Raw genomic sequence first — 144,179 nt, 5'->3', positions numbered from 1 at the left:
CTTTGAGCGCGCGGAAAAAAGGATGTCTTCCACTGTTGCCGCAGGCAGACTGAGCCGGCAATAATGGCTAACCATCACGCAGCGCTCTGTGGCCAGGGCAGGGCAAGCACAAATAATATGCTGCAGCGCTTCGTAATCGCAGCACCTTCGGCACGAAGGCGATGAACAGCGTCCCGCTGAATAAATTCGTGCCGCAGACCATCCGGTGCCAGTACGCAGGCCAACCAACAAACGCTGCTCGCATCTGTCCTGGCCTGTTTCTGTAAGGGTTGGCGGAGGCCTGCTGCTTGCCACCCGCGTGTCGGGGTGGGCCGTTGGTAGCGGAAGCCGCAATTGTTGCCGGGAGTAATCCGACTGGGTGGCTGCTTCGGTGACTGGAGTGTCGCAGTGGTGTACTACCTTATCGGCAGCGTCAGCTTCCTCAATGCCAGCTATCCCAACGTGCGATTGTAGCCAGCGGAGGGACAGGCGCACACTGCCATCTTCGAAATCGGCCATGCAGCAATGCCACAGTGGTGCCTCCTTGGTCTGGTTGAAGCAGCACTTGTAGGGCTGGTCGGTAGCCACACAAAACCACCACGGGCAGCTGCCGGGACGTGCCAGCAAGGTAGGTGGCTGTCAAGTAAAGGCTCGTCAATTCAGCTGCAGTGGAGCTGCCATGGAAGGAAAAGCGGAACTGGATGATTGTCCCAGTTGACGGTATGACGCAAGCAGCCATGGCTGACGGTGGGGGCGGGGGGGTCCGGAATGGAGCCGTCTGTGAACGCCAACAGGTGTCACCGTAGCCTCTCATTAAGTTTCGCCACAACTGCCTGGAGGAGCTCGCGCTTCGGTAACTGCCTTTTGTTGAGGTTTTCCAGCCCTAATTTTACGTCGAGAGGCTGCTGGTGTGGTGGAGGGGGACGAACAAGACAGGAAGCCTTGGGCTTAATTTCTTCATAGAGAGCGCAGATATTTGCCATCCGTGACGACAGTGAGCTCCGCAGTCTCTGAAGAAGGGCATTGCCCCGGGGGGCCCTACGAAGGCGGTCCGCTTGATGCAGCGCCTTCTGCCGCACAAAGACTGACAGATGCCAGGTCTTGACCTCCGCCAGTGTTGAAGCCACGGACGACTGGCCTGAAATGCCTATGAAGTGCCGAATCGTCATGCGATTTTGCCGCTCCTGCTGGTCCTTGCGGTGTGACACCATCTGCACCAGGGACATGGCGTAAGTTTACGCCGCCGTTGCAGCCCTTTCGTAGAGCCAAATGGCCAGCTGTGAGGTGCATCCGTGGCCTCTGATGAACCACTTTCTTACAGCAGCGTCGACCCTAGTATCTTGAACGTGGCGAGTTAGACGGCTGATATCCAGGTGAGGTGGTGGTCAGTCTTTAGCCCCAGGTACGTTACTGCCTTGCTCCATGAAATGGGCCGGCCACAGAGAGCTTTTTTCTGTCCCGGAATTCAATACGTGTATGCAGTAAAAGACTCATAGGGAGTAAAACGCGATTATATGAGGCAATGCGTGCCATATTTAGCGACAGAATATAAACTACACAAACTTTGTCACCGCGCGACTAATGACTGCGAGACTGACTACATTTATACGTCCGTCACACCAATTGTGACTGTGTACTATTATGCGGCACCCGTATAAATGGCGCCACAATACTGTTACTTCTAATCGTATCAAGAATGGTCATAAAATGCACGTGACAACTTTTTTGTAAAAACGCTAAGACTTTTTTTTTCATGCTGCATGAAATGGTTGCTAAAGCGAACGATGTATCTGTGAATTTGAACTATCATAATTTTGAAGTGGTCGTGCTGCACTTATTTCAATTTGGCCAAGAAGCTTTTGCGTTCAGTCAGTGAACCTATTACCTTAGAGTTGTTTTATTTATTTGCTTCCGCGGGTACATTGAATAATTCTACGACGCTTGGCTGAAAATAGTTACTGTTTTTTGTTTTTTTTTCTATTTTATGGTTATTTTTTATGTTTGTGAGCTGGCAGCCCTGCCACGATCATACTATAGCCAGAAAATTGGGCTAGTCTTAGTATTCAAAAAAGGCGGCATTGCTACCTGAGTTACCAAAAAAAATTCTTTTCTTCGTGATTCATGACGTGCCTTTATTTTACACATGAGCTCATATGTGTTCACCTAATCCACCTCATGAAGACATTTACAGGCAAAGAAATCGGAGAAAACTTGAAAATGTAGCAAAACGAAGGATACTGCCTTTGCTCTGTCTCGATTATTGCAACACTCACTTTAACAGGTCGGCAAACTCACTCATCGTTCGAGTAACTCAGACTCACTGAAATTCATATCAAGCAGCCAGTCTGAGCCTGAGTCAGTATGGTGAGTAATACTCTGAAGAGATTGAGTCCGAGTGAGTTCAGATGAGATAAAGTTTACTAAGTCGGAATCTGAGTGCGCTTGCTCGAGAAAAATTTTGTGAGTGTGGTTCATAGTGGCCTAATATCTTTCATGATTGTGCTGAGTAAGCTGCACGTTTTTGTGCCCACATATGGGGATAACTAATAAACTTCTGCATGATTATCAGTGCTATGTCAGATGGCATTTATGTTTTTGTATACAGTCACTTACTTTTATGCAGTAGCGTCGTTACTCAAGCTCAAAACTTATTTATCAAAGGCGTGAACCACGGGTGTATGAGGTGCCTAGGCCGCACTCAGCAAGCTTCTTCACGGGATTCTTTTTCAAAATATCTGAGCACTACTGAAAATCTGTTCATCATAGTAATTGTGGATTATGGTTCTGGTAAAATGGTGGCACATGGTGTATGGTGGCGCACGGTGGATGCAGGAGTGCCGGCGGTGCTGGAGCCCAAAACAGCTCTGCAGGATCAGAACCACTGTGACGAGATGCCGCAAAAAATTATATATAAGGCAATGCAAAAAATACCCATACAAAGAAAAAATAACACGCGGAAATAGGATCCAAAAGTGCAACCTTCAGATCTGCAACCAAAGACTAACCCCTGCGCCTTGCTGATATGTGAATATTACTCTTCAGAATGACTAGTCTTCTTATTTTCCGTTCAACTTCACTTTTCTATGTCACCAACTCGAGACAGACCGTATCTTCACCTGCTGCTAAAGTTTGCACAGTTATAAACACAAACAACTGCTGCCAGTAACAATGGCCACCGCAATTATGACAGCAGCTCTAATTTTGTGCTGATTCACAACTAAATAAAAGGAGAGCATTAAGCAGCAGGTACAGTTTACTGGGGGTTACTGCGAAGTTTAATATCGGTTTATTGATCATTCCAACGATGGCATCTGCACAAGCTTTATGACAAGTTTAATATCGGTTTCTCGATCATTCAAAAGACGGCATCTGCACAGGCTTCATGATGCCTCTAGCCTCAATTTAAAATTACGCGCGCACAATTGTCTGTGTATTGTGATGTTTTTCGTGCCACTTACAGCTCAGTCATGCCAGCTCACTAATCTGTAGCTGTAACGTTAGAAGAACTACGTAACGGCTAGGCCAAAACGAACGAAGAGCACCGGAAACATTATGGCATTCTCTTGGTTCATCAAACATCAGAATTAAATAGTTTGTTTTCTCGCATAAAAGTCACAAAAATGTCGACGAGTGTGACTAGTGGCTGTCGATGAGTGGAGTTGTACGTTTGCTGGGAGTGCTGGAACCGCGTCGTATTCATGTTCGTCGCACCTTGAGCGGACACCGTGCACAAGAACGAATGCTTCATTTGTGATAACTAAACCACTGCCGTGCTGTATGGATGTCACAGGTCCCGTTAATTTGGGAGGCGATCGCCGGACTAATTCCAAGGGCCGAAGTATCGGCCCACTGAACCGCACCACGAAAGCGTGGACAATTTAGAAGTGGTCCTATTAGGCGCGCCAGCAGACGCCGGCTGTGGCCCAAAAAACAAGTCAGATCCGAGAGTTGATAAACAAAACAAAATTATATTCTCAATAATGCCAGATCAAAACGATACACAAGTATGCACACTCGACAATAGTTGAATACAATATGTCACCAATCAAACAATGTACTACACAGTACAATCAGCCACACTCGAAACAACGGACACAGACAACAATGCGCACTACAATGCAGTCGCATGCATCGAACAACCAAGACACTTAAAGACTAAAGAGCTGGAAACTTATTCAGTCCAAAGTTCTTGGAACAAAAGTCTGGATGATTCTCTTCCGAGAATCACTCACTCAGTCCAGCGTTGTTGTCGTCTCCGCTGCCCCCGAAGTTTCTCTTCCAGGAAACTTCGCGTCTTCAATTGGCCACTCTCCAGGCTCCAAACTTCTTCGCCGGTAACACGTCGGCTTCACACACGCAGCTGTTGCCACGCGTCTTCGCTCGATAGTGGTAGACACACATTCTTGCCTGTAGCTTGAGTCTTCACCCCTCAGGTGAAAATCCTCATCTCCTCCTCTGTCACGGAAGACGACAAAAGGCTTCGCCCACAAGGCGGAACAACCTACGCACTGTGGCGTGAAATCTCGTTTCCTGCTTTGTCACTGAGGACAAAACCTTCGCCGACGACACGGCGGAAGACCCTACGCACTCTGGCGCATACTTTCTTCTTCTCCTGCTTTGTCACTATGGACAAAACCTTCACCGACAGACGCGACAGAATAACCCCACGCACACTGGCGCTAACTTCCTTCTTCTCCTTTGTCACTAAGGACCAAAGGATTCGGCGACAACATGGCGGAAACACCCTACGCACACTGGCGTGAACTTCCTTCTTCTCCTCATCTCCCATCTCTGCTGCTCGGTTAAATACCTTCCGCGTGAGATTCCAGAAAGTTCTCATCATTTCGTCGGCGCGATACACAGTGAAGTTTGGGGGAAGCTCGAGACCGTACGAGGGCCGTCCGTGACAGATGACGCAACCCTGCATCACCACGCCCCTTTCCATCGAGAACTTTCCAGGGCTTGCTCGCCGCCGATGTGAGGAGGTTCGTTGGCGAACATACGCTTCCGAGGGGAGAGGGACGCGCGCCCGGGGAGTCTTTGGATGCTTGTTTTTTTTTTATCGTTGACCTCGAGGCATCTCTTCGGAGCTTCGTCGCGAGAATTTGGCGGCGCGCCCTTTTTTGAGCGCTCGTTTTGTGACACTGGACAATCGTACTCGTCGAAATAGTGTATTTTGAAACCCAGAAGCGCCGACGACACTTGAACAGCTCAGTAAGTAGGCCTAACCTTTGGTCGAATTTATGGTGGTATAATAAATGGTGGCCGTCACACTTGCTGGGGCTCATCTCTATGCATCTAGAATGTGAATGTTTTTTGCATTTTAGTGTCACAAGCACTTTGACTAATAACATAAACTACAGCTGAGGCAACTGAGTGTGAAAGTATTGCCAGTGTTATGTTTCTAGCGTGGCCATATTAGGTGGTGACTGTATTCTGCTCTACTGTTATAAAGGGCAATGGTGAACCAGAGTTCCCTTATTTCTCGACAAGTGCGCCGCGATGTAACACATTCGCTGTCGTTGTTCTCAGTGACACTGTGGTGTCGTGGTTTCAGTTAAGGTATCGGACCGGTTTCATGGCCCTAAAAAGGGCGTTGTACGTATGTATCTATGAGCCATGCTTGCTAACACAAAAAGAGTTCCCACCCGGGTCTTGGCTGTGCCATTTTCTCCTACTGCCCAGCCCACGTTTCGGGTGCCGGACCTCGCGTTCTCCATGCGTCGCGTGCCCGACGCACGATACAACATCTGACGACGGGTCGTCAGAACATCCATTTGCATCCGGCCGAAAGTGGGAAGGCAAACTTTACTACTAGTGCTACCTTGTTCACCACACCGCTTACTACCTCACATATGCGGCGTTTCCTTAAGATCACTTGCTTGGTGACACACCAAGACCATACCTGCGTTGCTCCACGTCTATTCTGCTGAAATGTGAGTCATTATTCAATCTTATGCTGTGCGGCTGACATTCAAGACGCTGTCTACGGACATTTCGGCGGGTTGACGGGACTGCGGACTTATACAAGCGGTGCGGCTATACAATTATTGTCTCCGCATCCTGTCTGTCTCGGCAGCAGCATGTTGCCCGCAATTTTTCCACCTCCATTTCTGCAATGCCCCTTCGCTCCTCCGATTCCTTGAAAGACTTGGTGTTGCATCTTGCAAGTGTACGTCGACGCGGCGGCCCCGGACGCTACGCCAGACGCGAAGAAGGCATTGCTGTTTAACGCGCTTGGAGTGGAGGGATTACCAACTTGTTACAAGGCTGCTAACGAGCAAATGCTGCTTAGAGGCATCCGGGCTTCAGGAGATGACGCAACATGCGACTCGTACCAGCAGGCGTAAGACGTCCTGTACTCATACTTCGCTCCACTTGAAGACGCTTTCTGCGTTCGTGCCCGATTCCGGCTGAGAGTTGAAGAACCGGGCGAGACTGCCGTCCAATTCATTGTAGCTATGCGGCGATTGGCCAACAACTGCGATATCGGCACCGCTGCAGATAGACTGATACAGGCCCACATTCAACACGACCTGCGTGACCCCGACCTAACTCGGTCATTCATCCAGATGAGGGATGCTTTCACAGTTCAGTCAGTGTTGGAACATTCCAGGAAAGAGGAGCGCGTCGACCGCGTGTTGCATGAGCTGGCTGCTCTGCAAGTCGACTCGGTCACGCGACGCCAGCATCAACGCCGCGGCGTTCATCCTCCTCGACCAATACTGCTACAACGTAATGCTTCCAATCCTGTTTTGCCCTCAGCTTTCCGAGTTCTGCGGAAATCTTGCCAAATATACCAGGCCATATTTTGACTTCACGTGCAGCGACGATCCCTAGCAGATTGAGAGTGTGAGCACTCGCGCCCTAGCTCGCGGTTATCCTGAGGTGCCTACTTCTGCCGTTTGTACTGCAGTTGAGCATAACCTCACTCAACACGCTTTGACTGGGGGTTCTCTACAGTGAGAACGGCAGTTCCGGTTGTGTCTGCTGACGCTGACCATACATGATCTGCATTAGCTGTCCATCCTACGGTTCTATCTGCTGCTCCCGTCTTGACTGCTGCTGCTTCCGTCCAGGCTGTGCTTTTTCAGTTGGTGGTGATCTCCGAAATGCTGTTTTCGTTCTCGGTACACGAGATATGCATTCGCCGAGCGCACCGGCCGGGATTCCGGAGGTGGTCCCTGTTCTGCGTGCGGCGGAGGTGCTTCTGCCGGTCGCGTCTGAACCGGCCGTGCCCGTTCCTGTTTAGTGCACGGCGCCTGCATGCCGGTGGCGCCGAACCGTGTTTAGTCGGATCTTCAGCGCATGCTTGCTCCGGCCCCTAATGTGCCGGAAGTGCACTGGAAAGAGAGACCATGGGCTGGTCCTTTCGCTCTACCAAACAGCTGTGGGCACTGACAGTGCCTGTCATGGAAATGGCATCACTACAGTCAACGACGTACAATCAAACGAAAAAGTGACTATGCGTACATCATCTTTCAGGGGACAAGATAATAAGGCCGTGTGTGGCGTGTGCCTTGCATTTTTAGAGGCGAAGCCCCTTAAAGCGGCACCCATTCGTCCCTCGTAGTAGTCGCAGTCGTAGTGTGTAACCAGTCTCACGTTTTGACCTGCAAGGTGGTGCCGGTGGGAGATTCTCCTGTGCGTTGTTGAACAATAAACATTCGCAGCGCGCGCGTTAACTAAGAGACGATTTCTCCTGTCTCTCATTCCCCATTAGCAGCAATTGGCATGTACATTGAGCACTAGCTGACAATAAAGATTGCTACGTTATACTAGGTAGGCGTAACCTCCTTGGTTTTAGAAAGGTCTAGCGAGCGTTGGGCCGCAGTGCCATGAATACGGTGAACTAGTATATACCATCAACTCGAGGTGGGTAAAAGTTGGAAGGTGACTCGAAGCGCAAGCCGTAAGAAAGTGTGCATGTGCCACCTCTCGTTTAGTCCTTGCAATGTCCGCTGGATGGCGGTGCTTCTGTATTGGAATATATGATGAAAAGATGCGAAATGGTGGTATTTGGAGTGTCGAATAGATGGACGAACGGACACACAGACAGATGCATGGACGGACGCACGGATGGCTGCACGGACGGATGGACGCAACGACGGACGCAGGGGGATGCATGGATGAACGCAGGGACGGACGCACAGATGGAAGTGCGGACACACGTACAGACGCACGCATGGACGAACGAATGGACGCACAGACGGTAACACAGACGGACGCATGGACGAACGGAAGCAAGAACGAATGGACGGACGGATGCTTCACCCCAGTCTCTGTCATTCACTCCGTGTATATGCTGCCATTTTTTTATGTGCTGTGCATTCCTCCACACGTTATGTTTCGCAATTCTCTACTTTTTTTGTGTGTGCCGTACATTTTTATCCGTATTGCGCACTGGTAGCGTGCAGGACCTTGCATCATGTTCATTTCAGGGGGGGGGGGGGGATATGGCTTCGGGATTTTAGTTACGGTTTCGGAACCGGTTTCCTGGCTCCAGAGAGGGCGTTGTACATAGGTATACATGAGCAACATCTCCTCTAAACAGATGCCTGCCGCATGAGAAGAAAAACAGCTGCCACACTCTTTCCCTCCTTCATTTTAGAATGTTCTCGATCGCTAGCGTTACTTGTGGTGAACGTTGCAACAACGCAACACTTCGCATAGCCTCCGAAACAGCGGTGTACAGTTGCAGGTCTCGAACAACTCTTGACTGACGCGCACCTATGGGCCGCAGATGAAAAACGCCTAGCTGGTACCGTCCGCGGCCGTGATGATAGTGTCGGTCGCAAGCGTCACCGCATGGCGCTTGTTTAAAACTGAAGGCAGGCCAATTCCGCTGGGAGCGCGAGCCATGGCTAACGAAGACATATGACTGGTGCAAACGTGACAATCAGGACACGTGTGTCATGTAAGAACGTGACAACACACCACGCTCATGATTGACTCGCAGCCGTTTCCCTAGCTCCACATATACCAAATTTGGTATCGCAGGACGTTAATAGACGACGAAGCTAAATGACACCTCTAAACCTGATAATCTTGATATATATGTAAAACATAACTACATGCTACTCTCATAGGGTTCTCACGCCCATTTCACTAGTTCCACATATACTAAATTTGGTAACCCGTGACGTAAATGGACGACAAGTGTCAATGACACGTCTAAACTTAATTATCTTGATGTGAATGTCATGTAAAACATGACTACATGCTAGGCTCATAGCACACCTCGTGGCCGTTGCACTAGTTTTATATATAGTTAATTTAGTATCAGGTGACTTTATTAGATGACGAAGGTAAATCAAACGTTCATACATGATAACCATGACATAGAAGTCATGTACGGCATAATTTACCTCCACCTTGTAACGTTTTGCTGATTTTAAAGTGACCTATCAACCTCCCTAATTCGTGCTTAGCATATCTTCGATTTCCACTGTACCTGGAATCTGCCACTATTTGTGGTTTGTGAAATCTGGGCCTATGCACAGAGAAAAATAAGTCAGGATCAGAAAGAAAATTATTTCATCAGGGTTAGAGGTGACTTTATATAATCATAAAACAATTCTGCCTAGTAAGACTGTTAAAGTGACATAAAAGTGACATAAAACGGTTGGTATTTCTGCATCAAGGAATCACACTCCATTTGCAGTATTCTTTGGAAGTCCTATGCTGAGCTATAAGGCCTCTCTTTCCATTTGAACGAGCAGCCGAATCTTGTAGGCTGACACATCAGAAAAAAAGAGCGCAGCCAAGCTCTAACACAGGTCGGAGATATATTTTAAATATCATCAAAAATGCGTTCTTTTTCATACCTGATCTACAGCTGCTCAACCTCCGCAATACGCTCATGGCGCGTACTGCTTTTGTCACGATGTATTCAATGTGAGGGTGCCAATTGGGATGTTCATAATACATAGTTTCAAAGTATTTCAGTGATTGTACTTGTGGGATATCTTGCAGCCTCTAATATAATAGACACGTGCACAGGATCTTTAACAGAAAAAAAAAACGAGAATAAAACTTGTATTAGTATTCAGGTTCAACATTTAACCATTCAGCTTATGTCGAGCTTATTTAGATATGCTTGCAAGACATTTAAAACCACTCGATGTCATTTGCCATTTAGAAGAAAGCAATGTCATCGGCATAAACATATGTTTTCACACCTGACTGAATGGGGTTGGTACTAAGCAACATATTAAATAACACGTTGCAAAGTACGAATTCCTGAGGTACACCTCTAGTTTGCTTATGCTTACAGGAAGAGAAACCGGCTTGAAAACATCAGAATTCTCTTCCACTTGTAAGTTCTTTCACCCATGCTACAATATATGGTGGGAACCCAGGACTCCATTTACTAAGCACGTTTTGCGTCGCCACCATCAGCGAGCACTTTCCGCTGTCACTTCCTTTTATTCTTTCCCACTACAACCAATACCACGGAAAGAAGCTCCTCACCACCACCACCTTCTACCACGATTTTGTTCTACTCTTATCATCAGCCAAAATTGCACTTCAGCTGCCAGGATATTCACTATTATTTCCACCACATCCACTATTCTTTCCATCATATCTACCAACAATTCCAGCATCTACCAACGCGGGATTTTCTATAGGGCAGGGTGAATGGTGCCTCTCCGCTATGTTTTCAACGGAAATAAGGGTCATGCAAGAGTTAAAACAGCATTAAAATGAAAAACAATGTCATATCTAAAGCGCAAGTCAGAACCCACATCCTTGTGACTCTATTTGATGTGGCGTACCTCCCTTGAAAGAATAACTTCATTCTAGATGAAAACCAGCCTACAATGCCTAGTCTCCACTATACACCGACAGTACTCACATTCTTCCTCCGAACAGTGTGCTAAAGTACGATTAACACCACATCAACCCACGTTTCTGATGTAGGTAATGAGCTACAAAGCCACCTCAGAATATACAAAAATGTCTGCTTCACAATTGATCACCTGGTATCCCCGACTCAGCCTAAGTGCAAGAGCAATCAGAATCTACCAACTATAAGCAGTCGTAATGTCAAGATACAGTCATAGAAACAGCGATAGACGACAACCAGCAAAGTTATGCCATGCTAAGAATCAGTGGCTTCAGAAAGCAAGAGTGCGTATTTAACAGGGATCTATCTCTATCTGGACAGCTTGCATAATTTCTAGAATAGTATTGCTACAGAGCTATGTACCGACGAAATTGCACCTATCTACAGCAGTGGAACTGTGGACGCTGTCATTGTCCGCTTTTGCTACCTCACATTAGCTACAAGCCTTTAATAACACTAGAAGTATAGCACACGAACGTGGCATGCAGCGTGACTGCACCAGGTATTATTGCGGCATCACTCTTTGTATGGTTCGGCAGAAAAACACAGCTGAAATGGCCGATTGGGCACTCTAGCGAAATGTGATTATTTTTGTACATATACCAGCGTAAATAACGAGGGCGGCTCCCATCATGGCGGCAATTTGAGTGCGCAAACGCATTTTCTTTTGTATATTACTTTCACAAATCTACAAAGATTGTTACTTCACTGTTCTCTTCTCACACGGAACAACAGTAAGTTGTTTTTCAATCTACAATGTAGAAGAATACTGATTCTGAATTTAACTTGCAAAGAGATACAATATTGTTAGGAGTTACTGTAGGTAAAAATACAAAAACGTTGCTTCAAAACATACATGTAAATTAGTACTCGTGCACACACCCCCACACTTTATACTTTGTGGGCTTACAGAACTTCAAGGTAACCATGATTGTACTGTATTGTGTTCTATTTGCAGAATCAGCATTGGAATTGAAAGTAATACCAGTGATATCGAATACGCTAATGTACCCGAAATTAAAGCGGGCCAGAATGTTACAGCATTTATTCGCAACTCACCTGATTTCTGGACGGTGTCAACAAGCTTCGATCCTGTACCCAAAAAAATACCTCATGCAAAGCGAGACACGCAGTCTAACATAGTGTATTGTAGTACAAACTGCACCATCATACGCTTGAACCATGTAAGTTGCCTGTAAATTGGGGTCGTGTCAGAATTTTACACATACACATTTTAAATACACATGCCTGTGTATTTTGTAACAAGGTTGTAGATGAACTGAAAGCAAGGTGGCCTAAACAGACCATATTTACCCGATACTTACTTATAATGTTCATTATTGCACATCTAAGAGTTGAATTATTCCTAAAGTGGCAGTTTCACGTCTGTAAAGTGACGAAAAAGACATCATTTTTCAAATGATGGCACCAGTGTTAACGATGATACAAAGGTTTATGATCTCGGGGAAAGAGGATATCCTCTTTCCCCCAGATATCAATTTCTACCGCACTGAAAAGAGCATGCTTCGGAGTCATCGTGGAAGCGGTTTGTTCACAATCCAAAAGCACTTCTAGTAGCGTCTGTATCAGAAAAGTTTGCGGAATGTTATGCATCAGCAACGATAAGTCGTGCACTTCCTGCCGGCGAGTCACACATTTTTTAACAGTGTTCGGACAACGGCTTTTTTTTTCAACGCAATGAAATATTCCGTTGTCCCTTCAACGAATAATTGTGAAGCTACTGATACCTATAATCAGATGATGCACAGGAAATATTGGATTGGCAATATGAGTTCATGGTTCGTTCATAACAGTAAAACGGAGATCAGTACAAGCCAGTATGATTTTACTAAGAGGAGGACCACGCAGTATGCGCTTCTGGCACAGAAAGAAAACGTTCTGAAGAGTAGTGTAGTGCAGCGGCCAAATCAAATCTTGAAATCTTCATTGATACAACAAGGTAAATGACTGTTATGAAACACTTTCAACAAAAGCAGAGCAGGAAGGTACACGTAGTGTCTTTCACTCAGTTTCGCAGTAACAGTTCTCCAATCCGCAGCACAGTAATAAACGGTCTGATGTCATCCCTTCACTTTTTACTAAGTGGCTAATCACAGGTAAACATTCCTATACTCTTTAAGCTAGCATTTTGTGCCTTTATCATTGGCATTGTGCGTGCGACGAAACCTAAATCAAGTTAAAAAATATTCGAGTCTGGTGAAGGTATCATTGTCCATGACACACAATCGCGAAAGCTTGTGGAGGGTTCGATGAGCACACCTGAAGGCGCCGTAGTTTCACTGTTACTCTTCTAGTTTCGTTGGTGCTGCCGCGAAATGTAATCAACATACAAGCATTGCATCACAGTATCTACGTGGATGACGTGAACCTCTTGCCTCCCGTCGAATTTGTGATGGGCCCCTGTAGTGAAAGCTACAGGCGGCAGTGGATGAAGTCCAGGAGTACTTGACATTAACGGGCATCGATTGTTCAGCAGCAAAATCTAGGATTTTTCACTGTACAAACTGGGAAATAGAGAACGCGAAACTCCGTATGACGAGCAAAGGCATTATTTCAAAATACAATCTGTGTTGGCCAATCGTACTCCGATATCATGCGTAGAAAAAATTATGTTTTAAAGTGTTACCTACAGGCAGGCGGCCATAATGATGAGACGGTGCAAAGGCTCCTTCACTCGGTAGAAAACGCAGCGCGACTCTTGAATCATATAAGATTAAACGTAGAGGCATGCACAAATGCTGCACCATCCGTTTTCTGTAGGAGTACGTGATAAGCGCTATAACGTACGTTGCCCTCTATTCTAAAAGGACATTAAAGAACAAAACGACTTTTCACTAAATAGTAAAGTACAACCTCACAACCCCAAACACACCACTTTAACCGTGACACTACACACAGCCAGCGAGAAAACGCGCAAAAACAATACGCGCGTCGCGACGCCACCTTCAGATTCCCGCACCAAAGAACGCAAATTAAGAAATTCTCAAAGGCATCTACTGGATTCCATCTTCCCATCAATGAAAATGAAGTCAATTGAAATCGTGAATGCTGTAGACTCATTATAAGAAGTTTCAAAAGCTTTAATCGATCTAATGCCACGAAAATATTGAATATACATTTGAAAATTCCCTACGTCACACGCGTAGATTCCCTGTAAAACTAAAAAAATTAAACTTAAGGGATTTCTTTCGCTAATAGTGTACTTAAGATTGAGAAGCATATAGGATGAGAGTTTTCAAAGTACGGATTGTCAATCTAAACCAAGCCATTGTTACCTCTTTAGTGTCCCATTCATTGGAAGGGGACAGAAAAAAAAAGAACACACGCACAATACCCCAAAACACAGCGAACTCAGTGCGTGCTGCGATGTTAAAAAGCGCGTCGCGCCATCTGTTGCAAGCGCGGCGAAGCAACACCCTGCAATGCTACGTGAGCAGATGCTCCCCAAATCGAGCAAAAAATTCACAACCCGAGTGCGGCTGTAAGCATGTTTTGTGCTCTTGCTTTCCTGGAATTTTGTTCTGATTTCGTGGGAAACATCGAGAAGACCTTCCTCGACAGTCCGGAATGTCTACAGCACGTGCATTGTAGACTAGAGAAGCAACTTCATCAGGTACGTACTATTGCGATTGAAAGAAGCACGAACAGCGGAAAGCGTTCCTTTTCATTCAGTCGCATTAAGGCGTGCCTTGGCTGCGGCAAGGCAGAATTTGTGCTGTAAGTCGGCGTCAACCTAGTGCTATAATCTCGCTCCAACTTGTGCTCATGCACTGCGTTTGTTCATCATTCGCCAGTCATGCTAATTATTCGAAACACAAACACGGTGCGAAAGTGCCAGCCAGAACAAGACTTTAAAAGGCTACGGTGACACGGGACGAAAGCACATATTCGCCTAGTGGCAGTCAAAGCATGTTGCAGTTCGACTGAGTCAAAATCCATGCTTTCCACGCCATTCACATCTTTTTGTATAGCGAGAGTACGCCGTTAGGATTGTACTAAACGACCATAGTGCTTGTCTCATCGCGTGAGTCGTAATATATCGTATTATTGGCTTGCGGCCTGCGAAAGAGTACGGCAATGATTTGGTGCTGCATACTACAAGCATACTGCACGCAAATCACTGCTGCAAAGCGGAACACCCTGTGTCGCGTTCGAGTAAACGCATTAAGTCTACTCACACGTGCAAATTAACTCGGCTGGTAGTTTTTCCTGCCGACTACAATTGTATGTACTGGCGGCGGAGCGCGGTGTTTGTTGTTGCGGATGGAAATCTGTGAAATCGGACAACACAACACCGGCACAATTTCCGTGTCGTGTTGTGATCTTCACACACTGCGCTGAGTGATATTTTACTCTTGCGCTGGTTTTTTTTCGCATCCGAAGGTGGTGCAGTGGTGCCTTGATGACTTTTCGTAAGCCCGGTAGTTGGCGTCACGCTTGAACTCATGCAGTAAGTGTGCTTACTCTTGCAGATCAACTAGGCTAGTATAGCCTTTTTTTTCACGGCATTTATTTATTAGCGACGAAGCTCAGCGCTCATTGTTGTGGATGGAAATCGGCGAAAGGTGAAGACACCGCAACGGCCAGATTCCCGCAATGCGCTGTCAACTTCACAGACAGTGCTCACCAATCTCTTCCTCTTGCGCTGCTTGTTGTCGCATCCGAAGACGGCGCCGGGGTACCTAGAAGTCCTAGATGACTTCTTATCAGCGTCCGCAGCGTCCCAGAGTCCTAGAGCCACACGTTCAAAGTCCCAGAGCCACACGCTTGTCATGCTAGTGAGGCACGCCTTAGCAGTTCAAAACAAATCATGTCGTCTCTGGGGGCGAGAGTATAATTCCGAAGACGCCTGGGTGGAAGATAGGCATGCACTCGTTTATATAGTGCGTTGCACGAACGGCTTTCAAGCGAGCAGTCGGAGTTCCAGACAATGGGTGTACCGAAACCTTCCAGAGCTAGGACTTTGCCACTGACTGGATGGGTTAGTTGAGGCCCACGACGTTGTGCAATATGAGCACTTATCCAAGTCAAAGACTGGCCGACACATTCTTGATTCGCTCAGCATTAGGTACCACACTCAGAAGGAATCAGCAGGAAGAAAAGGTCAAAATTGCTGCCTCGGTCCACAACCGCCTTATCATTCCACCCCTTACCAAGAATATGCACCTTCACAGAACCACCCCTTACCAAGAATATGCACAGAACCACCGAGCTAGCGGCCTTTAAACAAAGTATGGTAGCAGTATAGAGGTTGTATACATTGGCGCCTCTAGGTCTGGGGATATGACATGCGCTCATGCAGCTGTAGTTGTCTACTATATGGGCCCCCGTAGAGTCAAAGTACGCGCAGTATGCGAACAGTCCAGTGTATTAACGCGGTAGCGTGAAAGAGGTCGTTTCGCAGAGGTTCCCGCGTTAACGTCAGTGTCGACGTCGTTGGTTGTGAGCGAAAATTCATGGTCTTATGCGGGACCGAAAAATCGAGAACGATGCCAACAAAATAAATCAATGAATACCCTGCGAAATAGTGCGGACCGAATCGGAATAGTTTGGAACCGAGTTGGTAATAAACCCGGGTCATTCGCGTGGTAAGCGGATTCTCTAGCAGATGCCCACACGTCTGCTTGTGAATACAGTGAAAGGAACGTTCTCTGCTTAGAAATGCAGTGAAACTTTCATGCTTTATAAACACACGCGTCGTGTATACATGCTTCACAATGCCAAATCAAATATTGGAATAATAACGGTTGGTACAAGCGCCCATTGCCAGCAGGCGTCAGAACATGCGATTATCCTGATAGCCTTGTAGCTTAAAGCCGGTCATCCACTACAGAAGGCACACACGCCGCTGCGTCTATTCCCTTAGAGTCTTGTAGCGCGGTGCATCGCAAGTTCGAAAAGATTTCATGCCATAAGTGTTTGAAGTACGCACTAGGAACAGCATATCAATGTCGCGTTCAACTCCCAGGTACGGAGCGTTACGTTCCCCTGATTCTTCTAGAGCTTGCGCAAGTACCGGCGAAAATGTTATCAGGTTTGATGACTGCTACATGAGCGAGAAAATGCCCCGTTGATGATCAGGTTATGGATGGGCTACGCTGTGTTCACCGCTATCAGTATGCAGGGTGCATTACATGTAGTTTCACATTTCGTTATATTCGTGGGCAAGTTACCCAAATAAAGATTACGGCATTTATAGTGCGACCGCCGCATGTTTCACCATTGCGACCAAGTGACATTATGTCATTCGCAACGCTTTACTGTTTCGACATTCCCGCTTTATGAAAGGTACAATCATAGGCATATGGACAGACAGCCCACACGTGGTATACAACTTACAGCTATTACGCTTATCGGCTTCTATATATTGGTTCCTCCCGTTTCAAGAAAGTGGAAATTATTATTAATATTATTATTATTATTATTATTGTTGTTGTTGTTGCTGTTGTTGTTGTTGTTTTTGTTGTTGTTGTAGTTATTGTTGTTGTCGGTATTACTATTACGTGGTGTATCCGAGTCCGGCTGCACTTACACGGCTTCAACATTCATTTGTGAGTAAATATGGACTGCCTCGTGGGGCTCGTAAGCTGCCTCGTCAGCTTTATTTCTCAAAGGAAGTGCAATTATATATTACGCCCAGAAACCTTGATTGTTGATTTAGGTCTGTTTCAAAAAGCTACGTCGTGATGCATTCAATATATAATATACGTTCTTCTATTTTTTCAGAGCGTCTTAACGGTTCGGTGACATGACACCAATGCACCAGTAGACATTCATTCGAAACTTAATCGCTACAAATTCTCGGTAATAAATATTTTAGAAGTTTCATTGTGTCCTTCTTTCCTACAAATATAGGTTAGCGATGTGGTAGAAGTTCCGAATAATCTTTAGGAACTACTTTGAGTCATATGGGTAATCTTTTACTACGAGCTCAAATGTATATTGTATCGCAAATATTTCTGCAATCACTACAGTTTTGACAAGCTAAAAATAAAAAGTAGTGCGTACAACTGTCCAGTCGTATTATGCTCGTCCAACTGCAGCATATCGTTACTATGACGTCATGGTTCTGATAAATCAATGAAAATTTTAACATGAAGTTTTTTGCGATGAGAGGTGATGTGCCGCTGCACCGAAACCAGCAGGCGTCAATTCGGATTTCCTGCGGTGTTTTCATCGTCAAGAAAAAGCTATTTCCGACTATTACCCACTGAAATTTTCAATAATTTTCACCGGTAATCATTCGATGCAGAAGTTTCTGATTTCACTGCGTTTGAAGTGCACAGACCCGGCACAGCTTTACCGCTTTCCGTCGTTTCGGCAGCGTGATGCAGCTAGACGGCGTATATTGCCTGCGTGGCTCGGGGGCACCAAGCCAACGACCAAGCACATCGCCTCAGGGTGACCACTATCGACGATTGTCGTCAAGGTCAATAGTATACAGTAAGGTGAAGGGGAAGTTGCAATCTGTCTGTCTGTGTTTTGTGGAATGTGAACACTTGTGTTTGTGCGTGCATGTTACTTGAGTGTCGCAACGTGGGAATCTTGGTGATCTTTTGTAATATGTGCTGTGCTGTGCGCCTACATGAGTGGTGCGCGTGCGGACGAGGCGTGAGAAAAAGACTACCAACAGAACCTGCTGGCGCGACAAAGAACGAAGGTAAGCAAACCAGGTATGAAGAGTCTCCAGTGGTTTTTGCATTATGAAGCTAATTACGATCATCTGGTGTCTGTGTGTGATTATATTATGTGTGCCTATTGGAGCAGCTGTGCCATCTTAACGGAATCGATTTCTACCAGCGCAAATTTATGTGCCAAGTTGAAGTGTCCGTTTCGTAAGCTTGTCTCATGCTCAATGCATGAACGCACTGCGATGTTTTTCAGACCGAGACATCATGCGTGCTACGTAATCTCTCTGCATCAATTCTTATCGATGAAGCGATTACGATTAATTACGATCGATTGCATAGATCGTGTTTGTTTTTGAAAGGATGGCCGTAAAAGTGTTATTGAGCAAAAAAAATGTCATTTTTAAGGCTCTGTAACAATTACCACTATCTGAATAAGAAAATTCTTGCCTTTGTCTGACTCAAACTTTTTTTGGCATATCGCTTGTATTGTGCGCATGTATCACGTAGTGGTAATTTGTTTCTACCACATTACTGTAGAGCAAAACAAAACATGAATGATGCATTGCACTCCCTTGTGAAAGCGAAGTTTGGCACGCAATTCACTGACATTCACTGGAAAGAAAAAAAAACCCTCTGGCAAAACACGTTCGTAGAAACACATGCATGGATGAGAGTGGCAACTGCTCAGTCGAAAATTGGTCTCACTTTGAAAAAGCTTCAAAAAGTCAGGAGCTTTGACGGGTCATGTGAAGACCTGTGCAAGTTGTCGGAGCAAGAAAAAAAATCGACGTACTGCCATTCGTTGCCGTGACTTTCGCAGCGTATATCACCTTGGCACGAACGTAACGACCACGTATGTAATTACGCTCCTGTTCAACGCACTGTGAGCCTCTGCAGGGGCATCTGCGCAAGAAGGAGTTTGGTGTGTGGCAACACCTTGGACCCGAGCCAATGGAAGGGGGGAGGGTATGGACACTCTCTCAAGTTTAGCCGTGTGTAGCGTAGCCATGTCCGGGGAAAAGGGAATCCTGGGGGTTGAGCCAACACCAGATGATGCGACCTTTCAGGCTCGTTGACTGAAGCAACACACCACCTTTGGCACAAGATTCACGTAGACTGCACCCCTGGGCTGACCCACCCAGAGGAAATTGGCAGTCGCCTTTTCCTATCACTCTCCCCTACACCTTCGTCTTTATTTCTCACTTTTTCATTTGTCCTATCTAGTCCTCCCTTCTGCATACTTTCAATTTTTTCTGGCGGCAAGGGTTAATTTTTTGTATGTGCTCTGTCCTAATTGGGCACATTATATTTGGTTAGAGTGGCTGTGTACAGTTGAAGTTGACATGCCGCATACAATTTTAAGATCTGTCACGTCGCCGTGTTTGGCTCCATGGTAGGCGGCTGGCATGGCTGCCAAAATTACAACTATTTCATGGCTTCTACGTCTTTCCCTCATGCGTCTCTCATATACATATGCTGGTTTTGGGACGTTAAACCTGACATATCAATCAATCAACGTCTTTCCCTCCGCTGCATGATCGTCCTCTTGCACCGAGGACATGTTCAACTAGTTTAAAAGACTGAAAGAAACTTTCTCCCGCTACCGCGTGATTCACTGCGAAGTTACCAAAAAGAACGCCAGAACAATCTCACCTTTTCTTGTCTTTTAATGCCTAACCACTACACTTGATCCAGATTATCACGCTGCAAGAATGGTCAGTGGGGATCTCCTTCTCGAAGTAAAATGTCAGGCCCAGTATGAGAACCTCTACAAGCTGGAATGATTTGGAGACACTCTTATCTCAATTACACCACAACGCTACCTCCACAGTTGCCGAAGCGTTGTGTCTGATCAAGGCTTGCTCAGCCTGACTGAAAGTGAGCTAGTTCTTCGAGGGTTGAAAGGGCCAGCTGGTGACACAAGTACAAAGAACAAATATTAGGCGTGATAACATTGAAGTCCCAACAAAACACCTCATTGTGACATTTTGCACGAGTATCAATTCTGAACATTTCGAAACGGGCTACTTGAAGTTGAATGTGCGAGCCTACACCCCCAACCCATGGCGTTGCTCTAAGTGCCAGCGTTTCAATCACGACTCGCATAGTTGCCGCGGCCGTCAAACCTTTGCCAAGTGTAGTTCAAATGATCAACCTGCCGACAACTGTGAGGAAGCTGCGCACTACGCGAATTCCGACGGTGGACATCCAGCGTATTCCCGGGCCGGTCGCACATGAAAAAAGGAAAAATAAGTTGTCACTCTAAAGGTGACGGAGAACGTTTCAATCAAGGAGGCGCGAAAACGCCTTTCTTTTAGTCAGGGTCCTTCATTCGGGGACGTGGCGCGCAAGGGGGCTGTGCCACAGAAGTTTGCGGCGCCCGCACGTGCCACATACAGTGGACGGGCGGCAGCACTTTCCGCCTCCTCAGCGGAAGCCGCAGCCAATGCTGCTCCGCCATTATAAAGCATGCAGACCGCAGGAGCTGCATTCCTCGTGCCTTTTGCTCAGGCGGAAGGTCCCGAAAATCCAACACCCGCACTCGTTACTCACGAGTGGGCATCCAGTGCCTCTGCCGAGGTGATGGACACAACAAAAACGGCAAGAGCACTTCAAGTGCCGAAGGACCGGCGTAGCTCGTTGGAGCGCAACAACAACAAAAAAAAGAAACTAAAATCCCTTTAACGGGGCCCGGAAAGAACTCCCGAAATTGAAGTAACTGTTCTTGCAGTACACACAGCATTACTTCGCACACAAAATGGAGACATAATTATCACAGTGGAACATCAAAGGACTGCATCCAGGAACTTCAACACGAACATTCGCCAAAAGTGCTGTGTGTGCAAGAAACACGTTTAAAATCCAAGAACACGAACTTTCTACGCCACCATGTTATATTCCTAAAAGGACCGGGAGGATGCTGTGGCGTCATCTGTTGGCGCAGCTAGTATAGTCAGTCAAGAAATTGCATGCCCACACTTACCCCTTCAAACATCTCTCGAGGTGGTGGTTATTCAAGCCGTCAACTTCACTAAACTGGTCACCATTTTCTTGATTTACATACCCCGCATCACCAGCTTCATAAACAAGAATTCTAGGCTTTATTCGATGAACTCCCACTACCTTATTTGGTTCTTGGAGACTTTAATACACACAGTAGTTTATGGCGTGATTCTCGCTGCGATGCACGAGGTCATCTATTCGAACAGTTCCTTTTCTCATCTGGCGCTTGTCTCTTAAATCAGAAGCAACCAACATATTACAGCTTCGCCAACAACACCTGCTCGGCCATAGATCTTAGTATTAGATCACCATCACCTCTACCTCCACTCAAATGGAAGGTTAATAATATTTCTTACGGAAGTGACCATCTCCAAACAATTCTCAGCACATCAATCGATAATGCATACCCTCCACAGGCTCCGAGATGGCAGATTGACAAGGCCGTCGGGTAAAAGTTTCGAAACGCGAGTCGCTTAAGTTAGGTAAATTTATTTGACCTAAGCGTAAATGCAGCTGTTGAATTCTTCAAAGCTTTTCTAATTGATGCTGCCAATAATTGCATCCCACAAACGGTACCTGGCAACACACTACACGTTTCTTATTGGAATATGGAGTGTCTAAATGCACAAAAAAAGGAATATAAGGCATAGAAGTTGCTCAGAGATTCATCGACAGCTAAGAACCTTGACAATTTCAACATCGTAAAATTCTAAGGCAGGAAAACACGTAAACAGGCGAGAAAAGAAAGCTGCCATAAAATTTTATCTGGAATCGATTCAAATACACAGGAGGCGAGAGTCTGAAACATGCAGGTATGGTAGTAGGACGGCAATCTCATCCACTTCCTCTTGTGAACACACAAGGCGACAGCTTGGAGGACCAGGCGAACTATCTCGGGGCTCACTTTAAACTTGTCTCCAGCTCGTCGCAGTATATCACATTGTTTCAGTGATACAAAACAATAATCGAAAAACAGAAACTCGAACGCAAACCTACTGAGCCCGAACCATAGAATGAACCTTTCGTCTTAGCTGAGCTACAAGCATCGCTAAACTGTTGCAATAAATTCGCCCCAGGTTCGAACCGAGTAGTATATGAAGCGATAAAACAATCGTCCTCTGAAACACAAAACGCTCTTCTTTCCTTGCATTGCACCGTTTGATTGTTCGGCGAGATAACTTCTATCTGGAAAGAGGCCATTATTATTTCGATTTAAAACAAGGCAAGAATCTATCGTCCATTACAAGCTACTGGCCTTTCATCAGTGTAGGTCCACTACCGACATCTTGTCAGTAGTGGATCTACACTTGGAGTAGTGAATCGAGGCGCAAATTCGTGATGCTTTCGTTTAGAATCAATTTCTTTCGTTGTTTCACGATATAAAAAGGCTTATGACACTACATAGAACTTTGGCATACTTGCTGACCATAATGAGGTAACATGCTGACCATAATCGAAAATTACTTGTCCAACCACACTTTTCGTGTCCGTGTGGGTATGTCACGAATATTTGTCCAAAACAATGGAGTTCCACCAGGTTGTGTCTTCAGCTGCACACTTTTTTTTGTAAAAATAATCACCTTAAATTCCCATATTCCACGCATTATCTTTTATTACATATTTGGACGATGTTTGGATCGATTTTAAATCATGCAATTTTAGAATGTGCGAACGGCAGCTCCAACTTGGTTTGATAAGGGTTAATAAATGGGCAGACGAGAATGGGTTGACACTTAACCCACAAAAAAGCATATGCGTTTCATTTTTATGAAAGAGAGGTCTACATCCGATCCGACTATTCACCTACACGGCCAGTAGCTAGCTGCGAAAACTGAACACAAAATTTTAGGCATAATTTTAGACATGAAATTGACATTCGTACGCCACATAAAAATCTCTAAAACAAATGCTTGAAAGCAATGAATGTACTGAAGGTCTGGTCGCCAACATCTGCGGCAGTGATAGAAAATGTCTCATCAATCTTTATAAAAGCCTAATATGCATGCGCTTTAATGATGACGATTGTCTATTGATCTGCCGCACCAAGCGCTTTGAAAGTGCTTGATTCTTACCATCACTTAGGCATCCGGCTCCCTACGAGTGCTTTTCGCACTTGTCCTGTAAAGACCCTGCATGTAGAATTGAACGAGTGGTCGTTGCAACTTCAGAGATCTTACATGCCCTTGCTGTATTATTTGAAAGTGAATGCAGGCAAAGAACATCCTACACATTCGTGTATTAATAATATGATGAGTTCTGCACTGTTTTGCAGTCGGCCTTCGTTGCGACACTTTGAGTGAGGGGCCTTGCTTAGGAAACAGGTGTGCCACTTAAACACCTTTTGATGCTCCTGCAGCGCACCTGCCACCGTGGCAGAGGCAGTCGATAGACTGCGATATGTTGGAGAGGTTACAAAGCACGCGCCTATTGTACACATCCACGCATATTTCATGGAACTGCAACCTAAATACACTTGTCCTGAATTCTCTACTGATTCCTCAAAGTCTTACATTTCTGTGTCGTACGCAGTGATTGGTTCATCCTTTTTTAATCCCGGCGCTCTGCATCCTGACACAAGCATCTTCACAGCAGAAGCTTTTGCGATACTTGCGGCGTTAAACACATCAAAGAATTATGTCTACAAAAGGTGATTCCACAAGCGTCGTAAAATCTCTGAAAACTCTTAAAAACTCAAAAAACCCCGCCTTTGTCTCACTTTGTTCACTAGTATGCACAGTGTACAAGTGTTAACAGCATGTTGTTGTGTGCTGGGTGCCAGGACACCATGAGATCCAAAATAACATGATGGCGGACCAGCTATTCGCATCTGTCTATGAAAGCGCTGTTTGTAGCTATCCCTGCTCTTGACCTAAACCATATCCTAAAAGAAAGCTAGGACACAATCATACTTTTTCGCAGAGGGGATACACCTTTGTGCGATAGATTCAGTGGATCACTCATTGTCAACCACATGCTCATTTAGCGCAGTGATTTACACTATTAAAAATAAATAAATTTCTATTAGCGTACCGTGAATACGTTCCACTTCTTCCTGGAATGTTCAATGGCAAAGAACCACCTTTTTAAATATCAGTAATTGTTCGCGTTTTTAGATCAAACTCAAAGCTTCAGCATCATATACAAGGAAAAGCCGTAGCTTAACCTCTCCGCAGAAATTGTTGCTGCAGTAGCGACTCTGAGACGCACCTGCCTCTCACCATTCGGTTTTCAATGGGACTGAGGAGGCATCCCTGCTGTTTTACAATCGCTCACTTGTAGATACCATGGTCACTTTTAATACATTTACACCCGTACACTGAATCACGTATTACTCTCATAATTTTATACTTTGTACACACATTTTATGCTTTTCTACAGCACGTGATGTTCGGCCTTTATACAGCCGTAGCGCACCCTCTCATCGCAAGCAATGGTCATTGCTTACATTGCATCAAATACATGGCGCTCTTTGGCCACCTATGGCCCTTGAACCACAAAACTCCACTAAGCATCAACGCATTGATCGTAACGCGCGTTTATAGCATGGAAACAAGAGTGCGAATTGTCGATTACCCCAAACACGACGACCTGCACGGCTACGTGAGACACACATTCTGAATTTATAGCGGCACAAGAATCAAAGTTCACGCAGTCATGCCCTCTCAGATAACTTGGTCATTCTTCGCTTTCAGACGTTGTTGCCATAGTTACAGCATAGAGAAAAAAAACAAAAAACTAGTAGCAAAAGTTTTGTAAAGCAAAAACAAAAACAAATGACTTTTTGAAACATGAATAATGACCCTGTTTTGTTTTGTGAAACCGCAAAAAAATTATTTTATTTACAACTGTAGGGTAAATGTGGCATTGCTTGTGTTGGTACCACAATGGGCACCACGCAGACACTACGCCTTCGAGAGTTACGCATTACTTCTTCGTGGACTTCGAGAAAAGTGCGGCAGGAGATGCCAGTTAATCAAAAGATAAATTTCTATGCTGACGCTGAGCTCCATGCCTATACTACAATTTTCGTCCAGCTTCGGTTTCTTTATTTTAGTATAAATGAAGTGTTGCAACATTACGGTTATATCCGTCAAAATTATTGTCATTGTTTTGGAGCTACTTTCTTTGTAGCATAGAGGCATGAAAAATAAGTCTAATGTGGCCTCGTAGGTGGAGAATATCTTTATACTTATATTATCACCGACTATAGTGACAGTCCTGGACATACTGGCAGAAGTTACAAAGCGTATTGGGCCGTACACAGCGTCAGGGTATAAATGCTGCAAAACATATACAAAAGATATTTTTTCTCACAAACCCTAATTGCCCATGTTGGTCACTCAATTAAATTTTTGACCACACTATAGATGCCATAACATTATTGTTTATGAATACAGAGTACCAATTTTCACGCAGCGCAATTCAATAAAGATCAAAACTTTGTTACGCGAAGCAAATCTTCTGAGTATTTATACTGTCTAATGTAGTGAACACTTCTATTAGTTCGCATTTTACGTTGATGTAATTAGTCCAAATTATATTTCTAAAAGCACAAGTACTCACCTAATCATTTACATGGTGGTAAGGTATGTGTGGTCATGCTCCAACGACACTTAATAGTGCTATTTTCAGCAACGTACCAATAAGGTTATCGTTTTTTTCGGCTAAGAAAGCGCGCTAAATTTGAAAATTAGAGCATTACAACGTTTGTCCTTGAAAAGGCGAGAGCGTAGCTTTATATTACTGCCTCACCGGGACGATGCATCGAAACCATGCCAAGCGTAGTCAGGGCTGGCGCAGGCACGACGCGGGAAGAGCGGCAACACGCTGTAAACAGGTTTCAGCCTTTTAGGGATATTTGAATCGTGTTCCAGCGTTCATCCCAAAGGTAATGAGTGAAGCACCCATTGAAATTAGGTTTTCTCTAGCCCTCTTGTTTGCGGTTTTTTTTGTGGGGTCTGTGAAGAGTTTTTTTTTTAATCGTTTGGGCACCATGCTGAAGTGAGAGCCATCCACTTCGAATCTTTCTAGCGGTCAACCTGCTTTATTAAACTCATTAATAGACAAAAATATCTCGTATTTGATTTAAAATTGAGAAATGAAGCTTCGCTAATTGTTTATTGCCGATGAAATAGCTCTGGTTTTGAGATACACGGCCAGTTTGTGATGTAAGAAGGCTTAACAAGGTTTGTTTACGAAAGTAAATGGGGCCAAACAGGGAACTTAGAAGGTAACGTTGGTGTTTTTGTTTAATTCGATTCGGGACTTGAATGGAGCGCAGCGGAAGTTTTTGTGCTTATTTGAGAGCCTTGAAACTCCCTTTTATACGCAGCCGAAAGCCCCGCCGCGGTGGTCTAGTGGCTAAGGTACTCGGCTGCTCACCCACAAGTCACGGGTTCAAATCCCGGCTGTGGCGGCTGCATTTCCAATGGAGGCGGAAATGTTGTAGGCCCGTTTGCTCAGATTAGGGTGCACGTTAAAGAACCCCAGGTGGTCGAAATTTCCGGAGCCTTCTACTCCACTACGGCGTCTCTCATAATCATATAGTGGTCTTGGGACGTTAAACCTCACATATCAATCAGTTACGCGGCCGAAAAAAAAAGTATTTCTGGCACTAAATTAGAGTTTCGCAGACTTTTGTTGCTGATTTTCATCGTAGGGACATGATAGAAAACTTAAATCCACGCACAAAAATGACATTTGCATACAAGTGCGCACGACACACGAATCGAACTTGGGACCACACGCACTGAAAGCAAACACGATAACCGCTTCACCATAGCGCCACCAATAGCTTGCCTGGTTTATCATTTATTCTCGTTGCAGCGGCATGGGTCTGCACTTGTACAAGGCCACAGCATAAACTGAAGGGTGTCATGCAGGCCACGGTGAACACCTTTGTCTTCGAAGTATTCGGTTCATCGTGTCGTGCCACTAGACAAATGGTAAACGTGTGCCCACTTGAGCACTTCTCCATACGTCGACAGTGCTTCACTCTCCCGAAATTCGTGGATACAGGCATGACAAAAATATCTTCAGATGGCCGAACATATGTGCATTTCTTGGGCTGCGGAGCTATTTTCGGTATTTCTGCCTCGACCAGCACGCGTCCCATGGCAGCGGCGTGTTACGAGCTGTTCGAGACGGCCTGTGTTTCTATTGTAGATCGATGTCTGAGACTGCCGCCGCACAGAATCCTCAGAGAGGAGGACAAAACACTAAGCAACACATCTTTATCATTTCAAGTCTCAGCCGTGACTGACATTGAGCGGCCAGCGTGAGCGTGTCATCCCTAGAGACCGGAATATTGGCAAATGCCTATTCTGTTCCTTTGGTTTCTATCGTGGCGTTTTATTATATGAGCATGAATTAGAGGTTAAGAAGAGCTTTTATTGTGTTTTATAGTGCCTATGAATGCCTATGTTGGGTGTCTGTGCCTAAACGGCAATAAGTGCCAATAAATGCCTATTTTCCAAACGAACGCTGAATTATTGAAGCCCAAATTTCATTTTTGAGCGTTGAGTGAAGCCGTTATTCATGTAAAAAAAGTAGCATTGATATTTCCAAAAACTATAAGGTTCAGATTAAGCTGGCATGCTGAGAGCGATTGGAGGAGGAGCATGAGGAAAGAAAAAAGTTGCCCGCAGCTTCCCTCGGGGGAACACTGAGGAGGATGCGGAGCATATAATTGGTTAACGGGGTGTTAAAGTGCGACTTACTTGGGTCGATGGCTAAATTGGTTAACGTGGTTGTGAAATGGGGTGTTAAATTGCGATTTACTTGGGTCGATGGCTAAATTGGTTAACGTGGTTGTAGGAGGGGGTGTTAAATGAGTAAGACGTACACACGTATGCGAAAGGGCGGCGCTGGTCGAAGGGACGTCGATCATTGTGTTTGTGGATTCGTTGGAATTCATTTCACCGCGACCTTGGACGTCGACGCGCCGTACAAACCAACCGACGAGCGGCAACTGAGCGAGCGAGCGAGCGCCGACCTTGAGTATATATACAGCTCGACGGCGCATGCACTGTCAGCTGTTGAATGTTCTCGAAGCGCGACGCCACATGCGCGTCCACTGGAGAATCAGGAGAATTGTAGATGTCGAACGCGGTGTGTAGAGGAGAAAGGGTGCACAGATGGTGGAGGAGTGAAGCGCGCGCGGTGTGTAGAGGAGGAAGGGATGCACAGATGGTGGAAGAGTGGGCGACGGCGCGACAGCGCATGCGCGCGCGTCAGCTGTCGAATGTTCGAGAAGCGGTGCGGACGGCGCGGACGGCGCGGACGGCGCACTACAAGGCGCGAGTATAAGATGCTTCCGCATCTAAAAGACGCTCTTTCTGCAGCCCTAAGTGGAATTATGTCTCAGCGTCTGCAGGGGAAGAAGGAGAGAGAAATAAAGACCGGGTAAGAAAATAAAAGTGACGTCTATTGCCGAGGACGTGGCGACGAACTTCTACGAATACCTGTCCAGTGCCCTGAAGAACCTGAAGAACCCCCCTGAAAACCTAAGTATTGCGGTGGGAAAGGAAGAGCAGGTTTTTCTGAACAGCCGCGGGTAGTTGGAAAACGAATGAAAAACCATAGAGAACCACTCATGGAATGCTCTTGTGGATTCACTGGTGGCGAAGGTCACCAAATCGCTATAATTTATGCAGAGAAGCCTGGACCAGGTGCTAGCATGTTTCAAGTCAACGGAGTACTTAGCATACCTTCACCGTATGCTTGAATATGCTTGTTCCGTATGAGATCTCTTGTCATATCTTTTTAGGTGACAAACAATAAAAAATGCAGATCAGCGCTTTAAGGTTTGTCCTAAGTCATTACTCAAAAATGACAGCTCCAGCAATATAAAAATGAACTACGGTGGGAATTACTATCATCGCGTCGAGTTAAACTGCGGGTAAAGCTCCTATGTCGAGCATTTCATGTTAAACTCACATTCGAAAATGAATCTACCTAAACACTCCTCTTCGCGCAATGGTAATTAAGATTTTATGTCGTATCGGATATATTTTTCCTAATAATTCGTTTTTTGTTTGTTTCATGACAGAATCAAATGGCTTACAAAAAGAACAAAGTGTGTTGTGCCAATGAAGGCGTGTTTTCTTTGACAATATAACCCATCTGCTGCAGCGCCTTCAGGTAACAAATGTGATGTGCACGTGGCTTTTGTTTTGTTTGTAATTCACTTTTTAAGCGTCCATCTCTAGGTGATATAATAAGTTGTAGTTAGACACTAGAAGTTTTTGCGTGCCCAATGTAAAGCATCCTACTATGGTAACTTTCCAAATTGGTTTGCTACGAGCCACCACAGGACGATGAAAAGAAGTGAACTTGAATCCCTGCCCCGTCGCGGTAGTCTAGTGGCTAAGGTACTCGGCTGCTGACCCGCAGGTCACGGGATTGAATCCCAGCTGCAGCGGCTGCTTTTCCGATGGAGGCGGAAATGTTGTAGGCCCATGTGCTTAGATTTGGGCGCACGTTAAAAGAACCCCAGGTGGTCGAAATTTCCGGAGCCCTCCACTACGGCGTCTCTCATAATCATATTGTGGTTTTGAGAAGTTAAACCCCACAAATCAATCAATCAATCAATCAATCAAACTTGAATCCCTCGCCTCCGGTCATATGTAGTCATCGTGGGCCTTACTCCTTCCCTGTTTTCTTGGGCATCGGGGCTGAAGAATCACATGACGCATACGCACCAAGAACAACATGCGTAAGCAAGGTGCCGCCCGCATGACATGCCCCAGCCTACTCGTGCGCGTACGCCATCGATGTTGTGTCGATTCGGCGCTCTCTGTTGTGTCTTACCACTTTCTCTGTCATGGATCAGTCAGCGCGTGTACTTTAGGAGAGGCTGGCAAAGATCATGTATTGTGACCGCGACACACCTCGTCACTCCGCGGAAACTGCGGTCAGAGACGACGCACCAAACACAAGCTAAGCGTTGTCAGGGTTGGCGAAGGCATGATGTAGGAACGACGAGGAGACGAACGCAAGCGAAATGGGGTTGTAGTAGTAGTAGTAGTAGAGGTATTATGTGTGGTTTTACGTAAAAAAGAAACATGAGAGTAATATGAGGGACCTCGTAGTGGAGTTCTCTGGAAATTTCGACCAACTGGTGTTCTTTATCGTGCACTGACATTGCGCAGTACACGGGCATCTACTTTTTCGCTTCCATCTAGATGTGACCGCCGCGGCCACAATCGAACGCGCGGCATTCGGGTCAGCAGCGTAGCACCCTATAGCGACAGGTCTACAGGGGAGGCGCTAAACGCGGGCCGATTAGTAGATAGCATTTCGAAGCTTTTCAAAACAAAAATAAAAATAATAACAAGCTGAGATTCCGTTTGCATGTTTTATTATTTTTCTCAGCGTTCATTCACTATACTGATATTTAAAGGGTAGTTCAAAGACACTGGGAAAAAAAACATAGAGAAAAAGAGTGCTGTTTTTCTTTTCGCTTTGTCTTTGCGCTTCCCTTTCATATGGACATAAAGCAGCTAGCCCAAATCAACATACTCCTCGTTCATGCTATCCAACAGAACACGCAAATTGCACATGCTAAGTAGTATATTGTCACGTGCAACACTCTTAATGAGGCACCATTTGAAATTCAGAATATAATCAGAAGACGGGACATTTTTCGTCTGTTTTTCAAGATACAGCTAGCATTTAACCAAGTTCTGATGAAGAGCCTACAGTATGCGACGTCAGCCCGCCAATGTCAACGTGAAGGAGCGACGTAAAAACAGGACCATTTCTTGCTGTACGTCACTCCCTAGATCTTGGGGCGCACGCCCATGACAAGGGCAAGTGACATTCATTAGAAATTCAGCGTTTTTCAGCAACATGTAATTTTGCAAATCTTAACAGGAATGATCCGAATCACCCAGTGCAACGCTTGTCAGCTCGAAATGCTCAAACCTAATGAGGGACCCTTTAAGGTGTTCACCAATAGGGGAAAAATTGGTCCTATGCGATTAGACCTATCAGGCCTCCCTCGTGGGGTGTCAGTGGTCTGGTTATTCGCTCCTGCTTCTGCGCTGCCCTTCCCAGCCACAACGAAACAAAAGAGACTCATGAGAGTGTTCATTGAATGCTCAACAGTCTACGCACAATGCTAGACAATAAAACGAAAGACCACATACTGCGAATCACGCGAAAAATACATGCCTATGTTCATTCATAGTTACCTTTCTGCTATCTTAAACATCATTTGTTTTGCTTCTTGCCGCAGATAGAAGGCACTGACGTCGTTGTTTTCAGATATTTCAATTTTCGTAGAAATTTATTGTGCCTATAATTATAACTTTGAGGGCCTAAATGGGGTTTTACCTATCTTTCTTGTTTTTGAAAAAAATTGTTTTTAAGTGCTAATATATCACACGCACAGAAGAAGACAGGTTTGCTTCTTTGCCATTCAGAATTTCCTAGACATAACACCAAAACCACAAGGTGTGTGGCAAATCGTCACAAAACTAGAAAATCATACTCATTGTAGCACCGTGTCGTCAACTGCATATTATGTTAAACTTTATTTATGCAACACGCCACTTCAATTATGCTATAATTGATGAAGCAACCACTAATGAATGCATGAACAGAACAAAAACTTCCTGCCTGTTTGCCTGTCACATATTTATCTTCCACAATAACTCTAACTCTCAAGAGTAGGACATCTGCTCTAATTCCTTGGTAATAAAAGCACAAGCCATAACATTGAGCCAGCAGCATTTCGGGATTTCTTATTGCATACCACAAATGATGAACGATACAGTGTTTGAAATATTTTATTGGAAGCATAGCACCATCAGTTTGCATGTCAGTGTAGGCATGTGTATATTTACACATTTGCATCCAAATTTAACCACAAATGCATACAGAGTGTTAGGCAGTTAGGACTTGAGTCCATAGTTGAAAAAAGTGCGTTACAAACCAACATAAAACTGGAAATGAAGAGAACAGAGCAACACAGTACTATAAGCTGAAGTTTACCGCGTGTATAGTTATTTTAGTCACATTTGTACTCATTCTGCGACTACACGATACTTTCATCTTGTATTTTTTTGTACTCTGTGTGTGTATCTTTTTGTGGTTGGCAGCACACTTCCCTTTCTAGTAGCGCATTTCCTTGTGCGTTTCATTCTCATTTCCCTGTGATATGGGCCTCTTTTCTACTCTTTCTATGACACTTATTACTCATGAACTCGCCCAGCTGTTCATCTTAGGAATAAGTTTGCTGTAAAAAGCCGGTTCCACCTAGTGTCGTTTTTAATAAAGCGAAACTTGAAATGAGCACGCTATTGAACAGGTTCCGTGTATAACCATGCGTAGCACTCTGCATGTATAAAGTGAGAGAATTATCTCAAATATTGTAAGATGTACGAAATGTTTGAGTTAGTGTACAGTTAGGCACAGTTCCCACAATACACTGTCTTGTACACAAACAGGTGGGTGTGCAACTCCTGCTGCTTTCCCATAAATGTCTTCCTGAAAAATATACAAAAAAGTCCATTCGGCTTTCTGTATTAATAAAAATGAATGTCTTACAGCTGACTCACACTTGACAGTACCATTGCAGACTTTCTAACGTAACATAAAACAAATGCAAAATTGAGATGCTCCTAAATAGTTCCTTGTAAACTTTTCACTTAAAGTACAAAAGGTCAAGAATACATGACGGTGAAGACATTCAAAACAACATCAGCAGCGAACTCTGGTCCTGTGTGGCACTACTCCGACAGATTTTAATCCCACTGTAGTTAGCATTGTAGTGTAAAAAGATGCAAGTGTTGATAGAATGCACTTTGTCATTAAACCCATTCTTGATGAAGAAAGAATGCTTGACGCCCTTGTCATGTACCTTCCCTTTTTCTGTACTTTCTGTACTAAAATTTGTGTACCTCCCCATTAGAGAGCCACGATAATTATGTGATGGTTTTAGACGTTAAACATAACAGCTATACCCATTTGTAATAACACACGTGGAACACTAACTTATTGAACAGCTCCAGCTTCTCCGTTCTGGTCTCTGATCAGGTGACTTGTTATTGATTCATGGCAAAAATAAACATCACAGTTCTAATGATGACAACAGAAGAGCCATACACAATACCAGCAGCTTATACCTTGCCAAAAATTGTCTCAATAGTCAAAATACTCTGTACTGACCACAAGTACTATGGCGACATAATGTTTGCCCGCCCTAGCGATACCTCAAACGGCACCAAATGTCCAACCCCATCCACAGCACCCACCAATATTGCTCAAGCCTTAGCGTTCATAGCTGTGCGATTGTCGATTAAAAAGCAATTATTGCGCATATTTGAGGCGCCAAAACAACGCTTCGATGTTTTATGTGTCTGCCTTTATATTAGAAGAGGCACACACAAGCAACTCTAAGGAATGGAACGTTTATCGCGCTGCGCTGACAGTGCAACGCGATGCCCAAAAAGGTGTTTCCAACGCTTTGCTACGACGTCACGTCGGTTGTACCTGCCCGTTGCTTTGCATTCTACACCTTATCACCTCCGAGTCTAGCGCACATCTTTTTCCGCGGGCTGCACACCTTCGTTTTCGAACATAACTGCCAGATGGCGCTTGTGTCTAACGTATCTCGATGCGCTCGTTCGCCTCCACTCCACGCTCGTAGCGCCTCCAGAATACCATTCACTAATTTTCTTGCGCAGAACATCAAATAAACGTTTTGTTCACTCTCTCCAGACGCATGACTATCGTCTTTCGACGACCTTTGCGGTTTATTATGCAGATTTGGAACCAATTGTTTTTTCTACGGGTTTCCTCAGCACCTGGTTTTATTCCGTGCGTTGATGCAGGCCACGCCTGCCCGATACGTTATCCAAAAGGGTGTACTGAGTGTGCATGCGGTGCCGATCAGCCGCATCGAAGGTCTGCAGGCTCTTGCTTTAGCATAATAATGACTTGATGGCAAAACAACACACGCGAAGTTATTCTGTGGTCCCGCAGCTGGTTGAACCCGAGCCCAACTGTCTGAAGTGTGCCCTCTGCAGAATTCCGTACAACAGATATCATTCGACGACACGAAGAAATAAATAATTGATTAGCGCTTTGTGAGTTTGTTAAGCATTCTGATAAATTTGTGCTTTCGTGTCACAACGCACTTTTTCCCCCTGCACAGCATAACCCATGCCGACCAGCAGCGAAGGCAAATCGCAAAAAGCTTCGGGAACAAATAAACAGAAAACATGCAAGGGGAGGTGAAATGCGAGTTTCCTGGTGGTCTCGTTCGTAATGAAGTACTTCAGATCGTGAATTTACCTCCTTTCTCCCTTCATTTATTCACGTTATTACCTACTTGAAATTGAGGTCACAGAAACATTTTACTCCTTTTAAATGCGAGACATTTCTTATCGAACTTCGGCGAAATTCAAAGTATCTATCTATCTGTCTATCTATCTATCTATCTATCTATCTATCTATCTATCTATCTATCTATCTATCTATCTATCTATCTATGTATCTATCTTTCTATCTATCTATTTATATATCTATCTATCAATCAATCTATCAATCAATCAATCAATCTATCTATCTATATATTTATCTATCTATTTATCTATCTATCTAAGGTGGTTCAAGAAACGTCCACATATTGTGAAGACTGAGGGAACGGAACTATTGTCTGCCTGATTTTATAAATATTTTATTAGTTCAGTTGAGATGGTACGATAACACGAGACGTTAACATGGCAGTAATTACTCAAATTTAATTTACCTTTTTGTTGTGGCGAAACGGATGTTTGGAACTGAAGGGACGACGACTCCTTCATATGTGCCTAATGAGAGCAGCATTCTGGGCAAGTTGACGACCCATCATTTGAGAAGTAGGATTGAACAACGACAACAAAAACGAAATACGAGGTCACAATAGCAAACGAGAAACCCAGTGCGACGTTCTTTTCTAGCCACCTACAACTTCTAGCCGCCTACAATCTTCTAGCCGCCTACAACTTTTAGCTCTCCTGGTCTTTTGGCTATTAGTATCGATACCAAGCTTGATATAGCACAACATGACTGTATGAAAAACATATTTGACTAGTCATAACATGAAAATCATGATATTTGTGTCATGAATGTCTGATTTATGTTTCATGGTCCTGCAGCTCTTGCGGTGGTTTGGTTCACATTGCTTGTTGCAAAACCGGTATGGTATGGCATGATTTCAAGGCAAGAAACAGACCCTAACATCAAAATCATGACGTAAGTGTAATTGAACAACATGACTACATGACACGCTCATGATGCTCTCACGGCCGTTTCGCTAGCTTCAGATATAACAAATTTGGTATTACAGTACGTGATTGGATGACGAAGGCATGAGACTGGTGCAAACATAATAATCAGGAGATGCGTGCAATGTAACAATATGACAACATGCCATGCTCATGTTGCACTGGCGGCCGTTTCGCAAGCTTCATTTATACATAATTCGGTATTACGGAACGTGAACGGATGACAAAGGCATGATACTGGTGCAAACGTGATAAACATGAGATGCGTGTCATGTAACAACATGACTACATGCTAAGCTCATGATGCGCTCGCGGCTGTTTCGCTAGCTTCATATGAACCAAACTCTGTATTACGTGACGCGAACGGACGACATATGTAAATGTCTAATCCAAACATGATAATCACGACATGCGTGTCATCTAACAACATACAACATGCCACACTGATGATGCGCTCGCGGCCATTTTGCTGGCTTCACGTATGCAAGATTTGGTGTTCCGCGACGCTAATTGATGACAAAGGTATGAAGATTGGCGCAGAAATGATAATCATGGGATGCGTGACAAGTGAGAACATGACTACATGCCACAGTCAAGGCGCCAATACATTTCGACGTAACGCAGTGCGGGTGCTCGCCGCCGTTCCTTTCGTCGCGTCATGCCGGCGTTGCCACGCCAGGTGCTGGTCCTGCCATATACTCGCAGGCGCACGCCGCGCTGCGTTGCTTTGACGCATGCGCGTTTCTGCGCGTCCAGCGTCCCTCTTTCATGAAAAGAGGGAGATGCAGTGTTGTATGGGTAACGCATCGGTGCGAAATGCAACATGTCGCATTTCGCGCCGGTTGCCGTCAAGCAGCGCCGACAGAGGCTGGTCGCCCCTGGCGTCAGACTATAGAGTGCTCGCGTTTTGCTAACGTAGCTTTGCTGTGCACAGCGTGCGCATGCGTCAACACTATATTGGAGTGTATTGGGCCCTTCATGATGCTCTCGTGGCCGTTTTGCTAGCTCTACATATACCAAATATGGTCTTACGTGACGTCAATGGATGACAAAATATATGACTGGTGCAAACATGATGATCCTGACACGCGTGTCATGTAATAACATGACAACATACCACGCTCACAGCGTGCTAGTGGCCGATTCGCTAGCTTAACATATACTTAACTTGGTATCACGTGTCGTGAATAGATGGCGAAGGTAAACGACACATCGAAACATGATAATCATGACACGGAAGTCATGTACGGCATCATTTACCTCTACCTCGTAACGCTGTGCTGATATTAAAGTGACAAATCAACATTTCTGTTTCGTGCTTCGCATATCGTGGACTCCCACTGTACCTGCGATCTGCTAATTTATTTTGTTACACCATAAGGATGTCTGAGTGTGAATAAGGGTAATATGACGATCTTAAAAGGCTTATTTCAACTAATTTGTGTTTACAGTGCATGCACTCATGCGAAATGGAGGAAATGTAGTATCTCATATCTCGGTAATTGGAACCAAATGCTTGAACCACACAAGGATTCTTAGGATTCTTATTTGTGTTTTTCGGTATTTCTCCAAGATTTATTTTCTTGATTCAAGCGACAGATCACACAAATTTACATGTCGCTCTCGAGTAATTCTCGCAGTATCAAGTTCAACTGGGAGGGACGTTTAAGCACGAATATCTACGAAGAGAAGCGACGTAATAGCACGAGCAACTACACAGGGCTAGTAATTGTTGTACGTCACCACCTCTACGCATGGGGTGCGTGCCCAAGTGTAGTGCGACAGATACGTTCTGTTTAGAAATTCACGTTTTAAACTTCGGTGACGTGTGGCATTGCAAATTTTGGCGGACGTGATGGGGAGCGCTCAGTAAATGTGATACGCTTGTTTGCTCAAAACGCTGAAGCGTTGTGAGGTGCCCTTTCCGATATTCACCATGAGGGGAGATATTGAACTTACGTGGGCAGTACCCACCACCATGAGATATCCCTCCATTCTGGTCCTGTAGTGGCCTGGCTATTTTCTGTTCTGCACTTTTAAATGATGCTGCAAAAAAGTGTGGCCCAGGAGTGTGTTCAACGGACGGCGTATACTTGCACCCCTATGCTAGACAATAAATATAGAGACCATGTTTTGCGAACCGTTCGGGAAAAAGTACAATAGCGTGGCTATGCGAAACCGTTGCCGCCTTTATGCCGTAAAAACAATTTTTTTTCCTCTCGTAAATACAGGCTGCCCGCTTCTCGGCCTACAATTATTTGAACTTTCGTAAAAATATTGTGCCTATAATTATGAGCTTGGACAGTTAAAACGGCGTTTTCCCTGCCTATTTTGGGCACCTAAAACGCGCCTTTGGTGCTTCAAAATCCGGCCTCTAATAACAACGCACCATTACGATGATGATGACAAATAGACAAATGTATGATGCTAAATATGGTCATACAAAGGTGTGCAAGAAGTAAATAACAAATGACCACAGTTTATATTACCGAATTATTCCATCGATTCTAAGGCAATCCATTTTCACGAGGCTCCACGTCACGCCTATGCACACAGGATCGCACATTACTATCGCAAGCGCTCCTAAATATTTGACAATTCTGTTTTGGAGGTGGTTTATACTTTCTATAAATGCGAAAGTGTAAAAATTTTCAAAACCTATTCCAAGTGTACAGGTAGCCCTGCTTTTGTTGGAAAAAGCTTACTTGTGATGTAAATTTAGACGGTCAGATTTTCTTTCGCCTATACATTTTACGTTATATAGATTGAATGATTTGGAAAATTTTCCCATGCAGCTTTCGAGACAGAAATTGTTTTTTTCGAAAGATTCGAAACTTCTCTCTTTAAATATAAGGTCTTCTGTTTTTTATGAAACAAATAACAGATCGGCGGTCACCAAGGTTGGAAGAGTTTGCGTGGAATGATGCTTATATATCGTGAAGGGTCGAGTACAGAGTATACTGGTACTCTACCTTTCGAATATTGACTACTCAATTTGATTCTCTAAGAATTTTTGCTATTCGAAGTATTCAATCTCCCATAAATAAAGTATGAGGGCCTCAATTCATGAAGCCAAAATGCAGCACGCGAAAACAATAGACTGTTTGCAATAATCTTCAAGTCAGCGTACCTGTAAGGCTTGTTTTCCAACCAAAAATTCTCGTTCACTGACTGCTTTTCTCACTCACTGTGCAGCGAAGGCACGCGAGCACGCGATTACAACACAATGAGCAAAAAAAATGAGTCTGTAAACTAGAGTTTTTGTTAGAAAACAAACCTTAAAGGAGAGCCACCTTGCAAATCATTGCAAACTGTCCATTCTCTTTCCGAACTTTGACCTTAAAAGGACACTAAAGTCAAATGAAAGTTTATGTCACATTAAAATCTCAATGTATTACAACGTCTAAAACGAAAATATTATTATGAGAAGTGCCATTTTTACAAAATAATAAGGTAAATACACGAAAATTTATGCGCTACGATATAAAGTTTGCAAAATGGTCCAAATTACGTCAGACGTACCACCTCTAATTATTCACTAGTAATCAAACTAGATGCACTGAGAAAAATAACCTACCGTGTATCAAGAGACGTAACAAAACGCTTCTTGTTCGTTTCTGTTGGACACATGGAAAAAAGAACCGACGGGCATTAAGTTATAGGGAATGGCACAAGTGGTTCACAAGTTCAACTTTCGCCTGGTTAAACTGGCCAGGTCGCGCGATCTAGCGGGGCCCGGTTGAACCGAAACACGTCTGCCATCTCTGAGCCAATGACGGGAAAATGTCTAATGGCTTTTGTTGATGTTGTGCCTTTGGCTGATTTTGTTTTGCTGCTACTAGTGTCAGCGACCGCGTAGTGAAGCCAGCCAACGTTGTGTGCAGCAACAGCAACATACGGGTAGTTTTAAGTGCGATAACCAGATCTGGTCCACTAAACGTGATTTTATTTTCAAACACGCACTTCCTTGGCACAAAACTAACACTAAGAGGTTTCTGGACTACTATTTCTACACTTACCGTCTACTTAATAGTTGCCGTTAGTGTCCATTTAACCGCCGTCACCACACCGTAATGCTATTCAGACAGGGTCTCTCTACCAGTGCGCTCAGAGAAAAAAGCCTGCAGCGTGAACGTGGGAAGCTCAGCATCTGTTTACGCTCTCCTCAATCTAAAACAAAACGGCAAGTACAATGCACACTTATTGAAAATGAAATTCAGACCCCTGGAAATTTTTTTCTGTTTTTTTTTCCAGTTGTCCAGATTTACTGGCATTCAGCTCTCCAGTGCAGGTGTCGGCCATCATTTTAGGCTGTGAGCCGAGATGCATTAAACAGACACGCCATGCGCTGAAGCCGATGCCAGGAAAAAAAAGGTACGATGGGGTCTTTGGAAGCAAAGAGAAAAAATTCGGCGTGTTCACAGTTACGTGCAAAAATGGAACAAAAATTTTCGGCACGCATGTCGCAAGGTTGCAATTCACAAACGCAGGTTGTCATGTCAGCTGTAAATGGCCATTGTTAATTCCTGTCTAACTCAAAACAACTCAACATTGTCACGTTTGCTTTCATATGGTGCATATATTGTCACGTTCGCTTTCATATAGTGTAGAAAGAGGGGTTCTGAGATCTTGCCAGGGGTGCGATAACAAACTCCCGTAGGCCCCAGGTTTTCGAACCTAGTGGAAACGCCTCAATGTCACGCGCCTATTTAAGGATCGTCACCTTGAGAAGCTCCATTTGCACGGAGCTACTTGAGTCTGCAAAATTGGCATCGAAGCCCCGATAGGCCACCAATTCCGACCGCTATAAACTTTTTCCTTTCTGACGTGCAGCCAGAAGTCTCCTTCCGTTATTTTCAGCACTCAGAAAGTATTCAGCTCCCAGTTATATATTTTACACCAAGTGCGAATTCCCTAAACCAACCCTTCAAACACTTGCGATGTGTACAGTCTCCCATTTCGGCTTCATATGTCGTGACAGCGAAAGCTGTACCTTTATCGTCACAACATATTAGCACGAAGCCACCTACAAAATGTCCTACATTTGGTCTCTACGGGCAACAAAACGCAATCATATGGCTGAGGTATGTTCCTGTTATTTAAGCGGGGGGTTGTAGACAAGTATACTAGGCCACCGAGTTTGGCGCACTTGGTTCCAAACTTGGCAACACTGAGGAAGTGTACATTGTGTTAAACGTTTTTTTCTTCACGATGACTGGTGATAAGCGTCAGAATACCGCACGCATGGCCATCTCGGTTTCTCGAGCGCTCTATTGGCACAGAAATGCATATGTCGACTAGGCTGATCAGAAATGCGGCAGTATAATCCTTGTGGGGCCTCTTTTCGAGATGTGCACCCACAGGCATGAGAACTCCTCAGCCTACTAGAAAAAACGTGGATAGAATCTAACGCATACACGTTTTCTCTCGCTTCTTTATATTTCACAATTTATTGGTTCTTGCACAAAAACATTGGGACAGGCAAGCCGAAGGCGCTGTACTGCACTATCAAACCAAATAATTATTTTTGATCAATCCTAAAAAGTCGCATCTACGAAATTCACGTACAGAATTCTAAGAGAGCATAAGTATTGCTTCGCGGAATACGAGATGTAGCTACATATTGCGTAAAACCTGAACTCACTCACTGAACTGACCTAAGACGGTCAGTTCAGTGAATACGTCCTCCAGTGTAGCCGGTGTCAGACAAACGTCATCTAGGTGCAAAGCCACTTTTAGTTCCTCAACCTTGGCGAAGATGGTTCCCCAAGAAAGAGCTTTGTCCAGCTGATACTCGTGCCTTCCCTGCGCGAGAAAGTGCGAACGATTTTGAGTAACGAATCTTGCTTTGTACATGGGAGATTTTTCACAAATTTTAGTTGGTTAGGGCGCAAGGATGACTACAAACTCCATCAGCGGAAATGCAGAACGCCCATTCTTTACCTTCATAAGAAAATCGCACCAGCTCGATTTCGGTCGACCCACTGGTGCCCAGTTTTTGTTAACGTAAATACTACATATGTAAAGGAAAATAAAAATATGGCTCCTAATATCTAGTTTAATTCAGTTTATTTTACATAGGAAACAAAGGGAGGCCAGAACAAAAAGTAGTGGTGTCTACTTGCCAAATATTTGGGCCCCCTGTGCAAGGCATACAGCAGAGGGACATATATACACACATATACTAATGACGTATTGAATATCACAAGAATTACCGATAATTTGTAAATAGAAGGTAAACAATACTGTTACAATCACTACATACATAAGAAGAAAATAAACACAAATGTAACTTTGAAGCACGCCAAAAAATTCTTGAAAGCATGCAACATTTCATTTAAAGTTATCTCTTTGTGTTACACTGAGAGACAAAGTCTTCCATCCCCATTTTAAGTGGTCTAGCCCGGACCAGCAACTAGCGAGATGTCGCAATAAAGTCACTTCATTATTTTATAAATAGGTGCTCAGTTATAGACTATTAATGGGGTCAGTACAGTTGAGCAGAGGTGTTAGTATAAAATTTTTTTCGGAAGATGTAGCCGAGGGTTGGATTTAAGGTAATAATTGTCGCTGGGTTAGATGGTTTAATATAACTTTAAAACTCGGCGCGCGAAGACAGCGGCACAAGGAGCACACACTCTAGAGCTTACTGACCGTCGGGAATGTCGTAAGTGTTATATTGTATTGTTAGTGTCTTCATTTGAAATATCATTTCTACATGAATTATTGAACCAATAGTATGTACGTACAGAGGAAAGTGCAGTCGCTTTATAGAGCTGATAAGATAGCTGGCCTCGGTAGCTGGAGAGGGGACGATATTCTCGTTATTGCCGTGGTACCTGACACTTTGGGTTATGTTATAATTTATGAAAAAATGCGTTGCCATTGTCATAATTACTACATAAAACCACCGCAACAAATTGGGTTCGCATGACGATTAAAATATTTCAGACACGCAGAACTTATCAACGTATCCAGGGTAGGCGAATGTAGTTTAATTGAGCATGTGCACGCTAACTCTTTATGCACGGAACGTAGTTGGGTTTAGTGGAGCTTATGTTATTGTGACGTTGTCACCAGCTACAGAGCAAATACTATTCAGTCAAAAATTTTCATTCTCATCTCAGTTGTTTTTAATGATCCACGTATTTTCCCATCACTAAAAAGCTTCAGAACGTCATCAAACTTCAACTAAGAAGCAAGGGAGAAATAAGCCGGATAGAACATGAAACCAACCCGTCATAGTCTGGTAGTTGGTGCTGTATTGCGCTACTGATATCACTAACTCCTATAGAAACTAAGTAGATGCTATGTGCATGAAACACGAATTTCGAAGCTTTTAGCTCTGGAAATACTTGACGCACTCATACTCGATGAAACTGTATAATAATCTGCAAAATGGTTGCTCCGGCGTTGTTCGTACAGTTTATGAATGGTGTTCACGCGCGTGCTGCTGTCACGAAAACACATCGTAAGAAACCAATTTGAAAAAAAAAGAGTGGGTGAAAATAAGCTATATGGGCCGTCTTCAAAATGTTTTCATGAAACATCTTCTTGCAGCGAAATCGCACACTCTGAATTTCTGTGTTTTTTTTTCACTGACAAGTACTCGCTTACAACCGATAAGTCATGGCGAACACCCCAGTTGATATATTTTAATTTTGCTTCAAGGTAAGCGTTGGTGCCCAACTTATTTGGCAATACTTTGCAGCTTCATAAATGAGAATTTTTTATTAAATCTATAAAACCAAGTTATTGCATCTCAGAACACACAATTAAGTTCCGGAGGCGGAGACTGAAGTGAGACTTTAAGAACATAGTAACCATGACAAAAAAATATAGTGTGCTTTTAGGAGCATGTAATCTCGTACACCATCATGAGTATAACGTGGATAGAGCTCTGTGGCCATGCGCGAGTAAAGAGAGTATTCGACGTCCCAGAAGAATGTAGCGTCCGAAAGGCGCTATTATTCCTCGTCCCCCAAGATCTTTTGTCAGTTTACTCTCAAGGTGGTTTTTCCTGCTAATGCTTGTATTTCATTATCGCAGCAAGGAAGATCTTTTTTTTTTCTTTTAGAAGGGGCGCAAACCGGACTATATAGCCGATACTTACAGGAGGCCATCTTTATTCGCCCATATTCGTCGTAATTAGCAATAGTAGACATAATAACACTATACATTACGATCATACTTAGAGAATATAAGATACAAGGTTTCACATTACAGCCTGCTTGTCGCAATAAACATTGCATGCCAGAAGTTCTTAAGACAACTCTTCGCCTTTTGCGGCAATTGGCCGTAAGGAAACAACATAAGTGCTATGGAATACACATGAGGCAATGGTGCTGCATAGAGCCTACAGAGCGGAGAGCAGGAGACACAGGGCTAAATACAGCTTTAACAGAACTTGCGTCTTTTGCACTCATCCTAAAACATCGCGAATGATACTTGTTTCATACAGCCTCGCATAATTGAAATGAGTGTTTGGGAGGTGAGTTTGAATCCGTACTTCTCCTTTCTTATTTGTTGGTGATTGCAATCGTATTACAATAACACTCGCAAATGAACCTCTTGGCACGAAGAAAACTGTTACTGCCCTTGTGACTGCGATGAACATTTCCGTTTTCCATTTATTATTTATACCTTCGTGCCGCATCCACTTTCCTTCATAGTGAGGCTGGATTGGATGAACATGACAAGTCTATCTCTTCTGAAAGAATACAACTGCCACATTATCGAGAACTCAACGCACTTATTGGCTCTTCTAGAGGATTTTGAAATGATTGCACCATACACGCACACACACACATACCCGCTCACATTTAAAGACCCGGAGAAATAAAAGAACGTCGCACTGGGTTTATCGTTTGCTATTGTGACCTCTTATTTTGTTTTTGCTTTCGTTGTTCAATCCTACTTCTCAAATAATGGGTCGCCAACTTGCCCAGAATGCTGCTCTCATTACGCACGTATGAAGGATAGCCGTCGTCCCTGCAGATCCAAACATCCGTTTCGTCTCAATAAAAAGGTAAATAAAATTTGGGTAATTACTGCCATGTTAACGTCTCGTGTTATCGTAACATCTCACCAGAAATAATAAAGTATTTATAAAACCAGGGAGATAATAGTTCCGTTCCTTCAGTTTTCACAATATGTGGAAGTTTCTTGAAACACCTGAGATAGATAGATAGATAGATAGATAGATAGATAGATAGATAGATAGATAGATAGATAGATAGATAGATAGATAGATAGATAGATAGATAGATAGATAGATAGATAGATAGATAGATAGATAGATAGATAGATAGATAGATAGATAGCGTGTGTACAAGTGAGTGTGCGTGTGTAATGCGTAAAGCTCCAGCGACATGACTGCACTTCGAGGAACAACGTGCTTTATTACTTGAAAGTTGACACATGAAATAAAATGAACTCCGAACCCACAAAAAGCTACATCATATGATAGGGCGGGCTCAAGCACAGCCCCTAATATTCACCCAGGCGGGACGCACCACTACCTCGCGCACAACAGTTGGTCTCCGACAGTCTGCGCTATACCACGGCTGCTGCTTTTAAAGCCCGTGAGTGGGCCAGGCGTATCGATAGTGCGCAGCCCATGTCGCGCAAGCGACGCAATGAGCGTGACTCCTATGTACAAGGTAGGGCAAACACAGATTTCGGTCGTTCAATGTATCCGCGACGTATTGAGCGGCAAAAACGTCTGAGCATTTCACCAGCTCTAGAGCAATCCGTTAATTATATATGGACTCCGTATTTTGCGACATTCGGAGCCATAGTATCGCAATATTAGCACTCACCTTGTACGCACGCAGCCGCTTGCTTTGTGGCAGTATTTCGTTCACAATCGATGCTACCCGTGTTGTGGTGTCACGTTCTTCTAGTAGAGTGAAGGCAAGGTTGCAACCACGACCGTACCGCTGGACTAAATGGCGTAGCGATCCCAGGCAGCGAAACTGCCCGTCGGCCATGATGCCAACACGATCACAGGCAGCCTCGCACTCATCCATTCTGCAACACATGCCCGTGATATGACTTCACATAATGAACAGGAAAGCAAGAACGCTAACGTATGCATATATATATATATATATATATATATATATATATATATATATATGACCGAGTGCCAGTGTGGCAAATGTAAGAGGGTACACCTGCAATGAAAAACAGACATCCGCGTTCTTCGTACTATTGCTTTAGCTAGTGTTTCGAAAGACAATGCAGAATCCCCTCCCTTCGATGGAGTCGTCTCTCAAGTGTTGCAGCAGTGGTTTCGTTGTAGGTTGGATTATTCGAAAGCAGCTTCAGTTAGGTTAGATCAGGTTAGGTTAGGTTAGGATCCTAGCGATGTCCAATTTGTGATGCAGGGTTCTTGTTGCTGATTTGTTTTTCTCCCGGGCTGAGCCTCAGAGAGTTTTGTTAATAAGGACAAAGCCGTTCGGTTTCCAAGAAACACACAAAAAGTTTAATTGAAAAGAAAAAAAGGCAAAGATTCCTCACAAAACAAAACACTTAATAAACAGTTGACTGGACATGACGAAACACATCTGTAAACACCCAACAAAAACGTTCAAAGTCAGTAACTAAACCTAACGTTCGAAAGGGGCTGAGTGATGGGAGTAGCGCAAGAGTATCGGTGCAGTCTCACCCACAAGTTGGTTTTCGGCGGTGATGAGAAACCGGAACGCCGTGACTCCTGCGTCAATGCGTGGGCTGGACGAGGACGAGGGAACGCTGGCTGCTGGCGACACGTCGAAAAGCCCTACCAAATCGTGATGGTTTCGGCTTGAGGAGCGTGGACACGTCGGAGACGGTAGAACGCAGGCTGGTGGCGACGCGTCCGGGAACTAGGGTCGACCTAGTCAAGCAGCTGGGCGCACAGCTCGGGCCCGGAGCCCGACGGCTGTAGCTCGCCTGCCGGAACCGAAGTCCGCAGGCTCTGGAAAGGAGTTCAGGACCGGATGGCCACGGTCCTTTGGAGCGGGAACCCGACAGCAGGAGGCCCCGGCCGGTGGAAGTCCTGTAGGCTCGGGTCCGGAACCCAACGGCCCATCTTCAGCGCCCGGTCCGGTGACGACCTTCCGCTTGCACTGCCTGCCTCGAATTCCCCTTGCTCTGGTCTCCCCAGGCTCCTGCTTCAGCTCTGGCCCACTTGTCTCGTTCTCATTGGAGATACTACTGTTTCGTGGTGTCAAGCCATTGGGCCTTGAAATCTCCGTGTTCGCTGCCCATTGGATGTTTTACCTTTTGTTTACTTCACGTCCTGCCACGCATCCTCGTGCTTGACGCTCTTTAACGTCGTCATTCTTGTTTAAGCAGCACCGCACGTGCACTCTGGTATTTCTCCTTTTGTTTTTTTTTTTTTCCGTGACGCGCACTTTTCGAAGGCGCGCACTTTGAACGCGCACCACACATCACACCGATACATAAAAAGAGGCTGCAAATAAAGTCAATACTACCGTAAATCTTTTATAAAACGAATTGGAGATGGCGTTTTCAGCTTGATTCTTAGTCCAGCCTTGTATTACATTCATAAACCGTATGTGATCTGCGCTGTTCGCGCTTCCTTGTACTGGAGAAACCGCTTTGTAAGAGTGTAAACTTGATTGAATAAAACGAGAGGTTTTGTAATATATATGCAGTGCCCTAGGCACATAAGCAAGTGAATGAACATGAGAACGACGGTTGCTAAACTGGTTAGGAAGGCAATGTTATTCTGACTAAATAATGTATTGAATATTGCACATGCTAACTCTAAAAGGTAGAGCATTATCTTTAGCTATTGATTGAGTGAAAAAACTTTATTGGCAATGCGGCATAAAGTGGGAGGGGATAGAGGATTCAAAGCGAGACACTAGTCTGCTCGGTCGTCCCTGAGCAGCCTCCTACTCACGTCAAACCAATGGGGCACCGCTTTTAGTCCCTGGAGTTCAGGATGCTAAGCACGTGCTGGACCACGTCTTCTTGGTTGCCTGATTCTCGACTGATGATATTGTTGCTGATGACAGTTGGCATTGCGTCTTCTTGGTTACCCGGTGGGGGCGCTCAGTCCCAGGGGAGGTTTCTCTATGTGGCTTGCGCCTTCTTGCAGCATATATCCGTTAAGAAGGCACACGCGTTAACTAGCCGCGGGTGTCCGCGAGCACATTTCTCAGAGCCGCGCAGACCCGATGCCGAAGACAAAGATTATTCCATCACAACCTACGATGAAGTTCTGCATTAGTACAGAACGAGCAGACGCCTCCACCCACCACCTCACCGAGACCTACAACGCCGCGAAGCAGTCACACCACGACAGTGCAAGTGAAATCCATATGAACCCCCATCTGGGCATAGCACGTCTGCCCAGAGGTGTACACCACAGATATTTGCCTACATTAGAGCTATTGCAGTTGAGGTTCAAGTGAATAGAGTGAAATTGAAAAGTGCTTTCAGCCGTGTTAGTTGCCCGTATGTGTTGGCACACTTTCCAGCGAGCCTAACCACATGACCGACATGCGTGTATAGGCGTCTTGTCAGTTTTCAAACACACATCACCCTTGATGTTATTTGAGCGTGTATATACAAATTGCGGAGCGAAAGAAAAGGCCTTGATAGTCGTTCACACTGTTGCAAGATGTTAATATGTCCCTTTATAATTTGGTTTTTCTAAGGAGATACATTAATTGATTGATTGATTGATTGATTGATTGATTGATATGTTGGGTTTACCATCGCCAAACCATCATATGATAATGAAAGACGCCGTAGTGGAGGGCTCTGGAAATTTCTAACGCCTGGGGAACTTTAACATGCACGCAAATCTGAGCACACAAGCCTACAGATTTTCCGGCTCCATTGGAAATGCGGCCGCCGCAGCCTGGATTCGATCCCGCCACCTGCAGGTAGCAGCCAAGTACCTTAGCCACTAGACCACCGTGGCGGGTCACTTCTAAAAGGGTAGTTTCCGAGTGTTATAACCAAGTTTTCCCGTCTCTCGCTTCAATTCTTTCTGCTGGTATAGTAGCTGCTGCCAATATTTTGTTCTTGTTTCTTGATTGTTCTTTCAGTATTTTTGTTTTTTTCTTCTTTGTTGACATTTTCTTTATTTCTCTCTCAGCCCAGAGGACAATGGTACGAAAGTACATCGAAGCCTGGTGAATTTTGTCTTGATGAAGGTTGCGCTTCGATCAAAACGTTTAGAAGTAAACAGTTTTTCAAAAGTGTATACCTTTTTTCTGTTCATTTTACGGCAGCTGAAAACAAACTTCTCATAGTATATCATTCTTAATACATGTACATGTACGACACCTTACTGTATCGGAGGAAGTTACGGCGCAGTACGGTATACAATAGCTGTTATCTGCGACAAATTTGTTTAGAGACTGTTTTCAAGCTCTGGATTGAAGCCATTTAGCTTGAACGAAGCATTTGTGCATAGTGCCTGCGTGGAATTGCACATTCGCGCATGTAGCTTAGTTTAAATGCCGAGACTTCAGGCAGGGTCTTTACATGGCGAAGCCTATTTACAGGAAAGAGCGAAGAGGAATCCTGCTACAGTATACACCTGCAATTCTCGCAAATCCGCTGCAGCTCTTTCGTGGCCAGATAACGCGCGGGGCTTGCCAAAGACTGAATCATTCCAGTCGAAGGTCGCCGGTTCGAAGGTCACCGGTTTGAAGGTCGCAGGTCCGGATCCTGCCAGTGGCAAGTTATCTTTTAGTTCACTTTCGTTTCTTTGAATTTACATTACAATCACTCTTAGTGGCATCCTCTACACATCTCACGACATTATTTCCTCCTAGTTTTGATTATATTGAAGGAAGCATTTTATTCCACATCCTCTTATCTGCCCCAGAATCCTTGTGCTAACCTGGAGAGAACATTTCATAGACAACAGCCAACAGCATTATAAATTCAAGGCACATATAGCCACAACAATGGAGGTGTAGAAGTAGTCATCTATTTTAGGTTGCTGCCTCTTCAATCATTATTTCCAGTTCCCATCGTTTCATTTCACCATTCTCCTACCCACCACCGTTGTACTGTGCGGCCAACTCGGACTGAAAGAGCGGGGCGTTTTTTCTGTGTTTCTTTTTATGGATTTCTCATTCGCACACGCATTCACACCTGCTTTTTTTGTTGTTGTTGCGCTATACCTTGATAAGCCGGCTAAAATGTCATATTCGCGGGGGCAATAATAACGAAACTGGCTCTATGGAATATATCATTTCTTTTTGTATTCAGTGTAAACAAATGCAGATTAACTGGTGAATTAAAATGACAGAATATTACAGCACTCTAAGTAGAAATATAGGCCATATAACATCGCCACGTTAGGGCAGCCATGTATGATGTTAAGCTGCTCAAGAAGTAACATTGTTGTGCGTTTGCCGCATTCTTGACATGGTGCCACTGGGTGCCAGGTGAATTTTTTTAGGAAGCCTGATAAAAGCATGGTAATAATGGCATCCTAAGCACTCCCATGCGCTGAATGCTGAGAACAGATCTTACAAAATAGTTTCTGCCTATGCTTAATGTGTACTAAGCTGGCGAAAAACTCAACAGTTCGATCTGTACCATGGCTGCTGTTGGTGACTAAATTGCTTCGAATTCACTATTTGCGCCCCGTCTGGCGACGATAAGTTATAGACTGCTGCCATATTCACATCCTAGCTACAATAAATTTATATTTTGTAGTATTGCCGAAAGCCGGTAACTTTATGATTTCCAGGCAAAATACCGAGCAAGCTTAACAACTACTTAAGCAACGATAATCTAGTGGTTGCCATGTTCGCCTGCTGACCTGCAGTTCGCGGTAGCTAATCCCTGGTGCTACCAGCGTAATTTTGATGGAGGTGATATTGCTCTAGGCTCTACAGCTTCGATTTAGGTGCATGTTGAAGATTTCGGGGTAGTCGGAGCTTCCTGAGTCCTCCACCACGCCATTTGATAATCGCAGGATGGTTTCGAGGTGTTCAACCACAGCCACCAAAAAAATATTCTTTTTAGATGCGTCAGCCCATGCACGCGCATGTCTTTTCCTCTCCAGCAGTTCGGTGCTATCCGAGGCACTTTAGTTACGGCACCCCACAAATACGGAGCGACGAAGTTCTTGCACTTCTCCGCTTAGTGAGTACGACTCGCACTCATTACGGGAGATTGGCCGTAATGGGGATTGATGATTTTAAACAAGTGATAAAAATTGAAAATTTCTACAGTATAACTGTTCTCTATGGAGTTGCATGAAACTTGTAAATTGTTCATTTACGGCTTGCGTACCAAGCAAGGGCTGAACAAACTACGCTGTTATTTCTACTTGACTGCCGATTGAAAGCAGTATTATTTATCGCTTGATTAAAAAATACGTTTCATAACACCAGTTTCCAACCATTTCGCCGCAATTATGTGAATATGACCTAATGATTTGGATACTTCGGCAACTTTTTCCTGGAGTCTGGGAACCTAGGCAGGATCGCCCGAGCTTGGCCAAACTCAGAATCTCTTCGGGATCTTTTCGAGCTCTGGCAACACCACCTAGACTATAGACAAGGCCCCTCCAGGGAGAACGTGACGTCACGATAGTTGCCCACCTACACCCCGGCCGTCGCCGCCACTCGTCCTTGTTATATCTGCTGTGGGCACTTATTGAAAGCCGGTGTTTCTTTTTTTTTGTTCTTTTTGTTCCTGCGCGGTCTGCATTTGTTTACGCCTGCCTTTATACTTTAGTGATCAAACTGTAATAGTCAGAAATTTGGAAGAAGAAGTGAATGGAAGAAGCCCGTAGCTTCATTTCGCTCTCCTAATTCAGTTATTATATTGAGTTCAGGATCTTTTTACAGTGTGTGCGGTGAGTGGACTGTCTCCAGAGTGGCAGCTAAACATCGGTGAGTCGGAGTTTCACTACGCATCGCGATCAGAATTGCCTCTTAGCGGGCCCGTGCCTCACACCTGGCAAAGCCCGGGTATGGGGGACAACGAGATGCCGCTAGCGCCAAGCAGAGTACCACTTATCCATCCCGCTCGACGTCAAGTTGCTGCAGGCTCAGCAACAATAGCGACGTCCCATACAGAGAACAGCGAGGCCTCGCAGTGCAAGAAGAGGCGTACAGATGAGGAAGAAGAGGTTGACAACGATGACGCCACATCGACGTACTCCCTTAATTACATGACAAAGATGGATACAGAAGCACCCAAGGAAGACGAGGAAGCTTACACGGTGGTCACCCATCACAAGAACTGAGCTACGGGGATACCGGTGGCGTTCAGACCAATCGCTGCCAAGGACTCCTTCTGGAAGGTGAATCCCAATCGCATAGCATCTGAGATAATCTCTGCTATCAATGAGAAAGTGACATGATCAAGAATGAACAGAGACGGAAGTTTTTGTGTTGGAGTACGGTCGCTGTACTCGGCAAACAAGTTGCTGCTGATCAAGAATCTGGCTGGATTGCCTGTACATGTGATAATGCCTCAGTCTTACATGAAGACCCTAGCAAAGATAAGAGATGTTCCACTCGAATACAGTGATTATGACCTACTGGAATATCTTAAAGATGCTGGAGTAATCTCAGTCACACGACAAAAGAGATGGGTAAGAAATGAAGACGGAAGTGTCACAATGCAGCCCATACGTAATGTAATACTCCAGTTTAGACATGACATGCCATTGCCAAAAAGAGTTGCTCTCGGCTTTACGGTTCCCACTGTCGAGGAATACATTGAGCTGGCGGTAAGGTGTTACAACTGCCAGAGATATGGCCATAAGGCTAAAACTTGCAGGGGAACCAAGAGATGCAAGGTATGTGCGGGCGCACATGATTACAAAGAATGCACCTCGAAGCGTCAACCTAAGTGTGTCAACTGTGCTGGACCACATCCGGCGTCGTTCTCAGGCTGCTCTCGAAACCATTTGGCATCGGCAGCACAAAGAGAGAGAATTGTAAAAGGGCACCATTAGATATGAAGAGGTCTAGCACCCAAAGCGGATATAGTCGAAGATGTTCCTGTGGCACAAAGAAATGCAAAACAGTGACTCCTACCACGACTCACAGTGACTCCGCCACGACTCTTACTCGGAAGTATCGAAGCGCTCAGCACCAAAAACCTCGCGTTGGCAAAAAAGTCCGGGACCAAGAACACGCTGAAGTGGAACTTTCTGCCGGGCCAGACACAGCCAAGGAGCCACTGATTACCAAAGGAAAGAGTCACAGCAGCTTGCTAAGGAAAAATTCTTCAAGAAATGCGATCTTGGCGGAGACAGCCGGAAACGAGCAAGTCATTTTGCCAATAATCTTTGCGGCTCTCAAAGCAATTCTACGATCCCTGCCACAAGCAGGTTCTTTACCAGAAGTGAAATTGCTGCTAGATGTTGAGCATCTTCTCTTGTCGTAATCATGGCTACCGGACTATCTAACTGGTACAAAAGAAGTGCAATATTTCTGTGGAACTGCAACGGTTTACAGAATAAGAGTGGAGATTTTTGGAAATTCGTTGCTCAGCACGGGTTTCCGATTTTGTGTATTTCCGAAGCAAGAGTATCGACTAACTTCCGCTTCTCCAATTATGTGGTGTACGAAGCAGAACGCCCTGCTGCAAAAAGCAGGGTGATGTTGTGTGTGATACGCGATATTCCGTCGACACTTGTGGCTACTTCAAAAACAGATGCGCCGGAATTTGTTAGATGCAAGGTGAAGTTTGTTAACGTTACTGTAACTGTAGATAGTGTTTACGTGCACCCTCAAGCAAACGTTTCATACGCAGAGTTGGCTGCAGTGTGTAGATCTGACCATGATCCCATAATTATATGTGGTGATTTTAACGCGCACCATGAATTGTGGGGTAGTGAGCGTTGTAGTGTTGGGGATCTGCTATAGTAAAAATATGCGAAGATTATGGTTACACTATACTAAATGATGGTTCTCCGACGTTTCTACGGGGGCATAACTACTGCAGCGTACTAGACATTACTGTGTGCTCCCCTGAATTAGCGGCTGGAGCAGACTGGACTGCAGACGCTGACACAAGAGGAAGTGACCACTTGCCAGTATCCATATATCACCCAAAGTTGAAGAAAACAAGAAATAACCGCACAACAAGAATTACAAATTGGGCAATCTTTCGAGAACTACAGAGACAAAATCTCGAACCCTGTTCCGACGCAGAAACGTATGCTTCGAAGATAAAAAAATTTCTAACAAAAGCAACTCGTGCAGTACCCATTCCAGATGGGTATTCGGGTGTTGACGCTGAGTATGAGAGGCTTCCGGCAATACGACGCCGATCTGAAAGAAGACATCGCAGGTCGGGTAATTTAGAAGATTTTAATGTTGCACAGAAAGTACATTCTGCAATGCGTAACCAACTGCAGAAGCTTTCAACCAAACGGTGGCAAGATTTATGTGCCTCACGTTCTCCATTTACCTCGGCGCCTCAACTGTGGAACATGGTACGCGCTCTCCGACAGCCAGTAGTCCGCTCGAGACCACTACAGGCTCTAGCGCTGTCTCGAGGAGTTAGCGAACGTGTGATTGCCGAAGAATTTTGCGATCTTATACTGAGAAATGGAGACACCACCCAAACTAGCGAATATAAATCCTCAGCAGAATCAGCATCGGCGGTTGTAACAAAGTTCTCTGCGATCAGTTCATCAGATCTGGATGACAGCTTCACCCCAGAGAAGCTCCAATATGTGCTGTCTTCAGTAAAACGAACAAGTTCACCAGGAACAGATGCAGTTACAAACGCTGGTCTTGCTAACTTGTGCAAAAAAGGAAAATTACACCTGTTGGACATCTATAATAAAAGTTGGCAAGAAGAAAAAGTTCCGGAAAGTTGGAAGATATCAAAAGTAGTACCGTTGCTAAAGCCAGGGAAGAGCCCTCTGCAGTTGGACTCGTTTAGGCCGGTTAGTTTGACAAGTTGTTTTTCAAAAGTGATGGAAAAAATGATCAATGAACGAATTTTATGGTGGATAGACATAAAAAAACTACTACCAAAAAGCATAGCCGGCTTCAGAAGAGGTAGATGCACAATGGACTGCATTCTGGATTTGGTCACAGATGTGGAAAACCAACGAATGCAAGGAAATAACGCTGTCGCTGTATTCCTTGATGTCCACCGAGCATACGACACAGTGAGTCACGTTCACGTTCTGGAAGGCCTGGCGTTACAGGGATTCAAGGGCAAGATACTGCATTGGATCGTTGACTTCCTGAAGCACCGGAAAATTTTTTTAGTTACGCAGGAGGGCCCAACGTCAGAACATGTCATCAACCAAGGAGTGCCACAGGGCAGCGTACTAAGCCCTACTCTCTTTAATGCAGTCATGGCGCAGCTCCCGTATAATCTTCCACCTAACATCAGATGTTCAGTATATGCTGATGATATAAGTATATGGACGTCTGGTCCATCGTTTTTGGATGTACAACAAACTCTACAAAAAGGATTGGATTGTGTAGACCATTTTCTAAAAAAAAAAGAGGAATGGCACTGAGTCTGGCTAAAACAGCCATACTTCCGTTTACATTAAAAAGACCTGGAAACTTCCAGATTATTCTGCAAAATCAGCCCATTCAAATGGTTAAAACTCATAAAGTCTTGGGAGTAACTTTAGAGCGGAGACTAACATGGTCGCCTCATGTCCAGTCCCTGGAACAAAAAGTGAATCAGGCCATTCGAATACTCCGGCATCTCTGCGGGGCCAAATGGGGTGGTACTACAGAGTCGTTATTAGCCCTACATGTTGCCTGGATACGCCCCATCGTAACTTACTCATTGCCTCTGCTGCATGGACTCCCAGCCTCCACCGAAAGGAGACTTCACTTGTTATTGGCAAGGAGCTTGAGGGTATGTCTGGGTTAACCACGGTCAACTTCCAGTGCTTTAGTGTATGCGGAGGCTCGAGAGCCACCTTTGGCTGTACTCCTAACTAAAGAAACATCTCGAAATTTATTTAGAATTTTCACGCTACATGAAAGTCATTATTTATCTGGTGCACTAACACAAAGGACGGCAACGAGACTACAGGATACTATATCATCATTTCAAGCAGTAGTACCAGAATTTAAACAATGGAAACCTTCAAAATCACCTTGGACGCTTCCACTTCTCAACGTTATCCGTGAAATAGACGGCATAGAGAAGAAAGCAGATATGACACCTCTAGTAGCGGCACAGTTGGTACTTCATCAGCTTCATGTAATGCATAATGAAAAACGAAGATATATACAGACGGATCATGCACAGAAGAAGCGTCAGCCTGTGCGGTCTTTATACCCGAAATTCAGAAAAAGAGGATGTACAAATTATCGCACAAGTCTTCATCGACGACAGCAGACTTGGTGGCTATCTTTGAAGCAGTTAAGCTTATCTGCGAGAATCCTGAGCCACGAAAATGGGTGATATGCACTGATAGCAAACCTGCTCTTCAGCTAATCATAAATGTGAGATCACCTTACAAAAATGGTGAAATAGCACAATGTATCGCAGAAACTGTAAAATATGCCTCATCGCAGGGTCATAACATCGTATTCCAATGGATACCGAGCCACATTGGAATAAAGGGAAATGAAGATGCTGATAGTCTCGCGAAGAAAGCACTGAAGGAAGGACGGGATTGCACAACACCTATGTCTGGGGCGGATATTCGACATTTTATATCACAAGGAGCTAACCAATGTTCGATGGAGAAGTGGTTTGAGAGCCCTAAATCAAAGGAAACGGTACTTTATGAAGTTGATCCACACAGAAAATTTTCCATAGCGATAGACCTCCCACGACACCTAGAGACATTGATCCACCGACTTAGATTTGAAGTAGCATACACAAACAGCTTCCTGCACAAGATACATCGATCCAACTCACCGGAATGCCATTGTGGTCATGCAGAAGAAAATGTTCACCATACTCTTTTGGAGTGCGTTAAATACGCGAATGAAAGAGAAAAATTAAAGAACAAATTAGCAAGTTTGGACAGACGGCCCCTCACAATAAAGAAACTACTTGGACCATGGCCTGAGATGCATCTCCAGAAAAAGGCAATAATCTTCCTGACAGACTTTTTAGTGGAGACCGGACTGGACAAGCGCCTATGACTGACAGCCAGAGATGGGTATTATGTAAAATGTGGTCATGTATATACTGAGTAAGGTGTGCGTGTAAGTAGTTTATGACTGTCTGAACTGCGTGAAGAAAACTGTGTATTGGCATGTTATTTGAACTGGTTTCAGTGTCTATTATGTGTTTTTTTTCTTTTTTTCTGTATTGTTATTTTGGGTACCGTTCTGTACTATTATTTTATTTTTCGCTGCAAAACTTTGTGATATGAAGTAGCGGAGGCAATAGTCACCTCAACCTCTCCACAGCAAAAACAGTTAAAACAGAACAGAACAGAACAGTCAGAAATGCATTTGTAGAAGTGGTTTTATTAGGACGAAAGGCTAAAACCATCCTACCTCATTTCTTGTTCAAGGTTTTGATTTTTCTGTCAGCTGCCTTTTTTGTGCGGTGCTTTGGATGGTGTCATTTTGAAGTCTACAAAAGTTGTTCAGAGCGACATTTGTTGCAACACGCACTACATGCCGCACGATAGTCTCAGAGGTATAGCCATTTTCACAAGTCTCTAGCTCAACATCTCCTAGCAGTGATGTGGTAATGGAGCTTACAATGCCACGTTGGTTGTTCGACGCGAGGAACGCCTTTGCATTTTCTTCCTTGGTGAGCTTTTCGACAACAAGCGTTGTCACCCGCGCCATGTGCACAGTACATGGCTGCAGAAACTTTAAGCTTCCTCTTGACAAGTTGTCAATCATTGTGTTACCTCCCACATCTATGTTCCTGCTCTCTAGGACGAGCACGATGCTGCAAAATGCGCATGACAGCTTCTTCAGAGCTGAATGAGCACAATATCCAGCGATATAAGCAACGACCTCCATGTCATGCTTTGGGTTAGAAACTTCATAATTTGAGATGTGAACAGAGAAGTTATGTTGCGATACTTCTGTGTCACTTTCGCTGCTGATGTCTGGCTGCGGAAGCATCAGCAGCTTTGGCAGACGAATATTCTTTTCAGACTCCAGAAGCTGCCTCACGGAAACATGATATTGTGCACCAGCAAGCGGACGGTAGCGATCGAAGCGATCTTCAAGAGTGTCAGTTTGAAATTTTTCCAGCAAGACATACTTGAACTTCAGTTCTTCTAAACAGTACCGAGACAGCTCAACAAGGGAGTAGCAAGTGAGTCTCAATGCAGAATGTGTTTCCCTTGTCAAGCAGCCACGGCTCATGTGGACGCTGCCCCAAGCATCCAGTCAGTCTACCATGCCACTAAGGAAAAACAGCTGTTGATCCACCGTAGAATTCACTGGATTTTGAAGGGTGTCGTTCAGTCGGCGACCTTTCGAAGGGGTCTTCACGTTGACGATTTTCCACCACGTCGATATGATGTTTATGAAGAGAGCTGTTGAACTGGCACATGTGGTTTCAAGGGCATCACCACGCGTCTCAAGTGCGTTTGATACAAACGGATTAATGACATTTAACACCAGGCCCGTGTGCTCAGATTTGGGTGCACGTTAAAGAACCCCAGGTGGTCAAAATTTCCGGAGCCCTCCACTACGGCGTCTCTCATAATCATATGGTGGTTTTGGGACGTTAAACCCCACATATCAATCATTTAACACCAACTTTACATTTTGTCGCTCCATAGGTGTTGGATTGATTGCCTTGGAATTTAGCTTGTAGCCAAGCTTGAGAAGCGATGTCTGCTCCAGTGCATACAGCTGCCGTACGGCTTCAAATGATGCTGCTTTCATTCTGGGCGGCCTGTCGGGCGGCCTGTCCTGACAGGCTCACTTCAGGAAAGTAAAAGCATATTCCTTCGTTTTTTTATTCATCCAGTTGTTCCTGATGCATTTCAGTATTTGCACAGGGTCTACGACATAAAACAGAGGCTGATTGTTGTCGGCTGGATGAGGATATACAATGCTTACTTCCTGTTTCTCTGAGAAAAACGACATCATTTTCCGGTTGAGGGAATCGTTGTCGGTAATTACAGCAATGACCCTGAGGCCCATAGATTCCCCTTCTAAAATTACTTTCTTGCAGAACTCATGTAGAATTTCGGCGGTCATTTTAGCAACCGGAAGAATGTGAAGCACATATTTGTTTGATGACAAGAGCGACTGAAGCATGAAAACATGAGCGGTTGTGGCTGCCTCTTGAGAATCCGCTGCAGATCCAGCTATGCTGCCCCCTTTATAATCGAAGTATGGCTTGATATGATTTTCATCAACCATTAGCGTCACCGTCTTTTCGTGCGGCTGCATGCACTTCACTCTTTCTCGAATGTAGGAGAGGAAGTTCGATTCGTTTTGCTCCTTCAGTGGATCGCCTCCATACTTGGAACAAATGCGGCGCAGGGTTGAAGGATGGGGTAAAGTCAACGTCGACGCTGATCTGGCAAAGTTATAGGCGTGCGGAGATATGGAGTGCAGGATGCTAGAAAACATTAATGTTTCAGCACTGTAGCGACGAATGGGGGCAGCGAGTGCGAGAGCTATTTTCTCATTTAGCAAACAAAACAAAGCACTGTGTTCTTCGGTCGTGTCACTGTCTTGGGACCGTTCATTCAATAAGGAGCCGATATGCTGCAACACTGACGCTGTTTTCGACGGACTTGCAACTTCAGGCGTCTCAGTCATGTGGTTTTCCAGCTGCTGGAGCAGTGAGGACAACGTTCGGATGTCGCGCACTGCGTCTGGAACTGCGCCTCCGCAAGGTAATGAAACCAGCTTGATCATACATGCTGAGACTGCAAGTGAGAGATCAGCAAGCACAGTGACGGAAAACCTCAGGTGCGGTGAAGGATTATCTTCGATGCGGAGAAACATCACACAACGATCGTTGGCCTTGATGGTCCAGAAATCATTACTGCATACAGCAGAAAGCTTGCCTCTTAAGTGTTCGAAAGAGGACACAGCATTTCTCTCCTCTTCACTTTTTTGCGCATATAGAGTCCTTAATCGCTTTGCTCAAGGCCTCGTCTTTCATTCGAGCTCGTTTCGAGACAGGAGATTCTCGACGACTGCGATTCGTGCTCAGGTAGGACGGACAGTTCGGAAACACCGATGGTATAGCATCTGACACTAGGCGCACTCTCTCGCTGTCGACTGTCAATGTCCGTCCCGACGCTGCGACGAAATGTGACAGCTTTGTGATGAAGTCGGCCTCGAGGAAGTGGAGTTCACAGACCTGCGCCATGCATAACAGTGACTTCAATACTTTCATACGAAACGGACTAATGGGAACTTTTACACGAGCCTGAGTATTTCTGTTCTATTTTACCGCACTGCCCTAGCTGAAGCGCGACAAAACTACCATCACCACTCACGATACTCGCTCCGTTCACAGTAACAGAGCCAGAATGCCAGTAATGCGATAGAGCCGGTAAGACAACAAACTTCAGCAGTTTCTCACCTTGGAGTGTATGCTTGGTGTGGAATCCTTTCGCGGAATGGCTTTTATCCAAGACTTCTTCCGAGCTTCATCCTTGGGGAATGCGAAAACACGCGCTTTGGGACCAGTGGCATAATCGCCGCGGCACCCGGGAACACAACAACGTCGCATGTCGCACTGATTGATGTGCAGTCACATACTCACAAATACAACACCAATACAATAGGACACGTGGGAACGGACGAAGACTCAGAGCAGTGCGATGCAGCACCAAGCCTAACGCAGTCTAACCAGCGAAGCAGGTAGCGATGAAAGGCAAACTTGTCCTGGCTTGTCCGCCGTTCGGGGTAAAAAAGTGCGCGGGGTGACCAACACCACCACCTGAGCGACGCGTCCTCGGCCACTGGACAGTCGGTGATATGTCCGGGGAGGGGTTGAGGCTGCCACCCAGGATCCGGCGAAGGACGACTCTTGCGACGCGTCTCACGAACAAGTAGAAGATGCGTTTAATTTACATATTTGCAAGAGAAGTACATTGCAACGAGAGCGTACAGACGCGCCTTTCTATCACAAGGGCCCAGAGTGCACTCGAGACGAGCGGGCCAGCGAAGTCCAGAAAGAGAGCACAGCGCACTCCCGACACGCTCCTTTTATAGCCGTCCGTGCACGCGCTAGACGCCGAATGTGTGTCCCAGCCACGCTGATGTGCATTTCCTGCGGCGCACAAGGACGCCTCCCGCGTTCCTGCAGGACGCGGACAGCGTTTGACCGTTACGCCGATGAGCGTCCCTTGCAAGCCACCTCCTTGCTGTGCCGGTCATAACATCGGACAACTAGCTTGACGTATGCCGTCTAGAGAGAGGGGTATGAACGGGCCCTGTGAATAGTCTAGGTGGTGTTGGCTCTGGCGACACCCATTTTAGATGCGGAGCATCTTATACTCGCGCCTTGTAGTGCGCCGTCCACGCCTTTCGCGCCGTCCGCACCGCTTCTCGAACATTCGACAGCTGACGCGCGCGCATGCGCCGTCGCGCCGTCGCCCACTCTTCCACCATCTGTGCATCCCTTCCTCCTCTACACACCGCGCGTGCTTCACTCCTCCACCATCTGTGCACCCTTCCTCCTCTACACACCGCGTTCGACATCTACAATTCTCCTGATTCTCCAGTGGACGCGCATGTGGCATCGCGCTTCGAGAACATTCAACAGCTGACAGTGCATGCGCCGTCGTGCTGTATATATACTCAAGGTCGGCGCTCGCTCGCTCAGTTGCCGCTCGTCGGTTGGTTTGTACGGCGCGTCGACGTCCAAGGTCGCGGTGAAATGAATTCCAACGAATCCACAAACACAATGATCGACGTCCCTTCGACCAGCGCCGCCCTTTCGCATACGTGTGTACGTGTTCACTCATTTAACACCCCCTCCTACAACCACGTTAACCAATTTAGCCATCGACCCAAGTAAGTCGCAGTTTAACACCCCATTTCACAACCACGTTAACCAATTTAGCCATCGACCCAAGTAAGTCGCACTTTAACACCCCGTTAACCAATTATATGGTCCGCATCCTCCTCAGTGTTCCCCCGAGGGAAGCTGCGGGCAATTTTTTTTTAATGAGCCAACCGACTGAAAACGCCAATTACACCCCTCGGTGAGCTGCATTTCATTGGTTACGATGAAACCCGGTATCACGTCAAGGACGGTCAACTAAGTTGGGTGATGTTTTCAAGACACAGGATTCGTCTTTCATTTGTTTCTCGGTTACTGAGTGCAGAAGTGCGCCCATGCAAATAAAAATGTCAGAAGCGTTTTGTCATGATATTTTTTATAGGCACAGGGTGTTTAAATTTATTTTGAAGCTTTTATTGTCTACACAAAGTCTGTTTTAAAATAATCAGCACTGTGGCCTCTGAGATTTGTTCCGGCGGAGTGTCAGATATCACGATCACAGCTAAACTCAAGGCCACTTGTTAATCGTCGTAGTCGGCCTGCACACTTCAGTGTGCTGCTCGGTCAGTACGCGCTTTCTTCGTCGTTTTGGTCGTCTGCTAGCACCAGTGCACGTGCATCTGGCTAATTAGCAGTTTCCCTGAGCTGTATACTTGGCTATAGTTGGGCCAGCACATGCTATGACTAAGCTAATGACGCCAGTCAAGTCATCGTAAGGCTGAAGTAATTATGCCAAATCTTAAGTAGACCAATGCCAATGAATCCATGTAAAGCTAAGACCAAGCTAACCAAAGCATGCTAGTTGAGCTAACTAACCCAAGCTAAATCAAGCGACGGTAGTCATAGGCACTCCAATCAAAACCATGCTAATTAGCCCTTACTACTATCTGATTAGGATTGTGATGATTATCAAGATGATGATACCGATCGTGCTAATTAGGATTACGTTTGTAGCTTCATACTGATCATTACGTTCCTAATTGCACCTTAGGTAATTTCATTTTAGTTGAAACCTTATCATGGAAGACGAAACGATTCAGTGTAATGGTCATTAGGCCTTAGTCAATTGAAGCCGACCAATCAGATAAGTAGACGACCGACATGAAAAGTTGGAAGAAGCTAGGTTATGACAAGCTCCACCATGGCTTCAGCCTTACACAAGTGGTGGAAGCTGAAAAATTATTTTATATGCAAAGAAGCCGCTGCTTAGCATCCACAGTGTGAAACGCTTGGAAGTTACACCGGCACCATGACTGTCACGAGTTCAACTTGGGCTTTCTAAGAATCAACGAGTTGGTATTCAAGTTCACGCATCAATCAGTTTGATTAAAAGACTCCCGTGGCAAAAATTGTGTACGCCCACCGCGAATGCTCTTGCCGAGGAGCAGTGCTCACGCCAAGTGGCACTGCCGATTCATCTATCACCTATCTCGCGCTGACTATGCACACACGCACGCAGAAGTAAACGTGATATCATCACGCGGCTACGGTGTCTCGCATTCAAATAAACCGCACTCACGACGTATCCACTCACAGCCACGTTGCTGCCATGATGCGAGCGCCCCTGCTGAACACCTGTCCCTATGTTCATTTGCAGTATTTGAAAGAAGCGACAGGAGTTACGTGAGAGTGCTGCGTGTGCATCCTTGCTGCCTTCGAGAGTGGAAATTTTTATGCGGCAGGGGGAACAAAAGAAACTGCCCGAAAGAGGACATACGACGACGATCACGCCTGTGGGAGCCTCGTCTTGAGTTGGCAAAAAGATAGCGCGGCAATGTATTTTCCTATATATTCCCTTGAGGGAAGTCTGGCGCATGTGTCTAAGTGAGGTGCAACGCATGGCGCTTCAGCGAGCATGGAAATGATGGATAGTACACGGATTTGTTCAATCTTCATAAATCTGGCTCCGTGTGTGGTCATGTGGCTTCGAGCTGTTCTGTCACGACACAAAAATCACCGAATGTTCCACTGTTGCACTTCACCACCTTGCAGGTAGCGGTATTGAATCCCGACTGTGGAGGCTGCATTTTCAATGGAGGCAAAAATGCTGTATACCCGTGTGATCAGATTTTGGTGCACCTCAAGAACCCCGGGTGGTGAAAATTTTCGGAGCTTTCTACTGCGGTGTCTATCAGATTCAGATTATGGTTTTGGGACCCGGGTGGTGAAAGTTTTCGGAGCTTTCTACTGCGGTGTCCATCATATTCAGATTATGGTTTTGGGACGTTAAACGCCACATATTATCTATCTTCACCACCTTAAACTTTTAGGCTTGCCATTCCAAATCAGGTCACGAAGTTCAAAAGGGTTCATTCTTACCTTATTCGCATACTACCCATCATTCCAATTGTCGCTGAACGATCGCAGCGCCAGAGTCCCCTGTAGTTAATTTTAGGAAACTATAAGAGCGTGACAATCACGCTGACGTCGCTGCACTGTAAAAATGCTGACTGAGAGGCGGCGCTGACGTGTTCGCACGCAGTGTTTTTTTTTTGATAACCGCTGTAAATTTCCCGCACGCGTTTCCAATGCCACGCGCATTCTCGTAGTCATATTTATTAATGCTGCTATCACGTTCTCTACACTGTCGTCATATCACGGTCACCATAGAGCGAGCTCTTCTGCCCGAGAAGTTCGACTCATACCACATACCACCCCTGGTTTCTATTTCATTCCAGCCTAGGGCAACCTTTATCTATAGCAGCGAGCATGGTACTAAGTTTTCGCAAAGAATGCAATGAGAGCGCAAGATTTTAATGCGCAATCCTACTTGTGGGATGTCATGACAACCGCAGTTCTGCAGGTGCCACTGATAGCCCTCAGTGCAGCCAGGATGTCCCTACGTGCCAGCACATCGACGCCGGCCGAAGGCTCGTCGAGAAACACCACACGTGGTTGGCCGATCAGTGCGGCTGCCACAGACAGCTTCCGTCGGTTGCCGCCACTGAGTGAAATCCATGAAGTAACGTATAGCCCAGAAGCTCGACACGAAGAAAGAAAAAAAAGCATAAGGACGTACATCACGATTAGTTGCACTGTCATGAATGGCCAATGAATATGAGGTTTTTTTCTTTTCTGACCCAGTGTTTTATATTTGGTCTGTCGGAAAAATGGTGTGCAAAAAACTACCAAAATGAATCATACTTCGCGAACCCTGTAACTACTGTACCAATTAGATTTGTATCAGCCCCTAATCTTCTTACTGATACCTAACCTATTTATTATAACGCATGATCTAACTTGATAAGTATTGCGTTAGTACCAAAGGGCTAATGAAGCCATAGCAGACACATTTAAAGCAACGCCTATGTGCGTTTTTTCATAAATGTGCAGTCATCACATTCAGACTATTTGGTGCCCACCACAATGCCAAGGATTTTCTCAGGGGTGTCTATAGCTTGAAGGCACGCCAAAGTGAAACTATGAAATGGGTGGAGAACTTTAATAACCTTATTTTTGCCACAAAAGTTAATAAAAGAGAATGAAATTTTGAATTTCACCTGGAAGAATTCGTGAGAGAAGTAGGGAGCATCAGAACGGAATTGTCGTATTTTACCGATATTGACTCAGCAAAATTTCCTGAAACTTCTTGTCCATGGTCCCTTTAGAGGATGCTGTACTTATTCTTTACTCATTGCGAATTAGGACGATTTATAACATGCCATCAAAATTTTTGACGTCATGCCATTTAGTGTGGGAATTTCAAGTGGTGTTGTCATTGGCATCGTTTTTACGGAAGCTCTTTAGTTTACTAAGCGTCTTATCGGTCTAAGAGTATTTTTTAGTATTTTGAAATTGTAGTTAACTTATACGCAATAAATAAATATCTTTTTACATTTTAACATAAGTTGCTGCGGCTGTTTTGTATTTCTTTCCTGCGAACTTCCCCATTTAATCACTTCAAGTAGACCTACACTGCAGTCAGCTACACCTCGCATTCGTTGGTATTGCGTCGATCGAACTGTCCGGAGGTTGTCTGTCGTTCACAGTACGTGACATCGCAAGGGCTACTTTTCTTTTGAACGCCAGCTACCTCTATTTTTTCTTTATTGCTTTCAGCTGTTTTCCTGGCTTTTTTTCTGGGATGCTACGTCACCAGCTGTTTCCCTGGCGACGTAACATGTTAGCGTTGCATCACATGTTACGTCGTTCTCAACAATACTTCCCTCGTTCTTTATCCTGAACTTTTCAGTGTTATGAATGCCCGTAATAGGTGCCTGCAAATTTTTTACTTCAAGGAAGCCGATTATTAGCCTGGTAATTATTGCAAATGCCAGCTCTTTGCCAGCTCAAGCAACCACTTCATAATCTATCTTCCAAATTCACACTTAGCAGGAACCAATTTTTGTCCAGAGGAACAAGCGTTTCAAATGTGACTTGCGATGAACATTTTCTCACCTATACGTCCCACACCTTCGACTTCCGTGGCCTGATAGTCTGATCGTATCGAGAAGGTAATCCACGAGGCTCGAAATGTCGCCGTCAGGAACGCCACGTAGCCTCGCCATTAGGCGTAGGTACTCTCTTGCAGTCAAGCTGTCCAGGAGCCCATCGGTCTGCGAGCAGTAGCCAATGGCTGACTGCCACTGCAAAATTTAAGCAAATGAATGTGCACAGGTTACTAGAATTTGCAGTAACACAATATTTTTAGCATGCTGTCATAGAAATACATAGCTCCAGATTTGCTCAACATTAAAAAATTGGCAGCATATCCACGGAGTGAATGATGGATAGTGGGGCGAAGCATACGTCCGTCCATTCGTTCTTGCTTCCGTCCAACCATGCGTGTGTCTGTGTGGCTGCCCATGCGTCCACACGTCCTGGCGTACCTTCAGGATTCACTGAGAGCATCGCAGTGCTGGGTATGGGGCAAAAGCCACCGAAGCAGCTGCACCTTGCAGTCACGTGGTAATAAACTCTGAATCGCAGGTTAAAAATCACCATAGAAAACTCCCTACGTGGTAAAACTGGATTTTTACATTCTTTTAATACTTGCCTGAGAGGTGGTGGTAAAACTATGTCATGTACAATTTTTTACTCCTACACGAAGTAGTAATTTTAAACGCGAGAGAGTTTTCAGAGGTCATGAGCCGCAAAAACCCCAAACTCAGATAGTTTTTGCTTACAGGGCACACCGGCCTGAACCACTTTACCTTTAATGAACTGCCACCGTCACAGCTGGGATCAAACCCAAGACCTTCAGGCCAGCAGCTGAGTGCCGTAATCGCAACACCATCGCGGCCAACAAAGTACAGATGCTCAAGTCTCACCAGTGTATATCGCAAAAAAATATTATTAAAAATTCTGTATATCACACGCACGTGGTGATCCCCGTTATGCAAAGCATGCAGAGGGAAAATGACCATGTTGCAATTTTTTAATCGAGCGACACGCCATGAAATCACGCTAAATGTATGCACAAATGCTTCACGCACCGATATATGCTGAAGAGTTTCAGATGCCTATATAACCAGTGGTTTGCACTGGCGCAACGATACCTACTGGAACATGCGCATTAGCCAAACCAGAAGCTTATATGAAGCGCTAATGACCGCGACGATGCTGGTCCTGGAGACTGCTACATAAATAAACTTCAGCGCATGGCAACTAACCACAATTGACGTTATCCCAATGTGATGGCTGTACCAAAGGGGTACATACGTGATATTTATAAATTGGGTACGCAGCACTGCGGCCACTACTAACGTTTCACGAAGATTGGCGTATATTTGAAAAGTAGTTCCGAGACATGGCGTAGCTCTGTGGTAGAATGCTTGACTGCCACGAATAGTTCTCGCGTTCGATTCCTGCTGGGACTCTGAAATCTATTATTGCATTCATCGGGTAGACGCTACCTATGTCGGGTATTTCTTAACGCTCCCTCGTTAAAATTGCCCACGTGTGTTCTCGTCGTTCCTGGGTGGATAATAAGTGTCAAAGACCTGTGGCACATACCCACATACCAGCGGTACATACCCACTCGTGGGTGTGTGCCACTGTTTGGCGGGAAGCATTTGATGATGTACGTGATGGGATTGTTACATTATTCATGTCTTGATAAGTGCATCATATCTGTCAAACTATCTTACTTTGCCACACTAATTTTGGTCCACGCCAAGTTAAAGGGGTGATCACGAGAGCACCCAAACGTAAACGGCTTCGCATTTAAAAAAATTGGCAGATCACATCTATAGCGGGAGTCAATGATATGCGAAGCACAAATGGTTGGTTAGTATGTTGGGTTTAACGTCCCAAAACCACAATATGATTATGAGAGACGCCATAGTGGAGGGCTCCAGAAATTTGGACAACCTAGGGTTCTTTAACGTGCACTCGAATCTGAGCACACGGGTCTACAACATTTCCGCCTTAATCGTAAATGCAGCCGCCGCAGCCGGGATTTGATCCCGCAACCTGCGCGTCAGTAGCCGAGTATACCTTAGCCACTAGACCACCAAGGCCGGGCATGCAAAGCACAAATGTCGAAGCTTGATATGTCACTTTAAAATCAGCACAACCTTACGCAGCGGACGTAAATTATGCCGTACAGGATTTCCATGTCATGAATATAATGTTTGAACCTGCTATTTAGCTTCTTCGTCTATTCACGTCATGTGATGCCAAATTTAGTATTTGTGCAGCTGGCCGCGAGCCCGCTATAAAACAAGCATGTAGTCATGTTTTACATGACACACATTCTATGATTATCATGTTTGAACTTGTCATTTGCCGTCGTCTCCTATTCATGTGACGTGATACCAAATTCAATATATTTGGAGCTAGAGAAACGGCCGGGACTTCACTATGAGCGTAACATGTCTTCATCCTATACATGACACTGTTATGCCTGCGAGTCCACAGCGGACGTCCGTGTCTCTGAAAAAGGCAATCTGTGTCAAGGCCAGCCCGCCTGACGTGAACAGCTCAACGGCGTAAACACGCGCGGTGCCTTTCTGTCGCCCACGTGCAGTGAGTCAGCGCAGCCAGCGAGCCCGTCGAGTAAACAACCGGCGTCTTCCTGTCTGGGGGGGGGGGGGGTGACGCAATGCGCGGCGACGTCACTCGTCCTTGGGTGCAGCCACCTGCAGCGCCGCCTCTCCAGATTCGATGAGAAAGAAGGACGCGGCCCCGCGGCGCCCTCATTGGAGGATTCTGACCTCGGGACCAGCGGCGCTTCGGGTTGGACATTTGGGTTGGACCCGGGGCATATAAAAGAAGCCCTGTGGTGCGTCGAGAGAGACCCCTTTGACGGAAGACCCATTTGAGAGTAGAGCTATGTGTTAGAGGGAAGAGCTCGGCTCTTCGCGTCTCTGTCGGCCCCAGTGCCGAATTTGTAACGCCTCTGTATATATGCTGTACATAAACCTTGTTTAACTCACCGTCATCTCGTCCGCTCGTCTATCAGCTCTGCGCAGAAGCAGTCGCGAGCTGAGAAACCTATGCTACCAAACGACTAGTGACCTTCCCGGTGGAATTCGAAGCCGTGGCGCCTTCGGGACCATGTTGGCGTCACCGTCGTTCGTAAACAGTGGTTGCAGCGGTGAGACTTCGAGGCGCCCCTTGTAACGTCGTCGGAGGTGCGCGTCGCAACAACACGCATGTCATGATTACTACGTTTAGACATGTCATTTGCCTTCGTCGTCTGTAGACGTCATGTGATACCAAGTTTCGTATATGTGGAGCTAGCAAAACGGCCGACAGCGGTCTATGGGCGTAACATTTAGTCATGTTCTTTAATGACACGCATGTCATTGTTATCGTTTTGGCACCATCCGTATATCTTTATCAGCCATTCACGTCACGCAATACCAAATTTGTTATATGTGAAGCTTGCGAAACGACCGTGAGCGCACCATGAGCGTATGACCTTTAATCGTGACTTACGTGACATGTCTGCTATGATTTCTACGCTGGGGTCTGTCAGTTGTGTTCGTCTTGCAGTCATATCATACCATACAAGTTTTGCAGTATGTCATATGAAGGACACTTCTGCAGAAGCACCAAGACCATCAAATGTAAATTATGACATTCATAACACACATGTGAATATTTTCATGTTGTCACTAGTCAATTATGCTCGTCATACAATCATATCATGGCAAACCAATCGATACCATTATCGAAACGGCCAGAGGAGCTAAAAGTTGTAGGCGGGTACTTAGATAGATAGATAGATAGATAGATAGATAGATAGATAGATAGATAGATAGATAGATAGATAGATAGATGCGCTCACAGTCACCCGAAGTTCGCTAAAAATAGAAACCCCACTTAGAGGATACTTATACGGGGATCTCCCATGAAAGGTTTTTTTTTCACCCGATTATGAAGTGTTGTTACGAAGCGCACCTCCAACGACGTTACGAAGGGCGCCACGAATCTCGCTGCTGCCACAACTGTTACGAAAGAAGGCGCCGCCAAGACGGTCCCGAAGGCGCCACTGCTTCGAATTCCGCCGGGAAGGTCACCAGCTGTTCGGTAGCGTAGGTTTCTCAGCTCGCGACTGCTTCTGCGCAGAGCTGATAGACGAGCGGACGAGACGACGGTGAGTTAAGGAAGGTTTATGTACAGCATATATACAGAGGCGTTACAAACTCGGCACTGGGGCCGACAGTTTAGAGACCCGAAGAGCCGAGCTCTCTTCTCTGACAGATAGGTCTACAGCTCCCGATGCGCCGCGGTGCTTTTCTTATAGGCACCGGGTGGATGGTTTGAGTAACCAAATGTCCAGCCAGAAGCGCCGCTGGTCGTGAGGTCAGAATCCTCCAATGGGGTCACCGCTGGGGCGCGTCATTCTCATCAAATACGGAGCCGCTGCACGTGGCTGCACCCAAGGACGAGTGACGTCGCCACGCATTGCGTAAGACTCGCCAGACAGGAAAGCCCCGCCGCGTGATGACGCCGTTGAGTTGTTCGCGTCAGGCGGGCTCGCGTGCTGGCCTTGACACGGATTTCCTTTTTCAGAGGCATGGACGTTCGATGTGGACTCGCAGGCATAACAGCACCCCCGCCGCCAGACAATGTGCCGGAAAGACGAGCTGCTTCCACGTGGCTCGGATGTCAGGCGCGCTCGTTCGCCAGGTCCCTCCAGGTACGCCTCCAGGGCCATGGGGGGAGAATGCAGCTCCAGACTCCGTTCCGGGAACACATTCGATTTTTGAGGACGGATCCCAGCTCCACTGGCTTGTCGCCACAACTTGTTGGCCAGCTTCGCTCGTCTCTTCTGACGATCTTTTGTATCAACTTGTCAAGAACGGTTCGACAACAGACAATACAAGACACAAGCAAGTGCCCTCAGTCACCCGACAAAATACCAGACAAAGTATATTACAACATATACCTAGCAACGTGTCTATCGGAATTTCGTTTCCTCTACATCAAGATGCACATGTGGGACACAAGACTCTTAAAATGAGAACTCAAATTTTTACACGTACAACAACGTAACGAAACAGAATAGAGCATAAAGTTGGCTCCTTGAGCTCATTCTGGACGAGAGCGCCCAGCTAAGGCCGGTATTAGGACAAAATTTTGCCCCAAATCCCCAGCGAGAAACCGAACGGTGGAAAAGATACTAACTAAACGCGCGGCTCAATGCTTCTGCATTAGCGCTTAGCTTTCCTTTTTTGTAGCGAACGTAAAATTTGTGCTGTTGGAGCATCATGCTCCATCTCAGTAACCGGCCACATTTAGGCGGCGATACCTATGCGGTACCAAGAGCGGCTCATACTTGCGACGTTGCACAGCGGAACAACGATACGGCTTGCTACGGATTGGCTACTCACAAGCTAGCTCGATATCGGTTTCACTCACCGTCGTGTTTCCGGGATGGTCAAAAAACACGTCTTCAAACACGAAAACAATCTTTCTCAGGTCCTCCTTCTGGACTTCAATAACATAGGCTAAGGTTCAACTACTCCGAGGTTACCTCCTATCCCCTTTCGATTACATATTTAGAACTCAAAATTTCTGCTCCTTCTTCCTCTGAAACATTCAACGGCAGATTTACGACCGCTTGACGTTGAACGTATGGTTTCTTCAAGTTACTGTGGTAAACTTTGTTGGGCCGCCTTCCTAATTTCACTTCATAATTGGTATCAAAGTTTCATGGGCGCCTTCCACTAGTCCGTGGATTTCCCCGCTCTCTGACAAGTGTCGCATGAGCGTACAAAGTCTTCGATATTCTTGCAGCATTTTGGCAAATAAAACTCAAGGGAAACTCTAGCCTTGGTCTTTTTTAAGCCAAGATGCCCTGCCCAAGCGTTTTCATGCGCCAGTTCCAATAGTTGGCGACGACGCTTTTATGGCACCAAGAGCTGCTCATACTTGCGACCTTGCGCATGTGTGTAGCTCCGATACAGGAGTCCTGCTTTCTAAAAAAAAGAAACATCTTTTTTCTTTTTTCCCAAGTTTACGCTTTCCATTAGCGCTTTAATCGTGAGGTCCTCACGCTGCTCTCGAATGAGCGTCTCTCGATCAATCCTCGACAGCTTACTCCAACTTTACGCTACAAGCAAGAGCGTTGCACCCTTATCGCTGTGACTCAATGGCGCCATGTCGTCTCCCCCTGGTACGGAAACGCGCCAGCCGCTTCGGCGACGGGCCGCTCGAGTGACTGCTCACATGACTCACACGGAGAATTTCCTCTCTGAGGTTCCGTCGACCCGCTGCCAAGGTGACTTTATGGTTCACCACATTGAACAAGACCAAGCTCCTGCGAAAGCTTCCGCGCTTGCGATCGCGTGAGGGCCATGTACGATAAGTTGAGGAAAAACGATTTACCCTGCTCTTTGATAAGCTGCTCTGAGTTGGTAGGGAAAAGATAAGGAAAACGCTCGGGAAGTGCGGCAGACAGAGCCACTTCGGTGCGAAGCTTACCTAATGGGCCTTCAATGACAACCGTAGCGATTGGTAAGCAAGCACTCTGCTCCTCGGCGACTTGCCTGATCCACGCGCATTCTCCTGCGAAGTCAACCGGAGACACCAATGAAGAATGGACAAGGTCCATGGTTGCCGCTGAGTCCCGAAGTGCTGGACACGTTTTCCCATTCACACTAATTTCTTGGAGATACTGCTCTAACAAGCGCATGTTCTTTTCCGATTCTCGGATTGTTGCGAAAGCAAACTTTTGCTTACAGTTTATCGCGATGTGCCCTTCATTTTTGCAGTTGTAGCAGATTAGCGGCTTCCGTGATTCAAACGCCCGTGCGGTATCAGTGCGTTGTTCAGGAACCTCACTCAATTTCTCCGCTTCCGTTTGCCCTTCCCCTACAGCGTCCTTTGTAAGAGATGGGTACTTCTTGAAATTACGGTGTGGAGCGGCTTTCCGTTGATCAGGTTTCTTTGAAAAGCCCCCTTTCCTTTCATACTTTTCAGCGCGCACTGCCCTGCTATGCAACTTTCTACGAGTGTAATACTCCTCAGCTAACTCTGCTGTCTTGTTTAGCTGCACTTCACCAAGTTTGTCCTGCAACCAAAGTTTGACGTCCTCCTCAATGCAGCGGGAGAATTGCTCCAATGCAATGCATTCCACCACTTTATCGCGATCGTCATAAACACCTTCGCCCTTTAGCCACTCAATTAAATCGGCTTTAGGACGAAACACGAAGTCAACGTGTGACTCATTCCCCTTTTTTGCATACCGGAACCTTAGCCCGAAAGCCTCGGGCGACAACTTATAACATCTCAAGAGCACTTCCTTAACCTCGTCATAGCTCTCAAACGCTTCCCTCGACAAGCAAGTTATCGCGTCACACACTTCGCCGGGAAGAAGAGCTAACAGATTCTGCGCCCAAAGAGACCGCTCCAAAGCATTTCGCTCAAAGACGTGTTCAAACTTGGTGAGATGCTTCGCCATGTCCTAGCCTACTACGAGCTGTGGCAGTTGGTCCCGAATTCTATAACCGCTGACCTGAACTGTCGGAGAGCCTACGCTAGGCGCCTGTGAACACTGTAGGATTGCAAATTCTATTCGTTTCAACTCGAGGCACTCCTGTCTCTCGGCCTCCTCACGCTCGCGACGTTCGAGCCTTTCAGCTTCTTCACGTTCGCGAACTTCTCGCCTTTCGGCCTCCTCGCGGTGTGCTTTGATATCCGCCAAGGTCTCGTCGACTTCCTCAGCCGACACTCCTTCATCCTTCATGATCTCGAAGATCGCTTGCTTCCGTTTGGAACGGCCCAAAGTAATTCCGAATTCCTCACAAATTTCGATGAGTTCCTTCTTTTTAAGGTTCTCCATCGTTCACACTAGCCTCTTGCTGTTTCACCTTGTTAAGAAACTACTTGCCGTAACCACTATAAGTCTACTAGCAAGACGCACAAGCAATTTTAAGACTGCCGTGCTTACACCCTCTGCAATAACTTTCGTTTCAAAGTGCTCTGACTTTGCTTGAAACGACCAACGCTCACTCTCATGCTTCACACAGCCCTTCTCTAGACTACTAAAACCTGAGCTAGAGTTGTCTAGTGAACTGAGGAGAAAACATCAGGCACTCACTGCATCGATGTCACTAACGCTGGCCGATCCCGCAGCTGCCAACCACGGTTACGAAGCGCGCTTCCAACGACGTTACGAAGGGCGCCACGAATCTCGCTGCTGACTCCACTGTTACGAAAGACGGCGACGCCAACACAGTCCCGAAGGCGCCACTGCTCCGATCTCCGTCGACACGGTCACCAGCCGTTTGGTAGCGTAGGTTTCTCAGCTCGCGACTGCTTCTGCGCAGAGCTGACAGACGAGCGGACGAGACGACGGTGAGTTAAACAAGGTTTATGTACAGCATATAGCCACCATTGATGAACGAGCCTCTGTGGCTCATACTCATTTTTGGGCTGCGAAGAAGAGAACATCTTCGTTGCTCTGGTTCAAGTGAACTGCTGGCTGCAGGTCTTGTTTTGCTCGTGACATTACTGGTGGAGGTGCTGGGTACGTGTACTTCGGCTGTGTCGGCCATCGTGGAGACAGCTACATCTCCCAGAACAAGAATCAGCCGCCGCCTGCGTGGGTTACCCCCTGAATTTCGTCCCTTGGCATCGACACCCAGTAAGATGGCAACTTCGATGACAAGCCAGGCGGTCCAAACCACCGATGCCCATGGTTCTTTTCTCGCGCATGTTTTTCATGCGCCACAGACACCGAAGCCGTTCCATGGAGACATCTTCGAGGATGTTGATGACTGGCTCGACCACTTTGATCGGGTAGCCAGTATCAACGAATGGGACGATGTTCGCAAGCTGCGCCGAGTTTACTTCTACTTGGAGGATTCTGCGAAGATGTGCTACAAGAACCACGAGGGCTCCTTTGCAACATGACAAGAGTTTAGCCGACAAATCAGTGACGCCTATCGCAACACCAAGAGGAAGGAGAGGGCTGAACAAGCCATATCCTGCAAAAACGAACGGCCGAACGAACGTGTATCCATGTTTGTCGAGGACATGCTTCGGCTCTTCAAGCGCGCGGACCCTGCCATGCCCAGGGAAAAGAAGGTGCGGCATTTGATGCGCAGAGTAAAAGAACAGCTTTTTGCTGGGCTCGTGCGCAATCCACCGACGACAGTCGCCCAGTTCATCAGTGAGGCAGCCACGATGGAACGTACGCTGCAGCAGCGGTCGTCACAATACGAACGCCATATCCCGGCCACCACATGCTCTATCGGCTCTGACAGCGAGAGACAAGCCCTCGCAGCGCAGACTTCATTCGAAGTATCGTTCGGGACGAATTGCGACAGCTTCAGGCAGTGGGATCCCATCCACCTGTGTCAGCCCTCGCGGATGTAATCAGACAAGAAGTCCGGCATGCCGTCACACCGCTGGCCCCAATCGCACCACCAATTCCCGAGGCCCCAGTCCTGACATACGCAGGGGCATTGCGATCCCCTGCGCCACCGGCTACAGATACTGCTATGCGGCCAAAGTACCAGGCTATGCAGCCATTCCACAACACTGCTTCGAGCCCGCCTCTCGGCTCAAGGTTTTCGAGCACACCCATCTATCTGCCGTCTGCCTCAAGACAATGTGGTTGCAAGTCAAGCACGTGGCGCACCTCGGATAACCGCCCGCTCTGCTATCACTGCGGTGAAGCGGGTCACGTATACCGGAACTGTCAATACCCGCAACTAGGCCTCCGCGGCTTCCACCCTCATGCTCGATGCCCGCGCTACGGTGAACGCTCCCGCGAAATCGAAGCTTATCTCACGGGCCAACGTACTCCTTCATTTATTCAGCACCACCAGTCGAGATCACCATCGCCTCGCCTGTCTACGTCACCCAGTTTGCCCTCATCGTCTTCCGCTCCTTTCAGGAGCCGGTCACCAAGTCCCCGCAGGGGAAACAAGGAACGGCGACTTCTGGGGGTGAAGTCGCGGCCCGGCGAACTGTAAAAGACCCTCCTTCGACGCTACGACCGGACGAGGACGATTCCGGTTTTTCAGTGTTCTCCAACAGCAAAAAGATTGTTTCTGCCGAAATTGCCGTCTTCGTCGACAATCATGCTGTTAACGCCCTCGTCGACACCGGTGCCGACTATTCCGTAATGAGCGCCACACTGGCATCTGAACTGGGGAAGGTTACCACGCCATGGCAAGGACTCCAGTTGCGCATGGCAGGTGGCCACCTGCTGACGCCTACTGGTATGTGCACAGCACGCATTCGAATACGTACGTCGGCATTTACGGGCTCTTTTCTCGTATTGCGCGTGTGTTCTCGGCCAGTCATTCTAGGAATGGACTTTCTTCGTGAATACGGTGCCGTGCTCGACCTCCGTGAATTTCTTGTGTCGTTCGAGGATCCTGTTTGCGCTGCAGCTGACAGTACGCTATTCCGGAAAAGAGCGCTTCGTGTTACCGATGATTCTCTGACTCTCCCACCTCGAAGCAGCCTCTTTGTCAAAGTAGAATTAAAACAGGACGTGTCTGACGCGGTAATTGCAGAGGCCAATTTGTCTCTTTTTATTTCACGATAAATCTGTGTTGCCCGAGGAATCATTAAGCCTTGCAATAGGCATGCTAGCCTGCTGGTCACGAACTTCAGCCACAAATATTGCCACCTAACGAGACACACTGCCATTGCATATTGTGAAGAACTTACCGATTACGATGGTCCGTCCACGTTAGCTTCGTTTTCATCGAATGGCCACCCTGACGAGGCCTTCGTGAGCACTCTTGACGTAAACGAGAGACTACCTTCGGCTCAACGAGAAAGCCTTTTGCGTATACTCGGCTCATTTCAAGACTGCTTTGCCACTACTTTAAAGGTTAAACAGACACCACTTGCTCAGCATCGTATTATCACGGAACCCACCGAGAGACCGATCCGACAACATGCCTATAGGGTGTCGCAAAAATAGCAAGACGCTATACGTGACCATCTAGCAGATGCTCCAGGACGACGTCATTCAGCCATCGACCAGTCCCTGGGCTTAGTTGTGCTAGTAAAGAAGGACGGTACGTTGCGTTTTTGCGTTGATTACCGCAAACTGAACAAGCTCACCAAAAAGGACGTTTATCCTCTACCCCGGATGGATGACTCGTTGGACCGTATACGCAACGCTAAATATTTTCCCCCATGGATTTGCGTAGCGGCTACTGGCAAATCGCAGTGGACGAGCGCGACCGCGAAAAGACGGCGTTTATTACTCCCGATGGCCTGTACGAGTTTAAAGTGTTGCCTTTCGGTCTATGCTGAGCGCCAGCTACTTTCCAAAGAATGATGGATACGGTTCTCACGGGGCTCAAATGGCAATCATGTCTTGTTTACCTTGATGACGTCGTGGTCTTTGCAGACACGTTTGAACAACACGTCCAACACCTTCATGCAGTTCTTCAGGCAATCAAAACAGCGGGGTTGTCTCTCAAACCAGACAAATGTCATTTTGGATATGGAGAACGGAAGTACCTTGGTCACTTTGTGAGCCATGACGGCATCCACTCAGATCCGGAGAAAACACGTGCCGTTGCCGCCTTTCCCGTGCCCACAATGTAGCGCGACCTACGCCAATTTTTGGGGCTCTGTGCGTATCACAGGTGCTCTGTAAAAACTTCTCGGACATTGCTGAACCCATCAACAAGCTTACAAAAGACGGTGCCTTGTTTGTTTTGGGTCCCGATCAGTGCCATGTGTTCGACACCCTCCGACACCTCCTCCAGGCTCCACCTGTACTGGGTCATTTTGACAAAAGCGCTGACACAGAATTACACACTGATGCTAGCAACGTTCGGCTAGGAGCGGTATTAGTTCAGTGGCATAATGACGTACAGCGCGTGATCGCTTCTATGCGAGCAGAATGTTATCCCCAGCGGAGAAACACTATTTTGCTACCGAAAAGGAATACCTCGCTGTTGTCTGGGCCATAACAAAATTCCGCGCATACTTGTATGGCCGCCCATTCAGGGTAGTTAGCGACCACCATTCCCTTTGTTGGCTCGCAAATCTCATAGATCCCTCAGGTCGTCTAGCACGATGGAGCCTTCGGCTACAAGATTTCAATGTCATAATCGTTCTCAAATCTGGGCGGAAACACACCGACGCCGACTGTCTCTCACGTGCACCAGTCGAAAATGCCAACACTGACCTTGAAGACAACGACACTTTTCTTTCTGCCGTATCAGCAACCCGCTTAGCTGAGCAACAGCGTCACGACTCGGAGCTCATCCCGCTCATTGACTACCTGGAAGGACGCAATTCCCACCCTCCTCGAAGCTTTGCATGCTCACTATCCTCTTATTCTTTCCTTGATAGAGTGCTTTATAAAAACAACTTTCATCCTACACAAGCTATGTATCTGCTTGTTGTGCCAACTACGCTTCGTGGTGACATTTTACGTGCGTGTCATGATGAGCCATCATCCGGACACCTCGGCTATACGCGCACGCTGCAACGGATTCAACGCTCCTACTACTGTCCACGTCTCGCAAAGACTGTGAAACACTACGTTCGCACATGTCGCGACTGTCAGCGACGTAAGATTCCACCTTTACGACCAGCGGGACTACTGCAACCAATAGGCCCACCAAAGGCGCCCTTTCATCAGATTGCCATGGACTCGCTGGGGTCATTCCCCACGTCTTCTTCTGGAAACCGGTGGATTGTGGTCGCTACAGACTACTTAACAGGCTACTGTGAAACCAAGGCACTTCCAAAAGCCACCGCAGCAGATGTCGCCCAATCTTTTGTTAACAGCATCGTCTAATGTCACGGTGCTCCAGCTGTCACCATAACTTATCGTGGGACAGCTTTCACCGCAGAGATGCTGCAGGAAGTCTTGCGATTAAGTGGCACGGAACATCGTAAAACAATGGCTTACCACCCGCAAGCAAATGGGCTGACTGAACGGCTCAATAAGACAATTGCAGACATGCTGTCAATGTATGTGGACATCAATCACAAGAACTGGGACGCTTTACTTCCCTTCGTACCTTCTGCGTATAACACTGCTGTTCAAGAAAGTACCGGTTTCACACCTTTTCGCTTAGTCCACGGTCGCGACGTCACGACGATGCTCGACACCATGCTCCTGCCCGACAACTTAAGGATATACCACACGGATGCCGCCGAATTCGCGCAGTGCTCAGAAGAGGCCCGTCAACTTGCTCGTCACCGTATTCAACATCACCAAACCGCAGACGCGTGTCGCTACAATCTTCGCCACCGTGAAGTTATTTTTAAGCCAGGTGATGAAGTCTGGGTGTGGACTTCTATCCGACAGCGTGGACGTTCAGAAAAGCTTCTTCGCCGCTACTTCGGCCCTTGCAAAGTCGTACGATGTCTCAGCGACGTCACTTACGAGGTTCTCCTACAAGGCAATTCGAGTCGTTCCCGTTTCACCCCGCAAACTGAAGTCATTCACGTTTCACGTCTCAAACCATACTTTTTCCGCTGTGAATCGTCAGTGAGTGACTGACCTTATTGGTAACTTCGCGTCTTTCTTTTCGTTTCGTCTTTTATTTATTTATTATTTTATTTACAAGATACTGCAGGCATGGAGCCCAAGCAGGAATGGTGCAGGCAGTAAGGTAATCAAGCCAAACATCACACAGCATACAATAATTCAATCATCACACACATACAACAATAATGCAACCAAACTTATTGTAACAGCGATGATTTAAGTGGGATTGCGTGAATCGCAAAGGGAAAGAAAGGGAAACAACACGGCACTGAAAGGAAGAAAAAAACTGCAAAACATTTTTACATCCTCAGGAAAACATGTGCGTCAATAGAATCTGTCGACAGCAGGGTGGCAGACGGTAAGTCGTTCCACTCACAGATTGTGCGCGGGAAAAACGAAAATTTGAAGAGATTAGTTTTGGAGAAATACGGAGTTAAGGCAAGAGAGTGTGAATGACGACCACGCCGTGTTTCCAGGCGACTAATGTAGGGGCTGTGATCAAATAAGAGCTTCCGGTTAATTATTTGGTACAGTAATTTCAGCCTAAATGATTTACGTCGTGATTCTAATATTGGGATACCATGTCTTTCCATCTGGGCAGAAACGGATTCTGTTCAACCGTACATACCATAAATAAAGCGGCAATAAAGCCTCACATTTGTCCTATTTTTCTTATTCCTCATTTAACTTTTGTCCCCACAACCAACTACGCTATTCCGCCTTACGCCATTCATTTTGCTCGCATGCTAATTTTCATCTTTTTTTTTCTTTTTTTGCTTTCATGTACAGCATCGAGACGATGCTTCTTGGGAGAGGGGGTAATGCCACCATTGATGAACGAGCCTCTGTGGCTCATACTCGTTTTTGGGCTGCGAAGAAGAACAGAACTTCTTCGTTGTTCTGGTTCAAGTGAACTCCTGGCTGCAGGTCTTGTTTGCTCGTGACAATATATACAGAGGCGTTACAAATTCGGCACTGAGGCCAACAGTTTAGAGACTCGAAGAGCCGAACTCTCTTCTCTGACACATAGGTCTACTGCTCGCGACGCGCCGCAGGGCTTCTTTATATGCACTGAGTGGATTCTTTGAGTAACCAAACGTCCAACCTGAAGCGCCGCTGGTCGTGAGGCCAGAATCCTCCAATGGGGTCGCCGCTGGGCCACGTCATTGTCATCAAATGTGAAGCCGCTGCACGCGGCTGCACCCAAGGATGAGTGACATCGCCACGCGTAGCGTAAGACTCGCCAGGCTGGAAGGCGCCGCCGCGTGATTACGCCATTGAGTTGTTCGCGTCAGGTGGGCTCGCGTGCTGGTCTTGACACAGATTGCCTTTTTCAGAGGCATGGATGCTCGTTGTGGACTCGCAGGCCTAACAGTGTGCAGGATATCAAATGTCCTAATGAGCGCCTTCTAACCGCTTTTTACTAGGGGTCCACGAGGCAGCGTTATTTCCCGTAAAGAGACATGACACCACAGATACTCAAAAAAAAAAAACACTGGCCTGTGAAAACACAGACAGTCGGAGAATGTGCTTGACAAATCATGTTATCCGGCCTCTTTTAACGCTTCAGTTTCCTGGGTGTACGCAGGCCAAACCAGTGTCAGTTTACTTAGAGGCACCAGTAAAGCGTATGCAATAAAGTTGAAATCATAAATCTGAGTGCTCTGTCTGCGAGCTAGCCCCTGTTTTGTATATTTTGTACGCATTATAGAAGAGTTGTACTGGTAATATATTTGTGCCTGTCATCTCAAAACACATTGTGCCCCTGCTGTGTATGCGGATTTTTCGTAACAGAAGAAAATGTGGCTGTCCCTTCCGCTGTGGAGCTCTCTCTTCCGCTGTGTAAAGCCATGTTACAAAACTGTTGGTCGATGATAAATTGGTGATCATCAGACCACAATTAGAAATAAAATTGCAACCAATTCGTCTTCACCTTGTACGGACATGATTAAGGTACAATTTATGTGACGTTATACATGTGTCTATAATAAGCTCGTGTTTCAATTATTTCTCAATTAAACACAGTGGCGAGTGGCCTCAGATTCTTCCTTGAAACACGCTATAATAACATAAAAGCTAAAAATAATCTAATAGAAAGAACATTATCTTATTTAGGGGAAGCCCGTAGAAGAATATGTTGAATTCTGAAAGATAGAATTTAAAAGCAGAGCCCCAAATTGAACATTCATACCATCTAGTCACAGCTACCTCAGATGTCAAGCCAGCGCTCAAATTACACATGGGTTCCCCGAAAAACTGTGTGTAATGTAAGCGCGACGTTTCTAATGGGTTCTGCCTTTTGCCTTACGTTGATCGGAGAGACTCAGATTTGCTTTATAGGTTGCTTCTGGACTCACAAGCACCAATGATCTCATTGGTGCTTGTGGTGCAGATTCGAGTCAGTAAGCATAAATGCGTCCAAATATTTTGGAACACACATATTAGACAACATGGAGCAGAATCCCTAGCTCGTACAAAATAGCCAACATAATTTAAAGGCTCTGAGCCTATACTTAACCCAATTATGGTGAGCCGAATATCCACTTTTCTAGGAAGCTTCCACCAGCAAAGTATGCCATCCTGACGTCCCTTTAGTAAATTATGTAGTGCTCGAATACCAGACGTCTCCACACCTGTTCTAATATTTGTTGGAGTTTTAGGGCCCAAAGTAATGATTTGATTGTGAGTGACACGTTTTGCAAGGTTCCAGAGAGTCTTTCTCTCCTGGGGTTTCTTAATGTGCACCTAATGTTTGTTCACGGGCTTAAGGTACGTTCGGCTCAATCAAAAATGCGGCCACCATGGCCGAGATTCGATCTCGCGAACTTTGGGTCAGCAGTCGACCACCATAACCTCTAAACTACCCTGGCGGGTCCATCCGCATACTTCTACAAAAGTGCATTAGTTAAATGCCCTTAGTCCTGTAAAGTCAAGACAGGTGTACAAGAAAACACCCTGAATGTTCTTGCATTGAATACACTTTCCATTTTTGAACGACGCTCTCTCGACACCCTCATCCTTTGAGTCCCAATGCGGAAAACTAATTAGGAGATTTAGCTATGAATATCTAAATAAGGTACCACCGGACTATTTTCTCGCTGACTCTGATGTAGCTTGGCACTATTCCTTTGTGAAAAAATTGGAGGACCCTTAAGCTTCGCCTTTAGGAGTTGAACGCGATAGCTAAATCCGGCCCCAAGATTGGGCTAGCGCGCGCTATTATCGCCGAATGGGCTCGTTTTCGTCGTGACACCATCCAAACAAAATGCGTTAAAAGGGCTCTGAAACACTTTTTCAACTAACCATGAAAGGAATTCACGTGAAGAGCTTATTGCCTCACAAATTCAACATTGCGAAAAGTTCAAGAATCCGTCCAGTGCGAGTGGAGTGTTGCGACTCCGGGTTCTGCGGGTTTCAGTTTGGGAGCGGGCCCCCGTCCTAGGACCCACCGTCGAACAAGTCAGTAGAGGCTCTCGTAAAAACGATAACAATTTATTTACATGGTTAGTAACTGAGAATTAGAAAAGAGGTGATCAAGTGATCAAGTAGAAGTCAAGAACTGTACATGAGAGCTGTTGAACTGTAGAACTTTAAATACTCGAAAGAGTTCGGCTTATATAGCGTCTCGTTGCCAACCCTGGGCGCATTGTCCGCGGCTTCCGCCAATAGGGCGCTCCAAGGTCTAAGTGATCCACCCACGAAGGCGGGGAAAGACACCACACAATGCACGTGGAGAGGGCACAGTCTACGCGATGACTAAATAAGGTCACCAACGCACTGCACCGACGTTTTCGCACACGTCCCCAAGTTTCGCGCACGTCCGATGATATTGGCTTCCAAGATTCTTCTGGCAGCTAGGTGAGGTTCGAAAAACCGGCTGCCAGTACATGCGTCAAACACACGTCACCAAGTTTCACGCACGCCCGATGACATTGGCTTCCAAGATTCTTCTGGCAGCTGGGTGAGGTTCAAAAAACGGGCTGCCTGTACACGTGTCAAATTTGCCTAACTGTTTGGGTAGGACAATGTAGTGGTGGGCCAGCATATCGTCAAAACATGCCACCCCATTCAGCCGATCCTATAAAGAAAGGGAGAAGGAGGACTGGTCGACTAATCCCTCGTCGTCGAGGCGGGCTCTCGCAAGGGCTGCAGCACATAGTGTCTTTTCCTTCCCTTCAACCCCACATTCCATTCCTCGTTTGCTAGTAGCAGGGGCTTAGCGGCGAATATCCAAGACTTCGGTTCTCCTCGCAAGATGCAGCCACAATCAGTTTGGCGTTAGGTTTCAGCCTAAACTGCAAGTACCATGCTGGTTCCGAGATTTCCAGATCCTCATTGACCTCGAAAATGGCCCTGCTGCCTCCTTGTCTACCTCGAAAGCCTTGCTCGCAGCAAGCACACTGGCCTTTTTTGAGTCGAGCTCTTCAGGGCCTCTCTTGGCTCGTGCGTTTTCTTAGCGCGAACCAGTCCCGAACCCCTAGTTCAGGTTTTGTCAAGAGGAAATCAACCCGTCTTGCGGCACACCCTTGCTTGGAATGCGTCGAAATATTTTCGTCCCGTTCACAAAGGCCGAAAAACTTTAATAATGATGACGGTCGTAACAGGAGTCACAAAGGTTTTTCGCATGCTTCAATTGCATTATCTCTTCTTTCATCCCGACGAAAGTGCTGGAAGCTAAGGAGAGATGGGTGACAGGGCATAGACACTACTGTGCCTCGTGACCCTGAGCACAATTTTTTTTTTCATCGAATGCGCGGTTTTTTCAGTGCGACCATGTGCGCACGCGTGGACAAGTAGCGGCCTCCCACGGCTATCTCGGTAACTCGATTTTTTGGTCACAGACACAAAGATGATTTTTCGCTCACACCCAAGAGGGCCGATGCCGGCGGCGAGTTTTCGGCGACACGAGCTCTTCAACGCTATCGCTTTAAAAGAACGATCACAAAGCTGATTTCCAAGATTCGTTTGGTGAAGTGATTTCAAGTGAAAAGAAAAGAAAAGTGCGCCCCGTAAATGTGTCTCAAGGGGAGGACACCTCAGCAGTTGCTCACGAGGAATGGGGGTAGAGAAGGGACCAAATGGACAGGATTAATAGGTAAAGCGATAGAGAGAGAGGAAGGATAGAGTGAGGAGATGGGACAGGGAACGACAGAAGCAGGGAGAAGACAGGAAAGATGGATACGGTTGCAGGAGTCCGTGGACGGGGCACCACTGGCGAGAGCTCTTGTTGACTCCAGCAGCCGAGGTGTTTCCTTGGTGTATGATGCGCCTTGCGAGGTCGGCGTCGCCCATGTCACGCTAGACGTCGCGGATGACCTCCTTAATATAGTTGCCTTCGGCAGTGGCGTACACCACTACTACGTTCAATTCCCATTGATGCGAATGTTCTTGAGAGGCAATATTTTGTGGGCATCGTCTTTTTTTTGGTGCACAACACAACGATGCTTTGCATGGCGTAGGGGTAGGTAAAATCGGTGGAGGCTTCGATGGTAGTTATCTCGGCTGCCATGAAGATGGCAGTGGAAATGCCGTGGCAACTTTTTTTTTACATCCAGACCATTTCGCAGTCTGACGATAATGTTCTAGTGCGTGGAAGGTAGCCCTGGCATGGGAGGCCATGATCACTCTCTTCAACATAGCTGGCAGGCGGCTGCTTTTGACGCCAACCTTGGCGTAGTCTAGAAATCTTCGTGAAGCTTTAGGTTGACGCCGCGTGCTTCTTCTAGGCCGATTCCGATTAGTCCCCTTGCATTGAGTTCCTTCGATTGCTAAGATTTCGTCCTCTTCGCCGCTTTCGACAGGGTTGCAGACACTCGGCGTCGACTGAAGTGGCGTCGAAGCGCTCCCCGCTATCGCAAGTATAGCCGTACTCATGCCGCTTACAGCGGTTTCCGTTCCTGCAACTAGATCAAACTAGGCTTCAGTGCCGTAAAGTTAAAGGTGACGAAAAGTGTCCAAAACTCATTCAGAGTCGAAAATCCGCACTTCCTCGGGACCGGATGGGCAAAGTGCACTCGATGAAAGAAAACAAAAAAATCACAGCGCATCAACGGAATGAATGAGGTCCCGCCGCGATGGTCTAGTGGCAAAGGTACTTGGTTGCTGACCCACAGGTCGCGGGATTGAATCCCGGCTGCAGCAGCTGCATTTTCGATGGAGGCGGGAATGCTGTAGGCTCATGGGCTCAGATTTGAGTGCACGTTAAAGAACCACAGGGGGTCGAAATTTCCGGAGCCGTCCACTACGGCGTCTCTGATAATCATGTCATAGTTTTGGTACAATAAACCTCACATATCAATTTGGGAATGAGGATCAATGGAGCGAAGCAGCCCTCCGTCCGTGCTTCCATCCGTCCACCCGTGCGTCAGTCCGTGCGTTCATCCATCCATCCATGCATCCATCCACGCGTCCATCCATGCGTCCATTTTTTCGTCCGTCCGTCCGTGAGTGCGTGCGTCCGTCCGTGCGTTGATCAGCCCACGCATCTACCCATACGTCCGTTCGTCCGTCTGTCTGTCTGTGTTGATCCGGACGTCTGTCTGTCTGTCCGTCTATCTGCCAGTCTATCCATCCGTCCGTCTGTCTGTCTGTCTGCCTGTCTGTCTGCCTGTCTGTCTGTCTGTCTGTCTGTACGTCCATTGGTCTGTCAGTATGTCATCTGTCTGCCTGTCTGTCTCTTTGTCTGTCTGTCCGTCCATGCGTCTTGATGTGCATCTGTCTATATGTCCGTCGGTCAGTATGTCTGTCCCAAGGAGGTTATACTTAGAACTTCTGGAGTGGCGGTCCCGCATACCCGCCCATGTATCGGAGTGAAGCCGCGGAAACCCGTCGGCGGCCATATTGCTCAGGGCAGAAGGAGGCGGCGACTGCCTTGTGCCGCCGTTGTGCCCCGTACGCTTGCAGCCGTGCCTTCTGTAATAGCAATGAAAGGGCCGCTTTATTTTTCTTAGGACGCGAGGGAACTTTGAAACGATTAATATACATCCTATTTATTTTTTTCTTGACACTTACACTGAGAGTTAAAGATGATGCGATAGGATATCAGTTTGTATTATATGTTTACACTGTTGTCTCACGGCAGAAGTACCGCTCGAGAAGATGCAACGAAAATAAAATTTAAGAGCGGGAGAAGTTGTAGAATGCTAGCTGGAGACGAAAACAAAAATATCAAACCAATAACGCAATAAAGGAAACTGAAGGTTCACGGTACAACCATATTTATTCACTTGTCCACATTCAGCACCACGGTTACCGGCCGCGGCGGCTACTTTTCTAATGGAGGCGAAAAGCGAAAACGAGATTTCGGCGCAGGTTAATGATCCCCAGATGGTGAAAATTAATCCGGAGCCCTCCACTACGGCAAGGCTCATTGCCTGCAATGCGTCGGCCCGTTAAACCCTACAGTTAGTCACATTCAGCACCAGATGCATTTGACTAAACCAAACGTTAAATCTTCCAGCAAAAAATTAAAATTCTGACTAAAAGAACAAATGCATCAAACACTAACAGTGAGCTAAATTAAATAGAAAAACACATCAATCAAGTTCTCGCACTTAGAGATTTTTGAAAATAATCTCTCTTGTTAGGAGTGTGCGCACGTTTTTGTTACAGTTCTCCTGGTTCATTCTCCTAGAAATGTGATGAAATCTTGTTCTGATGTACACGCTGGCAATTTTCTTTGATAAGCTATAATTATGGTTATCAAGGGGGTCACAGTCCAGCAGGTGAGGCTCCAGCTGCGCGAACAATGCTTTTTCAAACACTGCAGTCATCACATGTACCAAAAGGCTATCTGAGCTAGTATTAAGGGATTTCAAATTCTTGCATTCATGCTGTAGTACTCGCAGTCCCTTTTCTGCAATACTGCAGATCTCTAAGACGTCCTTGGATGGTGCGACAAGTCCACCTCTGTTTTTTGCTCTGACAAGGTCTGGTTCTTCGCTTGATTCCAGCGCAGCACAGCACTCCTCACAATTCGTGACAGACCGCACCTTGCGAGCCACAAATCCCGCTATATACGGCACAACAGCACTCGTCACCGCTGAAAGGCTCTGGGGGAGATCCACACGATGAGTGTAGTCATGTTCATCATCCACAGGCTCCAGAAGCGACGACCTCCTGTGTGACGTAACTGCTGTTGGTGACTCGGCAAGGCTGACAGCACTGGACATGTTCAGGATAGACACCACATCTCGGCAGCAGTTCCCAGCGTCAGACGATGTTACCTCTGCGTGGAAGAGGAGGCGCTTATAGGCGGCTCTGAACTGGCAGGCTGTGGGGTTGTTGTTGTATCCCCCCTTTCCCCTCACACAACCAAAAAACGTTTCCAAATGGTCTTGCGACATCTTGTGCGTCAACAGATACTTCAAAATTTTCGTGGCCACAAGGGCATCGAAAAGGGCAGTGACACTTCGAATGCGAATGATGAGGCCAACAAACCCAGTTTTTTTCAGTCCATCTATCACTGGTCACCCACTTGCATCCTTCAGCCCCCTAATATACTCCTCGGCTTCGTGGAAGAACGATTTCCAAGAAGCTGCATTCTGCTGCCGCAGTGGGGCTTTGAATGATCGCGCTAGAGGGTTCCTCGAGTTGAGAATATCGAAGAGGCGATCAAAGATTCGAATGAACTCCACTGTTGCGAGGGCACCTTGAAACTGGGGAAGCTTCAGTTTATACTCGCAGAAGTCCAGTGCATCAGCAACAGATGAGCTAAGGGTCTGCACAGCCAGTCGAACCTTCATTTTTTGCTTTGCCCACTCCAGATGAACTTTCGTCAGCTTGTTTCCAAGGTGCAAGCCCTCTTTTTGTTGCAAGGCCTCAAGAGCTTCAATGTATGACCACTTCACTTTGTGCCCTTGAATATCAGTGAGGTGGTTTACTGATCCCAAGCAGTTACGCACAAGCTTGATCATGTGGCAGGCATCTAGAATCACAAATACTTTGCTTGGGCAATCTTCTAAGCAGTGGATTGAGGTGTTAAATCCCGGAGAACGACAGCGGAGATCAGCACCAAGAAAACTGGCCATTGAAAAGTTCGAGGCCGCTCCATCAAAAGTCAGTGATGCTGCTATGACACCTGCTGAAGTCACGCGCGAGATACACTCTTTCGTTAGCTGCGCTCTTTCAGAACCAGAGAGAGAATCAATGAAAAAATACCCAAGGGGCACCTTCAGCCTCATATTGAGTGCCACCAGCATGAAAACACAGGCATTCGTTGCTTCTTGGAGGCTGTCATCTGGCATTTCCGTGCCCAAGTCGACATATCCGAAAACTTTGTTGCCCACAAGTTGGACATGTTTTTTAATAGACATGTCGTCAACCATTATGGCAGCGACCAGTGGCTCATCTCTTCCTTGCACTATGTTCTTGATAAACTCGAATGATTCTGAGGTGAAGCCAGGATCACCATTCACTGCCTTGTACCATTCGCGAAGAGTTCGCTGGTTTGGCAAAGCATTGTTAAACTTAGCTCGCACATAATCATAAGCCCTTGGCGAATAATAGTGAAGCGTCAGTGCAAATGCTCTTAATTCTGGGGGGTATTTGTTCGTCTTTTAATGAGTTCTCTAGAGAAGCTGCTGGATATCCGGAGAAAATGACGCTTGGAAAACCTCCAACCCTTTTTCCGACAAAAGGTTCTGCTCCTTTAGCTGCTCAATCAAATCCTGAGAAGCATCAATGCGTTTTGAAAGTCTCCGTTTCTTCTGGTGCAACGTCTTGACCTTCTTTTTCAGCTGCTGTACCTCTTTCGCCGATTCATGCACTTTCTGCTTGTACCACTCCTTCGGGGGGGAAGTTTGCAGGGGGGAGACTTCGGCAGCTTCATCCAAAACAGGCTCCTGAGGCGAAGGCATCTCCCGACTTTTTGGAGGAGCTCGTTTTCTCTTCTCCTACGCAAAAAGAGGAATAACGCGACAGCGTCAGAAATTTAGGCATTTAGAGCGAATGCGCAACTAAATATTAGAAACTGAAAATACCAGAGATGCGGAGCTAACGCTACAATAACTACATTTGGCAAACGAAGAGCTCACGAAGCGCACTCACTGGCTTTTGTAGGTGCGCTGGAAACGCTGCAAACTTGGTAAGGATGCTACCAGCTCGTAGTCTCGTTGTTTGCCCTGTTCTATCGAAGCAGTCTGCTTCAAAGTGCGTTGAACACAAGACGTCATACTTCTTCGGAGTCCAACCTTCTCGCCTCACAGCGCGCTCCCATGCACTGCGCAATTCGCAGTCTTTGGGAAACCTGCAAAGCACAAAAATGTTTCACAGTGTCTCCATGGCACCCGGACGTAAATGGGAAATGCTTGTACGCGCGAATGCATTCGTAATCGCAAAAATATGCGAGGGAAAGCGAGCGAGCAAAGCACGGTACTTACACGTGAAAAGTTATCCCCGGTGTTTGGTTCACGCGATTTGCGCAGCCAAATGCTGCGCAAGAGCCCACCATCGTCTTCAGAAGAGGTCACAGTCGTCTGCCACAGCGGCCTCGTTCGATTAGAGGCACCGCACTCAAGAAAAACAACGGAGAGGCCGCACGCACATGCACGCGTTACAATGCGTTCGACCGCTTTCTGCCCTGAGAAATATGGCGGCGCGTGGCATCAGCCGCGGAGCCCCTCCGACACTCCAGAAAGTTTAGTATAACCTCCTTGGTCTGTCCATGCCTCTGTCCACCTAGTGAACATTTCAAGCACCGCCATTCCGCATCTTTTTATCATATATTCTTCATATATAAGTACCGCCATCCAGTGGGCGTTTCAAAGACTAAACGAGAGGTGACTATCTGCTACTACAACATACATACACTACATACATCAATGACGCACGGCCCACGGTTTAAGAAGCTTCGCCCCTAAACTGCGGATGAAAGTTGGCACATTCATAATTTGGGTGTTGGCACATCAGATATCACAGAGATGCAAAAGGTGGGAGCGCGTCCGTACTGCTCAGCTTTCTAGCTTTCACCCAGGTGCGATACTATAGTCTGTATCTCAATTCGCATGCTTCAGTATTCTCGCTTTTGCGCTTCGTGCAGGTGCCACCCCTTACAACGGAACTAATTGTCTACAACGTTCCAGCGTTCCTGGAGACAACCTTCCTTGTCATGGAAAGGTAAGCTACGGGAGCGGAGCTCCTGCACATTGTTATGCCTGCGAGTCCACAGCGGACGTACGTGCCTCTAAAAAAGGCAATCTGTGTCAAGGCCAGCCCGCCTGACGCGAACAACTCAACGGTGTCAACCCGCGCGGCGCCTTTCTGTCGCCCACGTGCAGTGAGTCACCTCAGCAAGCGAGCCCGTCGAGTAAACAACTGGCGCCTTCCTGTCTGGTGGGTCTGACGCAATGCCTTGCGACGTCACTCGTCCTTGGGTGCAGCCACCTGCAGCGCAGCCTCTCCAGATTTGAGGAGAAAGAAGGACGCGGCCCAGTGGCGACCTCATTGAAGGATTCGGACCTCGCGACCAGCGGCGCTTCGGGTTGGACGTTTGGGTTGGACCCGGGGCATATAAAAGAAGCCCCGCGGCGCGTCGAGAGAGACACCCTTGGACAGCGGATCCATTTGAGAGTAGAGCTATGTGTTAGAGAGAAGAGCTCGGCTCTTCGTGTCTCTGTCGGCCCCAGTGCCGAATTTGTAACGCATCTGTATATATGCTGTACATAAACCTTGTTTAATTCACCGTCGTCTCGTCCGCCCGTCTATCAGCTCTGCGCAGAAGCAGTCGCGAGCTGAGAAACCTACGCTACCAAACGGCTGGTGACCCTCCCGGCAGATTTCGAAGCAGTGGCGCCTTCGGGACCGTGTTGGCGTCGCCGTCTTTGGAAACAGTGGTTGCAGCGGAGAGATTCGTAGCGCCCTTCGTAACGTCGTCGGAGGTGCGCTTCGCAACAGTGGTGGCAGCGTCGCAACAGTGGTGGCAGTGGCGGGATTTCGGAGGCCCGTCGTCGCAACAGTGGTTGGCAGCTGCGGGATCGGCCGGCGTCAGCGACATCGATGCGGTGGGTGCCTGATGTTTTCCCCTCAGTTCACCAGACTACTCTAGCAAAGGTTATAGTAGTTTAGAGAAGGGCAGTGTGAAGGATTAGAGTGGGCTTTGATCGTTTCAAGCCAAGTCAAAGCGCTTTGAAACCAAAGTTAATGCGGAGGGTGTAAACACGGGAGTGTTTAAAATTGCTTGCGCGTCTTGCTAGTAGGCTTATAGTGGGTACGGCAAGTAGATTCTTAACAGGGGCAAACAGCAAGAGGCTAGTGTGAACGATGGAGAACCTTAAGTGAAGGAACTCATCGAAATTTGTGAGGAACTCGGCATTACTTTGGGCCGTGCGAAACGAAAGCAAGCGATTCTTGAGATCATGAAGGATGAGGGAGTGTCGGCTGAGGAAGTCGATGAGGCCTGGGTGGATATGAAAGCACGCCGTGAGGAGGCTGAAAGGCGAGAAGCTGGCGAACGTGAAGAAGCTGAAAGGCTAGAAGCTTGCGAACGTGAAGAAGCTGAAAGGCGAGAAGCTCGCGAACGTGAAGAAGCTGAAACGCGAGAGGCTCGCGAACGTGAAGAAAGGCGAGAAGCTCGCGAACGTGAAGAAGCTGAAAGGCGAGAACGTCGCCAGCGCGAGGAGGCCGAGAGACAGGAGCGCCTCGAGTTGAAACGAATAGAATTGGCAATCCTACAGTGTTCGCAGGCGCCTAGCGTAGCTTCTCCGGCGATTCAGGTCAGCGGTTTTAGAATTCGGGACCAACTGCCACCGTTCGTAGTAGGCGAAGACATGGCGAAGTATCTCGTAAGGTTGAACACGTGTGTGAGCGAAACGCTTTGGAGCAGTCTCTTTGGGTGCAGAACCTGTTAGCTCTTCTTCCCGGCGAAGTGTCCGACGCGATAACTTGCTGGTCGAGGGAAGCGTTTGAGAGCTATGACGAGGTTAAGAAGTGCTCTTGAGACGTTATAAGTTGTGACCCGAGGCTTTCAGGCAAAGGTACCGGTATGCTAAAAAGGGGATTGAGTCACACGTTGACTTCGCGTTTCGTCTTAAAGCTGATTTAATTGAATGGCTCAAGGGCGAAGGTGTTTATGACGACCGCAATAAAGTGGTGGAATGCGTTGCATTGGAGCAACTCTACCGCTGCATCGAGGAGGATGTCAAACTTTGGCTGCAGGACAAACTTGGTGAAGTACAGCTAAACAAGGCAGCAGAGTTAGCTGAGGAGTATTATACTCGCCGAAAGTTGCATAGCAGGGCAGTGCGCGTTGAAAAGGATGAAAGAAAAGAGGGCTTTTCAAAGAAACCTGATCAACGGAAACCCGCTCCGCACCGTAATTTCAAGAAGGACCCGTCTCTTAAGAAGGACAGTGTAGGGGAATGGCAAACAGAAGTGAAGAAATCGAGTGAGGTTTCTACCACACGGGCGTTTGAATCATGGAAGCCGCTAATCTGCTACAACTGCAAAAAGGAAGGGCACATCGCGATAAACTGTCAGCAAAAGTTTGCAACTATCCTAGAATCGAAAAACAAACGCAAGCCGCTAATCTGCTACAACTGCAAAAAGGAAGGACACATCGCGATAAACTGTCAGGAAAAGTTTGCCTTCGCAACAATCCGAGAATCAGAAAAAAACATGCGGTTGTTGGAGCCGTATCTCCAAGAAATTTGGGTGAATGGGAAAACGTGCCAAGCACTTAGAGACTCAGCGGCAACCATGGATGTTGTCCATCCTTCATTGGTGTCTCCGGATGACTCTACAGGAGAATGCGCGTGGATCAGGCAAGTTGCCGAGGAGCAGAGTGTTTGCTTACCAATCGCCACGGTTGTCATTGAAGGCCCGTTCAGTAGGCATTGCACCGAAGCGGCTGTGTCTGCCGCGCTAAACGATCGTTTTCCTTATCTTTTCTCTAACAGCTCAGAGCAGCTTCTCAAAGAGCAGGGTAAATCGTTCTTCCCCAACTTAGCGTACATGGCCCTCACGCGATCGCAAGTGCGGAAGCTTTCGCAGAAGCTTGATCTTGTTCAATGCGGTGAACTCTCAAGTGACCTTGTCGGCGGGTCGACGGAACCCCAGAAAGGAAATTTTCCGCGTGAGTCATGTGAGCAGTCGCGCGAGCGGCCCGTCACCCAAGCGACCGGCGCGGTATGCGTAAGGGGAGACGACATGGTGCGATTGAGTCAGAGCGAGAGGGTTGCAACGCTCTCGCCTGTAGGGGAAAGTTGGAGCGAGCTGTCGAGGGATGATCGAGAGACGCCCATTCAAGAGAAGCGCGAGGACCTCTCAATTAAAAACGCCAGTGGAAAGCCACAAGAAAGCTTCACAAATGTTGTCGAAGGAGTACTACGACAAATCAGCGAAGAAGCGTGCTTTTGAAGCAGGGTGTCAGGTAATGCTGCTGCAGCAGTCCAAAAGGAACAAGCTTGAGGTTTATTGGGAAGGGCCCGCCAAAGTAATATCGAAGCTTTCTGATACCAATTATGAAGTGAAATTAGGAAGGCGGCGAACAAAATTTACCACAGTAACTTAATGAAACCATACGTTCAACGTCTAGCGGTCGTAAATCTGCTGTTGAATGCTTCAGAGGAAGAGGGAGAAGAAAGTTTTAGTTCTTGTGAGGTAATTGAAGGGGGATCGAAAGTAATCTGGGAGCAGATAAACCTAGAGCCTAGGCTAAGTGAAGTCCGGAAGGAGGACCTGAGAAGGATTGTTTCCGAGTTCGGAGACGTGTTTTCGGACCGCCCCGGAAACACGAGGGTGATCGAACACGATATCGAGCTAAGCGGTGAGGAGTCAATCCGTAGCAAACCGTATCGTTGTTCCCCTCTGCAACGTCGCAAGTATGAGCCGCTCTTGGTACCGCATAGGTATCGTCGCCTAAAAGTGACCGGTTATTGAGATGGAGCGTGATACTCCGACAGCGCGACTTTGACGTTGGCTAAAGAAAAAAGGAAAGCTAAACGCTAATGCAGGTTCATTGAGCAGTGCGTTCTAACTAGTACCTTCTCCGCCTTTCGGTTTCTCGCTGGCGATTTGGGGCAAAATTTTGACCTCATCACGACCTGGGCTGAGTGCTCTCGTTCAGAGTGATCTCAAGGGGCCAACTATATGTGGTATTCTGATTCGTTACGTTGTTGTACATGTAAAAAAATTGAGCTCTCATTTTAAGAGTCTTGTGTCCCACATGTGCCTCTTGATGTAGAGGGAATGAAATTCTGATAGACACGTAGCTAGGTATATGTTGTAGTATACTTTGTCTGGTGTTCTGTCGGGTGACCGAGGGCACTTGCTTGTGTCGTGTGTTGTCTGTTGTCGAACCGTTCTTGACAAGTTGCAGAACCATCGACAACTGCTGAAACCAAAGATTGTCAGAAGAGACGAGCGAAGCTGGTCAACAAGTTGTGGCGACAAGCCTGTGGAGCTGGGATTCGTCCTCAAGAATGGGATGTGTTCCCGGAACGGAGTCTGGAGCTGCATTCTCCCCATGGCCCTGGAGGCGAACCTGGAGGGACCTGGCGAACGAGCGCGACTGTCATCCGAGCCCCGTGGAAGCAGCTCGTCTTTTCGGCGCATTGTCTGGCGGCGGGGGTGCTGTTATGCCTGCGAGTCCACAGCGGACGTCCGTGCCTCTGAAAAAGGCAATCTGTGTCAAGGCCAGCCCGCCTGACCCGAATTACTCAACGGCGTCAACCCGCGCGGTGCCTTTCTGTCAGCCACGTGCAGTGAGTCACCTCAGCAAGCGAGCCCGTCGAGTAAACAACTGGCGCCTTCCTGTCTGGCGGGTCTGACGCAATGCCTTGCGACGTCACTTGTCCTAGGGTGCAGCCACCTGCAGCGCAGCCTCTCCAGATTTGAGGAGGAAGAAGGACGCGGCACAGCGGTGACCTCATTGGAGGATTCGGACCTCGCGACCAGCGGCGCTTCGAGTTGGACGTTTGGGTTGGACCCGGGGCATATAGAAGAAGCCCTGCGGTGCTTCGAGAGAGACCCCCTTGGACAGCGGATCCATTTGAGAGTAGAGCTATGTGTTAGAGAGAAGAGCTCGGCTCTTCGCGTCTCTGTCGGCCCCAGTGCCGAATTTGTAACGCATCTGTGTATATGCTGTACATAAACCTTTTTTAACTCACCGTCGTCTCGTCCGCTCGTCTATCAGCTCTGCGCAGAAGCAGTCGCGAGCTGAGAAACCTACGCCACCAAACGGCTGGTGACACTCCCGGCAGAATTTGAAGCAGTGGCGCCTTCGGGACCGTGTTGGCGTCGCCGTCTTTCGAAACAGTGGTTGCAGCGGTGAGATTCGTAGCGCCCTTCGTAACGTCGTTTTAGGTGCGCTTCGCAACAGTGGTGGCAGCGTCGCAACAACATGTAGCCCTACGCGAAGTATTGGCGCGTGTCTCGTAACGCTGTGGAAAGTGACGGTGGCGGACCATCATGTCGACGAAGGTGCCGTTTAGCATTTGAGGTACTCGTAAAAAGGCAGCACTTTCTCGCGCAACCGAAAACGCTGTAAAGGTAAATAAGTACAACTGTCTTTCTAGTGTGTGCCGCGTCCTGTCTCAAAAATGTGTACGTAGAATATTTCACGTAGAAAATAGGGCCTCTATTGTGGAACTACGTTTACTGGCGGAAGGATTCATGCTATTTGGCTCTGTAGTCATCGTTTCACTGCGAAGAAAAGTTGTTGGCGAGTATAACTAAATGCTATAGCTGCACTTCCTGGTGATATCGCAAGTCTTGCGTACGTAAATATACACGGAAAAGTGGTTTTAAAATAGGAGGAAAAAAACAGAATTGTGAGCCTCGCAACCGTCTACATCTAAGTGCGCCACATAAGCAGTACCTCACAAAGGAATGGGATAGGGAGGGTTTAAAATCGTAGATATAGAAGTAAAGATTGATAGAAGAAAAAGGTTGGGACACGGTCGAAAGAGTCCAAGGACGGGGCACCGCTCAGCGAGAGTTAAACGGCACCAGGAGTTTCTGACGATCGGCGGGAGCTACGATGGCGCCTAGGAGATCGCACATGACACAAGCGTTCAGCACGGAATCCAACACGCAAGTTCGTATATAATGTACTACATACTCAGTAATAAGTTGACAGCCCAGTGATCTGCCAGGATGCATTCGACCTAGCCTGCATGAATGAAGCGCAGAGAAGGCCGACAAAACACCGCTCGCGTATTGGGGGCTCAAGCTAGTTCGGGTACTTCATGTACTCATGACCTTGTGTGTGCATGAGGTACGCATCGCGTGATCCTCCCGGTCGCGCGCCGAGGAGGACAGGAAAGGTGTTGGCCTTGCGAAAGCTGCAGGGGCCGGCTGAGCGCAGTCGATTGAAGCTCTCCTATTCACACAATGGTTTTGCACTGATTCAAAATATTTGTTTTTTCATCGCCTAATGAACCAATTGCAAACATTCTTGCAGCGAAATGCTCTTTATTAGGCGAGTAACTACTTCCACAGCCTAACTAAAATTGGTTATACCACCTGGTGAGAGGCCCTTCAAGAGAGCTGAGCCTATCACACATTATTTTCTTAAGCGACTACCGTCCAAATTTAATGGTTCCTCAATAAAACATAACAGTATTGTGAATCGATGGCCAATTGCAACATATTCATCGTTTCGAAGCCCTGACATTGTAGCAGCCACGTAAACTTCAAATGAAATCTGACCACCTAACCGTTCTCACAAGCTATAGCACAAAAAAGTATCGCTTTTTCTGCCCGTTGGTGAGTGACTATATTTACAAGTATCAAGCTCCTTGAAAATGACTTTAAGGGGTGAAGCTCCAGAAGCCGTGGGTCATGCGTCCTCGTGTATGTAGTAGGTAGCCACCTCTCGTTTTGTTCTTAGAACGTCCGCTAGATGGCGGTACTTGTGTATGATCAATATATGAGAAAAAGCTGCGAGTAGGTGTTACTTGTAAGGGTTTACCAGATGGATGGACGGATGGAGAGACGGACGTATGGACATACAGATAGCCAGACAGACATAAGGACAGAGGGACAGACGGACGGACACACGTATGGACAGACAGACAGGCGGACGGACAGACAGACAGACGGATGCAGGGACGGACAGATGGATGCTTCACTCCAGTCATCATCATTTACTCCGTCGATATGCTTTGACTTTTTTATTCAATATCTTGAATAGTTCAACGCTATGCCAAGAGCCCAAAGAAAAAAAAAGAGCCAAATGCTACCCCTTTTTATAACTACAGCTATTAGCACTATATGCAACTATATGTTTTAAAGCGCAATCTATGCTACCTGAACGCATTCCTATGACAAAGCATGCCACCTGACTTCCGGTATGAAGCGCTGCACATGTTGACCAGGTCCAACTTGCCGAAATGCCAGTTTTTGCCTTTTAGGGGTGAAGATCCTTATGCCATGGGTCGTATGTCCCGTGTCGTCGTCGTAGTAATAGCCACCTCTCGTTTGTCGTTAGAATTTCCACTGGATGGCTTCACTTATATATGATGAATATATAATAAAAAGATGCGAGACGGCGGTACTTGCAGTGCGTCTGTTCGTGCGTTCATCCGTCCATTCGTCCGCTTAGCCGTATTCGTCATCGTTCACTTCGAGGACATGGTGTGATTTTTTTCAATCGGCGCTTTGTTCTCCCCGAGTTCTCTATATAGTACAATCTTTGAGTCGTTACAACTTGATCGAAAAACATGACTCGCTGGTGATAATATGACGAGCAGTAAAATGACAGCTAATTGCTCTCCATAAATGAGTGACATGTAGTCTGAATCGGGGGCACCATTTATGATGCTATTGACTTGGGTTGCGACCGATGTCGGCGATATGAACCACACTTGTATGATTTCAGTGTGAGCATTCGCGCACTTTTGAGGCGCGATTCTGTATAGAAACCACCATAGTTGTGAAACTCAGGAAAGACGCAGTTCAATTGACTGCCTTACGTGTGGTTGCTACCGACTCTGATCTAACAACCGTTGGTGCCCGCTTTTAAGGTACATTTTAAAAGCACGGAGCTTTGTTTTTTAAAACTGCCTTCGCTTGTCTTCGCGGTGAGTGCTCCGCAATGGTGGACTCCTGCTCCTCGCCTCTACAGGATCACCCACCCGTGAAAAGGGCGTTAGCTTTCACAGCTATCCTAAGGACTCGAAGCAGACGAAGAAGCGGATAGTCAAACTCTGAGACGGAAAGCGCCCCGCGCTTTCATAGACCATGTGCAGCAAGCACTTCGCTGACAGCGACTTTTGCTACACCCGCCCTACGCACGACTTTTCGGTAAGCTTCGGTAAGCCATTCATTGCACGAAGGTGACAGACGTAGGGGACTTACACCTCGTTAGATGCCACTTAAACTTCTACCGCGGAGGCCCCTGAGCAGAGAGTCGACGACGTGGTCTCCGAATCGCTTCGGCTAAGCACGCCTCATGAGCGCAGCTGAGTGGCGCAGGACACCTCACGCTAGAGCTCTATTTGTATGGTGTGCGTACATATACACGTGGTTTACTCATAAAGACAAGCGCGTGCCTAGCGCACTGCTTACCGGACATTCACAGGCGAAACCTGCTGTCGCTGTTTAGTGCACACTCACTAAAGGTTGTCACATAATCTTTGGGGCCCTGTGCGTGGTGTATGCAATCAGCGATAGTTATTCTTCTCGAGTGACGGCCCTGTGTGATAATATTATAAACTACTTCATGGTGTCGCTGTCACTGAACAAACATTGCTGGGACAAACTAAGGTCATTTTAATCAGCCAGAGGTTGCATTAAGCCAGAAGCTGCCCCCTTTCCGAGTCACACCAGCACCCACCCCTCAAGACGTTTCTTGCTGCGATACAAAACGGGTTTGCACCCTGCCGACGCCCATAACTGCAATCAAACCACGATTATCTCAAATTTGGTCATTTGACGCTGATTTGCCTTTCTAGTTGATGCCACGAACGATCGATTGACTGCCGAAGTAGCAATTAAAACAGCTAGCTTTTCTACAGAAATTATTACGTCTGTTGTTAGGGAATGCCAGAGTGGTAGAAATCAGTGATTCTCACACTTATCCCCGTGTTCACTGTCTCATTTTGTCGCTTTTAGATTGCGGTGCTATTGTTTACAATTCCGCCACACCAACTGCACTCAAGATGTTAGACCCTGTTCACAATCTGGGTGTCTGCCTAGCGACCGGTGATTTTAGAACAAGTCCAGTACAGAGCCTCTATGCAGAATCAAATTAGTGGTCACTCTAGCTTTAAAGCGCATACACCAGTTTCTCATACTTCCTGAAAGTCATGTTTATGTCAGAACACCCCTCCTACTCAATCATAAATAACACGTTATCGCTTACATTTTTCCACAACCAACCCAATGTTAGGCTGTCGTTTTCACTGTGCGTGAGAGGCCTTTCTGAAGAAATGAATGCCGCACTTTTAGAATATTGTTTAATGCCATCAGCAAGACTTCAATCACCATGGCAGTGGCAACTGGTCGACTGTGACACATCGTTAAGGGAAACCTCGAAGCATGCTCCACAGGTACACATTCGAATGCATTTTCGAGAACTTCAGGCTAAATACACATGTGGGGAATACTACACGGATGAATCAAAGTCATATACTGGAGTAGCTTATGTAGCACTTAGACTGTTCTTTTCTGAATCGGATGTTCTCCACACCGAAACGAGTATATTTACGGCTGAGCCATACGCTGTACTATTGGCCATTAAATATATAAAACACACAAATGTACAGAAATCTATTATGTTTACCGATTCGTTGAGTGCTGTAAAATCTCTTTTGCACTTTTTTAAAAGCAAAAACTCCGTCTTGAATGAGCTGTATTACTTCTTATGTTCGGTGCTAGTATCTAAGCAGCATATGTAACATTCTGTTGGGTACCCGACCATAGAGGCATCAAGAGAAGCACGGCTGCAGACCAAACCGCTGTATCGGCGGCAACAATACCTACAAATTCCTTAGAAGGTGTACCAGCCTTTGACTTGAAATATTTCCTCCGTAAAATCTTAGAGGCTACTGGCAACGCCTGTGGGACAATCAAACGTTAAATAAGCTCCATGCCATAAAGCCCCAGCTCCGAACTGGCCGCCAGTAAGCAAAGTACGGCGTACTGAAGGCATTTTTCGTCGCCTTAGAATAGGTCATACTTACGGCACGCACTCTTTTTTGTTGACCAGCAGTGAAGCGCCTATTTGCGATAAATGCGACAAGCCCCTAACGATATTGCATGTGTTAATACGATGATTGATTGATTGATATGTGGGGTTTAACGTCCCAAAGCCACTATATGATTATGAGAGACGCCGTAGTGGAGGGCTCCGGAAATTTAGACCACCTGGGGTTCTTTAACGTGCACCCAAATCTGAGCACACGGGCCTACAACATTTCCGCCTCCATCGGAAATGCAGCCACCGCAGCCGGTATTCGAACCCGCGCCCTGCGGGTCAGCAGCCGAGTACCTTAGCCACTAGACCACCGCGGTGGGGCGTTAATACGATGTCATGAACTGGAAGCTCTAAGAAAGAAACAGTTCCTTGCGCTTCACGCACAACACATTTCCCTTCATTCACAAATGTTCCTTGGAATACAACCCTTTTTCATACCCAACTAGTATTAGCTTATGTACGTGACACTGGACTGTTGCAATTTATCTGACGATTGGATTCGTAGCATGGCCTCTTTTTCGATACTGGTGCTGTGATATGGAACTTGTACAGCAGTCGCTTCTTGACCCTCGATCCCAAGGGTGCCGGTGACAGACTGCTTCTGATAACCCGACACTGGCGTTTTTATCACATTGTCGTACATTTTTTGCAAGTTTTATATGTTTCACCATGATCTTATTGTATATACACAACGTACATTTAACAAAGCTTTTGAGGCCGCTTTACAGCCACCCTACGTCGATCACAAGAGAATCATCCTCCAACTAACAGCTCAATATATCTTGTATGGCGCTCTTTGGCCAGCACTGACCCATGCGGCACTAACCTCCAATAATCACTCAATCAATCGAACACTATGGTTGTAAGCATAAAAACAATTTTAAGAAAAAGGGCAGGCGTGCAAATCTCTTGAGTATTGTAGTGGAAGCCAACGTCCTTTTCAAGGGCGGACGAAGCACACCGAAACGCAGAGCAGTACTTCACCATTGCGCAGCACTCAATCGCCACGGGGACGTTCTGTGGCGGGTTCGCAAGTCCACGTGTTGTATGACCAGAGACACGACGGCGATGCAATCTCCAGTGACGGCATCGGCTGCGTTCATTAAACAACGTGGCCTGCGCCGTAAACCACCGCGACATTTCGCTTGCTGAATCTACATGATTGTAGATGCCACAGAAAGGCAGGCTGGAGAAACTCCCGAACTAAGTAGTATCGTACGGCTGAAACTGCGGATGACGATCGAGAACACTCGCGCATAGAGTTTCGTTTTCTTATGAGCAATGCAGTCGGCGGCATCAGCGTGCTTATCGGCCATTTCAGAGGTTTCTCGGCCTTATAGACTGGACTGCAACTAACAAATTCATTAGAGCGCTCGAAAAGATTCATTATGGACGTTAATTGACCCTCACGGGGCTGTTCCTTCGACCTAATTCCCGCCCAAAGCAGGTGGCCCACGGACAGAAGCAGTGGCTGCTGCAGTGCGGTTGAGACTGGAGTTCGCAAACTGACGTCACACGCGAGAGGGTGCCACTCGGAGATCTCGAGGTCAGTTGTTGCTAGCGGCGAAAGTCTCTATCGGGGAACTTGGCCTCTCGTGATCCGCAAAATGTAGAATCGAGACGCGAGATATCAAAAAGGTTGTAGTACTTGTACATAAGGGGCAAATACTGATAGTTATGTGTACTGAAGAAAGATATTAGTTATCCGGTGGATAGTTAGTTCAGACTATAATAAAAGGGTCACTAACATGGTGATTGCGTAGAAAAATGCCCTTAGGTTCACTGTAAGTGAACATAAATAATGGACTTTAATAAAATCTTTGGTTTGGTTCATTGGTACATAATCACTGAAACAGATAAAGACGGACCCCTCGAGGAAGAATTTGTTGCGTGCTTAATTTTTGTTCCTTTATGGTACGCTTATTGCAAAAACCAGCGCCACTTAGTACTAGCGTCCAACGCCATGCCTGATTATGGGCCCAGTATGTCGCTGATTCTAGCGCTACCCAGCGCAGGTACTGGGACGCTGGAGCGGGAGCGTCCCAGTACTCTGCGCAAAATGGCTTCACATGGTTAAAACAGGAATGCCCATTCGCCATAAATAAATGATTATATAAATAAAATCGCGCGCATTCACAATCAAAATTTAAAGAAATCAAATAAAAAAAACACTCCTTGACGAGATTTGAACTCGGTACCTCCTGATCTCTAACCGAGTATGCAATCCTCTACGCCACGCCAGATCGTATATATTGGGGTTGTAAAACGACTATTTATTCGAAGAACGCGCCGTTCTACTTCATGCTTACAAGTCGCACAGTCAAGACTGACAACATATTCCTTTCCAAATAACAATGGTGTCTTGATTCGACAGTGATGAATGGCTTCCCGGCACCGAATGACGTGCAGATATTAGCAAGAGCGTGAATTTTTTTGAAGCATATACATCTTAACTCTGAAAAATCTTAAATTGACTGGAGGTGCAAATTGTCAGCTGTTGCTTCCGATAGTTGTTTTTTTCCCTTTGATAGTCGGTTCTTACACTTGCTACTGGTCAACAATTACAGATGATTTACATACTTGTTTGGTAGATATCGAAGCTCACGAATGAATATTGAGTATTTTTTTTGCGCAAGTGACGATGTAGCAGTACACATCCGGCGTGCCAGATTACATATTTACGGGTATATCGATACCTGCAACTAAGAAACCGCCAAAGAAATGACTAATGCAATCCGCTGAAAAAGTATTCCAGTATGTTAGTTCACTAACGTGTACCAAACTACCAACTCAAAATTGCGTGCGGTTACATACGAATCAGAGAAGTACTGGCTCCTGTGCTCAGAAGGAAGCTTTCGGTAACAGCCTACGTTGATGAAAGCACGACACATCGATCGTCGCCGCTCCTTGTGCGGAGACCGCACACGCGGATAAATGATCAATTTAGCCTCAGGGATGTCTAAATTGTACTTTACAGTCATTCTTATACTTTAGAATTGTTCCTACTTAAAATAAACACTGTCGGCAGCATGTACACCGACGCGACCAGCACGATAGGCCTCGCTGGGACGGGGTACTGGGTAAGGCTACTTTCGAAGCAGCTGAGTCGCGATGCTTGAAGTTTTTGCATTTCAGCTTCGCAATATTTCTAACTGTTACCTTAACTGTACATAAATTAGTGGAAGGTCAGTCAATGCAAGAAATGCATTTACAGAGTGGGGATGGCGAGCGAGAGCCGTTTTTCTGGCCTCCGCTGGCAGTATACAGCGGGCGTGCCAGTGTACAGATATATGCTTTTATATTAATACCAACAATAAAAAAACACCCATAGAAATACCAATGCAATCCGCTGAAAACGTATGCCAGGGAGTCAGTTCATGATGGTGTACCAAATTACCAACTGAAAATTGCGTGTTGTTACGTATCAGTCAGAGAAGTACTGGCCAAGTGCGGCTGGCAGCTTTTGGTGACAGCCTGCATAGCTAAAAGCGCGACGCATCGATCGTCTGCGCTCCTTGTGCGAACATCGACACAAGGCAAAATAGTTTATTAAGGTTCATGGATGTCTAAACTATACTTTACAGTTATTTTCACACTTTAAAGTTGTGTGTACCCGAAGCAAGAAGCGCTGGTAACACATATACCAACGCGGCTGGCACGACAGCTTTAATGCTCGCTGGGCCGGGCACTGGGTAGGACCGCTCTCTACGCGTTGAGTTGGTATGGTTGAAGATCCTGCATTTGAGCTTCGGAACATTTCCAACTCTTAACTGAAGTAAGTAGAAGGATAAGCATGGCCAGACATACATTTATGTGGTGTGGCGAAATCGAACGACGGCTTTTTTTTCTCGCCTCCGCTGGGAAACCTTGCGAAGCGATCGAGAGAGCTCATTTACGTTTCGTCAAATTTGCGGCAAAAACAATTTCTTGTTTCTGTTAGGAGTGGCGTGAAGCTCCAGGCTTACAAACACTGCAACTTGGAATCGTTGCAGCAATACACAGATGATGCGAATATGGCCGGTTTACGCTGGGGCATATGCGAAAAAGGTGCTTAATAGTTGTAGCGATACGTGTGCGCCGCAATAATTACGTATACGCTCGGTATATGTTAGGGTAGCATCTCTCCGTGCCGTCGAATGAAGCGTACGTTTGATATTCAACGACCCCAAAACGAATCACGGCACATGCTACAATAACATGCACGCTGCAGCTGCGCTGGTAGAAACAGTGCGTGCTCCCGTATTCACCAGCGCTTGCCAGTGAAAATTCTAGCGCTTCGAGCGCTTCGCAGTGCGGACCAGCGTCACAGCGGTTGAACCAGCGCCCCTACCAGTGCGACACAGCTTTTTCCCAGTGCGCCCAGCAAAGTGCCAGTGATTACAAGCGTGTACCAGTGTGTCCAGCGTGTACCAGTGCCAATAAATGTACTGGAATCGCGCTGTTTTTGCAATAGTGACGCATATTTTTATATTGCAATGGAAAAGGAAGTTTGGCGGGTACGTAGCATGCAAGTTTTCGGCTAAGTTGGTATAATATTTTCAACGTGTGCGACAAGATTACGATTAATTATGGGTCTCATGAGACAGTACTATTCCTACAGCAGCGCTGCAAACAGTGCTAGAGAGGTGGAGTTACGGTCTAGGTGCAGGTACAATCGACCATGGATCGAACTGTGCGAGCGCCCATGCACCTAAATTGATTCGCATGTTGCAAAACTCCAGGTGGTCTAATTTATTCTGAGCAATTTCACTACGGCACGCGTTATAATTATATATTAGCGTCGACGAGTGAAGCCTCAAAAAGTATTTGGGGCAGTATCAAGTTTTTGGAAGTCAGCCAGCATCAGCTTTCTCAGTCGACCATACTTGCGAAGATTATCTGACGTGGGAAACATATATGAGCTCAATGTGCGACCAGACATACTTTGCGGTCATAAATACAAAGAAGCGTGCGTTCTTCTCTTGGAAAAGTATCGAGCACATTCTCTCAGCTGTCTACCTACCTGGCGTGGATCCCTGGAGAGAACGGCTTGGCTCATATAGGCGTCCCCCTCGGAGACTCTAGTGACAGCAGCCAGCATGCGAAATGTGGTGGACTTGCCGGCTCCATTCTTGCCAAGCAGACCGATGCACTCCCCTGGACGCACCGCCAGACTCACGCCGCGTACTACGTGCATTCGTCCATAGCTGTAAGAGAAAATGTTGCCAAATATTACAATGTTGTATTTCTTTCTGCCACATGCACTCCATTGATGTGCAGGGGCCGACATGCTATCAATAGTGTACCAGTTCCCAGCCAACCCCAAGCCTTCATCTACCGACAAGAAGTTCATATGGCGTATTCACAGGGCATTTCGTCGGCCACCACCGTGATAGTTGATTGACAATCTTCTAGAGTAACCCGGTGAGCACCATCACACTGCCAACTCTTTCACTGGAAGTTCACAGCAGCACTATTACAACAATCGGGCAAATATGAGCAACAACACTTCATTATAAGGTGATAAGCCCGTCAATTCAAAATTTTGACGCTTTCTTTACCACGGAACAGCGTGCGCAAACAGGACGACAGAGATTGGCAGTCCTTGGCACTCATTTCATAGCTGTTGTATAAGGTTTTCAGAGTGGGGATAATTGTGAGGCTAGATGTCACATCATAAATGCACCGAGTCGCTCACAACCTGAAGTTTCAAATAACACATGGAGTACCAGTTTTTTTTTCAATGAAAGCCACCCTCGTTATTGCGCCCACGCATATACTCAGATAATCACTTGAAATATCATTCCACGGCGAATTTCCGTTGGTGGCTACTTAGCATCAACTTGGCTACTGTACAACATCGTCACACGACAAAAGTTTCAAGTTGGCGCCATGGTTAATTTCTGGCCACATTCAACTTTTGCTTCTTGTGTTAAGTAGCGATGTTCAGTATTACTTGCAGATGAACCGCCCTACCTCCACAGCTGCCTGTAAGCCGACACGCGCATGCGTCCTACCACACCAGCACACTAGCCGAGGTACCGCAGTGCAACGCACGAGGCGCCTGAAGTGGCGAAGTCATACGCGCGTTGGCAAACTTATAACCTGCATGCTGCTCATTTGGCCCACTATTTATACTGGAGCTGCGCGCCAGTTTCTAGTTCTTTTTCTAGTTAAGACGTGCAACGAGTGTACTCGAATGAACTTTAAAAATGCGAAATGCGAGACAAAGGGAAGCTTCAATGCTAACCTTAACCAGATTTGACTATCAGAAGCTAGAATAGTATTTTGTAAGCTTTACGGCCACTAATAAATGTCGATCTGCGGTGTAAATGAAAAGCTGCTTCAATATTCAATGAGTGCTCTGACTTCTTTGGGGAGCTGTATCAACTATTAGTGAATCGGGGTGATACTACTCTTATTACCACTTCTGTTCAATTTGGCTGAAAATGTGGTGATAAAGTTGAATGCCATGACTACGTTGTCTGCATTTACCTTCGATTCTGGCTACTTTTCATATCAACACAGTGGCAGGAACAATCACACCAAGCCCTACATAAAATATGCAGCAAGAATCGTATATGAAATTACACTATTTTGATTCAAGACGTATGTCGACTGGACGACAATATGCGTCATTGAACTTGCGTGGGCACATGAGCTGTCTCTAAAAACTGAAGACGAGGTACTTTTGCCGGCTGTGTGCTCTTCAGAGAAGCGTGAGTCATGACTGAGGAAGATTATGAATTTCGAAAGAAACCCTGGCGCTATCGCTATTGAATTCTCGGAGGCCATTCGCAATGAAATAGGAAATTTGTCACGTATGCTTCCCTGTGGCAAGAAACTACCGCCGTGGTGGTGGGATAGTTATGGTGCCCTACTTCTGACAAGAAGTTGCGGGAGTAAAGTACGGCCGTGGAGAAAGCATTTCAATGAAGGCCCCGCTATAGAGGCCCGTGTGCTTGACTTTAGGTGCACGCTAAAACAATCACATATGATCAAAATTTCGGGGCCCTTCAAATAAACTTTGTTTCAATTAAATAGTGGTTTGAAAGGGCGTAAGTCTCAAACAATTATTATTACTGCTACGAAAACAAATGACTATATTTTAAAGCTGGCCATGGTTGGAGTGAACGCATAGTTCAGTAAACAGACCTAAACAGTCCGTAACATGACGACAAATTACAATATATCAATGTTCGTTTGACAAAGTAGGCTAGTCTTCACATTTACTGTTATAATCAAGTACATTTGTGGCTGTGCCTTTTTCTGCAATGACTATGTCAAATTGAGGTTAGCTTTTGAGTTTCGAGCTTTGTGAACACCAAATATTCTTTTAATACTGCTTACACAATGAAGGTGCTCTCATTTTTGCTGTTATCAACATAGGAACATAATTTAAATGCAGTAAGATCACTCAAGCTACGTATTTAGCTAGTTGTAACTACATGTCCGCTATACGGGATTTTGTTGCAACACGGTTCAACTGTACCACAGACACACAAGGTCGGTCCAAGTAGAAAGTACATTCGACTTTCTCTAAGTTCACATTTTCACACAAAGAATTGTTATTGACGCTGAAGTGAACACACTCACCGTTTTTGCACATTGTCGACGATCACAGCATTCCGTGTCGGATCGATTCCCATTCGCAGTTCTCGCTGCACGAGCTCTCTCTCCGCAAGAACGTCAGCATCGAGATTGCCCTGGACTTGCACTTTGCTGTCATTGCGCCAACGTTTCTGGAAGAAATTTGTACGAAGCTTCATAAATGACAACTCGTGTTCTTCGTTCAATATGTTCCCCTTATTTGTTCCTGAACGTGAAAAAGTTATGGTAAGGTCCACCAATTGTGAACCTGAACCACATTAATCACTGTACCATAATATAAACACTTCTTTTCGGAGTGGTTTTATTTTAGTTAAAACAGGAATTTCACTAGTTACTAAAGCAGCCTGCTAATGAGAAGAGAGGTCGGGTGAAAATTACGGTGTCATAACTGTTATTACGTCATGTTGCTGTGCATGTCACAAGAAAATCTGAAAACATTCCTTGAAAAATAACAATAACGCCAACAGTGTGGCTTATATGAAAAGACCATGCACAGAGGATAATTCGCCCGCCTTAAGTATCTCTTTAAGTGAGATAGAGGAAAGGCAAACATTTATTTGCAATACGTTGTGGTATATTGCACTCAGTGTGGAGCCCTCAGATAAAGGACTTAGATATTCCAACTCAACTGGCCAGCTGCTCAGCTCCACATGTCAGAACAAAAAAGCAATTTCAAGAAATAAGCGGTGTTTCATGAATGTGAATACCCTCAAGCACAGTGATGTACCAAAGTGATGGAGTAAAAAACTTCGTGGCCTGCAAGAAACAAAGTAATGAACTAGTGGCACCACACTTGTACCGACACGTGATATGCTTCTTCACGTTGGGGAAGCATCGTAGACAGTCGTGCGAGTTCATCTTGAGTCATGCTGTAAAAAGGCGCGAATAATACAGATTCGACAAGTAGGAACACACAGGACAGTGTGCAACTAGCAAATTTCATATTTTATACATCAAACTACATATTTATCGAATGGATGACAATTAGAAAAATGCCACGAGATACGTCGTTAAAGAAATGAAGGCGGGCCACATTCGCACCGCAGTTGGGGAGAGAATAAATAAGCTGCCTTCCTGATGAAGGCTAGTGATGAAGCAAGTGTTGCAGTTTGCTCTACAACAACGCACTTTGTTTATCGACTGTCATTGTCACGCGGGAAGGCTTACATAGAGCAAGCCGGAATAGCCCTCAAGACACGTTTACAAGAGCACAGCAACGGGGGCGTTTGGTGGCCAGGGCTTTCGCGCATCTAGCCCTGTTAGCGAAAGAGTTTAAGAAGCATACTTGCAAGGCTCTTTTTGAGGTTACAGAGCTAATGCATCGTCATAACGGCACTACACAGAAGGAGACCGTAGAAGCATGCCCAGGAGGCTCTTAGTTGCATAAACCATGAACAGCAAGCTGAGTTTAACTTCTCAGACGCGGTTGCACAAACGAAGCCGTTAAAGTTGTAATGCTGTTTTATCGTTTTTTAAAATACGATTCTGCTTTATCGAATAATCATAATCTGTTGATAATTGTTTTCGCGAAGAAAATTTGCCAGTAGTTAGTAGCCTGCACAACCCAGTCTTTTTCTGTTCTGTGCAATATTTTTTTTTGTCCGAAAAGTGTGGGGAAGCATGTGCTCAATTCCCTGCAATACTACAGTACTTTAGTACAGGTGAGTGGCTTGTCGGTGCATTATTCGTTTTATACATACCTTCAATTGTCGAACAGTTAGCGAGCTCTCTGGCTGCTGCACAATCCCGTTAATTAGCAAAGAAAGCCAGATGGTAGCACTTCGCGTAGCGCGGCGTGGTGCCATTATGCCATGAGACGGGGTGTCTGAGTTGTGACCATTCGTTTTGTCAATTCGTGTAATCGTTGGCAGATGACTGTGACCACTTTATCGTTCCCGCTCGGTGCTTGCATTGTGAAAGCGTGTATGATGGCCAATGTGACAGCGACCTCTTTCACCACGGCACTGTCCGCAATATAGCAAATAAAATTATCTCTCTCTTTTTTTTTGAAGAGCCACTTTGAGGAACCATTGCTCACTAAAATGTAACAAGCACGTACAACACTCACGAGCATTCTTCAGTTTTAAGATATTTGTGATCAAAACAAATTGTGTAACGTCATTCGAAAAGCAGAGTATTACTTCAGAAGTTTTTTTGGGTAATACATCAAGAAAAAAACTTGTTTAGTATCCCATTTCGGTTATTTTCTGCGATGTGCATTGTAGATATGCTCTAGCTGATTGCGCCAAGCTATAAATATGCGTACCTAAACAGTGCACAGTGGTGAAATGAGACTAAACGTTACACAACGACAAAGGTTCTTCGTCTGATCACATAGACAAAAAAAAGAAAACAAGAAAAAAAGACGCCATCAGTGCGAAGTTAATGATGATGAAGTAGCTTGCTCCGCATGTTAATTCCGGTCCTTCGTACATCAACTCAATCATCGTACAAAGACGTGACAGAGGAACATGAGCGTCGTTGTGTGAATATATACACACATTACATACACAATGTTTCATTATTTACATATATGCATTATATAAACAATTTACCGATTTATGTAAGTATTTACGTAAACGTATGTTCAGGAGCCTACTTTACGAACAACAAGAATTTACGGTCTGCTTGTCGATGAGCTTGCGCCGCTTCCGCTATGTGAGCGCTCAAACAGATGTTGACGGCGAGCCCGCGCTGCAGCCACCTTGCGATCCCTCAGTTCCATCGACTAATTTTCACGGTGTTACGATAGCAGTATCGAAGCTCACTGAGTAATGTCCGGCGAAGGAGAGAGCAAACGCGTAAAGAGCAAGCGCTATATATAGGCGCGGCCCCTGGTGGTCTCCTATCAGAGCACGCGCCAATTGCCGAGAAAGCACTGCCTAGGTGCCAGCGCGCCATGCAGTGTGCGTCATTGAAATCAACAAAAAGCACACGTGCACCACTACCGGAAGTGGCGAGAACTAGCGTGGCTACAATGGTGGCGTTTGCTCCCAGTCACGCAGAATGCTTGTGGCGCTGACGTCTTACTTTGGTCTCGCGAGCTCTGACTTCTGTGTGTTAACGGCGAGCGCGGGCTGTAACCGCATTCAGAGCCCTCCGTGACGTCGCGTTGGCTTATTCGGTGTATCTGGTAGAAGCTGAGTAGCAGTATCGTAGTGCACTGAGTGATGGCTGGCAAAAGAGAAAGGAAGCGCACCAAGAGCGAGCGCTATATGGAGTTGCGGTACGTAGGCGTGGTCCTCTAGTGATCTCTTATCAAACTAGAGCATGCGCCTAGAGTGAGAGCTCTTGAAATCAAAGGTGGGTACAGCTGCGCCTCTTGCGAGAGCAGTGAAAAATAGCGTACATGGCACATGGCCTCCAAGATTGGCTTGCAGCGTGCAGCTGCCTAATCTCGGAGGCCATGCATGTCGCAAAGACGAGAGCAAATTCCCAACATAAGGAAGGAACAAGCTCCTGAAAACAAACTTAGCGAAAGAGTTGTGTCGCACTTCACAGTGTACCGGGCCTGTGAACTTAATATGCTTTATATTGTTTTGCGACGTACAAGGCAAAGCAATGATCGGTGAAAGAGCGGTGGTCGCCAGCGTTTTCTCGCAGTCGGTCTCGCATCTCTCCACACAACGAGGGCAAAGAGCAGCACTCCCTCTGCTGCCATCACGAGGATCTCCAGAGAGACGCCGGCTGAGTGAAAGCTAAATGGGTTCAGCGTCTGTACGCCCACGGTGGCATTGTTGGTGTAATCTGCGTGAAATAAGAAAGCCAGTATCAGGATATTTCAACGACTGTTTGACATATACATGGCATATCACTGTAAATTACTCAGCGATCAAAAATAAGCTTGCTGCACTGGGACTCACTGTTCACTCACGCCATCCTCATGTTTATCACTTTCCATACTGTGTAAGGTACACAAGAGTTTTAGTATTTCACCACCATTCCAACGCAGCTCATACAAATTCAATTCAAACTGCTAGGTTCTTCCCAGCACCTCACATTGTAACTACGTGAAAGGCGTCTTAGGGCAATGCTTTACCTATTTGAAACCGAAACTCAAATTGGCACTTACCTGTGTAGTTACGTTACAAGTGCCACATTTGCTGTTGAGCATTTTACGGGATTCTTGCGACAAAATAGAGTCTAATTACGCCAACTTTGTTGTGATATGTACGCAAGTTTATACTTATTACTATTTAGAAATGTCTGAAAAAGTCCGTCATTAAGCATATATATATATATATATATAGTCAAGTAGATCCTCCGTGAGCGGTCACAACGTGGTTTACTTTATTCAGTCGTTTCGGTCTAGAGTAGAGTCTGGCCTTCATCAGGATATAAATATATATATATATATATATATATATATATATATATATATATATATATATATATATATATATATATATATATATATATATATATATATATATATATATATATATATATATATATATATATATATATATATATATATATATATATTTATATATATATATATATATATATATTTATATATATATATATATATAGATATATATATATGTATATAAATATATATATATATATATATATATAAATATATATATACATATATATATATATATATATTTATATATATATATATATATATAGATATATATATATATATATATATACATGTGTGTGTGTGTGCGTGTGTGCGTGTGTGTGACGTGAAAAGATAGCGATGGCTGGTAGAAGCCGAGGAGGAAGAAGTGACAGTAGAATAAACTTGGGGTATGAGTGAGGCGTCGTCACCCACTCATCATAACGTCATATATATATATATATATATATATATATATATATATATATAAAACTTTTAACCTTGTGCTCCATATTGGTAAAAAAGGCAGGTAATTCAGAGCTCAGGGATGGACACAACAGAGCATCGCAGGCAGGTGTCATGCAACGCAGTGTCCATACATGGTAGTGTTTATGAAAATACCTGCTCCAGCTCTTTTTTTTTGTTGAGGCAATAGCCTTCAGCAACTCATGAAACACAAAAACAAACCATCCTTGGCGACAAAAATTAACACGTGCTGACATGATCCTACAATTTCCCCATGACGTCACAAATTTGTGGTGTCGACTTCACGTCAAGGGAAGACTTGGTCACTTGGTAAAAGTGGGCCGATCCCGGACGCAGTGCAAAACCAGGTGAAGTGCGCGGAAGCCTGCTATGCCACCGATCTTGGAGGCAGTGGCAAACCACTTTACGTTCAGAACGCTGTCGCAGGGGGGTGCGGAAAATGAATACACCTATGAAGTTGAAAAAGAAAAATTATACCGTCACCCGCTAAATGAAATCATGTGCAGATGCAAAGCCAAGGGTGCTATCACTTACACTGGCAGCGACAACGCTTAGGCGCCTTCCCAGGTGTCTTTCCGGCGCAATGCCGCGATGAGCGTGGTATTGCGCAGGGGAGAAACCTGGAAAGGCGCAAAGCACGAAGTGATGGACCGGTGTTTCCCACTGGAACATGCCGATCACTGCTAATGAGCAATGAGAAGATGTATGAATTTATGTGCCGATGTATGTATGCATAAATGAGTGTATTATATGATTGTATGAATATGTAATACATTACCGTGCACGTCTTTTGAATTGATTTGTATGCAAAAATAAGGGCCTCGATGTCTGATTCTGTATGTATATGTAGCCTATTTTTCGTATGTATATGTCGCCTATTTTCGCATTTATGCTATTGTTGTATTCCCTTATTTTGCTGATTCTCGTATTCAATGCAGCACTGTTTGCTTAGCATTTCGCGTTGCCAAGCCACGTCAGGCCTAATGGCCTTTAACTTCGCTTCGTTTTTTTGTATCTTTCCAGAAATAAATACTGTTCAAGTTCAAGTTCTGCTAGAAGGCTCCGATTGGACACAAAGACCCGCAGTCCGCTTTTAGTTAACGCGCGCGCTGCGATTTTCTTTTGTTTGAAAACGCACAGTACAAAGCTCCCACTGGTACTACCTTGGAGTTCAAGAGCCAGTGCCTACATATAGGCAAATTCCACCAGACTTAAGTCACGAAAATTCAGTGGCGCTGTCATGGGAGGCAAAATACGCTCTGCCTACCGCAGTTTCGGCTGGGATTTCCAAGGTACATGTGGTCAGTCAAGCAGCGAGAAAAAAAAAACAGTATGCCGACGAACTGCGTCGCATCTGGATGTGAGTCGTGTCTCACAAGTTCGTTTTGTTTGTTGGCACACATCGCAGCCCTCCGCACTTATGGCTTTCACAACGCTATGGCGTCTCACAACGTCGTTTTGTTGGCGCACATCGCTGCCTTCAGTGGAAGATACGGATGGACGTCGCTTTAATTTTACCCAGAATGTCGATATCGGCCTACCTGTGTTTACAAACATAGATTGGGTTTATACGCTATGAAGTGTCTGATGAGTGCTTGTGCAGCGCGAGCTGTCGGCATTGCGTGCCGAGAGAGGGAGGCGTAGGGGAAGAGAGAGAAGGGGAGGGAGCGTTGGTGAGCACGGGCGTAGTGTGAGGCGAACACCGCCGATGCCACGGGACATAGATTCGAGCAACAGATCCTCCGCATCTAAAAATAAGAATGAGAACAATACTTTCATCTCCCAGTTGTGATGCGCGAGTGCATAAAGAACCTCGTGAGTTAAAGGGGTGAGGCTTTTTAAGCCATGGGTCGTGCGCCCACGATGTATGTCGTAGTAGTAGTACAGCGTCGTTGTAGTACGTAGCCACCTCCACAGCCAGACTCAAGCAGTGGCACGCACGCGCTCATTTGGATGGAGGGGGAAACACAAGCTCGTTAATCATTATTAAAAATAGTCGTTCCTGTATAAATATACTATAGAGTAGGGTATTCGTGACTTAATCTGCAAAAAAATTTGCCTTGAATTTGATAATTACAAAAAAGAAAGTAGTATTAGAAAAACGCGCTTTGAGCCCTATCTGGTTGCTACGTTGAGCTTGCTGGGCGTAATCTTCTTGGATTCAGCAAGGTTTAGCGAGTGTTGGGCCGCATTTCTATGAACTAGAGGCGGCGAAAGGTGGAAGCGGCACACGAAGCGCAGGCCGTAAGTGTGCGCGTGTCGCTCCTCTAGTCCGGCTGTTTCACCTCTAGTTTAGTCCTTGGAATGTCTGCTGGATGGCGCGTCCCAATGGCAGCCAGCGCAAAATGCGAAATGCTCCGTTTCGCGCTGATGCGTTACCTTGACAATACTGCGTCTCCCTTTTTTCGTGACGGAAGGACGCCGGATGCGCTGAAAGGTGGTGGTGGTGGTGGTGGTAAAAACATTTATTTTAGAAAAAGTTTACTAGGGAGTGCCGACGTGGCCCATCGGCGTGCTAGAGTGGCAAGACCCTATTCCGGGACGCCAGTGGAGCTGGAAGCTGCCCGTGCGCGCTCCACCAAGGAGCGTTGTGCAGCCAAGGTAGAGCAGCCGAGCAGGTGCTCCTCCCAAGCCTCTCTAGTTGGGATAGGAAAAGGGGATGAGAAAGGGACGGGATTAACTGGGCACGATGCTACGACGTGATATGTGTCGGCGAGCACATGACAGGTCGAGCAGGTGCCATTGATTTCCGGCAAAAAGTGCCTGGCGACCACCGGACTGATAAAGGTGTTCGTCTGCAGGCGGCGTAGCAGTCGTTCGTCCGCTTTCTCCAAACCGCGTGCGGGGTCCGGGTAGAGGCGGCGCGAAGCCCGGTAATAAGCCAAAATTTCGCGAAAGCGCGTCAGGTTGGTATTGCCAGATTCCGTCTCGGGACATGGAGGGGCAACGGCCCGGACAGGAGAAGCGCGGGCAGCGGCATTCGCCGCCTCGTTGCCGGGCAGGCCCGAGTGGCCTGGGGTCCACACTATACGAATGGGATGAGGGTTAAAGCGCCAAGAGGCTGCCTGTAGTAGGCTAGCCGCCAGCGGAGCAATGGAACCCTGAAGGTACTGAGAACAGGCCGAGCGCGAGTCCGTCAGGATGGTGCGTGAGGCAGGGTGAGAGGCGGCCAAAGCTATGGCAACCTCTTCAGCGTGCGTTACTGTGTCTGCTCGAAAGGAGAGGCCATCTACGTGTTTGCCCTCTGTAATCACGGCAGCCGTGAAGTGACCCGAGGGGGAGGGACCCGAGACGTCCACGTAGAAAACACCAGGACGATCGGAGTGTCGCGTATGAAGGGCCGCGGCGCGTGCTAGTCTACGGCCAGGATGGAGGTCAGGGTTCATATTACGGGGTAGAGGTTCCACCCATAGCTTTTGACGCCAGAGCTCTGGTACCGGCTGCAGAGGGTCTTGGTCAGATATCGGGTTAAGGCCAAGTCTGTGTAGAAGTCGGCGCCCTGAAGGCGTCTGCGACAGTCGATTGATTTGGTTAACGCGATGAGCTTCGCGCATCTCTACAAAGGTGTTGTGTACCCCCAGAGCCGTGAATCGGCTGTTGGAAGTTGCAATAGGTAGGTCCAGAGCGCGTTTGTATACTGAACGAAGAAGGACGTCCAGCTGGTGCTCGTGTCGACGACGCAGGCGAAGGTAAGGCAAGGCGTAGAGGACGCGACTGGTCACAAACGCGTGGGCCAATCGGAGGGACTGAGACCCGCGGAGGCCGCCGCGCTTAGTAGAAACTCGCCGTATCATGCGGCTCACCTGTTCGCTGGTGCGTCTGAGGCCTGCTATTGTGCCCTTTGGATCCAAGGACGATGTGAGGTGAAGGCCAAGAACCCGAATATTTTGCACTGCCGGGACGGGCCCGGACGGAAAAAAAAATTTGAGGCGGCGGTAGCGGAGAGACTGAAAGAAGAGCCGATTTAGCTGGAGAGCACTCCAGGCCGCATGAACCTGCGTAGGTGTCAACCAGAAGGGCAGCCTTTTGCAGGCGTTCTTCGATTTGCGCTAAAGAGCCGGTGTTGGTCCAGATTGTGATATCGTCCGCATATAGTGCGTGTTGTATTCCCTCGACCTCGCTTAGAAGAGAGGGGAGGTTCATCATCGCCAGGTTAAAAAGCGGAGGAGACAGGACAGCCCCTTGAGGTGTACCCCGCGTGCCTAATAAGTACGGGCCATGTTCGGTAGAATTAAGGCGAATGAAGGCGGTGCGATGTGATAGAAAGGCGCGAATGTAGTTGAAAGTCTTCTGCCCGCAGTTTGTGGTAGACAGGTTAGTGAGTATAGTGCTGTGTTTAACGTTGTCGAAAGCCCCGCGGAGATCGAGAGCGAGCACGGCTTTATCGTTATGGCGCATAGTAGTCGGCTCTATGATATCGTGTTGAAGCTGGAGCAGGACGTCCTGCACCGACAGATGCGGGCGAAAGCCAAACATCGTGTCGGCAAAGGTGCTCCTGGCCTCCAAGTAGGCTGAAAGGCGTTCGCGAACCATGGTTTCCATGAGTTTGCCTGCGCAAGACGTAACCCTACTGAAACGTTCCGTAAGATGCGGAGACCTCACATACGGAATTATTGGAATATGGAAGACGTATGATGCGGACTCCGCATAAGACGTATGATGCGGGCTCCGCATAAGACGTATGATGCGGGCTCCGCATCTTATGGAAAGACGTATCATGCGGAAATTACTGAAATGTGTGCGTGTTACGTCTGAATCTAGTGCAAAGCAATATAATGTGTAAATTGAATAGACGTCCACATCTTGAGTACATGCAATACTGTGTACAAATCACAATATTTCTTAAATGTGCATGATGAGGGATTGAATCATCGGCATCTTATTGTCGTGATACAGAAGCAAAATTACCTTTTAAATAAAATACATTACAAAACTACTAAATTAACATGCTAGCGATCATAAATGGTGGTTACATTGCAACACATTAATGCAGTGTTATATGCAAGACTTAAAGAACTTATAAAGTTATTATTATCAATAGAGATGCATTAATATACACATCAGCCCTGCTACAATCATTATGTTTTTTTATTTGTCTGTATGCTCCAGCTGTTAATAGTGACATTGCAGTTTGATCGTACACAAATGAGGTGACTGCACCGCAATTTCACGAGCTCCACCTAAGCCACAGGGTGGTGGCACAATGTAACAGCAATTTTAGAACGAAATGTTTAAACATAAATAATAATCATAGCACTATGAAAGTGTGGCGCTGTGTTTATCTCATGAATGCCTTGTGGAGATCGGCGAAATGCTGCTTGAGGCTCCGGCACCACTGTAAATTTCGAAGGTCACTGCGATAGAACTTATGTGTCCTTCATAGGCACCTGGAAATGAAAATAATTGGCACAAATAATGTCAGAGACACATGTTAGCACAATAGTTTACATGCACAAGAAATATAACACACAGAATGAAACTGAAAATTTAAGGCACACAACCCTTCATGTTATGCATATGTGAATAATAGAAGGAATGAGTGTATAAATTAGTTCTGCCACATCAAAAAAAACAGCATGCTTATCACAGTGAAAATAACTAGGTTGTCACGATTTTCAATGGTAGAGATAATCGATTATTATGTCCTTATGAAATTATGATTTAAACGCTTCCTGCACAGTAAAACTTTAGGAACTGCAAGTGAAAGCTCTCAATGTTCATTTAATAGTGTGTGCATGTACATCTGCTGCCTTTATACTATACAGTTTGTGCAGAAAATTGGCATCTTGAACAATTTTGAGAGTTAAACCTATGCAACTTATGAAGGTTAAAATCACCATGATAGCAAGCAGGACCAGGCAGGTGCCATTAAAAATCTGTGCAAGCCAGATAACTATAACCGAACTGCACACATATAGGGGAGCAAGAGTAACAGTAATTCGGCTGCTGACCCGCATGTCGCGGTATCAAACCCCGGCTCCATTTCCGATGGAGGCAGAAATGCTGTAGGCACATGTGCTCAGATATGGGTGTACGTTAAAGAACCCCAAGTGGTCGAAGTTTCCAGTGCCCTCTACTACGGCGTCTCTCATAATCATATAGTGGTTTTCGGACGTGAAACCCCACATATAAATCAAGAATAACAGAAATAAACTGCCAACACAAAAGTTGGGTGCATGTGCTTTCTGTGTGTGCTTACACCTTACTACATACAGCATGCTCATTCAATTTTAAATACCAATATTGAAAATAACTGCTCTATTAGGAATGTAAAAGGTAAGGTAGAACTGAACGACTCTACAAAAAGTGACCCTATTATGACATCACGTTTTCTCATAACAAAATTGACTAAGACTCTCAAATATCATTATGCAAGGAAAAAATCTTCAAAAGAACAATCAAGTTTGAAGTCATAATTATTTATATCGCTCCTATGACTATAACCAAAAAATCGACCTCAACATGGCTAATGTTTGTTTTTAAGGCCTATGTTCACTAGACAATGAACTATACCACAAAAAGCACAGCGTTCAGGCAAAGCACCACACAAAAAAAGAAAGCGGTCCTTTTTGTTATTACCTACAATGCCTTTAAAATGGTATTTTTACCTCTACTTTCCGCTCTTTATCTAAGTAACTGGTGTGAAACAAGTTAGCTGAAAATGCACTGTGCCTTCAAAACCTGTTGGTTGAATCTGAATTTTAAAAAAATGGTAAAGCTTGCACTAAATTAGGCTCCACAAGCCTTGGATCAGTGAGACTACATGACTCTTAGGACTACTTTAGTTACTTGTGTTTTGTTTCTGGGCCTAAGCATAAAGACAAGGGCTTAACTGAATTGCTGCTAACAAACAAATGCTTTCGAAATTGCCCGAGCGTCAAAGGATGCTAAGCCATTTGTTGTTTTTTGCACTGGGCTATTCTACACCAAACATACAAACCATACTGCCTGGCTACCATCACAGATGTATAGTTTAAAAAATGATGGTAATTTACTCATCTGAAAATAGTTATTTGCAGAAATGTTTTGAAGAGAAAAGAGTAGTGGTCACGTGGGTACCTTCAGAATTTCGCAGAATGTCGTGCGGGTTTTATTTGTGAGAAAAATTTCAAAGTACCGCTTTTTCTTGCCACATCAAATTTGATCTACATATTAAGTAAAGATGCTTCTTAAAGTATTTGAAGTCAAGTAACATTAGTGCAATTTTTCTGCTACATAGGCTTTGAAGAATTCCACCAAACTGTTCATCGTTTGCATTTCTTGTATGGCAATACTGCATTTTGTATGAATATTTGAGCCGCAAATACTGCACAGAAGTTATATTTTACGAAAAAAAAATAATGTTAGGTCCAGATTACAAATATCACTATATAATCGTTTTTGTCCACATTGAGATGCAATTTGAGCTGTGTGTTTGTCTAATTGAAAATTACTTTTATATGTAAGTTGAAAGCAAATAAACAGTTCTTGTTACTTGGCAAGTGTTATCATTACAAATTTTGTTTAAATGAGGAAAATGATTTTTGAAGTCTCCTATTGAGGGCCATGGGGAACTTCGGAACGGAAGCTGTCGTACATCAAATGCAGAAAACAGCCATCATAAGAAAACTTCAAAACTTCATTTCTACTTTAAGACAAAGTGTAATCATATAACTTGCCATATAAAGAGAACTGTTTCCTTGCTTTTGATGTGGCGAAAAAATTGCACTAATATTACTGAGCTTCATGCACTACACACAAGCACCTTTACTTACTACCAAGACCGAATTTGGTGTAGAAGAGGCAGTATTTTTGAAATACTTTACTTTTTACAAACAACACCCAGACGACATCCTGGGAAGTCCAGAAGGCACCAACGTGGCCTAATATTTTGTTCTCTGCGATATACTTTAGCATTTTGCTGTTTTCAGAAAAATACAGTAAACGAGCACAATTTTTTTTTTCAAAACACATTTAGGACGGTTGGCAAAATGGCTGGGATGTTTGATGCGTAATTGCCTCACTGCCAGCATTTATTTTTCCGAAGCTCAAGCTATCACCTCTCTGTTACTGTCTCCCTCACATACAATGCCTGCATAGGAAAGAAAAAAAAAAGGCAGGTCCGACAAAGTTCACAAGGCAAGATATTTTCATGTTGGATAAATTCATTACCATAAACAGCAGCAAAATAACATTCATCTTGAGTAGTCCAAGACACAAGCTATATACCAGCATACTAAGAGCCAAGCACAAACTTTTCAATCGAACATGTGTGGTGATAGACAGGAAGCACTTATTGCAAGACTGATCAGTCTGTAATTAACTAAATGAAGTACAATGCACTGTTCAATCCAACACCACATAGGCGTCTTTGCTATAGCAAAGCCATGTGTCATTGATTCATGCACTAGATGGGACAATGCAAATGTAACAAAAAAGGTGAAAAAAGAAAACAAGGGAAAAAAAAGAAGAAAAGGGGGGATGCAAAGTAGGAGCAGTGTAGCACTACTTTTACTTTGATTCCCCTTTTCTTTCTTCTTTTTTCTTCTTTTCTATCATTTATCTTTTTTTTGCTTTTATTACCCCCCACCTCCAACAGGAGAACACTTTGTATCAGCGCAACCTAACTTGAAAAGAAGCAAGGGCTGCACTCTTCTGCGTTATAAGTTTTTTTTTTCAGACAAACATTTCCAACAGGCACACACGCCTATACCAATAGATGATGTCATTACTGACCCCATTTAAACTAACACGCCTAGGATGACAAGGTGACTTCTAAAAAATAGGTCCTCCTATCGCAACATCGGCCAGCCTGTCTGAAGCACTTCTACTGTTCACCCTGATTACCCCACTAGATGTTTCCATCTGTCGACTCATATCTTCATTTTGGATAACACTAAGACGAGCTTACATTGATGAATACGCACGAAAGTTTAGTGATGTATCATGTATCAGATTAAGCAACTCTGTTAAAAAATTATTGATAGCTTGCTTCCAGGCTTTTTATACTGTAGCCTGAAACTTCGTAATGTCTTCTATGCACATGAACCAGATTGACAACGTGATGCACAACATGCTTAAGAATACTGTGAGAAACAAGATAACGACAAAACGACCAGCCACCCAAAATTTTCGCTGTACATGTTTATAAAATGTTCATGTACCCCAAACGAGGTGCTTATGATACAAGCCGAAAAAACCTACAAGTAGGGCCTTGGAGTCTTCTGGAAGTAGACGTGTTGCCCTTTTTCTGTAGAGGGCTTTACACCCATAAGTGAGGAACAAAACTCCTGTATAATGAAGAATGTTGGCACCTATCAGTTATAGAAAAACCTAATGCAGCTAATCTTCCCCGACACATCTGTACATTTAGAGAGGTGACGTAGCTTCTGTGATTGTGGCAGTAACTCTAACAGGACCAGTGCGAAAATTGGCACTACTTGGCTAGACAAATGTCCAAACATGCCTGCCCAACTCCTTCTAGCCATCCTGCCTGAATCTGACACATGATTTCTTAACTGCTGGCTGGACAAAAACAAAACCACTGAAGCACTCACAATACACAGCGTGAAGTTCCTCTGGAGTGGTCAACTTCGTCTTCTGCGATGAAAGAGCAGCACAGTGTACTGATAAGGCACTCCTTGCAATGGTTTTCAATGCCACACAGTGACCTTGCTGTTCCTGTCGAAGAGAGCTTCGGGAGCTTCGAGGGTGCTTGCTCTTTTCTGGGGGCTGCTGCCGCTCCTCGTTTTCTGCTCAAGGTCAACCTGCATAAAGTTGTAGACGAGGCTTTAAGAGTTGTATAAAATGATATACAAATTTTCGCTGAACACACATTTCCTCGTGGCACACTGAGGAATTTCTTATAAAACTTAAGGCCTCGCATATGCAAACATTTACAATCGATCCGAAGATGCACTCGACTCTAAAGAAGCAAGTTTGTTATGTAGTGTATATAAAGAAAGGTCATTCAGCACAACCACAACTACAGTTGCACACGAAAACGACATTTTACACGATCCTGTTTATTTACATGGTCCATTTTATTTTATTTACACGGTCCATTTTACACGGTCCTGTTTTACACGATCTGGTCTGCATGAACTCTTGAACCGGGCACCATATAGGTTGAAAGACACACAGACTTTGAGACAAACCTAGTTTCCCGTGGAGCATCCTCTTGCACTATAACAACACATCTCAATCTAGTTAGTTGGTCAGAACGAGGTGAAAACAGCTCGCACTTGAAAAGCACGGGCAGAAGGAATGACGCCTGCACCCTGTGCTTTCTGTACATTCTCGTTGAGGGTGCAGTTTTCACCTTATCCTTATGCAATTTTGCATTTGTAACATTGTTCGCTGTATAATCTTTGTGGCGTTAAAGTGTATGATACCGTCATGTGTATCCCATGTAATTTATAAAAATAGAATACAAGATAGCTTGATTCAAAAATAACAAAGTGCATCCAGCATCATGTCCTGTAGCCATTCTTTAGGCAAGTGGCAGAATGATTTATTCTTCAAAACATATCTTACTTGTAACCACTACAAGAGCTAACTCGTACACTGGCACATTCTGTTTGCCTCTTCAGATTATAAGGTACCTTTTTAACACCAGAAAATCTTCAAGAAGAATAGAAGTGTTGTAATTGTGAAGAAAGAAAAGTAGAAGGAAAAAAAGATATTGATTGATTTGTGGGGTTTAACGTCCCAAAACCACCATATGATTATGAGAGACGCCGTAGTGAAGGGCTCCGGAAATTTTGACCACCTGGGGTTCTTTAACGTGCATCCAAATCTGAGTACACGGGCCTACAACATTTCCGCCTCCATCGGAAATGCAGCCGCCACAGCCGCGATTCGAACCCACAACCTGCGGGTCAGCAGCCGAGTACCTTAGCCACTAGACCACCGTGGCGGGGCAGGAAAAAAAAGATAACCTTCCCTGTACAGGGACCGAGCCTGCGAACTTCGAATAACAGGTCCGATGCTCTATCAACTGAGCTACCATGGCGGCTATCCCTCTTCCATTTTGTACGGTATATATGTGCATATATACATGGAAGAGTCAGTCAGCGCTGTCTGTTACCATTATGGCGAGTGTGGGACACCTTTTTTTTGCCTACTGGCAATTACATTACGATTGCAATTACGTTACGATTACTTCCAATATCCCTATACTTCTTTGGCAGCATTATGCATCTGTCCGTTCTCAGAAAATCTGCTAGTCACAGGAGGAGGCAATAGTTCGCCCTCCCACCTAAATGCATGTACTTGAACACATGCACAACTGATCAAAAAAAAAAAACAAGTCACACACCGCTAAGATTACTGAGATTCACTGTTTCAGATTCATGAGTAAAGGAAAGAACTCTCAATTTAAGGGTTTGTTGTCTTTGTTGAACACATTATAATGAGAACTAGCAGAAAATGATGCCAAACAAACTATAGGGGATGTTATCAAAAGTAACTTTAACAAAATTGTGAAAAGAAAAGTGAACAAAATCGTAACTTGGCAACGTTTTTTGACAATTGAATTGACATTACTTTTTATAACATCCCTTTATTCTACTGGGTAATGTTGTCGGGTAATTCTCATTATTAGAGTGGTGAGTAAGCTGACAAAGAAAGTATATGGCATTAATACTTCTTTTGAACACCTAAAAGTTTGAGGAACTTAAAAGAGTGGAAGCTACTTTGAGTAGACCCGAATATTTAGTTGGAGCGAAAAAAAAACGTACACACATTTTCACCAGGCTTTTTAACCTATTTTGAGACATAAAAGTGTATGCTGCCAGTAATGTTAAGTACCATTACTTTTGTCACACTATGCACTGTAGCAGGTGTAGTTAGAGTGGTGATAGTGAAGGATTAATCAAGCACGCCACCAACTGCATTCACATCAATGGTCGCGTATTTTAAAAATAAACCTGCTGTATAGTAAAAAAAATTTTAAAGCATTTATGATTTTATCCAAATCAAGTTAAACCGACTGGGTAAGCAAACCATTTGCATAAAATCAAAAGGCATAAAGTGATTCATGTATTATAACTATGTGAACAATTTCAGCAATGCAGGGCAAAGTGACAACAGTTCTATTAAAAACCCCTCTCATTATAACATGCATGAAAAGCACCACACCAGAATATTTTATAGTGCATGTAATATCGAGACTACTAGACTGTCTATTGACCTTTTAGAAGAAGGGTATCTCCTTCACATTCAAGGGGCAACCACTTAGCCTTTTCCTGAGCTTTTCTGTGAATATTTCCTGAATTTCAGATATCATTAGGATTGATTTAGAGTAAACAGATTTTGCTTACGCATTGAAACCTAGTTCTGTATGTAACTGCAATTATGGGTGCCAAACCATCTCCAATTAATTTTTAACATTTAACTTATTTTTTAACTGCAGCAGCACAACTAGCTATGGGTGCCCAAAAAGTAGCAAGAAACAATGCCTTTACCTCTTTGAGCCTTTTGGAAGTGTTCAGCTTCTCAGTGCTCACCTTACAACATTTTTTTTTTAAATACGTGTTTGTATGCCCACTGCTCTTGCTCCTTGTACAGTGAGGAGGAGCACATGGCAAGAAGAGACAAGAAAGAAGCATAGCGAAAAAAAGCGAAATAAGCGAGGACCTCTTTTGTATCGTACAATGTGTGTAACATTACTATTGCGACAACATATAGACAAATTATCACGGCTATGTATCCATTGTAGAGTCATACACAGCTGCAACACCACGACTAAATTTCAACCTTGTGTTGGTTTAGGATCCCTTTATAGTGGCAAGCTAATGATATCTGCATTTGTTTGGCACATATTAAGATGCAGTGAAATGTGATATGGTAATCTCATTTAGAATGCACGTCACGTGGCTTCATTGTATATGTGGCCACAAGTAACTCTGGTTGCAAAGCAATATGGCAGAGCCTAAACAGACGTCACCGACCACTCCAATCTGAACTTGCCTTTGCTACTTGCCCATTATCATCCCAGCAAAAAATGAATGATTGCATCTGCTACAGATAAGTGCTAGCTTATGCTAAGGACCAAGTATGAAGGGTGTTTTGTCATTATTGAGATCAGTTATTTGTTCAAGAACACTTGCTGTCAAACACAAATACATTGCTGTCGAAGCATCAAGACTCAAATATAAAGCAAAAAGAAGTGTCTCTTTAAAAATTACAGGCCACAAGGCAAGATAAATATTTGATATACTTGGGATGTAAGGCACGCACAAGAGGTGCTGCCATATTATACTTTTCCTTGTGTTGAAACCTGCTTGCTTTACTCACCCAACACATCTGTAAAGATGCCGTGAAAACACCAAGGAGCTGATGCAGCAAGGTTGAACACATGTCCAGGGATTCCACCATTTCTAAGCAGCCCTACAGCCTCCACAGTCCTGCAATCATTTGTAAGATAAATATAGTTCTACCCAAAGTTCTTGGTTTACAGACACACATGCAAGACGCATAACCACTCTATAGGGAGTTTGCATGATAATGCGCTGGGTAGCAAAACGGATGCCAACATCAAGTATCCCGGCCTGCCGCTTCTTTCTTTCCAGTCTTAATTAATCAATCCATGGTTATTAAATGTTCCCCCAATGTGAAGTGTACTGGCAGTCCGGTGAAGAATTGCAATGTATTTAGAACACAGTCCAATTCATGGCAAGTAAGCATGCAATAGCGTTTTGTCAGCTCTTCGAGAAAAGAGCATGAAGTTTAGCTAAAACCCATGTTTTTTATAAACACCATTCAATTTGATATAAAAGTTGTGAGCATTATGTAAAGGAACACGGATTCATGTTTAATCAATGATTTCTTATAATGTACTGATATGAATGCAACTAACTGAATATGAAACGATAAATTTTGCTCGAGAATTTAGAGTTATGAACACTATCGCACTTGCCTGCTGCATCTTGTCCGAAACAGCGGCAAGATAGGCTAGTTTGTGTAGGTGAGTAGTAATGAGCAGTGCAAAGTAACAACAAGAAACACCAGTAACAACAGTATGGGGCAAGCACAGACTGCCAACTGTATAATTTATTACACAAAAGTTCGCCTGAATATCAGTCAGACAACTTGTGCAAATGAAGGTCCAGTTGGGCATGAACAAGTTACGAAATCAACAATGCCTGCTTTCACTAACAGGACCCTCATTCACATAAAGTATGCAGCGATAGGCCCCTACCGAGGTACGTCACAGCATGATGTCACTGGCACATGTAAAAGGTGTAGCTGGAAAAACACTCCCGCTGATGGCTCAGCCCGGTACAGTCGTGCGGTGTTTGGGGCAAGTTTTAATTTTTCAAAGCTTACACTTCACGTTACAATGTCGACATTAGCTGTAGTATGTGTCAGCAAACATCCAGCTGTGTGGTAAACTGTGTGGTAAAATATTTGCCACGCTGTCTGTTTATCTTGAAGAAGTGAACACACGTGGTGGCCTGTGCAAGCAACAGCGGCATAGTCTTCAAAAATGTGCACTGTTGATTGCGGCATGTAGTGTGCATTGAAAGTTATTGAGAATATCGGTGAATATCGGTTCAACTGAGAATACTGAGTGTGGTGTGTGCAGTGTCAATAACAATGTGTCTTGTTTACGAAGACTAGCACTCATGGCAGGGACCGGTCGATGAAAAAACTTGATTCGACATTTTAGTCAAGGTAAATATGCACTTGACGTGACCATCTGCGAGTGAATACATCTCGGCGTTTGCGCTGTGTGCAGAAAAAAATTGCAAGGTCACCGGGCTGGAAGATACCGTTTGCTGAAGCTGCATGTATGAATCGCCCCGACGAGTACACAAGCTCAATAAAGGTATAACTCGTTTTATCGAAGGCCTCATATTTCTTCATGTAATAAGCAGAGATTCTTGTTTCACATATACTCAGTACCTTTACCGCTCGATATTCATGAAGTGACAATGCAAACAACAAGTTTGTGTGTTAGGTCCTAAGGGAGCAATGTAAATATGCAAATAAGTTGTAGGTGTCAGAGGCAGCGATGTAACTGCACAAAAGATTACGTATATATTAGACTACAGGTTTAGAATCGCATACATCTCGGTGGTCTATCAGGAACGTCACAAACAACTTCCTTGCCAACCAGCCCTTGCACAGAGGGAGGGAATGGCTGGCACGGTGCTCGAAGTGACGTCACACTATTTGCAAACATAGAGAGGTTTCTTACTTAGGCAACATTTTGCACAATATATTTTTTAGATGCAAGACTGTACTCATCCACATTGATCATACTGATGTCTTTTGTTCTTACTTTGTGCTGTGAGTTACTAGGCATTTAGTCACCATGATCTTTAAAAGCTAATTTCAGTGTTCTCTCTCATATTGCTGACAACTGTGTTGTTGCATAAATTGGGCAAAAAAGCTACACAAAAAGGCTGTCACAATAAATACACCAACATGGGTATTCTCCTGCAAACAAAAGTCGGCACTGGTCCTGTCATTACCCGTCTTCCTTCTCTCTTTGCCTTGTTTGTGCTGAAACAGCCAAACACCTGATGAGTTAGATGAGAAATATTAACGCATCAAAACTATAAGTGCTTGCATCAGCAACTACACAACAGCGTGATAACCGCACCCCTGCCACACAGCAGCGAAACATATTTTGAACATGCTGGCAGTGTATTATTTTATAAAAAGCAACTCTGGCAGATTACAAAATCTCACATTGTGCATGCAAGTTTTCTTCAAAGTCAGGCGTACAATGTAGGTGCTGGCCGGTACATTATTAGTTACAAGCAAAGGCGTCTTGCAGGTACACATGCAGATTGCACGAACACCTCTCTCTCTCTCTCTACACTAGGCACACACATTATATCTTTCAACAAGCACACGCCACTGTTTAGGGGCATAATAACGCTCTACCATGAACGTATGCTAATCAACCCACTTAGGCGGTTGGCTAGGTGAATCGAGCCAAGTTACAAATTGTATCGCCCGCGAACGTAAACAAAATGCTGCTTTGCATGAAATGACACTGCAGGCTACGTTTAATCAACAACGTAGCAAGCGCCATGTGCGTCTTCCTCACTACATTGCACATATGAAAAAATCGATCACCATACACATGCATGTTGCCGCAGTTGTCTCGAATTAGCTCCAGTAAGGCCGCGCCGATGCGCCATGGCTCTGCTGGCGTTAGCGTTGTCAAAGCGAATCGGCAACCGCACTCGCAAAGGCGCGTAAGGTTGCCGTTTCACGACGCCTGGTTCGAGTGCAGCAACACACACTTGCACTGAGTGGCATACTTGGCCTACATAAAAAAGTGTCCCCCTTACCTTTAGTTTCTTTCACACTGTCCTGAGGGAAGCGACCACAGGCGTCAGCCGTCACCTCGGAGTCCTTCGAGCGCCCGCCCAACCCGCCGATTCCTTGGACGACTCGAACTTGATCCGCACTCGGACAACCGCGGGAAAAGGGCGCAATCTTAGCACATCACACGAACGAGGAACGGCGCTTCCTTGCGTAAAATTAACATTTCATGCTCTCGTGTGTAGCAGCGCGAACACATGAGAGACGCATCAACACGGCATGCCCACGAAAACAAAGAAGACAAACAACATGTGGCTTTAGCTGTGAATGGATTTGACTTGGATATCTGTGTGAAGAAAATAAAAAAAAAACATCTGTCGCTGCTATAAACTAAAAAAAATGTATGTTATCTGGCAAAATAACTTTAAAAGTGATAAACGGTTATTAAAAAAACAAGTTACAACTTATGAATATCTTCGCAGGTCTTCGTTTTGTTTTTGTTCTAGCAGACGACAGCCTCCTACTGCTTCTACGACAGACGTAGTGCGGTTTCACGTTCGGTGCGTGTCGCCGACGCAAAGCTCTACAGTAGTGATATCAGAGTTATCAATTCTCAATGAATCATAGGATGGCTACAAAGCAGTAACATTTTGACATAGTGCAGTACGCAATCTTTCAAGGTATGACATTTCTTTGCTCTGAAGCAAATCGAAGCAAGCCGGCAGGCGCAATAAGCTGATGTCGCCGCTACGCGAGGCATGGTCGTGCGCAATAGCGTCGCGCCCCGCGCTCGATTTGTCATCAAGCGATAGAGCTACTAAGTGGAATACAGCTAGATGCAGGGATTAATGGCGTATCACTCTAATTCCCTGTGGTGGCCGACTCAATCGCAAGAGAGCCCCGGGAAACAACCTTCAACTGCTCAAGCTTGTGTGTGGGTGTAAAAATACTTCTTTTCATCCGCGGCGGTGCAGCAATGTATAGTTGAAAGACATGCGAAAAGCATGTGACGTATATACAATCCCAAAACATATGCACACAACAATAGATACGATCGCATATCGTACATAAATATGCCAACACATAGCGTGTAAAAAGCAAATTTATATACATAACTTAAACACAAAATTACCTTCAGCGTGAATAGCTTAGCAAGCTAACGCACTCAGTTCACGTACGCGAGCACACCTAAGTGGCGCAGGTTCGAGTCCCGCCAAGTTTAATCTTTTTTTGTTTGTTTTTTTGAACGTTTTTATTGTACTCCTATCTTTTCTAATGCCTTAGGTTCTAAAACAAAATAAAAGCAATATTGCGTTCACGTACGTATGTGGGACTGTGTTTTTTGCGCAACAGTTATTATGATTTTTATTTTCATTATTAATTTTTTTTTATTTCATATTAAACGAAATTAATGACTAAGGGGAACAATGGGTCTGCTTGATTGTGAAGGGACTCGAGAAGTGAGAAAACTCAAACCAAAAAATTTATTTAAGAAAAAACTGAGCATTTCACAGCCGGACCAGTTTCTTCAAGGGTAGGCCCTAGGTATGCGTGAGACTTGCTATATGACTCATCTCAAGCTGTGGCAGTTGAGGGAAGGCAATATCACCGAGAAGCAGTTCCAAAATATATTTTGGTTGATGTTTTTTGATTCCTCCAAAATAAGGGCTGCACAATTGTGATCGAGCCAAACCAAGAATTGCGGGCACGAAGTCATCAGACAGAAAATGAATAACGTTGATTGTTTGAAAAATTGCCCTTAATAAAAGGAAGAGTTATGGAGTGCTACGTAGCTTAACTCGCAGTAGGAATTTTATATATACATATAGATAGTTTAAAATGGACAATGTTGCACACACAGACATTGGTTAAATTTCTTTGCAGCACAGTTGAAGCATCTATGTAGAACTGAAGCATCAAGAGAAGCTCATGCGTCCTCACTTTATTGCGCTTTACATAGCTTGTATGCGTCCATGCAGCCATGATATGATATATTTTGAAGCATTTGTTTAACCTATAATCTTCTTATTCATTAAAGCTGGCCCATAAGTTGTGTAGCACTACAATTGAAGCGTAATCTGCATGGTGGTCTGAAACAATGCTTTTCACAATCTCAAAACGACCCAGCTCTATACACGACCATCCGTGCATCAGTGATAAGCACCATTATGTGTTTGTACATATCAGTTGTGCTCTCATACTTAATTATTTTCCTGACCACTCCCTCTGCCCCTACCTCGTTTCTGTCGTGAAGCTGTGGCAAGTTGTGTATAGCTGTATTTATATTGTAGGAGCACATACTATCAATAAAAAATATTTTTAGGCTACATGCATTTAGTTTTCGTAGATTTTCATTTCTTTTGTCGGTGCTCAGGAGAGCTAAGCTCATGGTCGATATTTTAAAATGACATTTCTCTTTGCCAATGGTAATGAGAACAGTTTCATTAATATTGACAAGTTCATTCACATTGAATTTAGTTCTCAATATTATTGTTTCTACCAAAAAACGAGCCCTTGAAGTTATGCTTTTTTTGCTTGATTTGTTTTCGTGTGACAGCATGCAAGTAAAATGACAGTTATTGTCATTCCTTGTGAATGACACATTTTCCGTGTGACAGACTTTAGCACCTGGTCATCTGCAGAAGTGTTATTCATTCTGGAAAAGGGCGAACAGCGGTGACTGACAACACAGACTAGGCTGCGTTATTCTTTTGTACTATATATGTCACTGTGCATTCATTTATAACTTTATAGAGCTCGGATTTCCTGCTTAAAATGTGACAACAACTGTAGAGTTTCCACATTTTTGCAACAATCCACATGCCTTTCATACACTATTGCCCATTTTCGTAAGCACTTTACAAAATCTGTATATTTCCGTAAGACCTTACATTCTGCATTTTCCTTATGAAAGCTTCTGTACACTCCATACACTTTCCTTATCCTTCCATCATAAACTCTCCGTATGCTCCATAAGTTTCCTTATCTTTCCTTATCCTTCCATATACTCCATAAAAAGCTTTCCATATATGCCATACATTTTCCTTATCCTTCCGTATACTCCATAAAAAGCGTTCCGTATACGCCATACAATTTCCTTATCCTTCCTTATACTCCATAAGAAGCTTTCCGTAAATGCCATACAACTTCCGTATATTTCCATAAAACTCCATATTTTTTCCGTATGTAGCATAAGGAAATGTTACGGAGTCCATATATTTTCCGTAAGATTTCATGCGGAACGTTTCAGTAGGGAAGTGAGATGGGTCTCAGTGCCTCAATACTAATGGACTTTGCCGATTTGGAAATGAATGTCACGACCGATGTGGTCCATTCTGTTGGAAGCGGAGAACCGTCCCATATCGAATTTATAAGCTGGAGTAGCGAGAGGTGTGCTTGGTCGGGAAGATTTGCCAGGAGCGATACTGTGATTCCGTCGCGTCCAGGGGCCGTGCCCCGTCGCATTTTCGTGAGTGCAAATCGTAAATCAGAAAGCGTGTATGGGGCGTCGAGGTCGGTGTTAGGGGCGCCGGAATACGTATATGCTAGGCCTGCGGGATCAATTGTGCGGCAGATGTAGCGGTCACAAAGTTCTCGCGCGAGTTCATCCGTAGTGCCCTGAAATGCATGCAGAACACGGTGGAGCTGGCGTTGCGTTTCTCCCCTGGTGGTGGAGGGATCGAGAAGGCTTCTAAAGAGTCGCCACGCACTCTAAGAGCTCATCTGGTTTGCAGCCTTCGAACAGGTGTCTGCCCAGTTAGCATCGGAAAGTTGTGCGGAGTATGCGGCCGCCTCTGCAGTGAGCGCCTCAATGCGAGCGCGAAGTTTCCGATTAAGTTTGTTGCGTTTCCAGCGCCTTATGAGCCCGCGGCGAGCGTGCCAAAGATGTAGGAGGTGTGGATCGATCGCAGGAGTCAAATTAGAGGTTGCAAGGGTGCGAGTGTTCGCTTGTTTCATATGAACAGCGTATGATGCCCACGCTGCATATTCGGTCGAGGAGAGGCCGGCGGGGAATGGTTGCATTCTGAACTGAGTCCAATCGGTGAGACGGGCTTGGCCCAGTGTTGGCGCATTTTCTGCCGCGGTGTGAACGAAATGCGGAGTAAAAAGTGATCGCTGCCTAGGTTTTCGCCTAAATTTTCCCATGTAGCATCGCGGATGTGACGGGTGAGGGAGAGGTCGGGGCATGTGTCTCGCGTGACCGAGTTGCCGGAACGTGTGGGTTGTGCCGGATTGGTAAGAAGCGTCAGGCTCAGCGAGGAAATGAGCTCCTTAAGCTCTCTGCCCCGGGCCTTCTCGTAGTGGTAACCCCAGTGAGGGCTGGGGGCATTAAAGTCCCCGACAATCACCAGTGGTTGTCGGGCCGCTATACGCAGTGCCCGATGGAATAGATGCGCAAACGAAGCCCTCGCAAGGCGAGGGGGACAGTACACGTTTAAGATATGTATTGATGGTTGGCCCCTCCGCTGAGACAGCACTGATATCATGCAGTAGTCGTAAGGAAGGTCCAGATCGAGGTCGATCTGTATCGCCGTGTAAGCTTTATGCACGAGGAGGCATGTGGTGGTGCCGCCTACATAGGAGCAGTATCCAGAAAGGGATGGAGCAGGGCCAGATTCTTGGAGCGCCAAGACGGCCAGCTGAGAGCCAAGTGAGCTGAGGAAAAGGGAAAGATGTGAACGCTTTCGCCTGTTCCCGAAGCCTCCAGGGTTCCACTGTATGATCTCGAATTTAGACGCAATGTTTGAACGGGACGTACGATTGGTAGCCATTGTGACTGTCCTAGGTTTTATATTTGGTCCTCCATGTCCCGCTCGGAATCCTCAGAGGCAGGGAGGGGCACGGAGGCCGGATTGTCCGACGGCGGGGTGGTGGTAGCCACCTTACGATGACGCCGTGGAGCTGTACCCTCACTGCTCACCGAGCAGCAGCGGGAACGCGATGCCTTGGGTTGAAACTGGGTGATTGCCCAGGCTTGAATAGCCTGGGTAACCTCTACTACTATGCGTTGGACCGAGAAGCTGGTGAGGAGGTGATTAATCGAAGCTTCGACGCGCTTGAGGCGTTCCTCTACGCGCGGGGTGTGCTCTTCGCTAGGGAGAGTTTGGTTAGCGGGCAAGAGAACCTGAGGTGCCCCAGGAGCCTCAAGAGCTTCTGGAGTAGATGTTGCACCGGTTCCGAGTGCTGGAGTACACATGGCTGCTTGAACCGGCGGTTTAATGGGAGTAGACTTAGCGCAAGGACTAAGCTTGGACGTAGCTGGCGTAGTCGCCTGGACAGAGGAGGCAATACCGGATGGCCTTGCAGTACACTGTTGTTGGGGTTGAAGTCGCTTATTTAAGAGTTCGAGTTGTTTAGTTAAAAGAGAATTTTGCTTTTGAAGTGCCACAACTTGCTGGCGAAGGGCCGCAAGTTCGGGAGAAGGAGGATCGACAGGAGGGGGTGAGAGAGGCTTAGAAGCAGCTTTCCCTGCCCAACTGCTCACCTGAGGTACCGCCGCTGGTGCTTCGAGCGGTGGGAATGCTTGAGAGTCGGCGTGGAGTGGTGGAGCCGAATGATGCAGGTCTGTGCTGCTGTCTGGCTGTGACGAACATGAGGTGGTCCCTCGAGGAGATGTTGAGGGCTGCTTGCGTTTCCGATATTTTCGGTATTTTGCCGTGCAGCCACTGGTCCCAGTCTCATGGGCGCCGTGGCAGAGGAGGCACTTGGGGTGGCAGTCGTGGGCATTGAGACCTGCAGGTGCGGGGGTTCCACATTTCGCACACTGGGTTGGAGCGGCGTGAGGGCACTGAGGTGGTCGATGACCGATGGTACCGCACTTGGTGCATACAGGGACCGTTTTCTTATAGGCGCGGATATACGTCGCCACGCAGTGGTAGAAGAGGAAGCGGGGTAACTTCGTGCCCTCGAAAGTCACCACCGCCGCCGCGGAATCTCCGAGTTTGCGGACCGCAAGAATAGTACCTTGAGGCCAATACAGTTCAGACTTTATCTTTTCCGGGCTTTCAGCAGGGTTTGCATTGATGACGCCCTTGCATGTATCCCCTGGTGCCTTGGCGTGGCCTCAAACGGGCAGCTGCTGATCCCCCACTTGCAGCTGGAAGTCCCCGAGGAGTCGCTGTGCTATAGGCAAAATGGTGGTGCTACAGACCAAGATGTTCTGTTCCCAGATTGGCCACACTTGAATTTGCGTGGTAGTCTGGTCGCCGAGGAAGCTGCGGATGGCGTCGCCCGCGCGATCGGCCGGGACAAATGTGCGTAGCTCGCAGGGAACGCGAGGTTTCAGCACTACGATGTAGTCGTCGCGAGAGAGGCGAGGAGTTTGACGCGGACGCCACTTGCGTTGCTTCGCTGGCTGCGAGGACGGAGCAGAGGTAGGCACACCGCCGGAGGGATGGCGCGCCGGCGTTCCTTGCAAGGCTGGGGAATGGTGGCCCGCCGTGGCGTCTCGTTGTTGCTGAGACGCAGACTTCGATTTCGCTTGCTCGCGTTGCCACAGTTTCACCACGTCTTTGAGGTATTCATCTTCTGATGGCATAGTGTTTTCGGAGGATGAAATCTCCATTGACAGCATTTGGCTTGAGGTAGGATCATAGCCCGTAACCACGTTAGCGGCCGCCATCGCCGGGCTGAGAGCCCTTAGCGAGGCGGCGTTGTAGCCGGGAGTGAAGGACGTCCCTCAAGTTGTCAAAACTGGACCCACCTGGACGAAGGTGTTGTCTAGGCGAAGCGGAGAACTTGACGGTGACGATAAATCCAAGTTTCAGGGGTACCAAGGTGGATGTCCGCAGAAATAGCAGAAAATCTACGGAGGCGATGTGGAGTGCGTCTGTCACCATCGAGCGCTCGTAGCCTGCGCTGAAACGCGCATGCGTCGAAGCAACGCAGCGCGACACGCGCCTTCAACTGTATGGCAGTACCGGCGCCCGGCATGGTAACGCCGGCTTCACGCGACGAAATAAACGCCGGCGAGAACGCGCACCGCTTCACTTCGAAATATAGTGGCGCCTTGACTGTGCCGTGTCGTCACGTTCTCACATAACATGCATCTCATGATTATCATGTTGGCACCAGTCACATACCTTCGTCACCCATTGATGTGACGCAATACAAAATTTGGCATATGTGAAGCTAGCAAAACGGCCGCGAGTGCATCATGAGTGTGGTGTGTAGTCATGTTCTTTCTTGACACGCATGTCGTGATTATCGTGTTTGAATGGGTCATTTACATATGTCGTCCGTTTTCGTCGCGTAATACCGAGTTCGGTACATGTGGAACTAGCGAAACAGCCGTGAGCGCACCATAAGCGTAGTATGTAGTCATGTTGCTACATGACACGCATCTCATGTTTATCATGTTTGCACCAGTATCACAACTTCGTCATCAATTCATGCACTGTAATACGAATTTTGCTATATGTGACGCTAGTGAAATGGCCGTGAGTGCATCATGAGTGTGGCATGCATTCATGTTGTAACATGACACTCACGTCATGATTTTTATGTTACAGTCTGTCGCTTGTGTTCGCCATGCAATCATGTTATACCATACCAGTTTTCAACATGCCATTTAAACGAAACCAGCGCAATAGCTGCAGGACCATGACATGTAAATGATGGCATTTATGACATACATGTCTTGATTTTCATGTTGTGACTAGTCAAATGTGTTTTTCATGCAGTCATGCTATGCCATGCCAAGCTTGGTATTGACACCATTATCAAAACGGCCAGGAGAGCTAAAAGTCGTAGGCGGCTAGATAGATAGATAGATAGATAGATAGATAGATAGATAGATAGATAGATAGATAGATAGATAGATAGATAGATAGATAGATAGATGCGCTCGAAGTTGCCGAAGTTCGCTAAGAAATGCTACGAATTTAAAATGCGAGATGATGCTACTGGGAGTGTTCATTAGATGGACAGACGAAAAGGCACACAGGTGCATAGACAGACGAACGCACAAACAAATGGACGGACGGGTGGACGCATGGACCAACGGATGCGCGAACGGATGGACGACTGGATGCACAGACGGGTGAAAATACGGACGATCCGACACATGGACGAAAACACGAACGGACGGACGGACGGTTGCGGGTTGGAGGCGCGGACGGATGGAAGCAAGAACATATGGACAGACGACAGCGCAGGTGGACTGACGGATTCGCTTCGCCCCACTCATCATCATGCACTCCATGGATATGCGGTGATTTTTTTTGTTCGTTTCTCTTCTTCAGTTTCACGAATAGTTGAGCAACAGCATCAATTTCAGCCAATCTCGCTATAAGAACATGGGTTCCAACTTTCAACAAAACGTTCTTGATTTGTGACGGTGCAGAAAATATGGTAATTAAAGTTTGAACAACAAAATAGAAGTCCTACTGAAATTGCGAAAACTTCCGTTGAGCAGTATGACCTGGAGTGTTTACGGATCAGCATGTTTACGTCAGTAACTCAAGCTAGAGCCGAAGTTGAAGTTTGAGATGTCACAAATGCGAGCGCGCGTTATGGCCGCACTTGTTCAAGGAACGTTTGATTCATGATACTTTCTCGCAAAAGTGTGACAGACGTCACGTAATAGGTTCTTTTTAGGCTAGCCACGGGACGGCTTTAAGCTCTCCCAAGTTGAGTAACTAGTACTCTCAATCGTAACAATCTTTCTCGCAATTCTGTTTTGAATAAAATCGGGATGGCTTGCTGATCTCCCATAGGTGAGTACGAAGTACTGCAAATCGTCCAACCCTTTTTTCTAAACGCCATTCATGGGCTGTCATCAAGATTAGACTGCGACGGCTCTCTGCTCTCTCATCATAAACTTACATACAAAAAGAGCTGACACTCCCGTTGGGGCCTACGGCCGAGCTACTGCGCTGCTTTCAGCGCAATGAGTGGCTGGTCAGACCCGATGATGTCTTCAGCCTAAATTACATAACAAAATTTTTTTCCGACGCTGGGATTTGAACCCGAACCTTCGTGCTCCGAGAGCGTGTGTTTTTACCCCTGGCTACACACCCATGCTACCACAAAGGAAATACGTGTACAGTACATCAAAACCACATGATTGAGCATGTTTTATGCAAAGCAAATGTCAAAAACTACGCTTTGTATTCAGATTTTACCGATTTTTATGATAAAGCATTAAACGTCCTCAATGGAACACGATGTAGAGTTGATATAGAAAATTTGCAAAACATCAACAAAAGGTCCTCGTGAGCCGGCTATGTCCTAACAAAAGAGTAGGATGGATGGAGCAACGTCTCTGGCTGTGCCCTTGAGATCGAGCGGTGGCTCACGCCACCTAGCCATTAAGACAAGTACTATCGCTTCATGTTTAGGGATTGGATTTCTCTTCTGCCTCGATTGTAGGCACCAATCATTTAGCCTCCTCCTGCTGGTTTCTACCCGTTTAGAGTCTATTTTTCCTTCAATGTACTTAAACCCCAATTCTCTGAAATATTCGGTGCCAGTATATTCGACTATTGGGCGGTGCCCTTTACAGAACATTATCAACTGTTCAGTCGTTTCCTTCTCCTCTCCACACGCACTACATTCCATGTCTGTACCTTCGTATTTGGCTCAGTACGTCTTGGTCTGCAATACTTGACTTCTGGCCTCAAACAGCAGAGAACTACACCGAGAATTATCGCAGATCTTCTCTTTTGCGATTTCCTTCTTGAATATTCGGTGGGTCTCAAGTGATGATTTCATAAGCATTCCAATCTTCCACGTGTCTCTCTTTCTTTTCTTCACCTTCTTCTTAACCAATGTTTCCTTTGGGCTTGGTATTGTGCTGTCATCTAAATACTTGCTTGACAATTTTCGTGTTCACTTTCTCAATTTAGCATCAACATTCTTCATGTACAAGTAGCTGAAAACTTTCCCAGCCCAACATTCTTCTCCTATTTTTCTCAATCGCTTCTCAAATTTCATATTGCTGTAAGCTTGCCTGCACTCAAAAGATGTCCATCCCATGTCACGCAGTACCCCCTGAAGTGGGGTATTCCCGTGTGCTCCCAAAGCAAGTCTACCTCAGTCACACTGTGTAATTTCCAATCTTCCTTGAACTTCTGATTTCATGCACAAGACCGCAAGGCCGAACGTCAAACCCAGTACCTTGAGTACTTTTCAAATCCCTCTCCCAACGCCATACGTATTGCAGTTCCACAGTGCCCTACTTTTCATTACAACTGCATTCCTGTTGTCTTCAGTCATTACGCATCTTTCATGCTCTCTTAGGTGCTCATCCCCATTATTTATCCATACGCCCAAATATTTGTATTTATCCGCTATTTCTAACGCGACTGCCTGTGTCAACGCTCACTGCCTTTGTTATCATTAAAAATCATGATGGTCGCTTTTTCTCTGCTGAACTTCAAATTTAACCTATCTCCCTCATGACCGCATATGTCTATCAATCCCTGCATACTTTCCTTGTTGTTCGCTATTAATACTATATGATCTTCATACATCAATGCTGGTAATGACTGTTCAATGCGTTTTCCTCGCTTGGCAAAAAAGAGGATGTAGCCGAGTCGACTGCCCTCTAATTTGGTATCTAGTCCCTGTAGATACAGCACAAATAACAAGTGTGACAAGGGACATCCCTGTCGAAACCCACGTTGTATCTCTATAGGCTCAGATACTTCTCTTATTTTATATCTACTTTGTTACCTTTATAGATATCCTTTAGAAGATTACGTATTCGATCTTTCACATTTAGTTTGTTTAGTATTCCCCACAAGTCTTCTTGAATCACACTATCATAAGCTCCCTTTGATATGTAGAAATGCCAGCCGCAGGGGCCCGTGTTCTTTTCCGCTACTTCAATACAATGCATCAATCAAAACAGATTGTCCCCAACCTCTTTCATTTAGAGAAACCATTTTGCGGTTCTTCCAGCACTCCCCCCCCCCCCCCGCCGTTCTCCACTCATTTCTGTAGTCTTTTCTTTAGTATCTGCATCACCAGCTTGTAATCAACTGATGTCACTGTTATACAACGGCAGTGCTTTATATCGGCTTTGTCTCCCTTGCCTTTAGAGATCATGCTCATCCTGCTTAGTTTCAACCATTTAGGAGCTACACCATTTATTATTTCTTCGCTCGCCACGTCTCCTATTGGTTGCTAGGAGTTTGGTCCTAGTTTCTTTATTAGCAAGATTGGGATGCCGTCAGGGCCTGTTGATGTGCTATTATGAACCCTTTTCTCTGCCCTTTCCCACTCTCGTTGCCCCAGTGAAGCCACTAAGCTGATTGGTTCATCCTTATCTGGTACGGTGAGTGCAGCGCTTTCTTGGTGTTTAAATTTTTCTGTCACCATTGTTTTATACAATCCATTGCCTCATCCCCTTCTAGTCTGATCACTTGAACTGCAGTTATAAACCTCTTTTTCATGCTCGTTTTATGACTCCGGGGATTTAGATGGTTTCAAAACTTCGCAGCTGCCTTTGTATCTTTTTTATTAACTTCCATCATCCATTGGACCCTCTTTCTTCTAATCTTTTCACTGATAAATCGGACGCTTCTCTCCTCCAGCTCGATAAGTTGTTCCATTTTCTTTCGACATCATCTTCTGGTTCGCTCCCCCGTTTAGCAAACCTGTGTTCCCTGAAGGCTCCGTGACGTCTTACTGTGGCGTCTTACTTCCCGCAAGCTCATGAGTTTGTGTCTCCTTTTCATAATTGATTCGACTCATACCTTAGCTAGCTCGAAATCAAACAATTGAATTAGATTTGTGTACGTCCACTCTGTTCAAGTTTCTTCGGTGAAAAATTTCCCAATCTATTTAGTTGCTATTTCAATTTGCCTTTTCTAATAAACATAATCGTTTCGCTGCTCGTAATGCTGCCTTTCCGATTTCATTTCTTTTCCAAAACTCAGCTTGTTACGTTTGTGATCACTACCTAAGCTTCTAGACCCATGTTCATTTACGTTCATCCCCCTTAGCCGATCATACATCCTATTTGATATTATTGCGTAATCTATCGTCAACTGCAGCCTTTCCACCTCCCATGTTATCTGCCCTTCGCATTTCTCGATGCTGTTTCAAATGATTAAAAATTGTATTTCACACATATTCATTAGCATGTTAGGTCAGTATATCCATCCATATATTCTATGTTCGCATTCATATCTCGTAATATAATGACCTCAAACAGCTCTCCTAGTTCGTCAAAGTCATTTTCTATGCACCGCATCATTTCTTTGTTTTCCTCTCTGGCTTTTGCCCCTATGCAGAAGTATACAAAACCCAAGAGCGTCCTTTGCCCTGCCACTTTCCCTTATAGTTATAATTGTTCCTTGCACTCCTGCTTGAGCCTTTGCCAGTTTGTATTTTTAAGAATGAATGCCTCAATACCACCCCCTTTTCTGTGACCTTGTGTTCTATTACAATATTCCCATGCGTAGTCTGGATTGTAAGGTGGCTGTTCCATGTCCCTAAGATGTATTTTTACAATCCTATATACCATCCGCCTTTTTTCCTATAGCTGTTCTTCTATCTTTTCCCACTTCAGCCTATTCCTGCCATCCAGCATGTTAATATATCCTACGTCTGAATTGGTTCGGCCCTCAAGACTACGTCGATTTCTGCCCCGGACTCTACGTGTCTTAGATACTGGTGCTGCTGTGGAATCGTATCTGTCTATTCCACCAGTCAAACAGTGCCCCTAGTTGTTTTCCTCGTTACTAGCTATCCTGCATTCCGAAGGGACCACGTGTCCTCCGAACAAGCTACTGCGCGTCCGGAAAGTCGCCAACCCACCTCATGACCAAGCCGACCATGGAAGTAAATTCTGTCTCGTTAAAAATCACCCCACCTATGCACCTCTCTCTTTATTTTCACTACCACAAATCCTTTCTCTCGACTCCTCTGGCATATCTCTAGTAGAAGCGAGCATAGGTACGCAATATAGTGGTTGATAAGACCCTTTCTTACTCGGCCGCGAAAAGGCTCGAGTGGCCACTCTTTATATAGTTTATTTCTTTATGCTCGCACCGTGAAGTGTATAGAGTACTCTAAACTGCTACTAAGCACATTGTGTAAACACACATGTTCATATTCATGTTTATTTAAATGAAGCCTGTTTTGTCATCATCGTTTACTGTCTAACATGAAAATGTTCAGCTGAAATGTTTTTGAAGTCTGCGAAAATAAATTTTGCTAAATAGAAGCCACTCGCGAACTTTCAAAAATTCTAACACGACTGAACAAGCACTGAACTTGCATTTTAAAATCTTTTTGAGCTAGTTACGGAGAATTTGAAGGTGTCTAACTTTTTCTGTCTAGCCATCTACTAGTTCGTTATTTCGCAGTTGTTTCATTAACACGCTTTATACGATACATGTCAATACGTCCCACGAGTGTCTGACGAATAGGGTCATGATTTCAAAATCATGCCAAGAAGGACTGTGTATGATGTATGTTTCTTGACTGAAACCATGTGTGAATGTGTGAGTGTTTTCGGGATTTCCAAGTAGCGCTAATTTTACTCACCATATGACGAGTCACCAACTAGCCAAAGAAGTTCTAACATGCCCATAACATTGATGCAATATACAATTAAAGTTCGCGCGCCACTCGTTTGCTATGTTGTCAATGTTGGCTGTGGTGTGCGAGCAAAACAGAGCACGCGAAGAGCCAGTGGGCACTACAAGGATCGACAGTGACAACTCAGGCACGAGCGAGCTGTGCGGGAGAAGAGAAGACGAGGTTCCAAACTTAAAAGAAGACAACGTGTTCTGGAAATAAACATATTAAAATTGATGGTATTTCTTGGGCACCTTCGACGCAAAAGTGTTGGTCTGTCTGTTCGTTTGTCTGTTTGTCCACCATTAACGATAGCGGGTATTTTAAACGGCACCAGCCGATACCCCAAAACGGACCCCATCTGCACCGCCCACCAATGTTGCTCAATGTTCAGTGTGCCTATTGTGCAATTGTCAATTAAAAGGCAACTATTGCGCATATCTGAGGCACCATAATAACACGTCAATATTCTGTATGTGTGTCTTTTTGCTAGAAAAGGCATACATAAGTAATTCTACGGACCGTAGCGTTTATCACGCTGCGCTGACCATGCAACGCGTGAACGAAACGGCGAGTGTTTCGAACGCTTTGCTAAAATGACACGGTGGTGGCTCCTACCCGTCACCTTGCTTTCTGTACCTTATCACCTCTGAGACAGGCGCGACTCCCCGTCTTATTGTCGCACGCTTCGTTTTCCAAGATAACTGCCAGATAGCGCTTATGTCTAACGTGTGACGTGACTCGATGCGCTCGTTCGCCTCCGCTGCACACTCAGAGCACTCTAACGCAGCGCCTCCAGAATACCATTCACCAATTTTTTGGCGCAAAACATTACATAAACGTTTTTTTACTCTCTCCAGACGCAAGACTATTGCCTTTCGACAACATTTGCAGATTCACATGGAAATACGGGGCCAATATTTAGGAGCGAAGCTTTTTAGGGCGGCACCCGTTCGTCCTTCGTAGCCGTTTTAGTATGTAACAAGTATAACATTTTGACCTCCAAGGTGGTGCTGGTGACATATTTCTTCTGTTCCTTGTTGAACAATAAAAACTAGTGCTCAATATACATGCCAATGGCTGCTAATGAGGAATAAGAGACAGGGACATTTGGCTTTTAGTTAACGCGCACGCTGCGATCCCCATTAGCAACCATTGCCATGTACATTGAGCACTATCTGACAAGAAAGGGTTGCTAGGTTATACTCGGTGGATGTAACTTTCTTAGTTTTAGAAAGGTTTAGCGAGCGTTGAGCCGCAATGCCAATA

The 144,179-nt window shown here is 45.7% G+C and overlaps 1 protein-coding gene across 1 annotated transcript; it reads right to left on the bottom strand.

Moving 5' to 3' along the window:
- Window positions 1–40,711: 40,711 nt before the first annotated feature.
- On the bottom strand, window positions 40,712–112,548 carry LOC142798574 (phospholipid-transporting ATPase ABCA3-like). The gene is made up of 7 exons (XM_075887385.1): window positions 111,828–112,548; window positions 108,263–108,408; window positions 105,690–105,873; window positions 66,066–66,253; window positions 64,438–64,611; window positions 45,581–45,791; window positions 40,712–41,564 (listed from the first exon to the last, which is right to left on the bottom strand). The coding sequence occupies exons 1-7, from the start codon at window positions 111,936–111,938 to the stop codon at window positions 41,400–41,402; spliced, it is 1,179 nt and encodes a 392-aa protein (XP_075743500.1). The 5' UTR covers window positions 111,939–112,548; the 3' UTR covers window positions 40,712–41,399.
- Window positions 112,549–144,179: the final 31,631 nt, after the last annotated feature.

Source organism: Rhipicephalus microplus, chromosome 1 (genome assembly GCF_043290135.1).
Source record: "Rhipicephalus microplus isolate Deutch F79 chromosome 1, USDA_Rmic, whole genome shotgun sequence".
In the NCBI taxonomy this organism is placed as follows: domain Eukaryota; kingdom Metazoa; phylum Arthropoda; class Arachnida; order Ixodida; family Ixodidae; genus Rhipicephalus; species Rhipicephalus microplus.
Note: the sequence above shows the minus strand (reverse complement) of the source record. Positions and strands in the feature narration are given on the sequence as shown.

Excerpts from the sequence above, each read along its gene's own strand:
- LOC142798574 (XM_075887385.1), bottom strand. The coding sequence starts at position 111,938 with ATGGCAGCAGAGGGAGTGCTGCTCTTTGCCCTCGTTGTGTGGAGAGAT. Across the intron at positions 64,612-66,065 it reads CGAAGGTGTGGGACGTATAG|TGGCGGCAACCGACGGAAGC; the intron begins GTGAGAAAATGT and ends GATTTCACTCAG. Across the intron at positions 45,792-64,437 it reads GTTGTCATGACATCCCACAA|AATGGATGAGTGCGAGGCTG; the intron begins GTAGGATTGCGC and ends CATGTGTTGCAG.